This window comes from Mustelus asterias, chromosome 30 (assembly GCF_964213995.1).
Source record: "Mustelus asterias chromosome 30, sMusAst1.hap1.1, whole genome shotgun sequence".
Taxonomy (NCBI): domain Eukaryota; kingdom Metazoa; phylum Chordata; class Chondrichthyes; order Carcharhiniformes; family Triakidae; genus Mustelus; species Mustelus asterias.
This window is the reverse complement of record NC_135830.1, coordinates 4,942,576-5,086,754: the sequence shown is the minus strand read 5'-3', so window position 1 is coordinate 5,086,754 and position 144,179 is coordinate 4,942,576. Positions and strand designations below refer to the sequence as shown.

General features: G+C 43.1%; 3 non-coding genes and 1 gene segment (V, D, J or C); 2 read left to right on the top strand and 2 right to left on the bottom strand.

The window, feature by feature from the left end:
* Positions 1–36,597: 36,597 nt before the first annotated feature.
* Positions 36,598–36,687, top strand: trnap-agg (transfer RNA proline (anticodon AGG)). The gene is given in 2 exon segments: positions 36,598–36,633; positions 36,652–36,687. It is a non-coding gene; the product is annotated as a tRNA-Pro (tRNA).
* A 24,572-nt stretch (positions 36,688–61,259) lies between these two features.
* trnal-uag (transfer RNA leucine (anticodon UAG)) lies at positions 61,260–61,341 on the bottom strand. The gene has a single exon. It is a non-coding gene; the product is annotated as a tRNA-Leu (tRNA).
* A 9,773-nt stretch (positions 61,342–71,114) lies between these two features.
* trnak-cuu (transfer RNA lysine (anticodon CUU)) lies at positions 71,115–71,187 on the top strand. Its single transcript has one exon. It is a non-coding gene; the product is annotated as a tRNA-Lys (tRNA).
* Positions 71,188–75,470: 4,283 nt separating this feature from the next.
* Positions 75,471–90,217, bottom strand: LOC144480707 (Ig heavy chain C region-like). The segment is given in 6 exon segments: positions 75,471–75,605; positions 78,084–78,211; positions 85,967–86,299; positions 88,498–88,806; positions 89,485–89,799; positions 90,007–90,217. Coding segments are annotated over 6 exon segments (1,431 nt in total).
* Positions 90,218–144,179: the final 53,962 nt, after the last annotated feature.

Sequence of the window (144,179 nt, the reverse complement as noted above, 5' to 3'; positions counted from 1 at the left end):
CATGGATTCCAATTCATTGCGTTGCATTCCTTACTACTCTGGCTGAGAGAATACATTGGGCAACATTGAATTCAGATTGTGGAGTGAAGACGATGAACTATCGTGAAGAGACAAGACTTAGAACCAGAAGGAGAAAGACAGAGAGAGAGATGAAACACAGGGAATTTCCATGAACACATTTGCCGTGTTATCACATTTCGGGATCAGAGGATTTTTTGCGAATTCTTAACATAGGTATTGTCATGATATTATTTCTTCATATAATTGATGAATAACTAATGTATAAAAACAATCATTTCTGGAATCCGTTGATCAATTTGCATGTTTGTCTCTATTTCTGTGCTGTGCTGGTGGGGAAATATTTGTTGTCTCTTTGTCAGTCAAGAATCTAACCTGGGATTTCTATTTCTGTGTTTATTTACATAAGCACCTCACTGTTTACAATGAAAAGTTCATGGCAGCAAAAACAGATGATCATTTATTCATTCATTTCAACTCAAAATAGCGGTTATTTTAAGAATATTAACAGTTGGTTCAAAATGAATAGAAACCTTTTTAACATACATTACACCAGATGCTATTTAATTAAATGAATAAATACATTCTATTTAAGAATTTGTTCTGAAAATTCTGATGTCACAATAAATAAAGTATCTGTGAACAGGCTGGTATTCCATTGAATGTTAATTTGATTGATGATCTAAATTGCTTCAACTAGACAAGTTAAAACAAAGAGAACTGATGTGTGAAATATTCCTGTCATAATTAGTGATCAGACTCACACGAGGGAAGAATAAAAAATCCAGTGTGGTTATCACTAAGTGATACAAGTAGCATTGCAGCCTCACAGTGACAGGGAAGAGGGTTCGATTCCAACCTTGGGTGACTGTGTGTGGTTTTTCACATTCTACCATGTCCATGTGAGTTTCCTCCGGTGCTCCGGTTTCCTTCCACAGTCCAAGGATGTACCGGTTAGGTGGATTGGTACGATAAATTGCTCCTTTGAGTCCAAGGATGAGCAACGTAGAATCACAAAACCCCTACAGTGCAGAAGGAGACCATCGCTTCATCAAGTCTGAACCAGCTGTCCAGCAGGGCATCATTCCCAGGCCCAAGGTGGAATGGCGATTCTAAATTGCCCCTTAGTGTGCAACGATGTGTAGGTTAGAGACATTAGCCTCTGAATATGTGAGGTTGTCGGGATAGGGTGAAGGCTGGGCCTGGATAGGATGCTCTGCTGGAGAGCAGCTGCAGACTTGATGGACCGAATGGCCTCCCACTGCACTGCACTGGATTCGATGATTCTATGCTGCTATGATCAGCAGAGGAATGAATATATTCGCATTAATCTCTCAGCACTTCCAACGTATTACAACTTTCATTTTGGTAGAGCTTACATTTATAGAACCCTTTACCCGACTTCATGTCGTCCCAAAGTTCTTAAAACTCACTGATGTACCTTTGCTGAATTTAGTCACTGCTATCATGTTGCAAATACAACAGGTAATGTACGTACAACAAACTCCCACAAACCGAGATGTGATAAATTGCCAGTAAATTTGTGATTTTGTTTGAAGAATCAGTATTAAGGTAGGATATTGGGGAGAACAGCCTTGCTCTTTCGAATATATCAATGAGATTTTGCATCCTGGCATCGATTTTAAATGTGAATCTGGTTCTCTATCTGCTGATGTACACTGACCTGCTGAGTAGCATTTGTGTTGCTTTAGTTTTAGATTTCCAGAATCGGCAGCACTTTACACTGTTGTTATTGATCCTCTGGATGTGAGCATCACTGACAAAGCCAACATTTAGTTGTCCCTGCTGAGAAGGCTGTTGTGAACCACCTTGTTGAAACCTGCCCTCTGGATGATTTTATTATTTGTTTTTCCATAGCAGCTTTGATACAGCTGACTGGCCTGCTCGGCAATTTCAGTAGTGGCTAAGAGTCATTTTCATCATAGTGGAATTGGAGTCTATGCAGAACAGACAGGGTAAAGATAGGAATCTTCGGTTTTCAGTTATTTCCAAAGAGACGATGTCGTTTGAAGTATAAAAGCAAATTACTACGGATTCTGGAATTGAAACCAAAAGAGATATTGCTGGAAAATCTCAGCAGGCCTGGCAATATCTGGGAGGAGAGAAAATAGCTGACATTTGGAATCCAGATGACCTTTTGACAAAGCTTTGACAAAAGGGTCATCTGGAATCGAAAAGTCAGCTCTTCTCTCTCCTTACAGATGCTGCCAGACTTGATGAGATTTTCCAGCATTTTCTCTTTACGTTGTTTGAAGTGTCTTTGGGCGGAGTAAATTGATTCTGAATCCTGGGGCGGAGGAATTGTAGGTTGACCCAAGACTATCGTACTGAAGAAGACACTGTAAACACTGTTCAGGGAACTGTCGGACTCAGACCATCCAGTTACTGCCAACATTGAATATGTTGGCTTTGCAGGTCAGTCTCAAAGAGTTTCAGGGGCGCCCACTTTCTGCCTCTCGCTGACTCAACACAACCTCCGATTCAACACTTGTAAAAATATCTAAAATCCTATGAAAATAAAACTCCACGCACTCCGGACATACTCTCTCACCTTATTACATCGGGAACAAGATACAAAAGTCTGAGGACACGTAAAAACCGAATGAAATACAATTTATTTCCTGCTGCTATCAGACGTTTGAATGGACCTCCGTCGCATTAAGTTCATTTTTCTCTACACAACAGCTATGACTGCAAAATTACATTATTCACTCTCTCCCTTCCTTCCCTATATACGTTATGCTCTGACTGTATAGTGCGCAAGAAACTATAATTTGCACTGTGTACTAATATATGCGATAATAATAAGTCAAATGAAATCAAATAAAATATATCAAAAACACCAAGGATTATTCCCGGTGAATTGATTGCGGACAATGGAACATTCCAGAGACAGACTAACACCGAGGGAGTGACAGTGAAATCCATTGTCATGTCTCTGCTCGTCCAAGAGGTGAAATTGCATTTGAGCATCTGTTAGAGAAAAGAAACAATTTCATTCTAAATTAAGTCCCTTTATTTCTGCAGCTCTTCACAAGGGAATGGACATAAACAGATGCCATTACATTATCAGGGTAAAGCCGTCAGTCTGATTTACAATAATTCTGTGTCTCTGACACATTAAAGCGAAATATAATTCATTAGAAGAATTAATATCGATTTATGTAAATTATTGCTGGGATGATTGTGTTTCAGGTGTGGATAGCTATCACTGTAATTTGGGACTGGATATAAGAAGTAGGGAAGCAGTGGCCGAGCGTTATTATCGCTAGACAATTAATCCACAAACTCAACTAATGTTCTCAGGACCCGGCTTCGAATCCCGCCATGGCAGATGGTGGAATTTAAATTCAGTAAAAACGTCCGGAATTAAGAATCTACTTATGACCATGATATCATTGTCGATTGTGTAAAAATCTATCTGGTTCATTAATGTCCTTTCGAGCAGGAAATATGCCGTCCTTACCTCATCTAGCCTACATGTGATTGCAGAGCCACAGCAATGTGTTTAGCTCTCAACTGCCCTCGACAATGGGTGGGCAATAAATGCTGATCAGCCAGCGGCACCCATGTCCATAGAATCCCTGCAGTGCAGAAGGAGCATGTCGGGCCCGCACCGACAACGCTCTTCCCCAGGCCCTATTCCCATCCCTGCTAATTCACTTGATTCTATGGGACAATTCATCATCGCCAAACAACCTAATTGGCATATCTTTGGACAATGGGAGTAAACAGGCAGACAATTGGAGAATGTGCAGACTACGCACAGACAGTGACCCATTCCGGGAATTGAACCACGGTCCCTGATGCTGTGAAGCAGCAATGGTAACCACTATGCCACCGTGCCGCCCACGAATAAATTAACAAAATAAACTCCTTATCTGATACAATGTTACACCTTATATTTCCCCAACAGCTCCTTAACCCTGTGAAAATTAACGGTGAAAGGAAACTTCTTGACTTACAATTAAGCATTGAGTTGACAGAGAAACATAAAATTGACATTGACTTTTGACAAAGAAGCTAATGAATGAGAACGGACACGGCAATCAGGAAAGTTCTCCTTCAGCATCCAAGTCATGACAGTTCATTTTATTGGCGAGCAGCTGGTATTGGGAACACAGGACATCAGGACTTTGCGGCATAATGCACAATATCACAAGAATAAATATTTTATCTTTCACTGAACCAGGTTATGAACTGGTCATTTCTTCACTCATTGGCAGTTATGAGAGGGACTGTTAAATAATCGAAACCAGATTATGCTGGACAACAGAACACGTTGTACATCAGGTATAAGTTTTTAATGAGGAGCAGAACATTGAGAATTTTCCAGAAATCCCCGCTGTTCAAGGTAGATATATGATTTTCTTTTACTTTTAATTATTTTCATTTTTGTGCCTTTACACTGACCTCATTGGACTGAGGGATTGGGGACATCAAAATATTTTTCCTGCACTTCATGAAGTTGTTCATAAAGAGGCTTTAATTGTTGGAAGGACATTTCTTTGGAAGCTATACAAATGAAATAGCATCAAGTCAATTGGCTAGTTTCCGATACTTTTTAATCACATCATGAAAAGTGCATTCATTTAAAATATTTGCTTAGAAGAAAACCATTTAAAATGTGCCTTCCTTTTGGGAATAAAACATTTACTTTATAACTGACGAAGTCCCATGTTATCCTTACAGATTCACGTTAATCTGTCCTACGCAGTATTTGGCAACTGTCCAGGCTGCTGCCAAATACCCAAAAATATTTACAGGAAGCATCTGAGGGTGTTTGTTCAGTAAATCAAAAACCTGTTTCCTCAGTACTGAACACTTGGCTGCAAGCCAACTTCAAACTCTCAGCATTGTCAATGGGGCCTATTTATAAACAAATCTACCCAGCAACAGTACTGGAGGCAATTTAATTATTTTTAAGTTGCAAACATCTATGAATGTTTCCCATTTCTTCGGAAAAGAAAGTATTCAGCTCCTCTGGCACCTTGTTAGCAACAATGATGATCTCTCCAACACAACAAAACATTGATGGTTGGATATAAAAACAAATACCGGCAGATTATGAGAGTTGATTCAGAGAGGTGATATATTTTACACGAGATAAACATGTATGCTTGTGTTTTCTTTCACTTTATTCTTCCATGGGACGTGAGAATCTCTGGAAAGGCCAACATTTATTCCCTTTGCCTAATTTCTCTTGAACTGAGTGGTATACTCGGGCATCTCAGAAGGCATTGCCCAGTTAGTTATATTGTGTCCGTCTGCAGTCACATCCTGATGAGACCAGGTAGGGATGGCAGATTTCCTTCACTGGGGAATCAGAGAGGATAATCTGGTCGCTGTCAGTATGTATTCCAGATTTATTGATTGAATTCAAATTCCACCAGCTGCCAGGGTCGGATTTAATCTCGTGTCTCCACATCATTGGCCTGGGCTTCTGGATTACTGGTACACTGGCATTAATATTACGCCACCATCTAACCAAAAATAAAGGAATGCTTGCGTTGATGCAGGGATGAACGATAGTTGGATGCCTGAATGTTTTGCTTGAGAAATCAGAGAGTGGACGGATGGATGTGACGATAGCTGGTCCTAAAATCTGCTGTTCTCCATTCGCATATTTGTGATTTACTACTTCAAAAATCGAAGCAGGTCCTTTCTTCCAAGTGTGTCATGATATAAGACCATAAGTCCATAAGACGTAAGACGTAGGAGCAGAATTAGGCCACTCTGTCCATCGAGTATGCTCCGCCATTCAATCATGGCTGATATTTTTCTCATCCCCATTCTCTTGCCTTTTCCCCATAACCACTGATCCTCTTATAAATCACAAACCCATCTATCTGTGTCTTAAAAACACCCAATGACCTGGCCTCCACAGCCTTCTCCGGAAAGAGATCCACAGATTCACCACACTCTGGCTGAATAAATTCCTCCTCATCTCTATTTTAAAGGATCGTCCCTTTAGTCTGAGGTTGTGCCCTCTGGTTCTAGTTTTTCCTACCAGTGGAAACATGCTCTCCAAGCCCACTCTTTCCAGGTCTCGCAGTATCCTGAAAGTTTCAATCAGATCCCCCCATATCCTTCAAAACTCCAACGAGTACATATCCAGAGGACTCAACCGTTCCTCATACAGCAAGCTCTTCATTCCAGGGGAAACATTCTTGTGAACCTCCACTGGACCCTTTCCAAGGCCAGCACATCCTTCCTTAGATATGAGGCTCAAAACTGCTCACAATACTCCAACTGGGTCTGACCACAGCCTTATACAGCCTCAGAATTACAACCCTGCCCTTGTATTCTAGCCCTCTCGACATGAATGCTAACATTGCATTTGCCTTCCTGAAACTGCACTTTAACCTTCAGGGAATCTTGAACAATGACTCCCAAGTTCCTTCGTGTTTTCGATTTCCTCAGCATTTTCCCATTTAGAAAATAATCTATGCCTCCATTCCTCCTTCCAACTGCATAACCTCACACTTTTCCAAATTGTTTTTCAGCTGCCACATCCTGCCGACTCTGCTAACCTGTCCAAGCCCTTCTGCAGCCCCCCCCCCCCGCTTCCTCAATACTACCTGTCCCTCTACATATCTTTGTATCATCTGCAAACGTCGTAACAGTGCCTTCAGTTCTTTCCTCCAAATCGTTAATGTATACTGTGAAAAGTTGTGGTCCCAGCACTAACCCCTGAGGCACACCACTAGTCACGGGCTGCCATCCTGAGAATGACCCCTTTATCCCCACTCTCTGCCTTCTGCCAGTCAACCAATCCTCTATCCATGCCAGGATCGTCCCCTTACCACTATGTGCACTTAACTTATTTAACAGTCTCCTTTTCGGCACCTTGTCGAAGGCCTTCTGGAAATCTAAATAAATCATGTCCACTGGCTCTCATTTATCTAACTTCCTTGTTACCTCCTCAAAGAACTCTAACAGATTTGTCAGATATTACCTCCCCTTGACAAAACTGTGCTGACTCAGTCCTACTTTATGATGCACTTCCATGTACTCTGCGATCTCATCTTTAATAATGGAATTTAAAGTCTTGCCAATGAACGAAGCCAGGCTAACCGGCCTATAATTCCTCGTCTGCTGCCTCCCTCCCTTCTTAAACAGTGGTGTTGCATTCGCTACTTTCCAGTCCTCTGGTACACTCCCTGCCTCCAGTGATTTCTGAAAGACCACCACCAATGCTTCCACAATTTCCTCAGCTATCTCTTCTAGAACCCTGCAGTGTAGTCCTTCCGGTCCAGGTGATTTATCCACCTTCAGTCCTTCCGGTCCAGGTGATTTATCCACCTTCAGACCTTTCAATTTCCCCAGAACCTTCTCCTTAGTGATGGCCACTACAGTCACCTGTGCCCCCGGACTCTCCTGGAGCTCTGGCATTCCACTGGTGTCTTGCACTCTGAAGACTGATGCAAAGTAACTGTTCAGTTCCTCTGCCATTGCTTTATTTCCTATTATTACTTCTCCAGTCTAATTTTCCAGTGGTCTAATGGCAATCTTTGCGTCTTTCTTATTTTTTTTATATTGAAAAAAACTCTCCCTGTCTTATTTTATATTACTGGCTGGCTTACACTCATATTTCATCTTCACCCCCCTTGTTGCTTTTTTAGTTGTCCTCTGCTCGCTTTTAAATGCGTCCCAATCCTCTGGCTTCCCACTAATCTTTGCCGCTTTGTATGCTTTAACTTTTGCTTTAGTGCTGTGCTTGACCTTTATGCTGTGCTGCAAACTTCAGTCCTTCCAGATTTTCTCGGTGAATTCAATCCCCAAGCTATCGGGAACAAATGAACTAAGAGCAGTCTGACTTTTTTTCCATCTGCTGATGGCGAATAGAGCATAGAATCTTAGAGGTTGAGAGCATGGACACAAGCATTTCGGCCCTACTTGTCCATACCGCCCTTTTTATTAACCACTAAGCTTGTCCCAATTTCCCGCGTTTGGCCCATATCCCTCTGTAACCATCCTACCCATGTACCTGTCGAAACCCTTTTTAAAAGACAAAATTGTACCCGCCTCTACCACTCCCTCTGGCAGCCTGTTCCAGACACTTGCCACAGTCTGTGTGAAACAATATCCCCTCTGAACCATTTTCTATCTCTCCACTCTCATCTTTTAGACTTCTCTACCATTGGGAAAATATATTGACTATCGAGCTGATCTATGCACCTCATTATTTTATAGACATTTATAAGATCCCCCCAAGCCTCTTACGCTCCGGAGAAAAGGTCCCAGTCTATCCAGACTCTCCCTACAACTCAAACAATCAAGCCCTCGTAACATTCTAGTAAAACCTTTCTGCACTCTTTCTAGTTTAATAATATCCGTTCTATAATAGGGTAACCAGAACTGTACACAGCATTCCAAGTGTAGCCTCACCGATGTCTTCAAAATCTTCAAATCCAAGATGGAAAGAGGGATTAGGTTGAGGGGGGAGTATTGTAATATTTGGAACATGTGGCCCTTTTGAGTGCAACAAATCACTCAACATATCATCACCTAAATTAGTGAAGGTAACAGGCTAAAAAAAATAATGAGGCAATTGAAATATTGTGAAACTCACTGGACAGACTCAAATGGTAAATGACTTCCCAGTACTCTGTAAGTGTGCAAGGGCGGCATGGTGTCATAGTGGTTAGCCCTACTGCCTCACAACGCCAGGGACCCGGGTTCAATTCCGTCCCCGGGTCACTGTATTTGTGGAGTTTGCCGTTTCTCTCCTTGTCTGTGTGGATTTCCTCCGGGTACTCTAGTTTCCTCCTGCAGTCCGAACATGTGCAGGTCAGGTTGATTGGCCATGCTGAATTAACCCTCGTGTCAGGGGCATTAGTGGGGTTAATATGAGGGTTCACGTGAACAGGGCCTGGGTAGGATTGAGGTCGCTCCAGACTCGATGGGCCCAATGGTCTCATTCTGCACTGTAGATTCTTTGTTCTATGAATAATTAATCTGGATCTTAAGATTCTATAACGTCATATTAGATATTATAAATTATATATAACATTAGATACAGGCACTTTCAGTTCTACAGTCACTTTAAAAATGGTTACACACTCCAGTTATATATCAGGGGTTTATGTGTGATGATGAGGTGATTACGTGTCAATAAAGCGCAGAGGCTGCTGGGTAGCTGCTCATTATCCTCGGTGTGATTTGATTCGACTTCCCGCTGAATTCTGGGACAGATTTGATTCTTTGGTGACAGAAAGGCCAAAGTGACCTCAATAAATTTGAGTCTCAATAAACTACAATAAATAAACTGCAACTATATTTGTACCAATTAAATTGCTGAAAATAATTTGTGAAATATTTATTTATTTATTTTTGTGATTTGGAGATTATTAGTTATATGAGCGCCAGGCAATGACCATCTCCAAAAAGAGAGAATCTACCCATTGCTCCTTGTCATTCAATGATATTACGATACTGAATCACCCACTATGAACATCGTCGGGTTTACCATTGGCTAATCGCTGAATTAACTGGATGTTCAAATGCTCCGGCTGGAATATCAGGTCAGCTTGCTGAGAGTAACTCACCTCCTGACTCCCCAAACCTGTCCACCACCAACAACAACTCAGGAGTGTAATAGAGTTCTCTCCACTTGCTAGAATGAGTGCAACTCAAACAACATTCAAGAAGCTTTATAGCATTCAGGACAAAGCTTGACTGGCATAGCATTTGCAAATGCTCACTCCCTCCACCACCGACAAACAACAGCAGGATTGTACATCATCTACAAGTTTCACTTCAGGAACTCACCAAGACTTCTTATGCAACACCTTCCAACCACAGGACTGTCACCATTTGGAAGGACAGGGGTAAGAGTTACCTGGGAATATCACCTGTAAATTCCACTCCAAGTCAGTCATATAACTGACTTGGAAAAATATCGCCCTTTCTTCACTGTCGCTCGATTGAAATCCTGGAACACCCTCTGTAACAGCACTGTGTGAGTACATACACCAGAGGCTTCGCAGCAATTCAAGAAGGTAGCTCCCCACCATCTTATTAAGGGCAATTAGGGATAGGCAACAAATGTTGACCTCGCCAGCAAAGATCACATCCCTTAAATTAAAACGTAAATATATTAATATTTATGAATGGTTGATAACTGGTGAACAAATTTATGCAACTTTGTGAATGGATGGCAATTGGTGAAAATAAATACCAACTTTATGAACATTTATGATCTTCTCTTTCTTAATGGAAGATAGGATGCGCGCCACAGGAGATGCATGATTCAAAAGCACAACACTACCGGGGAACAAAATGGCGCCAGAGGACACTGCAACAACTATAGATATATATACATCATTGCCAGTGACACATCTGAAAACATTCACCTGTTTGAAGATCCGGATTATCCTGAAGCACAATGTTGTGTTTATAATGGAAAATTGACTCTGGAAAATATCTGCTTTATATGCCCTATGTACTTATCTTTACCTTCGTCAATCTCATCAAGACATTCAACACCGGTAGCAGAGCAGGGACTACCATATTTGGGAAAAAGTCGCTCTCCATCAAAACTCCTCAGTCTCATTCATGACACAGAAAACGACAACATAAAACCACAATTGGTAGCTTCATGGGCAGCACTTGTAACAGAGCCAACCTCTCAAAAATTGTCCTTCTCAGTCATCAACAAAGGTGACATTTGAAAAAGAAACCATTCTGAAATTGATGTGTTTACTCTGCGTCTATTTTTTTTATTTTAAATGGAAGGACGCTGGTTATCATTGTGAAATTGATTTGTAAACAATATGACGTTTTTCAGACAACGCACACACACACTGACACACACACATATTTTCCTTCAACTTAAGACTTCATCTTTGCTTCCTGGGGGGCTTAAGAGACAATTACCCCAACTATCTTTCAGATGGAATGAAGAATAAATACATTTTCCCCAGCACCATGTTTGCTGAACTGAACATTAAAGGTCCCATTGTCTCCAACAGCGCCCTGGTCAGCATTCCTCCTTCTAACCAAAATGAACAAATATACATTACCATGGATTGAGGCACTATGCTTTGATGCTGACCCGGCATCATAGGAACAAAGGAGCAGAATTTCCCCTCCAAGCCACTCACCATCCTGAGTTGGAAATATATCGCCGTTCCTTCACAATCGCTGAGTCAAAATCCTTAAATTTCCTCCCTAACGGCATTGTGGGTCTCCCCACAGAACATGTACTGCAGCGATTCAAGAAGGCAACTCACCACCACCTTCTCAAGGGCAACTAGGTATGGGGAATAAATGTTGACCAGCCAGCGAAGCCCATGTCCCAAGCATGAATAAAAAAAGCAGACGCAGGCCATTCAGCTTCTCGAACTCGCCCCCCATTCATAAGATCATCGCTGATCTGTGGCCAAACCCTATGTACCTGCCCTTGGCCCATATCCCTTGATACCCCTGTTCAATAAAAAAATCGATCTCAGAGATAAATCTAACAATTGAACCAGCACCCACTGGCCTTTGCGGAAGAGAGTTCCAAAAGTCCACCACTCTCTGTGCGTAGAAATACTTTCCATCAACTCTCCTGAACGGCTTGGCCCTGTTTTTTTTAAATTATGGCCCTTTATTCTAGAGCCTTCAACTTATTGATCCGCCCGACCCTACCCGTAAATATTTTGTAGATTTCTGTCAGAACACCCCTCAACCTTCTGAATTCGAGAGGAAAAGTCCCAATTTGTCTAATTTCTCCTCGCAACTTAACCCCTAAAGGCCAGGGCTAATTCTTGTGAACGTGCGTTCAACTCCCTCCAGGACCAAAATCTTTGCAAAGGTGTGGTGCCCAAACCTGTGCACAGTACTCCAGGTGGGCTCTAACCAGGATTTTGCATAATTGCAGCATAACATCTGCATCGCTATACTCCAGTCCTTTAGATACAAAGGCCAGAATTCCGTTGACCTGCTTGACTATTTTCTGCATCAGTTCGTGGCATTTTAAGAAGCTATTCACTTGAACACCCAAATCTCGCTGGGCATCCACTAAATTTTACTTTGTGCCTTCTAAAAACTACCTTGATCTATCATTTGGATTATTTGACTTTTTGTGTCATTATCTAAGCCGTTATCAATATTGTAAATAATTGAGACCTCAAGACAGATTCCGGCGGGACAAAACTTAACCTGTATTATTCAGCAACGTACATCTCATCTATAATTCGTTGCACCTTAAATTTGGGGAGTTTCCGCAGAAGGGGATATGGTATTACATTTATGAATGTGAATTATTTGTATATTACTATCATAAATCATACCTGACAGCGATATATTTACAGTAACTGTAATTGCAGAATTTTGCCAGCAGATGGAATTGGCACCTTGATGGTTTACATTACATGAAGAAGGCACTGCCTCAATAAATACTACACTGGACCCTAACTTTGCAGTTCTGCCACATGCAGTCCTGAATGGTGATGGACATTTAAACAAGTAACTGCAGCAGGAGCCTCAAACGAAAGCCCCATTTTTAATGATGGGGGAGCTCTGCAAAAGGTAAAAGAAACAAGACTGAAACAATTGCTGCCATCTTCAGCCAGAAGATGTTCCATCTCGGCCTCTCCCTGATGCCCCGAACATCACAGATGCCAGTCTCCAAGGAGGTCAACTCATTCAACATGATAACATGGAGGATAGGAATAGGAGTAGACCATTCAGCCCCTGGAGCCCGCTCCGCCATGCAATATGATCATGATTGATCTGTGGCCTAACCCTGTGCTGAAAGCATTGGATACTGTAAAGATTATGGATCCTGACAATATTTCAGCAATAATAATAACGATTTGTGCTCTGGAGCTAGCTGAGCCTCAGCCAATCTCTTCAAGTACAGCTACATCACGGTCACATACACAACAGTGTGAGAATTGGCAGACATGACCTGTTTCAGAAGGTAGGACAAATCCAACCCGACCAACTACCGCCCAATGCGTCCTCACTCGATCAACGTAATGGGAACTATAAAGGATCATCTAAAAAAGTAATAATAATATAATAATAACAATGCTGCTACAACTACAAATACTAGTATTCTGCTCAATGATGCTCTGTTTGGGTCCCACTAGGGGAACTCAGTTCCAGAAATCACTGAAGCTTAGTCCAAATATAGTGGAAATAGCTGCTTTAATGAGGTGAGGTGAGAGTGCCGGCCCTTGACATCAACGCAGCACTTGACCGATTGTGGCATCAAGAAGCCCGAGCAAAGCTGCAGTCAATGGGGATCCGAGGGAAAACAAAACATTCCACTGGCTTCAGTCATACCGAGCACAGAGTAAGATGGTTGTGGCTGTTGAAAGCCAATCATCTCAGTCACAGGGTATTTGCTGAAGGAACTCCTCAGGATAGTGCCCTCGGCCTAACATTCATGCTTCAATACAAGCTCAGAAGTGGGATGTTCACTGATGATTGCACGATGTTCAGCACATTTACAACTTCTCAGATACGGAAGCTATCCGTGTCCGTAAGCAGAAAGACTTAGAAAACATTCAGGTTTTGGCTGTGAAGTGGCATGTGAAATTCGCGCCACCCAAGTGACAGGCAATGCCCTTTCAAGTAAGGGAGATTGCAATCATCTCCGCTTGCCATTAATGGAATGACTACAGCCGAAACCCCACTATCATCATTCTGGGAATTGCCATTGATGGAAAATTGAACTGGGACAGCCATGTAAATAATATTGCTACAAAAGCAGGTCAGATGCTGGGAATTGTGCGCTAAGTAACTCACCTCCAGATTTCCCAAACCTATCCATCATATAAAGGCAAAAGTCAGGATTGTGATTGAATATTCTCCACTTGCCTGGCGTATGGTCCTGAACCAACCCCCAAAAAGCTCGAAACCACCCAGTAAAAAGCAGGCGGCTGGATGGACACCCCACCAACCACTTTAAACATTCACTCTCTGCATCACAGATGTACAACTCTAGCCGTGTGACCCATATACAACTTGTATAGGAGCAACATAATCCTTTGGTAGCAACTTCCAAACACATTAACTCTGACACTTAAAATGACAAGGGCAGCAGATGCATGAGAACACAATCATCTGCAAATGCCCATAAAACCTCCACACCGTCTTGACTGGGATCTATATCACTATTTTTTCAGTGTCAATGGATGAAAATCTTGCAACTCCCTTCCTATCAGCACTGTATGTGTACTTACTCATATGGAATGCAATGATTTAAGAAGAGGGCTCACTAGCACATTCTCAAAGGAAAAATTATAAGTGGCAACAAATCCTACTTTACCAATGACACCAAAACCTCATGAAATGATTTTGAACATGTCATATCTCTGATTACGTTCAACTGGCCCCCACGTCTGTTTGTATTGCAACAGGCCATGTCCCAATCACATTACAGCATGTCCTGTCTCTGTTGTTTCTCTACTCGGCTCATTATCAGTTGTTCATAAGTGAAGCCAAGGCCTGTTTTACCGATGGTTTCTGAATTATGACTGTGTTGAAATATGTTTCAGTTAATCAGGGCGGCACGGTGGCACAGTGCCAGGGACCCGGGTTCAATTCCCAACTTGGGTGACTGTCTGTGTGGAGTCGGCACGTTATCCTTGTGTCTGCGTGGGTTTCCTCCGGGTGCTCCGGTTCCCACTCACCGTCCGAAAGAGGTGCTGGTTTGGTGCATTTTGGCCATGCTAAATTCTCCCTCAGTGTTCTCAGACAGGCGCCGGAGTGTGACCACTCGGGGTTCTTCACAGTAACTTCATTGCAGTGTGAATGTAAGCCTACTTATGACACTAATAAATAAGCTTTAAATCTTTAATCTGGGAAGAGACTGTGTCTCAATTCCGACTGCATCAGAACCTTTATCTGTGACTCCTATACTGGAGCAACATCCTTCTTGCGTTACAAAAGTTTCGGTCACTGTCATTACTCTAATGGTTCGTTCGATCTAATAAACTCGACACTGTTTTAGTTAATGCTGCACAAGTGCATGTATTTGTTTATTCAACACTGTGCCCTGCCTCTGTTATTATTGCATCATGTGATCCTTCTAATTTGCTGCATTGTCCATATCTCAGTGTATGCCAGTCTAGATCACATATTCATAATTATTACCAATGCACTATCCTTTTTCTGAGTTCATATCAGTCTAAATATCGTATCTCCAATCATTAACAATACACTAAATTCTGTCTCAGTTTTTATCAGTCGAGGTACTTCTTCAGTAATGATCATTAACACACTGGACTCTGTCTCAGTTTATGTCAGTCCAGAATCTGTATCAGTAATTACTGCTAATGCGCTAAGCTCTACCTCAGTTAATATCGGTTCAGGCCTGTATCAGTAATTGACACTATATGTCTCAGTTTATATCGCGCAAGTTCCTGCATTCGGTTAAATTGCACCAGACACCATCTCAGTTTTTCTTGTATTCGTTGATGTCATTCATATTTTTAAAATATTTATTTCATGGGATGTGGGTGTCTCTGGTAAGGCCAGTATTTCGCCTTAACTTCCCACAAGGCACGACCTCATTTCTATTTCACTGCATCAGGCCTCTGTTTATATTAAAATAGATCCTGTCTCTGTTAATACTCCGCCTGACCAGAGCTTAGTTTATGATGCACTAGACCCAATCCCTGTTTATATGACATTTGATCCTGACTCTGTCTATAATTCGCGAGACCAGGTCACTGTTATTACTGCACTATAGTATTCCTCTGTCTGAACTATGGCTCCATGAACATTACTCAACGGTTCTGTGAGGTAGAGAGATAATATAATGCATAAATATGCTGGGCTATAAACATCTGTATTCAGCAGGATCTTGAAACGGAAAATATTGGATCGACAGTGTATGCTGCGCAGGGTTTGATATCTATTTTCAATGCATCAGTAGAATGAGCTTTCAAATATCACTTCTTCTTTTCCAGTTCCCAAGACTTGTCTCCATCCGTCAGAGTTGTACCTGTAGGAGGATGCAGAGAATCGTGTTCCCATAGCCACTTTTCACATTATTGTGCAATGTCTAGTGCAGTAATAACTGAGTCCGTGCCCAATATAAAATGAACATGGACATGGTCAAGTGCATCCAGTTTAGTACAGAGACAGGTCTACATTAATAAAAGCAGAGTCATTGTCGATCTCAATATGAACAGAGACATGGTGATGTGTAATATAAACAGAGACAGCATCTAGTTTATTATAAACAGAAAGTACGTCTAGTGTAATGTGAACGGAGACAAAATCTTCTTTAATATAAACCGAAACAGGGATTAGTTAATTTAACATCAGCAGAGACAGGTCACAGATGAGTGCAATATAGAGACAGGGCCTAGAGTCCCATCAAACATTCCAAGGTCAGGTGTAGCATGTGTTTAGGCACCGAATGTAAAGCTCCCTCCACAGTGCAACATTAAACACTCCCAAGCAGGTGTAGCACGGGATAGATAAAAAGTGAAACTCCATCCACACTATCTCAATCAAGCATTTCCAGCAAATGAAGACTATTTAGAAACAGTAAAAACCTCACTACACTGTCCATTGAAACAATTGGACGCTGGGACAGAAAGGGTTAGATACAGGGAATGATCAAGATACATATTGGAGAAAAGCTCCCTCTATAGATTGAATTAAATCCATTTAGTTAGTGGCCTGAAAATAGACCTGAGAGAATACATTTGCTGGAGTTTGACTTGATGTTGTTGAGTAAAGACAATGACCCATCGTGGAGAGACAAAACAAGACACAGAATCAGAGAGGAGAAAGACAAAGAGAGATAAAGCACATTAAATCGCCATGTCCTTATATTTTGTGATTAGAGGGAATCTTTCCTAATTTTGAACATTGATAATCATAGCTTGTTTTGTGCAGAAAACGGATGAAAAAATATGCCCAAAAAACAATCACAACTGGAATCCAATGATTGATTTGCATGTTTGCCTCTATTTCTGTGCTGTGTTGATGGGGAAATATTTGTTGCGTTTTTGTCAATCAATAAATCTAATCTGGGATTTCTATTTCTGTGTTTATTTCCATAAACACCTCACTGGTTACAATGAGATGTTCATGGCAGCAAAACCAGATAAACCGTCATTTATTCATTAGTTTCAATTCAAAATAGCGGTTTATTTTAAGTATATTGACAGCAGGTTCAAAATCAATAGAAACTTCGTGAATACCCATTCGATCAGACGCTATTTAATTCAAATAAAAAAATACCCTCTAATCAAGAATTTGTTCTGAAAGTTCTGATGTCAGGATAAATAAAACATGTCTGAAAAGACTGGTATTCCACTGAATGTCAATTTGATTGATGATTTAATCTACTAAAACTAGACACGTTAAAACATCAGGCAGAGGAGTGACGATAATCGCATTAATCTCAGAGCTTTTAACATATCAATTCTTGCATTTTATAATATTAACATTTGGAAAGGCCTTGCATTTTCATAACGCTTTACCTGACGTTAGGTCGTCCCAAACCATTTACAACTCACTGATATATTTTCGCTGAAGTTATTCACTGCTGTAATGTTGGACATACAACAAGTATTTGGTGCACAACAAGCTCCCACAAAGCGAGATGTGATAAATGAACAGTAATTTTGTGATTTTAGTTGAAGAATGAGTGGCCAGGATACTGGGCAGAACAGTCCTGTTATATCGAATTTTATCAATGAGATTTTACATTCTGTCATCGGCCTGAAATGAGAATCTGTTTCACCCACTGCTAATGCCCACTGACCTGCCTTTTTTGTTGTATTACTTTTAGATTTCCGGAATTCGCAGTAGTTTGCACTGTTCTATTCATTCTCTGGATATGGGCATCACTGACAAAGTCAGCATTAATTGCCCATACTGAGAAGGCGGTTGTGAACTACCTTTTTGTAATAATTGCCCTCTGGTCGGTTTTATTTATGTTTGACTTTCTGCAGCAACTTTGAAACACCTGAATGGCTGTTTTGTCAATTTCAGAGGCACGTAAGGGTCAGCTTCATCACTGTGGAACTGGAGTCACATGTAGGACAGACAGGCTAAACATAGCTTTTTTTATTGATTCGTGGGCCTTGCACATTACTGGCTGGCCAGCATTTGTTGCCCATCTCTAGTTGCCCTTGGAGGGCAGTTGAGAGTCAACCACATTGCTGTGACTCTGGAGTCACATGTAGGTCAAGCAAGGTAAGAACGGCAGATTCCGTTCCCTAAAGGGACATTAGTAAACAAGATGGGTTTTTACAACTATCAACAATGGTCTCACTGTCATCAATAGATTTTTAATTCCAGCTATTTTTTATTGATTTCAAGTTCCACCATCTGCTCTGGCGGGATTTGAACTCAGGTCCTCAGAACATTGACTGAACATTAGTTACATAGAAATTAGGAGCCGGAGGAGGCCATTCGAGCCTGATCCACCAGTCTTCATGATCATTGATTAATTTCCTATTTCAAGGCCACATTATTGGATTCTGCTCACACCCCCGATACCATTAAAATCTAATCACAAATCAATTTATTTCTTGAATCTATTCAGTGGCATGACATCCTAAGCCTTCAGTGCTCGAGCACTCCGTATGTTCACTAGTCTCTGAAGTGAAGAAATATTTCCTCATTTCTGTCCTAACTTGGCTACCCTATGTCTTGAGACTGCATCCCTGGTTTGATACTACCTAACCAGCGAAAACGTCCTTCCTTCATCTCGCCTGCCCAGCCCTGTTAGAATTCGTTTAATTATTCATAAGTTCATTGATTATCAATGTCACAAGTAGACTACACTGCAATGAAGTTACTGTGAGAAGGCCCTATGGCCACACTCCAGCGCCTGTTCAGGTACGCTGAGGGAAAATTTAGCATGGCCAATGCACCGAATCAGCACGTCTTTCGGACTGTGGGAGGAAAAGGGAGCACCTGAAGGAAACCCACGCAGATAATGGGAGAATGTGCAGTCTCTGCACAGACAGTGACCCAAGTTGGCAATCGACCCCAGGTCCCTGGCATTGTGAGGCAGCCGTGCTAGCCACTGTTCCACTGCATCGCCCTCATTTTTTATGCTTTGAATGTTGCAATCACAATTTTACGTATTTCAATCAGATCTCCTCTCATCCTTCTAAACTCGAATGAATACATGAGGTGGAGATGCTTGCGTTGCACTAGGGTGTGCACAGTAAGAAGTCTCGCAACGCCAGGTTAAAGTCCAACATGTTTATTTGGAATCACGAGCTTTCCGAGCGCTGCTCCTTCATCAGATCAGTCAAGTGAATACAGGCCCAGTCGAAGCAATTTCGCCGTATAGGACAGTCCCACCAATCCGTGTATCAGCTGCACTCGCCAGAGACCCTTTCTTAGGTCGGGAGATCAAATCTATACGCATTACTCCAGATGTGGTCTGATGAAGACCAGGCATTACTGCAGTAAGACTTCACTAATTCCGAACTCAAATCTTCTTGCAACGAAGGCCTTCCCAATTGCTTGCTGTACATACCTCTCCGATTTCATTGTTTGGTGTAAAAGGATACCCAGATCAATTTGTACATCACACTTCCAAATATATATTGTTTTGTGCTTTACACACGCATATAACTGTACATTTAGCCACGTTGTATTGCATCTGCCACATGTTCACCCATTCACACAACTTGTCCAGATCACATTGAAGACCCTTGCATCCTCCTCTCAGCTCACAAGTCACTGCATCCTCCTCATAGCTCACAGTTATGCATCGCCAGCCGCTTAGGACATTTTACATTTGATTTCCTTATCCAGATCGCACGGTGGCACAGCGTTGGGGACCGGGTTCGATTCCCAGCTTGGGGCATTTTCTGTACGGAGTCTGCACATTCTCCCCGTGCTTACGTGGATTTCTTCTGGGTGCCCGGTTTCCTCCAACAATCCGAAGGACGTGCAGCTTAGGGACATTGGCCATGCTAAACTCTCCCTCAGTGCACCCGAACAGGCGCTGGAGTGTGGTGACTCGGGGTTTTTCACAGTAACTTCATTGCAGTGTTACCGTAAGCCTACATGTGACTAATAAATAATATAAGTTGGGATCCTGAAGTACCCCACCAGTCGCTGACTGCCACTCGGAAAAAGACCCATGTATTTCCATTCTCTGTTTCTTATCTGTCAACGAATTCCACACAAATGTCAATACATTATTCCCTATCCCACGTGCTTTAATTTGACCTACTAATATTTTACGAGGAACCGTCTCAAATGTCTTCTGAAAGTGCAAATGCACCACGTACATGCACGCTGACATAGGTAGGAAGACGGAAGGGGTAATGAAAAGAGAATATAGGGAGTTAGGTAGACAGTTGGGAAGGAGGAACACAAAGGTTGTCATCTCAGGATTGCTGCCTGTGCCAGGGGAAAGTGAGAGCAGGAATGGAGTGAGGTGGAGGATGAATGTGTGGCTGAGGGACTGGAGCGGGGGACAGGGATTCAGTTTCCTGGATCATTGGGACCTCTTTAGGGGAAGGTGTGACCGGTACAAAAACGACGGGTGGCACTTGAATCCTAGGGAGACAAATATCCTGGCAGGAAGGTTGGCTAAGGCTACTGGGGAGACTTTAAACTAGAAAGGTTGGGGGGAGGGAATCGTGGTGAGGTGACTGAGAGCGAGGAGGCTAGCCCGAAAATAGAGAAGGATTGTACACAGTGTAAGAGGGAGAATAGACGGGTGATGGAGAAGGGGAGAGCTCAAACCAAAGGTTTGAGATATGTCTATTTTAATGCCAGGAGTGTAGTGAATAAAGTGGATGAGCTTAGAGTGTGGATCGATGCTTGGAAGTGTGATGTGGTGGCCATTGCGGAGACTTGGGGACAGGGACAGGACTGGATACTTCAGGTGCCGGGTTTCAGATGTTTCAGAAAGGACAGACAGGGAGGCAAAAGAGGGGGGTGGGGAGTGGCACTGCTGATCAGGGATAGTGTCAGAGCTGCAGAGAATGTGGAAGCCGTGGAGGGATTGTCTACGGAGTCTCTGTGGGTGGAGGTTCGGAGCGGGAAGGGGTCGATAACTTTGCTGGGTGTTTTGTACAGGCCGCCCAATAGTAACAGGGATGTTGAGGAGCAGATAGGGAACAGATCCTGGAGAGATGTAGGAATAACAGGGTTGTCGTGATGGGAGACTTTAATTTCCCAAACATCGATTGGAATATCCATAGAGTAAGGGGTTTGGATGGGGAGGGGTTTGTTAGGTGTGTTCAGGAGGGTTGCCTGACACAGCATGTGGATAAGCCTACAAGAGGAGAGGCTGTACTCGACCTGGTACTGGCTAATGAGCCAGTACCAGATGTCGGATCTCTCAGTGGGGGAGCATCTTGGGGATAGTGATCATTACTCTATCTCCTTTACGCACGCATTGGAAAGAGATAGGATCAGGCAAGCTAGGAAACTGTTTATCTGGAGTAAGGGGAAATATGAAACCATCAGGCAGGAGATTAGATGCGTAAATTGGAAGGAGGCATTCTCGAGGAAAAGTACTGAAGTAAGGTGGCAGATTTTCAAGGAATGTTTGCCTCGAGTTCTGCATGACAACGTTCCGATGAGAGAGGGAGGTGTTGGTAGGTTACGGGAACCATGGTGCACGAAAGCTGCGCTGAACCTAGTGAGAAAGAAAAGGAAAGCGTACAAAAGCTTCAGAGCGCTCGGCGATGATAGGGATCTAGATGAGTAGACAGCTTGTCGGAATGAAAGAAATTAAGAGAGCCAGAAGGGGTCACGAGAAGGCCTTGGCAGGTAAGATTAAGGAGAACCCGAAGGCGTTCTATAAATATGTGAAGAGTAAAAGGATGAGATGTGATGGAATAGGAATTATAAAAGGTGAAGGTGAGATAGTCTGCACAGAACCGGAAGAAATAGCAGAGGTGCTTAATGAATGTTTTACCTCGGTATTCACGGTGGAAAAAGACCTGGGTGGTTGTACTACAGGACTGAGGTGGGCTGAAAAGATTGAGTATGTGGACATTAAGAAAGAGGATGTGTTGGAAATTTTGAATAGCATCAAGATAGATAAGTCGCCGGGACCGGATGGGATGTACCCCAGGTTACTGTGGGAGGTGAGGGAAGAGATTGCAGAGCCTCTGGTGATGATCTTTGCATCGTCGATGGAGGCGGGAGAAGTTCTGGAGGATTGGAGGATTGCGGATGTGTTTCCTATATTCAAGGAAGGGAATAGGGATCGCCCAGGAAATTACCGACCGGTGAGTCTAACCTCAGTGGTTGGTAAGTTGATGGAGAAGATCCTGGGGGACAGGATTTATGAACATTTAGAGAAGTTTCGTATGCTCAAACGTAGTCAGCACGGCCTTGTCAAAGGCAAATCGTGCCTTACGAGACTGGTGGAGTTCTTTGAAAATGTGACTAAACACATTGACGAAGGAAAAGCGGTAGATGTGGTTTACATGGACTTCAGCAAGGCGTTCGATAAGGTACCCCATGTAAGACTTCTCAAGAAAGTGAGAGGGCATGGGATGCAAGGGGCTGTTGCCTTGTGGATTCAGAACTGGCTTGCCTGCAGAAGGCAGAGAGTGGTTGTAGACGGGTAATTTTCTGAATGGAGGTCGGTCACCAGTGGAGTGCCCCAGGGATCTGTTCTGGGACCCTTGCTGTCTGTCATTTTCATAAATGACCTGGATGAGGAAGTGGAGGGATGGTTTGGTAAGTTTGTCGACGACACGAAGGTTGGTGGTGTTGTGGATAGGTTGGACGCATGTCAGAAGCTGTAGTGTGACATTGATAGGATGCAAGACTGGGAGAGAAGTGGCAGATGGACTTCAAACAGGATAAATGTGTAGTGATCCATTTTGGCATGTCGAATGAGATGAAGGAGTATAATATCAAGTGTACGACTCTTAGCAGTGTAGAGGATCAGAAGGACCTTGGGGCCCAGGTCCATCGGACTCCTAAATCGGCCTCGCAGGTAGAGGGGGTGGTTAAGAAGGCGTATGGTGTGCTGGCCTTCATCAATCGAGGGATTGAGTTTAGAAGTCAGGAGATAATAATGCAGCTTTATAAGACCCTCGTCAGACCCCACTTGGAGTACTGTGCTCAGTTCTAGTCGCCTCATTACAGGAGGGATGTGGAAATGATTGAAAAGGTGCAGAGAAGATTTACAAGGCTGTTGCCTGGATTGGTTGGCATGCCTTATGAGGATAGGCTGAGGGAGCTCGGTCTTTTCTCCTTAGAGAGATGAAGGCTGAGAGGTGACCTGAAAGAGGTGTACAAGATGTTGAGAGGTATAGATCGGGTGGATTCTCGGAGGCTTTTTTCCAGGGCTGAAATGGCTGCTACGAGAGGACACGTGTTTAAGGTGCTGGGGAGTAGGTACAGAGGAGATGTCAGGGGTAGTTTTTTCACTCAGAGGGTGGTGGGCGAGTGGAATCGGCTGCCATCAGTGGTGGTGGAGGCAAACTCGATAGGGTCTTTTAAGAGACTTCTGGATGAGTACATGGGACTTAACAGTATTGAGGGTTATAGATAAGCCTATATATAAGCCGAGATAGGTAGCGGTATGACCGGCGCAACTTGTGGGCCGAAGGGCCTGTTTGTACTGTATTTCTTTCTATGTTTCTGTGTTCTATGTACCCTGGTTCCCTCCCCCCTCCCTCCACCCCCCCCCCCCCCGCCCCCGCCCCTCACTATTCTCTTACTTACAGCCTCAGAAAACGCAAGTAGGTTTGTTAAGAATGACATATCTTCCTTAAGCCCATGCTGGCTTCATCAAATTCCGTTAATGCTTTCCAAATATTTTGCTATCATGTCTTTGATAACAGTCTCTAACATCTTCGCTTATGCTAAAGTCAGGCTGTAATTCAACATTTTTACTCTCCCTTCCTTTGTACATATTGGGATTTCATTTGTCACCCTCCAATCTATAGGAACTGATCCAGAATGTATAGAATTTTAGAGGATGACACCAATGCACCCAATATTTTCAGGGCCATTTTCATTCATACTCTGGGATGTAGATTCTCAGGCCTTAGTGATTTATCAGCATTTCACCCCATTAATTTCCCCAGCATGATTTTGCTACTAACACTGGTGTTCTTCAATGCCAACCAGCTCTTGGTTCCCTAACATTTCTGGGAGGAGATTTGTGTCCCCTTTTGTGAAGATGGAGTCAAACTTTGTGTTCTATTCATCCAACATTTCTTTGTTCCCCATTATAATTTCCCTGGATTCTGACTGGAAGCTACCTAATTTGTCTTAACTAATCTTTGTCTCTTCAGATATTCAGAGAAGCTTGTACAATTAGTTTCTCTGCTTCCTGCCATTATACTTTCATTCTCTCTTTCCTCCCTCGCACATTGTGTCTTCTTTTGTTGAATTTTAAAACATTCCAAACCCTCAGGCTTGTTGCTTCTTCTGGCAATTTGATATGTCTTACAAGTAAGAAGTAAAATTTCCTCTCCTAAAATACATCAGAGAAGAAGATGAACTTTGCCGAAATATGATTGTTATTAATTAGACAACGATGTTTGATTCAGCTTAATCAATTAATTGAATTGAAATTCCCCAGTTGCTGGGGTGGAATTTGAACCCTTGCCCGCAGAGCATTACTTCAAGCTTCTGGAATACAAGCTTAATAATAATATTGTATGCTACACCTTGGACTGAAATATCATCACATCCAATAATGGAACAACTGAACATTCAGCACGTTGTCACAGGTTGTATCATGAGCTCAGGTATCTGTTGTGGGAATTGAGCACATTAGCATTTGACTCAAAAATGATGTTGATTCCACTGGGGTAAGACTGTTAACCGATCACAGTTTTGTGTTTTGACATAACATTGAGCTCAGTGTGTCTAAACTCTGAGATCTGTGTCCAATATTTCACTGATGCATTTAATTGTCAGAAGCAAGTCTTTTCTTAGCCTTGAATCTTATTCTGACACGATGCCATTGATTAATGAGAATCCATGTGAAAGTTCCATCAATTCCTAAAATGACATCGGGAAACATGCGAGGCAGAAGGTGGTATGGAGCTTGACGTTCATCATGCGTGAGCTGCACTGTCAGAACAGCTGAACGCAGAGTTTCTTTCCTTTAGAACAGTGCAGTTTATGGGAGATTTAGTACAGAAGTTCAAAGTTATGAATGAGCATGTTTTGCTCATTAGGAAGAAAACGCTATCCATTGGCAATAGGGCCAGTATGTAGAAGACCCTGCTTTATTGGTTATTAATTAACTGAATCAATCCTCTGATTACATTACACTGGTCCATGCTTCTATTTATGTTGTACCAGACCCAGTCTTTAATGATACGGCAGCGGACCCTGTCTCTCTTTATACTACATTCGGTCGTTTTTCTCGTTATGCTACACTCGGCCATTTCTCTATTTATGCTACATCAGGTCCTCTCAATTAGTCCTACAGTGGACCACAGATCTGATTATATTACGTCGGATCCCATCTCTTTTTATATGACACAGGATTTGTCTCTTTACATTACATCAGAGCCTGTCTCTGTTAATCCAACATGCGACCATGAATATGTTGCCTGTCGAGATATTATCAATCACGATATATGTGCGTGTGCCTGTCCGATACCAATCATTCTTGTTTGAAACAGTAGGTTTATTTTTTGCTAATATTTATAAGTAGCTGTGAGAAACGTCTAATCACTCTGCTATTGTGTGGGTAATATTTAGCGTGAACGTTATAACAATTTCTCAGTGATAAACTGGCATTGACGGACAGGTCAATATGAACAATAGTGCAGTGCTCTTTGCAATATATTTAGGAATCTCTGTTATGATGCATTTTATTCGTTGTAGATTGTGTTGCACTATGTCAATTTGCTGCAGATTTTAGCGATAAAGATTGTTTCGCCTGTCGTATTTTATTAATAGCATTCAACTGATACACTGACAGTATGAGACAGAATTTTGTACTCGCAATATCGCCAGATGGGCTCCCACAGGCCAATTTTCTAACCAATGGTTAATTGTTCATCTGTTTCAGAGAGAAATAAAACGAAATGGCCGCAGAACAAGTTATGTTTGAATAGAATTTAAATATATATATTTTCTGCAATTTCCATTCTTATCTTCAAAATTATTTTTCAGTTTGGGATGTGTTAATCTGCCCAGGCCCTAAGCTCTGTTATTCCCTCCCTAAATCTCCTTATCTCACTTTCCTCGTCTAAATCAATGCATAAAACTGTCCTTGTATTGATCGTCCTTTTAGTAATCTGTTCAAATATCTCCTTGCTCAAAAACAAGATACTGCGGATGCATGGGATCTGAGAAATGAACTGCCAGAAACACTCAGCAGATCATTCATCATAAATGGAGTGATATTAGTGCACTTGTCCATCTGTCTGTCTCTCTCTCTCTCTCTCTCTCCTCCCTCAGTCAACACTGCAGTTCATCCTCCAGGATTCATAGCATTAGATCACATATCGTTATTACTGAATTAGGTTATGATTCCGAGGAACATATTAATGGCCATTTTTGTTCTATTGCTTACTATGGTACGACGATGTATATGCTTAAATTTCACTATATATTGAGTTTAGTTTTATTACACTGCCCCTCCTTCTGTTATTACTGCATTTAACCATGTAATTTTTTTATTACACAGGAGTTGTCTCAGTCATGTCTGTACGCCACCATATCTCGTTTTATCTTTCTTTCTGCACTATATAACGCAACCTGAAGTTTAATTTATTAACGGACTGGGCCTTGATCTATAAGGGCTACAATTAACCCTGTCTCAGTTAGTACTGTACTTGACGATGTTCGCTGCAATAACCCATTTGGTGCAGTCGTATACAGTAATGCACTAGGCCATGCCTCTCATATACTGCATTTGATTCATTTGAATCATTATTGCAATATACCTTGTATCTGTTTACATTACATTACATGCCGCTTCCTTTATATTACATGAAGACATGCCGTGATATATGCTACAATTAATCATTTCTGAGCTGTTGTTGCTCAGTCAATAGTCCACATATGTTACATTAGGTTCCATCTCAGATATTATTTTTGGTAGGTTGTATGTCATGCACTACTGAGTACACCCGTACCTCACGTTGCGTTACATTGGGTCCGAATAAAATAGCAGGCACTGCCTCAGTTACAAATTTTCTGTAAAATGCGTCTGATGGATGGAAAAAGAGGAAGACCAAGCTAGCTGGATGGCGCAGTGGTTAGCAGTGGTTAGCACGGCTGCCTCACAGTGCTGGGGACTCGAGTTCGATTCCTGGCTTGGTCACTATATGTGTGGAGTTTGTACGTTCTCCCTGTGTCTGTGTCGGTTTCCTTCCACATTCCAAAGCTGTGCTAGTTAGGTGCATTGGGAATGTCAAATTCTCGCTCAGTGTACCCGAACAGCTGCCAGAGTGTGGCGACTGGGGGATTCTCAGAGCCGCTTCATTGCAGTGCTAATGCAAGCCAACATGTGACTAATAAATTAACTTTGAATAAATAGATACTAACTTAAGAAATGAAACGTATTCGTGTGGATGAAAGGGGTTGGAAGTATGCATTTCATCTTGTTAATAAATATTCGGTGTTGCACATCCTATCTAGTTGCTCTCGTATTGTGTGCAATAATTTCTTGAAAGCTTGGGATGAATCTTGTAACATCCTCTTGTTCAAAAGAAATTGAGGAATACAATAAACGTATGCCAGTTGGACTGCAAATGGATACTCAGGGATAATTCAGCATGACCACTCCTCCTAACCTGCACATCTTTGGACTGCAGGAGGAAAGTGGTAAACTTGGTGGAAACCCACGCACACAATTTGCAAAAACCACACAGACAGTTACACAAGGCCGAAATGGACCCTATGCCCATAACAATATGAGGTACCAGTCATAACTCCTATGTAAATAATTGCAATTAGTTTTAAGCATTTTATGGTAATTTGTTCAGTATTTACTTGCACACTCTTTGCCTCAGTCAATGCCTAAAGTTAATGAACTGCTCTGGACGCTCTTGAATGTGATATACAGCTGGCCATTCCACTGCCAAGGCATTGCATCTTTCAAATGACTCATTGAACTTCTCTCCTCTCTTTCTCTGTCTCAGACAATACCTAAATCGGAAAACCTTTCTTCTCTCTCTCAACCTCCTTTAGCTCACTTACAGAGGTACCCATGAGCCGGATCTGGCTACTCGTTCAAAAATGTTTAACTTTCATGCTTCAGGCAACTTGTGACTGAAAAGATGAAGCACAACAATCTCAACAGAGGAAAATTCAGTGCCGGAAACAGACCAGTTCACTCTTTTATACGCTGTCCTCGATTTCACTCACACAACACCTAACACACTTAAACTTTCTATTTTAGAACACCTGTGCGGGGAAAAATGTTGCTTTAATTTTCCCTCTTTTCTCTCAGCGATAATCTTCAATCCGTCTTCCTTTCAATTAACCTACCTAAACCCCAAATATGATCATTTTCTTGATTCATTAATATGGCAATCGAAGTGAATGTAATGCTGCGACCGGCAGCAATTCTGTGACTGTTCTTGAAGCTTTCAGAATGAGTTCACCCTCGCAGGCAGGAAGACTGTTCACGGTGATAACATTAAACTGGCCCCGTTTGTTTCATTCTCAGGTAATATAACTTCCTGATTCTTGCTGCCAGTTCCAAACCACACATCTCACTTCTGAGCAGAAAATAAATCCAGGGGCCACAATCTGACGAGAACATCTGTCAGTGCGGCCTATATCTGTCCACAGAGCCAGGGCAGTGTTATAAAGATCACATTGTGGTGACATTTACAAATGAGTCTGTTGTGATCTGTTCAGAGTTTCCATTCCAGGACATAACTGGATGGTCAGTGGATCAGTCACTGAGCTCTCCCAGGTTTCGTGAAGAAAGGAAATGATAGCTCTTATCTTGAATTGTTCGATCATTTTCTCTCCATCTGCTATTTATTTTTTGTTCTTCAGCTTTTATCTGTCAGCACCCCGTTTTTCTTTCTCCTAACTCTCCCGGTGTCTCTCTCTCTCTCTATCTCCTTGCCAGTGTTTTGAACACTTTTATTCGTGTTCAAAATCATGACGTTTTGAGTGGGGTAATTAAAGAGCGGATATTTCAACTGAGAGGACGGTCAGCAACCAGTGGGCACAGATTTATTTTATTAAGCAGAGAGACAGAAATGTAATTGTTTACTTTTACACAAGAGTTGTTGAGGACTGGAATGAACAGCTTCAGAGGGTGATCGAATCAGATTTCACAGTAACTTTGAAAATAAATGAGATATATCCTTCATGGAGTAAAATGTGAAGGATTTTCGAGAATAGGTCCATTTTAATGGTTCTTATGCATCATTGTCCTAGCATCATTTTTGAGTCTCCCCCTGTCCTTCATTGCGACTGAATAAGATGCAATATTTATACAGCTGTCGTCTTGTGCTAATCTTATGTTTTGACAGCACGTGTGTGTGTGTGTGCGCGGTGTGGGGGGTGGGGGGGGGGGGGGTGGGGGCGGGGGGCGGGGGGGGGTGTATGGGAGGGTTGGACGTGGACATTTGCCAGGAACGATTCCGAAATTCAATTATTCAATTCTATTTACAAGCCATCACTTTGAACAAATTAGCATTGGATCGAACTTGTTTCGGAAAAGTGCAATAATCCTTAACAGTTAACAGTGAATTGGAACCTATATCTGGTTTTGCTACGTTTGACACCTGCCAGTTGTTATTGAACAATTTACTTTTTTCTAGAATGATCACACGGAAAAAATTGTTTATTTAAATGTTATATCATGTTCTGTCTCTCATATTCTATATATCTCATACATTAATTTACATGACTCTCCCGGCCAGTTTATGTTATCATTGCGCCAGCACATCTGTCTATATTAGATTAGATTCTGTCTCTGTTGTTACCGCATAATTTTTAATCATTTATGGGATGTGGGCATCACTGGCATCTGTTGCCCTTCTCTAATTGCCCTGACAAAGTGATGATGAGCTGCCATCTTGAACAGCTACTGTCCATGTTCACCAGGCAATATCACTGTTTATATCCACCCTCATAATATACCTGATCCTGATTCATCGTGTTACCGAGATTGTACAACCTATACACAGTAGAACATATTTAGGATGGTTACCATGGAGTTGGCGAATGTAACGGTTAAACAGAAATATTGCTCCATCTCTGGAGAGCAGCTGATGTTTCAATCATTTGCATTAATAGGAATAAGAAGTCTGAGAATTACAGGTGTAATTATCTCCTGCCGCCATCATTTTCACAAATCAGCACATAATTGAGTCGAAAATCAGGAACTTTAGTGAGACACGAAGAGGATCAATTTCCAGTAATCTCCTCGTCATTCGAGATGTGATTTATCCATTTTCCAACAGATTTTTAATGACAGATAAGTCAACGCTGGGAGCAAGATAGTCAGATTGAAATCGTTTTGTGTGCAAGAGCACACAGCAGAATGGTTGTCAATAAATAGTTACATATTAAATGTTCTTCAGTTGAAATACATGAACTGCCTGGTGTTTTCATACACTCATGGAAGGCAGAGATGGACTGAAGGTTATCACTTGGAAAACTGAAGGGAAATTGCTGAAAGAAATCATTGCTCCAAAGGGGGTAATTGGAGAAAAGAATATTTAAAAGAAATAAGCACTCGAATGTCTAAGCAAGGTATGATATGATAATTCTTAGACATAGAACCATAGAATCCCTAGAGTTCAGAAAAAGACCATCTGGCTCACCGAGTTTGCATCCCACCCAGGCCCTCCCCTCTGCCCTGTCCCCGTTAGCCCCACACATTTACCATGGCGAATCCACATACCCTATGGACAATAACAGGCAATTTTGCATAGCCAATCCATCTAATACGATCTGTTGTATTATGAACGAAGGACGGGTTTTGTGCAGTGATACAGAGACAGTGTCGAGTGCATCAATTATTGATACAGCACTTGTACTAATATGAATGTAGACTGGGTCCAGTTCAGTGCTTACTGAGAGCGGGTATAGAACAAAGAAAAATTACAGCACAGGAACAGGCACTTCGGCCCTCCAAGCCTGCACCGACCATCTGCCCGACTTAACTAAAACACGCTACGCTTCCGAAGACCATATCCCTCTATTCCCATCTCATTCATGTACTTTCCTAGGCGCCCCTTAAAAGTCACTACCGTGTCGGCTTCCACTACCTCCCCGGCAACGAGTTCCAGGCACCCACAACTCTCTGTGTAAAAGATCTGCCTCGTACATCTCTTTTAAAACTTGCCCCTCGCACCATAACCTATGCCCCCTAGTAATTGACTCTTCCACCCTGGGAAAAAGCTTCTGACTATCCACTCTGTCCATGCCTCTTATAATCTTGTAGACTTCTATCAGGTCTCCCCTCAACCTCCGTCGCTCCAGTGAGAACAAACCAAGTTTCTCCAACCTCTCCTCATAGCTAATGCCCTCCATACTAGGCAACATCCTGCTAAATCTTTTCTGTACCCTCTCCAGAGCCTCCACACCCTTCTGGTAGTGTGGCGACCAGAATTGACCATACATTCCAAGTGCGGCCTCACTAAGATTCTATAAAGCGTCAACATGACCTGCCAATTTTTAAACTCAATACACCGGCCGATGAAGGCAAGCATGCCGTATGCCTTCTTGACTACCTTTTCCACCCGCCTTGCCACTTGCAGTGACCTGTGTACCTGTACACCCAGATCCCTTTGGCCTATCAATACTCCTAAGGGTTCTGCCATTTACTGTAAATTTCCTATCTGTATTAGACCTTCCAAAATGCATTACCTCACATTTGTCCGGAATTTGTATAGCTAGTACTAACCAGCGTGATATTTTCTCACATAGACAGAAACATGAATTACGCAGCTGTAACAAAGTCACGGTTTATTCCAATGTAAGCAGAGACAATGTGTACTATAATTTAAACTGAGACAGGTTCTAGTGTAATGTAATCTCACATGGACGCTATTAGAATAAAGGGATATAATCTCGTGTGATATAAACAGAGATGTGACCCAGTGGAATAAAAAGTGAGGCAATGCAGAGTAAAGCAATAACTGAGAGAGGATAATGTGTAAAATGAACAGTGGTATGGTTTGGCGCATTAATAAAGGACACAGCAGCTAGCGCAATTAAACTCCACCTGTTCAATCGGTTCAAGTACTGTTGAATCTGATTCTGGGCATTGTATGATATAAACGGAGACAAAGCTGATGCAATAATTTCAAACTAAGGCTTCAGATTGATAAAAGGTTTGACAGGGACATTAGAGCAATAAACGAGTCATGAAATAGAACAATAATTAGAGACAGGATATTATTCGGTATAAACAGGGAGGTGGACTGGTGCAGCAGTGATTGAGGTATCGTCGAGGTTTCTTTATACGTTGCAGATTCCAGCAATGTAATATCAAATGAGGCTTGGTGCGGTATAGTGACAACTGGGATTTTGCTGAGTATAGAATCAATTGAGAATTATTGTCACGTAATCAGAAATATGATTTTGTGTCACATAAACTGGGTCTAGTTTAGGATGGATAAAGACTGCATCCATTGCAGCAATAACTGAGACGTTCTGTTTCGCGTCGTGCCAAAGAGCACGGTTTCACTGCCATCTCCTGGACGTCCTTTGCTATTGCAGATGTTATGAAATGCTGATTTTCGTTGCTGTTTCTTATTCTTTCATGGGCTGTATACACAGCTGGCAAGGCCAGCATAATTTGGCAATCGCGAGTACTCTGAATTCATTGGTTTCCTAGATCATCACAGAAGTCATGTAAGCGCCAGACACGTGTGGGCCTTGAGTCAGCTATGGGCCAAACTGGGAAATGATGGATGGTTTCCTTTTCTGCTGGGCATTAGAGGATCTGTTATATTACTTGTATTGGCCGCAATTACGGAGCGAGGTTTAAATTCAAAATTGCAATTGCATTTTAAAACCCACGTTCTTTTGCAGTTAGATTTGAACATCTACCTTGAGAAAATTGCCTCCCCTCAGAAATCCTCTCCCAGTGATATTACCACTTTGCCACTGACTTCATTTTCCACACTGGTAGACTATTTACAGGAGAGAAGAAGGCCATTTTGAAGCATCATGTATGTGCTGGTCCTCTTAAGGAGCAATTCATCCAATAAGACTCTATACCCGACAGTCCAGCATTTTGTTCAATTCCAGACAATAATCCAATCCCATTTTGAAACCATCAATTGGCGCTCCCTGAACCATACTCTGAAACAGCAGGTTGCAGGTCTGAATCAGTCACTGTCCGAAAATGTTTTTCGTTCTGACTCCGTGCTTCTTTCACCAATTAACTTCAACCCGCGCCCTCTGTTACAAAATCCACCTGCTATTGAACAATTCCTCTCTATCTACTCTGTCAAGACCCCTCAGGATTTTGAAGGCCTCAATGGGATCACATCAGCAACTTCCTGTCAAGGAAATCAGCCCGAACCTCACAAATATATTTTCGCAACTGAAGTTTCTGATCTCTGGAACTAATCTCGTATTTTCCCCCTGCATCCAGCCTATTGACTTTACATTTCTCCTTACGTTTGGTGCCCAGAATTTGACGCAATTTTTCAGTTGACTATTTTCCAGTGCTTTTAACAAATTTAGCATAACTTCCTTGCTTCTGTATTCTTTTCCCCAACAGACTAAGAATGTTAACTATTTTATTTTCCGCTCTTTCAAACTGTCTTCCACCATGAATGATTTGTGCACATATTCACTCAGGTCCCTCGGCGTCTTACCGCCACTTTCATAGCGTTTTCATCATTTCCCTTTGTCTCTTCACATTCTGCTTAACAAAACTAATCATGTAACTTTACATGCAATCAATTAAATCTCCCAATTGCAGGACAATTCCACAAATTCGTTTTTTTTTCGTTCTGAAGTTCTGCTCGGTTTTCTGATGGTTGGCAATGTTTCCATGTTTTGCATTAGACACAGATTTTGAAAGTCTGACCTCCATCCCAAGCTCTCGGCCATTACTATGCCGGGAAGATCAAGAGTCATATAACCTACTCCTGGCACCTTCACTGCAAACTTTGTTCCAGTCCGAAAAACAGCTATGAGTTGTTTCCTGGCACTCAGCCAATTTCCTATCCGTGTTCGTCCTATCCATTTTATTCTCTGATCTCCACATTTACTCACAAGCTGTGATGCAGCACCATATCACATGACCCTTGGACGCCCATTAAGAGAAATACCCTCACAAACCATCTCTGTTGTTCAGCATTAAACTCAAGCAAGTTGACGAAAAACGATTTGATCTGAACAAATGCATTCTGGCTGAATTTGTCAAAAAGCATTAAAGTGGGATGATTTCTGCAGTGATGAAGGCAGTGAAGATATGGATGCTATATCTGCTGACGACACTAGGATAGACCGGAAAATTGGGCATTGGCGAGGGCATTGGATATATCTCGAATATCTCTCCTTATCTTAAGAAATATGTTAATGCATTAGAAAAAGTTCAGAGGAGTTTTACGAAACCATCACCAGCTATCTGCTTGGTTATCTTTCTGAGTGATTGTCCGTGTGTCTCGTGGAACAAGCTGCCAGAAGTATTAGTAGATGCCGTTACAAGTTTATCTTTTAAAAAGCATTTAGATAGTATATGGGTACGATGGGTATAGAGGGATATGGGCCAAATGCGGGCAATTGGGATTAGCTGAGGGGTTTAAACAAAAAAGGGCGGCATGGACAAGTTGGGCCGGAGGGCCTGTTTCCATGCTGTAAACCTCCATGTCTTTATGACTCTATGTTTGAGTCGATCGGTTTGGGAATCTATCACTTAGTTTACTTGCCTCTGTGTTGATTCTGTGCAGTATCCGAGGCTTCCAGTGAACACGGAGGTGGAGGTATTCATGCATTATCATGGTTAGCAACGCAAACTAATAGGTGTCAGAAATCTGCAGAATAATTCTGGATTTATAACGAGGGACGTTAGAATTGATGTCACTGTCTGGGCATATATCTATATGGTTATATATCCTTATTCGTGTTGGTCTTTCCACGTGACCGTGTGTGTATCTGTTCTCCGCATGTCTGCTGGGCTTCCTCGGGTGCTGTGGTTTCCTCCAACAGTCCAAAGATGTGCGGATTCGGTGGATTGGCCAGGCTAAATTGACCCTTAGTGTCAGGGAGATTATGTGTGCGGTTACGGGAATAGGGCCTCGGTGGAATTGTGGTCGGTACAGACTCTCTGGGCCGAATGGCCTCCTTCTGTTCTTTAGGGGTTCTATGATTCTATGATCTCTATAAGTGTCAGTCTTTTCAGGTTGCCGTGTGTGTCCCTGTTTCCAATATGCGGTTGTGCTGTCCACGGGAGAGCGCTCTCTGATCACTTATGAAAGTTCACAACCCCTTTCTAAAGGAAGCGCCTGTTTGAAGATGTAAAGATGAGCGGAGAGATGGAGTCACCTTGGACCTCATAACATCCCCCTGACTGTTTCAACATCTCCAATTGCAGATCTGATTCAGGCAGTGATCAGTCGCTCTGTTTCTGGTGTTCAAACTCGAATCATGGGGGTGAAACTTTGTCTCACTCTGGTTATTGCCCTGATTACAGGTCTGTCATTTTGAACTTCTGCGTGAACTCTGCCAGTCACCACATTCATTCCCCATTTCCATCTCGAGGGGATTATTCCATTGTTGTTACTCCTTCTAACCCGCTGCGTGTCTGTTCCCTATTTTCAGACATGAGTAACGGTGACTCAGTGTCCCAGTCAGAACCAGGAGTTGAAGCAGCAGAGGGTGAAGATTCAGCAACACCCTGCAGTTACTCGGGGCCGAGTTCAACTATACAACATTACCTGTTCTGGTATCGCCAGTATACACACCGAGCTCCTCATTGACTGCTCAGAGCCGCTAATTTACCGATACGACTCCAGGTTTTGAACACTTCAGCGGGAATCTCAACCTGAAACAAAGCACTTTTCACTTGCCCATGAAAGATTTGAAGGTGACAGACAGCGCCGAGTATTACTGTGCACTGAGAGCCACAGTGAATGAGGCTCCCGCGGGCCTCAGACAAAATCTGGCACAGGTCGATAATCAATGATTCATTGTCAGGACAACACATGGGGTTAAACTTCAGAGAAAATTTACTCATCGTGAACGTGACAATACAGCCCCGTCTGAGTGTTTTCCCTCACTGAGGTTACTGATTGTCACTGTTGGGAAATTTGACATGTTTTTACTCATATTACGATCACATCAAGTCCAATCGCTCCCCGATCCTTTCACACAAACCCGCAGATCTCCCAGGTGAACCATGTCATCAATCTGTACTTTAAATGTTCCAGATCTTTTAACTGTCTGACAGACAACACCTTTCAAAAGTGATCAAATATCAAAGGCAGACTCAGAGTTGTCACATGTTGAAGTCGCTGGGTTCAAATTATTGACTGTAACATGTGTACTTCATAAACAAAAGCCCCCAGTTGCAAACAGTCGAGGTAACAATATTGGACGGATATTTTTCTGGTGCTTAAAGTCCACAAATGCTGATGCGGTGAGTTATTTAAACAATTTCGGCTGTCACTCGAGGTGTCAGAACTGCTTTGTAGAAAGTTAAACAATTTTTATTTTGCTGGTTACTAGCGTGCAGGCTCGTTGGTCTAGGGGTATGATTCTCGCTTAGGGTACCTCGCCCCATTAACATGCGAGAGGTCCCGGGTTCAAATCCCGGACGAGCCCCTCATTTGTTTCGTTTTGACCAAAATATTGTGTTCAAAAGGAGATATTTTGATTTGTTAAAGGTGGAAACGGCGCGATGGCTTTCTGCTGACTGGCTCCGAAAAAGAGTCAGAAAGGCACAGAATTTTACAGCACGGATAGAGCCCACTGGGACACCCACATGGCAGGCGCGGACACCCATCATGTCTGCGCCTGCCACGTGAGAGCTGGACGGGAAGCGTTAGTTCTGATTCTCGCTCCACAGATACTTCCAGAAATACTGGCATAACCCAGTATCTTCTGTTTTTATTTCAGATTGTGAAAATCCGCAGTGTGCTGCATTATAGTAGACTTTGGGCTGACAAGTGGCAAGTAACATTCGCGCCACACAAATGCCAGACAATGTCCATCACCAATAAGAGAAAATCTAACCACCGCCTCTTGACAGTCAATAGTTTTTCCATCACTGAATCCCCCACGGTTAACATCCTTACGGTTACCATTGACCAGATACTCAATTGGACTCGGCACATAAACACAATGGCTCCAAGTGCAGGTCAGAGGCCAGGAATACTGCGGCGAATAACTCACCTCCTGACTCCCCAGAGCCTGTCCACCATCTACAAGGCACAAGTCAGGAGCGTGATGGAATATTCCCACCTCGCCTGGATGGGTGCTGCTCCAACAACACTCAAGAAGAGTGACATTTTCCAGGACAAAGCTGCCCGCTTGATTGGCACCACATCCTCAAGCATTCAATCCCACCACAACCGACGCTCAGTAGCAACGATGTGTATCTAAAAGATACAGAGCAGCAATTTACCAACGATCCTCAGACAGCACCTTCGAAACCCACGACCACTTCCATCCAGAAGGACAAGGGTAGTAGACACATGGGAACACCACCATCTGTAAGTTCTCCTCCAAGTCACTCACCATGCTGACTTGGAATTGTATTGCCATTCCTTAGCATGGCCTTATTCTGTGGTGTACTCGTTTTCTGATTTAGTGCGTACCTCACCCTGAGGCCGTGAACCGCAAAGTATTTTCTCATTTCTCATTTCTGTCATCTCTCCCTCAATGTCAACAAAACGGAGATTGTCATTGACTTCAGAAAGCGTAGAGGAGAACATGCCCCTGCCTCCATCAAAGGGGACGAAGTCGAAAGTGTCGAGAGCTTCATGTTTTTAGGTCTCCAGATCACCAACAACCTGTCCTGGCCTCCCATGCCGACACTATAGTGAAGAAAGCCCATCAACGCCTCTACTTTCTCAGAAGACTTAGGAAATTTGGCATGTCAGCTACGACTGTCACCAAGGTTTACAGGTGACTCGAGCACACGCTCCCTGGTTTAGGAAGCCGGTGCCTTACGCATTAGGTCACTGGAACTATTGGTGAGCTACTGCTGCAGCTTTAAAAAGCTGTATATCTCCATTCACATAGACAGTGACTAACCCCAGAATCGGAACCAGGTCCCTGGCACTGTGAGCCAGCAGAACTAACCACTGTGCCGCCCTCTCCCACGAAGATTTTATCAGATTTTATGAGCTGCAGATTTTGTTTTTTTCTTTGCATTGCAGACTTTGGGATTGGTTCACATGGGGTTTCGTTTGAGAACCTGAGCATAAACTGTGAGGAGTCTATCAGCACAACACACTCGCTCGAAAATACAGATATGATCAGCAGGGTTGGCTATGTAACTTGACATTCATTTTATCTCCATTCACCTCTTCAGTTGGCCGCATGATTATGGGTTCAGAGAGCTGCCTGGATGTTTCTTTTTGTTCATGTGGGTGTCGCTGGCTAGATCAGCATGCACTGCCCATCAGTATTTAGCCTTGAGAAAGTAGTGGTGAGCTGCCTTCTTGAAACGTTGCATCCATTTGTACAGGTACACTTACAGTGCTGTTAGGGAGGGAATTCCACGAATTTGTCCCAATGACAGTGAAGGAATTTCCAAATCAGAATGCTGAGGGACTTGAGGGTGGTGTTGGCTGTGTGGCGTTGGAGGGGGGCGGGGGAGCTGCCAGATGCTGTCTAAAGTGCCTTTGGTGGATTCCTGCATCATGCAGACAAGTGGTGAATATTCTATCGCATTCCTGACTTGTGCCACGTCGATCATAGAACATAGAACATAGAACAGTACAGCACAGAACAGGCCCTTCGGCCCACGATGTTGTGCCGAGCTTTAACTGAAACCAAGATCAAGCTATCCCACTCCCTATCATCCTGGTGTGCTCCATGAGCCTATCCAATAACCGTGTAAATGTTCCTAAAGTGTCTTACTCCACTATCACTGCAGGCAGTCCATTCCACACCCCAACCACTCTCTGCGTAAAGAACCTACCTCTGATATCCTTCCTATATCTCCCACCATGATGCCTATAGTTATGCCGATCGTGGACTGTTTTTTAGGAGTCAGGAGGTGAGTTACTCCCGCAGGATTCCCATCCTCTGCCCTGCTCTTTTAGCCACTGAATAAACTGATAACATGTGTGATGAGTCAAAATAGGTGTGTCTTCTTTCCTGCTCAGTTTGTCGTGAATTTTCAGCACTTTTGTCTTTTCCTGAATGTATTTTGAGGCTCAAGTAAGAGCCAATGTCATATGATTGTAAGATACTATATTCAGGTAATATTCAATAGTGGATTCACTGGCGGGAGGTGTGCGGTTTCGAGTCATGTTGTTGACGCTGGATTGATAACGCAGAGAAGCAGGCTGAAGCTTTGGGAACCAGGGTTCGAAATCCAGCACAGCAGGTTAACTCAATTCAAGGCAAAGTACAATTACTGTAAGTGAGTAGAGAAAAATTTAATGATGCAACATTTCCTCACTAAAACGAATATGTTTTGACCATGGCTCTGCCGATTTCGAAGCCTCGAACCGATATGTAAAACATTGCTGCATGGTGTTTGGCTGTGGGCCAGTGGCGCAATGGATAACGCGTCTAACTACGGATTAGAAGATTCCAGGTTTGACTCCTGGCTGCCTCGCTGTGATAGTTTAACAGTAGTTCGAAAACTCCATATTCGTGTGGATGAAAAATGTGTTTTCACAAATTTTGGACCAATTCAGAGAAATGTTGAACAAATGCAGTCAGCTTCTCTGAAGAAATTTATCTTAGCTAATTATTTTTCAAAAAAATGTTGACTATTTTAAGAAAAAAATTTACCGATAAACTTCAATTAAGTTTTTTTTAAAAATAGCTTCTTTAAATGACGAATTCTCGTTAAAGTATTTGGGAAAAATATGTTAGCAAGTTTAAGCTATCTTTTAAAAAGTTGGAAATTTCTCGAAAAATACGTGGAAACATTACATTTTTCAAAATGGTGAAAACATTTTCTAAAAGATTGATGAACTCTGCGGAAGAATTTCTTTTAAACATGTTTAATTTTAAGAAGCAAAATACACAGAAATGTTTTTTAAAAGTTGAAAATCAGATGGAGGAATTTCTTTGGAGTAAGCTTAGTTTTGAAAACTTCAAATTAGCCAGAAGTTTCTGGTTTGTGATGCTGGGATTGTTGTCCATTGGAGCGAAGGAGATTGAGGAGCGATTTAATCGAGGTGGACTAGATCAGGTAAGTTTAGAGGGGGAGGGGCAAATTTTAAGATATTGGGCAAGGCGCGGGCGAAGAAGATTTGGAAGCAACATTTTTTCCACAGCGAGTGCTCAGGACCTGGAACTCATTGCCTCCGAGAGTGTTGGATGCGGTCAATTTAGGTAATAGAAATTCTGAGGTGGACATGGACCTCCTGAGAAGTAAGATGCGTCTCAAGGAACATTGTAAGTCAGGTAGATGGATCTCCTCGGTAACATTGAACCTGAAGATCAACCTGTAGCAGGACACCCCTCCCCGGCCCCGCCCCCACCCACTGTTGAGATATTTGATAAGAACTCCGCTGATATCAAATACGCGGGCATCAAAATCAAAAAGGGAATTCTGGAACATTGGTTCTTAGTTGTATATATTTTCAATTTCAAAGAATGTGAAAAAGGATATGCAAAATTTTCAATTTCATATAATGTGAAAAAGGATATGCAAAATATTCAGACTGTTGAATGGGAACTCTCGACATTGTTACAAGGACAACATTAACTATTTCCCCTCATTGCCACCATCTCAGAAGCTGTCTTGGCGAAAGGTCCAACATTGCGGTGAATCCTTGTTTCGGTCCCGCTGTGGGGAAAACAACTTCATTGCTTCGCTGGCCCTGCTCTGACGTAATAAACTGGAGGACAAAGGGTCTGTGAGCTGATTGGATGAATTGGAGAATCAGGGACATGATTGGACGTTACCAGTTGACTCTTTTGGGAATTAACCAATCGCTGGAGAGACCGGATATACATGTAAATATCTTCACCCAAACAATTACAGATTAAACCCATTCTGTTTAATTCCGCAATGGGCGGCACGGTAGCACAGTGGTTCGCACTGCTGCTTCACAGCTATCGGGACCCGGGTTCGATTCCTGGCTTGGGTCACTGTCTGTGTGGAGTTTGCACATTCTCCTCGTGTCTGCGTGGGTTTCCTCCGGGTGCTCCGGTTTTCCCCCACAGTCCAAAGATGTGCGGGTTAGGTTGATTGGCCATGCTAAAAAATTGCCCTTAGTGTCCTTGTTTCAGCTCTTTTGCCTGGTAAGTCTGCAAGGGACATAAATTTCTTCGTGCAAGCGATGTCGACAGTAATTTAATTCCGCTTTCATGCTGATGATAATGTGATCCGTGTCCTGATGTTATGAGTTACAATAGAATGATAATAATATCTTATCTTTCAATATTTCTAAATTTCTGCCGGTGCCACGACTGGAGACTCAATATCAAAGGAGCCGGTTACAGCGATGAATTTTGAATGGGACTCAAAGAACAAAGAACAAAGAAAATTACAGCACAGCAACAGGCCCTTCGGCCTCCAAGCCTGCACCGATCACGCTACCCGACTGAACTAAAACCCCCTACCCTTCCGGGGACCGTATCCCTCTATTCCTATCCTATTCATGTATTTGTCCGGACTCCCCTTAAAACTCACTATCGTATCTCCTTCCATTCCCTCCCCCGGCAGGCACCCACCACCCTCTGTGTAAAACACTTGCCTCGTACATCTCCTTTAAACCTTGCCCCTCGCACGTTAAACCTATGCCCCCGAGTAATTGACTCTTCCACCCTGGGAAAAAACTTCTGACTATCCACTCTGTCCATGCCCCTCATCAGCTTGTAGACTTCTATCAGGTCGCCCCTCAGTCGATCCAGTGAGAACAAACCAAGTTTCTCCAACCTTTCCTCGTAGCTAATGTCCTCCCTGCCAGGCAACATCCTGGTAAGTCTTTTCTGTACCGTCTCCAAAGCCTCAACATCCTTCTGGTAGTGTGGCGACCAAAATTGAAAACTATATTCCAAGTGCGGCCTAACTAAGGTTCTATAAAGCTGCAATATGACTCACCAATTTTTAAACTCAATGGCCCGGTGACCAATAGGTTAACTGCTCAGCAGCTGTTGCATATTACATTCAATTGTATCGCCAGGACCGGGAGAAGGCTCCCAGCAAAAAGAACGGAGAAAGCCCCCATCTTCTTGATCTGTATCTCTTATTATGGAGATATTTCCGGTGCAGAGTGTGTGGGCATTCGATTTTCTGCATATATCGAGAGGTCGAAAAGCAAGGGGAATTTCAGCATGTGTCAGCTGTGATTGTCGGACAGCGCGGTGTATTACTGTGGACTGAGAAACGCAGTGACAGAAACCAGAGGGAGCCTGGTATGAAAAGAAAACACTGCCAGAGTGACAGGGTGACCTCTCCATGAAAATGTTAAGGAATGTTTCGAGCCGGTTTGGAACCAAGAACTTTTCACGTATGAAGAAAACGTGATAACCACTACTCTACAGAACCAGGTGACACGACGTTACAACAAATCGGCCTGTCGGCAATGTTAAACTGTGCTGTGTTGCTGCAGGTTCCAATGGTTTGACTGAGAGCCCGTGTCACTAAATTCGGGAAGATAACCGTTACTCTCGATCTGATTGCTCAACTTATCTTAAACTTCAACAATTAAAAGCGCTCGTCTCGCAAATATCTAAGGGAACAATGATTTCTGCCCATTCATTAATGCATCATTCTCATCTTCCTTCGAAGAATCTCAACCAATTGTACTCAGTAATAAAAGCAAATTACTGCGGCGGCTAGATTTGGAAACCAAAAAGGAAAATTCTGGCAAATCTCACAATGTCTGACAGCAGCTGGAAGGAGTCAAAATGGCTGAGGTTTCGAGTCCCGATGGCACTTCGGCAAAGCTCATTGTACAATTGTACTCAGTATTTGTTTCAATATTTAGTATCAATGCATTATTGAACACACATGTCTTCATTCTGAATTGAATATCTCAGGAATTGAACATCACTGATTTGCAAACATAACTGAGCAACAGAAGGGATCGAGTCACCTGGTAATACAGATCGCAATTTTAAGATTGGACATAGTCAGCTTTTTAAAAGTCAACCACATCTAAATGGGAGGGAGTTAAGAATTATCTGATAGTGACTCTTGAGCAGTTTTTTATTATGGGCGTGAAGTATTCAGGCGCATACATTTCGGCCCTTTACAGTGAAGTCCAGTCGATCCGCACTGAGGCTCGATTCCCTCATCTGTCTGAGTGGTTTTTCCTGTTTCTTAGTGGCGAAAAACGATTTTTAAAAAGAATCTTCTGTGAAATGTGCGCATTTCCTCTAGTTCACTTACAGTATCACTTGTATCTATCTTTTAGAGCACACACTGCTGTCAGATATTTCAGATGGTGATTAACCATATTAGTCTGGACCTTTAAACCCATTACATTCTGTTGTAGACTGAACGAGATGCGAATAAGTGCTCGGTGTCAAAATCGAACTTTCCTGTCAGTGCGTCAAAAAATAGCGTTTCTTATTTCACAGAAAGCATTTGAGGGTCCTGTCAGAGCAATAACATGCCTTTCACATCGAGGCTCGGATCATGATGAGCAACAAACTGAAATAAAACAATTTTCCGTAACCCGACATGGGAAAGTTTAATGAATGTTTCTGCCCGATTTCGAACCGGGAACTTTTCGCGTGTTAGGCGAACATGAAAACCACAACACTACAGAAACAGCTGGAAACATGCTGAAACAAATCTGCCTGTCTGCAATTTTCAACTACGCTGTGTTGCTGCAGGTTTCGATGGTGAGACTGAGAGCCCATGGCACTCAATTCAGGAAGATAACCGTTACTTTCAATCTGATCGTACGACTTATCCCGTACATCAAAATTTAAAAGCGTTCGTCTCGCAAATATCTAAGGGAGCAATAATTTCTGCCCATTCGTTAATGCATCATTTTCATCTTTCTTCGAATAATCTCAATCAATTGTACTCACTAATAAAAGCAAATTACTGCGGATGAGAAAAGAGAAAATGCTGCAAAATCTCACAATGTCTGACAGCACCTGTAAGGAGTGAAAAGGGCGGACGTTTCGAATCCAGGTGACACTTTATCAAAGCTCATTGGACAATTGTACTCAGTATTTGTTTCACTATTTAGTATCAATGCATTATTTAACACATATGACTTCATTATGAATTTAATATCTCTGAAATTGAACATCACTGAATTGCAAACATAACTGACCAACAGAACGAAGCGAATCACCGGGTAATACAGATCGCACATTTGAGATTGACTCTCGTCAGCTTTTCAACAAAGTCAACTACATTTAAATGGAGGGGAATTAAGAATTATCTGTTCGTGACACTTGAGTCTTTTTAATTATGGGCGTGAAACATTCAGGCGCATAAATTCCGGCCCTTTACAGGAAAGTCCAGTAGATCCGCATTGAGTCTCCATTCCCTCATCTGTCTGAGTGGCTTTTCCTGTTTCTTAGTGACGAAAAACTATTTTTAAAAAGATTCTTCTGTGAAATGTGCGTCATTTCCTCTAGTTCACTTACAGTATCACTTGTATCTGTCTTTTTGAGCACACACTACTGTCAGATATTTCAGATGGTGATTAACCATATTAGTCTGCACCTCTTAACCCATTAAATTCTGTTGTCGGCTGAACGAGATGCGAATATGTGCTCGGTGTAAAAATCGAACTGTCCTGTCAGTGCGTCAAAAACAAATGGATTCTTATTTCACACAAAGCATTTGAGAGTGATGCCAGATCAATGATAACATGCCTTTAACATCGGGGTTCGAAAAACGTTGACCAACCAACTGAAGTCAAGCAATTTTCCCTTACCCGATATGAATCCATCATTAAAGAAGAAATAGCAGGCCATCTGGATAAGAATGGTTCGATAAAGCAGACGCAGCATGGATTCATGAGGGGAAAGTCGTGCTTGACGAGCTTGTTGGATTTTTACGAAGATGTGACTAGTGCGGTTGACGGAGGGGAACCGGTGGATTTCCAAAAGGCGTTTGATAAGGTGCCTCACAAAAGCTTGCTGAAGAAGATTGGGTCACACGGAGTTGGGGGTAGGGTGTTAGCGTGGATCGGGGATTGGCTATCTGACAGGATGCAGGGAGTCGGTATAAATGGGTGCTTTTCTGGTTGGCGGATGGTAACTAGTGGCGTGCCGCAGGGATCGGTACCATTTATATAGACGATCTGGAGGAGGGGACTGAGTGTAGGGTAACAAAGTTTGCAGACGACACAATGATAAGTGGAAAAGTGAATCGTGTGGAGGGCGTAGAAGGTCTGCAGAGAGATTTGGACAGGCTGAGTGAGTGGGCGAGGATCTGGCAGATGGAGTATAATGTTGACAAATGCAAGGTTATTCACTTTGGAGGAAATAATAGCAAATTGGATTATTATCTAAATGGAAAAAAATTACAACATGCTACTGTGCAAAGGGACCTGGGGGTCCTTGTGCATGAGACACAAAAACCCAGTCTGCAGGTGCAACAGGTGATCAAGATGGTAAAGGGGATGTTGGCCTATATCGCAAGGGGGATAGAATATAAAAGCAGAGATGTCTTGCTGCATCTGTGCAGGGCATTGTGGGGTCGCAGCTGTGTGCAGTATTGGTCCCCTTATTTGTGGAAGGATATATTGGCCTTGGAGGGAGTGCAGGGAAGGTTCAGCAGGTTGCTACCAGATGAGGGGTGTTGATTATGAGGAGAGATTGAGCAGATTGGGTTTGCACTCGTTGGAATTTAGAAGGCTGAGCGGGGATCTTATAGAGGCCTATAAGATAATGAAGGGGCTGGATAGGGTACAGGTGGAGAGGTTCTTTCCACTTAGAAAGAAGCGAGAACTGGAGGGCACAGCCTCAAAATAAAGGGGGGTCAGTTTAGGACAGAGTTGAGGAGGAACTTCTTCTCTCGGAGGGTGGTGAATCTCTGGAATTCTCTGCCCACTGAAGTGGTGGAGGCTACCTCGTTGAATATGTTTAAATCACGGATAGATGGATTCCTGATCGGTAAGGGAATTAGGGGTTGTAGGGATCAGGCGGTTAAGTGGAACGGATCCACTTCAGATCAGCCATGATCTTATTGAATGGCGGGGCAGGTTCGAGGGGCTAGATGGCCTACTCCTGCTCCTGTTTCTTATGTTCTTATGAGAAAGCTTAATGAACGTTTCTGCCTGGTTTCGATCCGGGGATTTTTGGCGTGTTAGGCGAACGTGATAACCACTGCACGAACGCAAAAGCTTAAAGGGCACTGGACCAAATCTGCCTGTCTGCAGTGTTCAACTACGCTGTTTTGCTGCAGGTTCCGATGGTTCGACTGAGAGCCCGTATCACTTAATTGAGGAAGATAACCGTTATTTTCAATCTGATTGCACGACGTATCCCGAACATCAAAAGTTAAAAGCGTTCGTCTCGCAAATATCTAAGGGAGCAATGATTTCTGCCCATTCATTAATGCATCATTTTCATCTTTCTTCGAATAATCTCAATCAATTGTACTCAGTAATAAAAGCAAATTACTGCGGATAAAAAAAGAGAAAATGCTGCAAAATCTCACAATGTCTGACAGCACCTGTAAGGGGTGAAAAGGGCGGACGTTTCGAGTCCAGATGACACTTTATCCAAGCTCATTGTACAATTGTACTCAGTATTTGTTACACTATTTAGTATCAATGAATTATTTAACACATATGTCTTCATCATTAATTGAATATCTCTGAAATTGAACATCACTGAATTGCAAACATAACTGTCCAACAGAACGAAGCGAATCACCGGGTAATACAGATCGCAATTTTGAGATTGACTATCGTCAGCTTTTAAACAAAGTAAACTCCAAATAAATGGAGAAAAATCGAGAATTATCTGTTCATGACATTTGAGCCTTTTCTTTTAGGGGCGTGAAACATTCAGGCGCATAAATTCCGGCCCATTTAGCAACGTCCAGTCGATCCGCACTGACACTCGATTCCCTCATCTGTCTGAGTGACTTTTCCCGTTTCTCAGTGACGAAAAACGATTTTTAAAAAAAGATTCTTCCGTGAAATGTGCGCCATTTCCTCTCGTTCACTTACAGTATCACTTGTATCTTTCTTTTTGAGCACACACTACTGTCAGATATTTCAGATGGTGATTAACCATATTAGTCTGCACGGATAAACCCATTAAATTATGTTGTAGACTGAACGAGATGCGAATAAGTGCTCGGTGTCAAAATCGAACTTTCCTGTCAGTGCGTCAAAAAAAAGAGTTTCATAATTCACAAAACGCATTTGAGGGTGATGTCAGAGCAATGATAACATGCCTTTCACATCGAGGCTCGGAAAACGATAAGCAACAAACTGAAATCAAGCAATTTTACCTTACCCGACGTAGCAAAGCTTAATGAATGTTTCCGCCCGGTTTCGAACCGAGAACTTTTCGCGTGTGAGGCGAGCGTGATAACCACTACACTGCAGAAACAGCTTGAGGCACCGGGAGCAAACCTGTCTGTCTGCAATGTCCAAAGACGCTGTGTTGCTGCAGGTTCGGATGGTTGGACTGAGAACCCAGGGCACTTAATTTTGTTCCACTGGAGCAAGCTGAGAGGGAGTGATTGGAGGCAGCAGTGCTGGTGAGAGATTAATTGAATTGTTTGTTTATTTAATGAGTCAGCTAGTGTGTGTTTTTTTTTGGCCTTTACTTTTGCAGTAGTATTTTAAGTTTAAAGTGAAAACTGGAAGTGGGCTGCTAAGGAGTCTGGGAAGGGTTTTTTAAGCGCGTGAAGTATAAAAGGTAGGCTGCAGTATAGAGTGGGCAGCGTCGGGAGCGGGCAGCGTAGTGAGTGGGAAGCAGAGTGTGAGCTATAAGGCTTTGGCTCACAGGGCTTAGGCAGAAAGGGCGAGCAGGGGTGAGTTTAATTCATTTTTGCTGTTTCTACCTGGTACTGGCAAGGTATCTAGAGGGGATGGGTGTGCAGACAGTGCTATATTCCTCTTGCACTATGTTTGAGGTGAGGGACGACGACGGTGTCCCTGCTGATTACATCTGTGGGAAGTGCACCCATCTGCAGCTCCTCCAAAACCGTGCTAGGGAACTGGAGCTGGAGTTGGATGAACTTAGGATCATCAGGGACGCAGAGGTGGCCATAGACAGAAGCTTTAGGAATACAGTCACTCCGCGGAATGAAAACAGATGGGTGACTGTGAGGGGGGCTGGGAGGAAGCAGTCCGTGCAGGGATCCCCGGTGGTCGTTCCCCTTAGCAACAAGTATTCCACTTTGGATACAGTTGAGGGGGATGACATACCAGTGGTGAGCTGCAGTGAGAGGATCTCCAGCACTGTGTCCGTCTCTGTGGCTCGGGAGGGTAAGGGGCAGAGCGGGAGGGCAATAGTTATTGGGGACTCGTTAGTTAGAGGGATAGATAGGAGGTTCTGTGGCAGCAAAAGAGACTCACGGATGGTATGTTGCCTACCAGATGCCAAGGTCCGTGACGTCTCAGACCGTGTTTTCCGGATTCTGAAGGGGGAGGGGAAACAGTCACAAGTCGTGGTACACATTGGTACCAATGACATAGGTAAGAGAAGGGACAGGGATTTAAAGCAGGAATTTCTGGAGCTGGGCTGGAAGCTGAGAGCCAAGACAAAACATGTGGTCATCTCTGGTACATTGCCGGTGCCACGTGATAGCTAGTTGAGGAACAGGGAGAGTGCAGTTAAACATGTGGTTGCAGGGATGGTGTAGGAGGGAGGGTTTCAGGTACGTGGATAATTGGAACACATTCTGGGGAAGGTGGAACCTGTACAAACAGGACGGGGTGCACCTGAACCAGAGGGGCACCAATATCCTAGGAGGGAAATTTGTGACGGCTCTTCAGGGGGGTTAAACTAATTTGTCAGGGGAGTGGGAAAAGGAGTTGTAGTCCAGAAGTTAGTGAGGGTGGTGAGGTATTGGGGAAGGTATCAGGGTCAGAGGTGGGTACCGGTAGACAGGAAGGTCGGTTGAAGTGTGTCTACTTCAATGCAAGGAGCATCCGGAACAAGTTAGATGAACTTGGGGCGTGGATTGGTACTTGGGACTACGATGTTGTGGCCATTACGGAGACGTGGGTAGAACAAGGACAGGAATGGTTGTTGGACGTTCCGGGGTATAGATGTTTCACGAAGTGTGGGGAAGCTGGTAAAAGAGGTGGAGGAGTGGCATTGTTAATCAAGGATAGTTTAACGGCTGTGAAAAGGCACTTCGAGGGGGATCTGCACACTGAGGTAATATGGGCTGAGGTTAGAAATAGGAAAGGAGTGGTCACGTTGTTAGGAGTTTACTATAGGCCCCCAAATAGTAATATAGATGTGGAGGAAGAAATTGCTAAGCAGATTATGGATATGTGTGGGGGTCACAGGGTAGTTGTCATGGGGGACTTTAACTTTCCAAATATTGATTGGAACCTTTGGAGGTCAAATAGTTCGGATGGGGAAGTTTTTGTGCAGTGTGTGCAGGACGGTTTCCTGACACAATATGTGGATAGGCCGACAAGAGGTAAGGCCACATTGGATTTGGTCCTGGTAAATGAACCGGGCCAAGTGTTAGATTTGGTTGTGGGAGAGCACTTTGGAGATAGTGACCACAATTCGGTGTCTTTTGTTATTGCAATGGAGAGGGATAGGGCCGTACGGCAGGGCAAGGTTTACAATTGGGGGAGAGGTAATTATGATGCGATTAGGCAAGAATTAGGGGGCATATGTTGGGAACAGAAACTGTCAGAGAAAGGAACTAATGAAAAGTGGAACTTTTTCAAGGAACAAATACTGAATGTCCTTGATAGGTATGTCCCTGTCAGGCAGGGAGGAAATGGCCGAGTGAGGGAACCATGGTTCACAAAAGAGGTGGAATGTCTTGTGAAAAGGAAGAGGGAAGCTTATGTAGGGATGAGGAAACAAGGTTCAGATGGCTCGATTGAGGGTTACAAGTTAGCAATGAATGAGCTGAAAAAGGGACTTAGGAGAGCTAGGAGCGGACACGAGAAGTCCTTGGCGGGTCGGATCAAGGAAAACCCCAAGGCTTTTTACTCTTATGTGAGGAATAAAAGAATGACCAGGGTAAGGTTAGGGCCGGTCAAGGACAGTAGTGGGAACTTGTGTATGGAGTCAGTAGAGATAGGCGAGGTGATGAATGAATACTTTTCTTCAGTGTTCACCAAGGAGAGGGGCCATGTTTTTGAGGAAGAGAAGGTGTTACAGGCTAATAGGCTGGAGGAAATAGATGTTCGGAGGGAGGATGTACTGACAGTTTTGAATAAACTGAAGGTCGATAAGTCCCTTGGGCCTGATGAAATGTATCCGAGGATTCTTTGGGAGGCAAGGGATGAGATTGCAGAGCCTTTGGCTTTGATCTTTGGGTCCTCGCTGTCCACGGGGATGGTGCCAGAGGACTGGAGAGTGGTGAAAGTTGTTCCTCTGTTTAAGAAAGGGAACAGAAATGACCCTGGTAATTATAGACCGGTTAGTCTTACTTCGGTGGTTGGTAAATTGATGGAAAAGGTCCTTAGAGATGGGATTTACGACCATTTAGAAAGATGCTGATTAATCCGGGATCGTCAGCACGGATTTGTGAAGGGCAAGTCGTGCCTCACAAATTTAATCGAATTTGTTGAGGAGGTAACTAAGTGTCTTGATGAAGGTAGGGCAGCTGATATCATATACATGGATTTTAGTAAGGCGTTTGATAAGGTCCCCCATGGTCGGCTTATGATGAAAGTGAGGACGTGTGGGATAGAGGGAAAGTTGGCCGATTGAATCGGTAACTGGCTGTCTGATCGAAGACAGAGGGTGGTGGTGGATGGAAAACTTTCGGATTGGAGGCAGGTTGCTTGCGGAGTGCCGCAGGGATCAGTGCTTGGTCCTCTGCTCTTTGTGATTTTTATTAATGACTTAGAGAAGGGGGCTGAAGGGTGGATCAGTAAATTTGCCGATGACACCAAGATTGGTGGAGTAGTGAATGAGGTGGAGGGCTGTTGTAGGCTGCAAAGAGACATAGATAGGATGCAAAGCTGGGCTGAAAAATGGCAAATGGAGTTTAACCCTGATAAATGTGAGGTGATTCATTTTGGTAGGACTAATTTAAATGTGGATTACAGGGTCAAAGGTAGGGTTCTGAAGACTGTGGAGGAACAGAGAGATCTTGGGGTTCGTATCCACAGATCTCTAAAGGTTGCCACTCAAGTGGATAGAGCTGTGAAGAAGGCCTATAGTGTGTTTGCTTTTATTAACAGGGGGTTGGAGTTTAAGAGCCGTGGGGTTATGCTGCAACTGTACAGGACCTTGGTGAGACCACATTTGGAATATTGTGTGCAGTTCTGGTCACCTCACTATAAGAAGGATGTGGAAGCGCTAGAAAGAGTGCAGAGGAGATTTACCAGGATGCTGCCTGGTTTGGAGGGTAGGTCTTATGAGGAAAGGTTGAGGGAGCGAGGGCTGTTCTCTCTGGAGCGGAGGAGGCTGAGGGGAGACTTAATAGAGGTTTATAAAATGACGAAGGGGATAGATAGAGTGAACGTTTAAAGACTATTTCCTCGGGTGGATGGAGCTCTTACAAGGGGGCATAACTATAGGGTTCGTGGTGGGAGATACAGGAAGGATATCAGAGGTAGGTTCTTTACGCAGAGAGTGGTCGGGGTGTGGAATGGACTGCCTGCAGTGATAGTGGAGTCAGACACTTTAGGAACATTTAAGCGGTTATTAGATAGGCACATGGAGCACACCAGGATGATAGGGAGTGGGATAGCTTGATCTTGGTTTCAGATAAAGCTCGGCACAACATCGCGGGCCGAAGGGCCTGTTCTGTGCTGTACTGTTCTATGTTCTATGTTCTATAACCTTTCCTTTCAATCTGATTGCAGGACGTATCCCGAACATCAAAGGTTAAAAGCGTTCGTCTGGAAAATATTTAAGGGAGCAATGATTTCTACCCCTTCATCATTTCATCATTCTCATCTTCCTTCCAATAATCTCAATCAATTGTACTCAGTCATAAAAGCAAATTACTGCGGATGCTGGAATCGGAAACGAAAAGGGAAAATTCTGGCAAGTCTCACAAAGACTGGCAGCATCGATAAGGTGTGAAACGACCTGGCGTTTCGTGTTGAGATGACATTTTGTAAAAGCTCATTGTGCAATTGTACTCAATATTTGTTTCAATATTTGGTATCAATGCATTATTTAACAAATATGCCTTCATTATGAATTGAATATCTCTGAAATTGAACATCACTGAATTGCAAACTTAACTGACCAACAAAATGAATCTTGTCACCGGGTAGTACAGATTGCATTTTTAAGATTGAACATAGTCCGTTTTTTTTAAGAAGTCAACGAGATCGAAATGGAAGAGATTTAAGAGTTATCTGCCAGTGACCCTTGAGCCTTTTTTTATTATGGGCGTGAAACATTCATGCGCATAAATTCCGGCCCTTTACAGGAAAGTCTCGTAGATCCGCATCGAGTCTCGATTTCCTCATCTGTCTGAGTGGCTTCTCGTGTTTTGGTGATGAAAAACGATTTTTAAAAAGAATCTTCTGTGAAATGTACGCCGTTTCCTCTCGTTCACTTACAGTATCACTTGTATCTGTCTTTTTGAGCACACACTACTGTCAGATATTTCAGATGGCGATTAACCATATTAGTCTGCACCTATAAACCCATTAAATTCTGTTGTCGACTGAACGAGATGCGAAAACGTGCTCGGTGTCAAAATCGAAATTTCCTGTCAGTGCGTCAAAAAAGAAGCGTTTCTTATTTCACAGAAAGCATTTGACGGTGACGTCAGAGCAATGATAACATGCCTTTCACATTGAAGTTCTGATGATGTTGAGCATCAAACTGAAATAAAGCAATGTTCTCTCACCCGACATGAGAAAGCTGAATGAATGTTTCTGCTCCGTTTCAAACCGGGGAATTTTTCACGTGCTGGTCGAACGTGATAACCACGACACGACAGAAACAGCTTCGAGCACGTTAGAGCAAATCTGCCTGTCTGCAATGTTCAACTACGTTGTGTTGCTGCAGGTTCCGATGGTTAGACTGAGAGCCCATGTCACTGAATTCAGGAAGATAACCGTTACTTTCAATCTGATTGTACGACTTATCCCGAACATCAAAATATAAAAAAGTTCGTCTCGCAAATATCTAACGGAGCAATGATTTCTGCCCATTCATTAATGCATCATTTTCTTCTTTCTTCGACTCATCTCAATCAATTGCACTCAGTAATAAAAGCAAATTACTGCGGATGAGAAACGAGAAAATGCTGCAAAATCTCACAATGTCTGACAGCACCTGTAAGGAGCGAAAAGGGCGGACGTTTCGAGTCCAGATAACACTTTATCAAAGCTCATTGTACAATTGTACTCAGTATTTGTTTCACTATTTAGTATCAATGCATCATTTAACACATATGTCTTCATTATTAATTGAATATCTCTGAAATCGAACATCACTTCATCCCAAACATAACTGAACAACAGAACGAATCGAATCATCGGGTACTACAAATCGTAATTTTGAGATTGACTATCGTCAGCTTTTAAACAAAGTCAACTGCATTTAAATGGAGAAGAATCAAGAATTATCTGTTCGTGACACTTGAGACTTTTTAATTATGGGCGTGAAACATTCAGGCGAATCAGTCCAGGCCCTTTACAGGAAAGTCCATTATATCCGCGCTGAGTCTCGATTCCCTCATCGGTCTGAGTGGCTTTTCATGTTTCTTCGTGCTGAAAGAATATTTAAAAAAAGATTCTTCTGTGAAATGTGCACCATTTCCTCTAGTTCACTTACAGTATCAGTTGTAACTTTCTTTTTGAGCACACACTACTGTCAGATATTTCAGATGGTGATTAACCATATTAGGCTACACCTATAAATCCATAAAATTCTGTTGTAGACTGAACGAGATGGGAATAAGTGCTCGGTATCAAAATCGAACATTCCTGTCAGTGCGTCAAAAAAAATCGTTTCTCATTTCACAGCAAGCATTTGAGGGTGATGTCAGAGCAATGATAACATGTCTTTAACATCAAGGTTCGGATAACGTTCAGCATCAAACTGAAATCAAGCAGTCTTCCCTTACCCGACATGAGAAAGCTTAATGAATGTTTCTGTCCGGTCTCGAATCGGGGAACTTTCCGCGTGTTAGGTGAACGCGACAACAGCTACACTGCAGAAACAGCTTGAAGCACAATAGAGCAAATATGCCTGTCTGCAATGTTCAACTACGCTGTGTTGCTCCAGGTTTCGATGCTTAGACTGAGAGCCCATGTCACTTAATTCAGGAAGATAACCGTTACTTTCAATCAGATTGTACGACTTATGCCGAACATCAACATTTGAAACCGTTCGTCTCGCAAATATCTAAGGGAGCAATGATTTCTGCCCATTCATTAATGCATCATTTTCATCTTTTTCGAATAATCTCACTCAATTGTACTCAGTAATAAAAGCAAATTACTGCGGATGAGAAAAGAGAAAATGCTGCAAAATCTCACAATGTCTGACAGCACCTGCAAGGAGCGAAAAGGGCGGATGTTTCGAGTCCAGATGACACTTCATTAAAGCTCATTGTACAATTGTACTCAGTATTTGTTTCACTATTTAGTATCAAGGCAGTATATAACACGTATGTCTTCATTATGAATTGAATATCTCTGAAATTGAACATCACTGAATTGCAAACACAACTGACCAACAGAACGAATCGAATCACCGGGTAATACGGATCGCAATTTTGAGATTGACTATCGTCAGCTTTGAAACAAAATCAACTATATTTAAATGGAGGAGAATCAAGAATTATGTGCTCGTGACACTTGAGCCTTTTTTATTATGGGCGTGAAACATTCAGGCGCATAAATTCCGGCCCTTTACAAGAAAGTCCTTTAGATCCGCACAGAGTCTCGATTCCCTCTGTCCGAGTGGCTCTTCCTGTTTCTTCGTGATGAAAAACGATTTTTAAAAAAAGATTCTTCTGTGAAATGTGCGCCATTTCCTCTCGTTCACTTACAGCATCACTTGTATCTGTCTCTTTGAGCACACACTACTATCAGATATTTCAGACGGTGATCAACCATATTAGTCTACACCTATACACCCATTAAATTCGGGTGTAGACTGAACGAGATGCGAATATGTGCTCGGTGTCAAAACCGAACTTTCCTGTCAGTGCGTCAAAGAAAAACCGTTTCTTATTTCACAGAAAGCATTTGAGGATGATGTCAGAGCAATGATAACATGCCTTTAACAGGGAGGTCCGGATAATGTTGCGCAACAAACTGGAATCAAGCAACTTTCCTGACATGAGAAAGCGTAATGCATGTTTCCGCTTGGCTTCGAACCGGGGATCTTTCGCGTGTTCGGTGAACGTGATCATCACTACGTTACAGAAACCGCTGGAAGCGCGGTTGAGCTAATCTGCCTGTCCTCTTTTTTTTTTTAGGTCAAACCAAACCAAGTAAACAAACTCAGATTAAATCAGGACAAAGTAAAAGGGGCAGCTCCCCAAAAAGGAGGGGGAACAGCCCGAACAGAAATCAAAGTACAAAGGAAACTTAAAAACATCAAATTAAAATGTGATTATTAGTGTCAATAATGCACCCCAACCCCTGCGGTGTGTCCACAGAAAGCATTTGAGGGCGATGTCAGAGCAATGATAACATGCCATTAGCATCGAGGCTCGGACAATGATGAGCATCAAACTGGACTCAAGCAATTTTCCCTTACACGACATGAAGAAGCTGAATAAATGCTTCGGCCTGGTTTCGAACCGGGGACCTTTCGCGTAGTTAAGCGAACGTGATAACCACTACACTACAGAAACAGCTTGAACATAAGAGCAGCAAATCTGCCTGTCTGCAATGTTCAACTACGCTGTGTTGCTGCAGGTTCCGATGGTTAGACTGAGAGCCCATGTCACTAAATTCAGGAAGATAACCGTTACTTTCAATCTGATTGTACGACTTATCCCGAACATCACAATTTAAAATCGTTCGTCTCGCAAATATCTAAGGGAGCAATGATTTCTGCCCATTCATTGATGCATCATTTTCATCTTTCTTCGAATAATCTCAATCAATTGTACTCAGTAATAAAAACAAATTGCACGGGGATGAGAAAAGCTAAAATGCTGCAAAATCTCACAATATCTGACAGCACCTGTAAGGAGTGAAAAGGGCGGACGTTTCGAGTCCAGATGACACTTTATCAAAGCTCATTGTACAATTGTTCTCAGTAGTTGTTTCAATATTTAGTATCAAGGCATTATTTAACACAAATGTCTTCATTATGAATTGAATATCTCTGAAATTGAACATCACTGAATTGCAAACATAACTGACTAACAGAACGAATGGAATCACCGGGAAATACAGATCACAATTTTGAGATTTACTATCGTCAGCTTTTAAACAAAGTCAACTACATTTAAATGGAGGAGAATCAAGAATTATCTGATCGTGACACTTGAACCTTATTTATTCTGGGCGTGAAACATTCAGGCACAGAAATACCGGCCATTAATAGGAAATTCCAGTAGATCCGCACTGAGTCTCGCCGCCTCCAGCAAATCGGCCTGCCTGCAATGTTGAACTGCGCTGTTGTGCTGCACGTTCAAATGGTGAGACTGAGAGCCTGGTCTCCTCCCCCGCCCCCCCTCCACCCTCGCAACCTCCCTCCCCCACCCACCCCGCAACAATGTGTCTTGTTTCAGGAAGATAACCGCTGTTTTCAATCTGATTGCTCAACTTATCTTGAACTTCAAAACTTAGAAGCGTTCGTCTGGCAAATACCTGAGGGAGCAATGATTTCTGCTCATTGATTAATGCATCACTCTCATCTTCCTTCGAATAATCTCAACCAATTGTACTCAGTAATAAAAACAATTTACCGTGGATGCTGGAATCTGAAACCAACAGAGAAAGTGCTGGAAAATCTCACAAGGTCTGGCAGCATCTGTAAGGAGAAAAAAGGGCTGACGTTTCGTGTTCAGATAGCATTCGTGAAACTCATTTTACAATTGTACTCAGTATTTGTTTCAACATTTAGTATCAATGCATTATTTAACACATATGTCTTCATTATGAATTGAATATCTCTGAAATTTAATTGCAAACATAACTGACCAAGAAGGAAGCGGGTCACCGGGTAATGCGCGGATCGCAATTTTGACATTGATTATAGTCTGCTGTTAAACAAAATCAACTCCATTTAAATGGAAGAGATTGAAAGACATCTGTTAGTTGCACTTGAGCCTTTTAATTATCGGCGTGAAACATTCAGGCGCATGAATTCCGGCCATCTTTAGGAAAGTCCAATAGATCCGCACTGAGTCTCGATTTCCTCATCTGGCTGAGTGCTGTTTCCTATTTCTTTGTTATGAAGAACGATTTCCAAAAAATAATGTTGTAGGAAATGTGCGCTATTTCCTCTAATTCACTTACACTCTCACTTGTGTCTGTCTTTTTGAGCACACATTGCAATTAGACATGATTCAGATGGTGATTAACTATGTTCGGCTGCACCTATCAACCCATTAAATTCTGTTGTCGGCTGAAACAGATGCTGATGTGTGCACACTGTCAAAATCGAAAATTTCCTGTCAGTGCGTCAAAAGAATCAGCATTTCTTATTTTACAGAAAATATTTGAGGCCGAGCTCAGAGCAAAGATAATATGGCTGTAACATCCAGATTTGGATGATGTTCAGCAACGATCTGAAATCATACAGATTTCCCTCACTCTACATGGGAAAGCTGATGAATGTTCTGCCCGGTTCTGAAGCGGTGACCTTTCACGTGTTGGGCCAATGTGATAACCACTGCACTACAGAAACAAGAGAATGCGCCACGCCGCCAATTGGCCTGACTACAATGTTGAACTACATTGTGTTGCTGCAGGTTCTCATGGTCACATTGAGGGTCCATGTCACTTAATAGAAGAACAAATCCGTTACTTTCAACCTGATTTCTCAACTTATCTTGAACTTCAAAATTATAAAGCGTTCGTCTGGCAAATGTCTCAGGCGGCAATGGTTTCTGTTCAATCATTCATACATCATTCTCATCTTCCGTCAAATAATTTCAAACAGTTATATCAAATATTTGCAGTTATTCAACATTTAATTTCAATACGTTTATTTAAAACAGATGTCCTCATTCTGAATTGAATATCTCTGTAATATACAACATTGTCTTGCAAACATGTCTGACCAACAAAAGAAATAGAGTCACTGGGTAATGCCCATGCCATGATGTTTATTTCAGATTGACCACATTCATCCTTTAAAGAAAATAAAATGTACTTGAATCCTCTTTATTCTGTGTGTGAAGTATTCTGGCGCCTAAATCTCGACCATCTATCGGAAGTCCAGGAGGTCCGCACTGAATCTCGATTTCCACATTTGTCTGAGTGGTTTTAACTATTTCTTTACTGTGAAGAGCAATTTTACAAAGGTGCTTCTGTGAAATGCGCCTATTTCCTCCAGTTCAGTTTGACTTTCAATTTTGTCTGTCTTTATGAGCACATAATACTATTCGATACATTTCAGATGGTGATTAACTAGGTCAGTCTGCACCTCTAATCCCATTAAATTAATTTGTGGACTGCACGAGTTGCGAATATGTGTATACACAATGGAGTTCTTTATTCCCTGCTTCCTCAAAGAGAGCATTTCTGATTTTCCGAAATGCTTTTGAGGCCGAGATCAAAGCCAATATAACATGACCGTGATATCGGATTCGCATGAGGTTGAGCTATGAACTTACATCATGCAGACTTCCCTCTTGCTTAATGACAACGATCCAACAGTGTTTCTGCCTGGTTTCGAACCGGTGACTTTTCGCGTGTGAGGCGAATGTGAGAACAACTGCACTTCAGGAACAGCTGACAATGCCCACGTGCAATTTCACTTGTATCTGTCTTTTAGAGCACAGACTACCATTAGACATGTTTCAGATGGTGATTAACTCTGTTAGTCTGCACTTATTAACCCATTAAAATCTGTTGTTGACTGAACGAAAAGCTAATGTGCGCATGTTTGTCAAAATAGAAACATTTATTTCCTGTCAGTGCGCCAAAATATTCAGCATTTATTTTACAGGAAGCATTTGAGGCCGACGTCAAGCAAAGATAATATGAATCGAGATTCGGATAATATTCAGCAACAAATTGAAATCATTCAGATTTCTCTCACCCGACATGAAAAATCTTAATGTATTCTTCTGCCCGGTTTCGGACCCGGGTCCTTTACAAGCACTGCACTACAGAAACAAATGACAGCATATCGCACTCAATCGACCTGACTACAATGCTCAACTCCAATGTGTTGCTGCAGGTTCGCATGGTTAGATTGAGAACCCATGCCACTTCATACAAGAACACACACGTTACTTTCAACCTGATGTATCAACTTATCTTGTAATTTCAAATTAAAAAAGCGTTCCTCCAGCAAATGCCTATGGGAACTCAATGAGTTAAAGCTGAATTGTTTCAGTTCAGAGTTCAGAAATGTTGAGTAATATCCGGCCCCAATGGTGATTGGTTCATTCCTTTCCAGCAGGAGACAATGAGCTGAACAGAAGAACATAAGAGAATAGGGAAGAGGAGTTGCAATGGACCATTTGCTCCTTCATTAGGGCCTGTTCCGCCATTCAGTAAAATCATTGTTGATCTCCCTCACAGTAAGAAGTCTCGCAACACTAGGTTAAAGTCCAATCAGTTTACTTGGTCGCACGAGCTTTCCAGAGACTGCTCCTTCATCAGGTGAGTGGAGAGTTGGGTTTAGAAACAGGGCATAGAAAGACACAGACTCAATTGCAAGATAATGGTTGGAATGCGTGTCTTAACAGCGAATCAAGTCTTTACAGGTACAGACAATGCGAGTGGAGAGGGGGACAATGACACGTTAAAGCAGTGTGAATTGTCTCAAGCCAAGCCAGTTAGTAGGATTTTGCAAGCCCAGGACAAATGGTGAGGGTGACAAGTCGTGTGACCTGAACCCAAGGTCCCGGTTGAGGCCGTTCTCGTGTATGGAATTTGGTTATCAGTTTCTGCTCAGCGATTCTGCGTTGTCGTGCGTCTTGGAGGCCGCCTTGAAGAACGCTTACCCGAAGATCGGTGGTTGAATGCGCTTGACTGCTTAAGCGTGACCCGACAGGAAGGGAATACTCTTGCCGGGTGATTGTCGAGCGGTTGCCATTCTTCTGTTGTCGTAGCGTCTGCATAGTCTCGGCGATGTACCATGCTTCGGAACATCCTTTCCTGCAGCGGATGAGGGAGACAACGTTGGCCGAGTTGCATGTGTATGTATCGTCTACCTGGTGGATTCTGATCTCACGTGTGATGATGGCATCCGTGTCGATGATCCAACACATCTTGCAGAGGTTGCCCTGGCAGGGTTGTGTGGTGTCGTGGTCGCTGTTCTCTTGAAGGCTGGGTAGTTTTCTGCTAACAATGGTCTGTTTGAGGTTGCGCTGTTTTTTGAAGGCAAGTAGTGGGGGCGTGGAGATGGCCTTTGCGTGATATTCGTCTTCATCGATTGTACGCTGAAGGCTCCGAAGAAGATGTCATAGCTTCTCCACTCCGAAGATGTCTTGGCTTCTACACTCTGGGGACGTACTGGAGGAGGGGCGGCACGGTGGCACAGTAGTTAGCACTGCTGCTTCACAGCTCCAGGGTCCCGGGTTCGATTCCCGGCTCGGGTCACTGTCTGTGTGGAGTTTGCACGTTTTCCCCGTGTCTGCGTGGGTTTGCGCCGGTTTCCTCCCACAGTCCAAAGATGTGCGGGTTAGGTTGATTGGCCAGGTTTAAAAAATTGCCCCTTCGAATCCTAAAATGCGTCGGTTAGAGGGATTAGCGGGTAAAATGTGTGGGGGTAGGGCCTGGGTGGGATTGTGGTCGGTGCAGACTCGATGGGCCGAATGGCCTCCTTCTGCACTGTAGGGTTTCTATGATTCTCTGAGGAAGGGCACTCTGAGGGCTGTGTCCCGTACTTGTCTTCTGAGGAGGTCGGTGCGCTTTTTTGCTGTGGCGTGTCGGAACTGTCGATCGATGACTCAAGCGCAATATCCTGTTCTTACAAGGCCGTATGTCAAAAACGACACCGTTCAACCCGAGCTGTTAGACTTCAGCTCCAAGGACAAAAACTTGCATCAACTCTGGCAGCGGTGGGATTCGAACCCACGCCTCGAGAGAGACTGGAGCCTAAATCCAGCGCCTTAGGCCGCTCGGCCACGCTACCACACGGGAAGTCTTAATAATCATGTCGTTTCATTGCATTAATACTGAAATATATCAAAATCTGTGGAGTTGGGATGGGCCCTGACTAAATCGTCGCCGAATCAGATGATCCTGAAATGCGCAGCAAACAAAAATCATCTCCAGTCAGAAACACAATGAGCTGCAGTGAAGGGCCGGCTCCATTAACACTGTCGTTAACCTCGTCTGGCTCCCAAAAAGGACAATATGGCTTCCTGTTGAATTTGCTCAGGGTCTTCACTTGAGAAAGGACAGGACTCAAGGCGAGACTGGGATTTGTGCGTTCTGCCGGGAAATAACTGATATTTCTTCTCACGCATTGGAGGAGAGCAATAAATCTTCATTTCCTGACCTGCAATCTAAACAGCAGTGAAAGTTTCAAACTCTAACCACCAGACCAACAGATTACAGTTTGTTTTACAATTTGCTTTGTCCACGATCCTTTTGTTATTTTAGTTTCCACGCCAGACCACTTGCACCACGAACTTCTGCAAAATGGCACCTTCTGTTTCAACACCAGAGAAGTGTTCAGCCAATTACAGGAATAATTCCACGACAGTTATCACGTCCACCTCCCACGGCATGAAACTGGTAGAATTTTTTTTCCAAATCATTTTCACTGCAGACTGAGGGAACAGTTCTATTATTCATGCATTTGCAAATTTTAATTAGTCTGATGGGCTTCTCCTGCATTTTCTACTTGTGAAGTCAGGGGTCACTCATTGAAAAGGGCAGAAGGTGAGGTTCGGCACAGAAAACGAGGGAGGATGTATAATTTGATACAAGGAATGATAGACAAGGCAACATTGAGCTGGTGATGGTGGAACTCGGGTGTTCCAATGGTGCAAAGTTATCGTCTTCACGGCCATGGTCTCGATGGCAGGTGACAAATGTGGAAATAAGTTGAGTATTTTTTTAAATGAGAAACCCGTCGATTGTGTGACGGAAGAGGAGGAAGAGAATGGCTAAAATGACGATGATCCGCTGATTGGGGAAGTCATTGTCAGCTTCCCTGCTGGTCTAATGGTTTGGATTCGGCACGTTCATCACTATGGACTGGATTCAATCCCCAGCCAGAGGGTGACTCGTTTGTATTGCTGTGTGAACTGACACCATGAAAAGGAATTCCGCATTGAATGAAACCAGATCTCGCAGCGTCCGTGGAGAGAGAAACAAAGTTAATCTTCCAGCTGGATCTTTCATCAAAGCTGGAAAAGTGGGAAATGTAACAGATGGAAAACAACTGCTTGGCTGTGATTCCAAAATATTGTGAGGGGCGTGAGGGGCGAAATGTTCTATCCAAAATCTCAATCATATTCTAACCCGTTGCCGGTATTATTCTGAGCAATAGTTCCCTTCGACTGTTAGCGGAGCCGCATGGTCTTAATTACTAAATTTAAGTTTCAATATCTGAATTGCTGTGGATTCAAATCCCACCACTGCCGAAAAGTGCAGCTCGTTTGTCTTTTCAGCGAATGGCATTCTGTAAGAACGAAAAAGGAGGGATGAAAGGTGCAGCGTGACCTTCGAGAACAGAAGGTTCTCGACAGCAACTTTTGTTGCTGTCACTATTCAATGATTTAATATGAGTAACACGAACACATTGACACCGGTTGCAGTGGTGGCCAAGCGGCTCAGGCGGTGGATTTGAAATTATTGTTTTCTCACGGAGAGTTGAACCTCACCCAATGCGCTGCTCAGCATTCATTCCTTTAGATGACTGCAGAATTATTATTCTTTCAATGGAATCAAAATCTTTCAAATATTCCCATCTGTTTTTCCTGCTTCACTTCGCATTCCTTCATTTCTGTTCATCAGCTAAAATTCACCAAAACCTCAGCCAGAAATGGAACAAAACTGAGCTCAGTTAGTGACATCATTGATCTATGGGTGTTTGTGTCTCGTCAGCCCTCTGTGACTCTCGGTATCTGTGTGTGCTCCTCTGTCCATCAATGTGATTCAGTTCCCAGAGGGGGTGGACACATTTTTTACCATCACAAACTGCGTTCACTTATTCATGTACCTCAATGGCAAATGGTACAGAGAATAACAACATGTTTGAAAGTTGCGAGAAAGATTGACTGATACAGGCTTTTTTGACTGTCTGTTGCTTATTGACACAGTCGCCGTGTGTTGCACAGCAGTGGATGATTGAAATTTTCACTGATCAACATTTAAACAGTCAGTGGATTCACTCGGTGTGATGGTGCATTCCAGTTCTATATCTACAACTACAGCATCAATTTATATCAGTTACTGTGAATCCCTTATTTCTAATAGATTGGAAATATACAACAGCATGATCTAATATATTTCATATTATTTGAAATTCATATTCATCGATTGATTTGTATGACAACTTCGTGAATATCAGCAAGACTGGCAAAGTTTGGACAGTATTTCCCTGATGCAGAAGGACACAAAGTATATCAATATTGGGAACATAAGTAGAATCAGTAATAGAGGGGATCTATTTGGCGCAAGATGCTCTCAAACCTCCTCCCGTTCAGTTGCAGCAACTTTCCTGAACAATTTTCCAACAGAAATCCTGCAGCAGTTTAAATTCAGGGCTTTCACTGCCTGGATCCAATTCAATTCCCATTCTCGATGCTGTGCTAATTGCTGTAACTCGCAATCAGTTACTGAATACTTTACCTCGGTATTCACGGTGGAAAGGGATCTGGGTGGTTGTACTGCTGGATTGCGGAGGACAGAAAGGATCGAGCATGTGGACATAAAGAAAGAGGATGTGTTGGAACTATTGAATGGCATCAAGGTTGGTAAGTCGCCGGGACCGGATGTGATGTACCCCAGGTTACTGTGGGAGGCGAGGGAGGAGATTGCGGAGCCTTTGGCGATGATCTTTGCATCGTCGATGGAGACGGGAGAGGTTCCGGAGGATTGGAGGATTGCGGATGTGGTCCCTATATTCAAGAAAGGGAACAGGGACAGCCCGGGAAATTACCGACCGGTGAGTCTAACCTCAGTGGTTGGTAAGTTGATGGAGAGGATCCTGAGAGACAGGATTTATGATCATCTAGAGAAGTTTAGTATGATCAAAAGTAGTCAGCACGGCTTTGTCAGGGGCAGGTCGTGCCTTACGAGCCTGGTTGAGTTCTTTGAAAATGTGACCAAGCACATTGACGAAGGAAGAGCGGTGGATGTGGTCTATATGGACTTCAGCAAAGCGTTCGATAAGGTCCCCCATGCAAGACTTCTTGAGAAAGTGAGAGGGCATGGGATCCAAGGGGCTGTTGCCTTGTGGATCCAGAACTGGCTTGCCTGCAGAAGGCAGAGAGTGGCTGTGGAGGGGTCTTTCTGTGCGTGGAGGTCAGTGACCAGTGGAGTGCCCCAGGGATCTGTTCTGGGACCCTTGCTGTTTGTCATTTTCATAAATGACCTGGATGAGGAAGTGGAGGGATGGGTTGGTAAGTTTGCTGACGACACCAAGGTAGGTGGTGTTGTGGATAGTTTGGAGGGATGTCAGAAGTTGCAGCGAGACATAGATAGAATGCAAGACTGGGCGGAGAAGTGGCAGATGGACTTCAACCCGGATAAGTGTGTAGTGATCCATTTTGGCAGATCCAATGGGATGGAGCAGCAGTATAAAATGAAGGGTACCATTCTTAGCAGTGTAGAGGATCAGAAGGACCTTGGGGTCCGGGTCCATAGGACTCTTAAATCGGCCTCGCAGGTGGAGGATGCGGTCAAGAAGGCGTATGGCGTACTAGCCTTCATTAATCGAGGGATTGAGTTTAGGAGTCGGGAGATAATGCTGCAGCTTTATAGGACCCTGGTTAGACCCCACTTGGAGTACTGCGCGCAGTTCTGGTCACCTCATTACAGGAAAGATGTTGAAGCCATTGAAAGGGTGCAGAGGAGATTTACAAGGATGTTGCCTGGATTGGGGGGCATGCCTTATGAGGATAGGTTGAGGGAGCTTGGTCTCTTCTCCCTGGAGAGACGAAGGATGAGAGGTGACCTGATAGAGGTTTACAAGATGTTGAGGGGTCTGGATAGGGTGGACTCTCAGAGGCTATTTCCAAGGGCTGAAATGGTTGCTACGAGAGGACACAGGTTTAAGGTGCTGGGGGGTAGGTACAGGGGGGATGTCAGGGGTAAGTTTTTCACTCAGAGGGTGGTGGGTGAGTGGAATCGGCTGACGTCGGTGGTGGTGGAGGCAAACTCGTTGGGGTCTTTTAAGAGACTTCTGGATGAGTACATGGGATTTAATGGGATTGAGGGCTATAGATAGGCCTAGAGGTGGGGATGTGATCGGCGCAACTTGTGGGCCGAAGGGCCTGTTTGTGCTGTGACTTTCTATGTTCTATGTTCTATGTTTGCAAAGAGTCATATTGGACTCGGAAACTTAATTCTATATCTTGCTCCACATTTGTTGCAAGCCCTGTTGAGAACTTACAGCACTTTCTGCTTTTATTATATCATGAATAATAGGGGAAGAAGCAGACCACTCAGTCCATCGAGACTGTTCCGCTATTCAATACCATCTTGATTGATCTTGGGGTACAACTCAGTTTTTCCACCATCTCCCCATATCCCTGAATTCCCCAAGAGACCAGAAACCTGTTTATCCCAACCTTAAATGGGCTCGATAATGGGGCATACATAACTGTCAGGTACAGAGAATGCCAAGGATTCTCAGCCCTTTGAGTAAAGTAATTTCTCCTTATCTTAGCTCAAAATGATCAGCGCCTTATCTGTGCCACAGTGGGTTAGATTCCCCGACCAGCAGAAAAAAAAAACAATCTCTCAGCCTCCATCCTATCAAACCTAATCAGAGCTGTGTAGGTTCAATGAGATCGCCTCTTATTCTTCTAAACTCCAGAGAATTCCATCACAGGACAACTCCCTCACCCCAGGGAGCAATCTGGTGAATCTTCTCTTTACCGTTTCCAATGCAAGCACATCCCTTTTTAAATTCGACTACCACATCTGCACAGATCATTCAACATGTGGTCTCAACTAACCCTGTGCAACAGCAGAAACACGTCGTTATTCTTGGACTCCAGTCTGCCGGCAACTAAAAACCAAAACGCAATTGCCCTTCCACTTGTCTGCTGCACCGACATACTAACGTCATGCATTCCTTGCACAAACGAATCTATTCTACATATCAACATTTATATTTTTCAGCTTGTCAAATACATCCTGCTCTTTCTATTTTTTGGCGAAGAACATCTTTTCGCTTTCCAACTTTGCACCTGATCTGCCCCTTCACTCATCGAAGCTCTCTGTTGCGTCCTGCAGTCTGTTGGACTCCACCCTACAGCTTCTATCAACTAAGCTTAGTCAATAGGCTCCCCAGCAACAATTGAACTCACGACCCCTGATTTACAAGACCAGTGCTCTAACCACTGAGCTACGGAGCCAAGCGCTGCACGTCGTTTACATTACGTGCAGCATTATCAGTGGATTGAGAAACAGCACAGGGTTGGAGGTCGGAGATTTTTGATCTGGTGGAGATTTTGATTTGGTGGGGAGCAGGAAATTAAAAGATGCAACTTGAAAATGACATTATTTGACATGTGCGCTGTGTGTGTATCTGACATGTATGTTGTGCTTGTTATGTGATTCTTCTTCAGAGTTTATCGTTCGTGTTACATGGAGTCACAGAGTCAGAGCGTCATAGAGGTTTACAGCATGGAAACAGGCCCTTCGGCCCAACTTGTCCATGCCGCGTTGTTTTTAAACCCCCAACCTAATCCCAATTGCCCGCATTTGGCCCATATCCCTCTATACCCATTGTACCCATGTGACTATCTAAATGCCTTTTAAAAGTCAAAATTGTATCCGCCGCTCCTACTACATCTGGCAGCTTGTTCCAGACACTCACCACCCTCTGTGTGAAAATATTGCCCCTCTGGACGCTTTTGTATCTCTCCCCGTTCACCTTAAACCTAGTTTTAGACTCCCCTACCTTTGGGAAAATATATTGACTATCTAGTTGATTTGTGCCCCTCATTATTTTATAGACCTCTATAAGATCACCCCTCAGCCTCCTACACTCCAGAGAAAAAAGTCGCAGTCTATCCAGCCTCTCCTTATAACTCAATCCATCAAGTCCCGGTAGCATCCTAGACTTGCATCTCTGACTTTTCCAACTCCGATGCAAGATCATCCAGCTGGAAGATTTAGATATTACTCCCTTCACAAACGCTATGAGGCGTGTTTTCATCAAATGAAGAATTGAACAAAAAGATATTCACTCCGTGACTGGAAATTGAAACCACGTCACGGCGCCGATTCTGGTCACTAGACCCTCAGAGCCGCTGATGTGAGAGATTTGCAATGAGTTGATCATCTCTGTACCCATTGCTTCATTTCCAATAACTTTCAATAAAAATAAGGAATGACGGGAAGTGGACATGACAGGATTTGAGCCTCAGTTAGAAAATCCCAATCTACCCCTGGGCCGGGACTGCAGTCTCAATGTTTGCAATCCTGTGGTTATATCGGCAGACAGCCATTCAGCCTCTGTTCCCGTTTGTATTCTCTGTCGGAGCAACTCAATCCCTTCCGGTTTTGACAAAGGGTGATCTGGACTCGAAACATCAGTTCTCTTCTCTCATAATAGATGCTGCCAGACTTACTGACATTTTCCAGCATTTTCCCTTTTTGTTTCCGATTCCAGCATCGATAATAATTTGCTCCACTCCTTCCACATGCGCTTCTTTACCTCAACAACTGTTTACATTGGTCTGTGTCTCCGCTTTCTTCCTGCCAAAAACGACACGGCACAAACTACTGCATTCAATCTGAACTGCTGGATTTCAGCTGCACAGACCAAAACTCAAGCCCACTCTAGCAATGGCGGGATTTGAACCCACAGCTTATACAGAGACTGGACCGAGCTACTGGTTTAAATTGCTTTGCCATGCTACCCCGTAACCATCCTGCTCTTTACTGAAAGCGTTACTGAAATTCAGTAGCAGCAAAGGAGCTAAGAAAGCCCATCAGTCGGTTTGAGCCTGCTCCTTCAATGCATCAATTCATCCTGAACTGTGTAACAAACAGAAATCACATCCAGTCAGAAACAGAATCAGCTGCAGTGAAGGACCGGCACAAAAAAAATGCCTTAGCCTTGTCTGGTTCCCAATATACTGCCAGATATGACATGAAAACCTCCCGTTGTATTTGCTCAGTCTTCACCTCAGGACACGAGGAAAGATTGTGTTTTATATGTTCCACCAGGCAATACCTGACATTTGTTTTTGTGGTTTGGATGAGAGCAACAAATCTTCATTTCCTGACCTGTAATCTCAACAGCAGTGAAAGTGTCAAACTCTAACCACCAGACCAGCCTGTTTTACAGATTTTTCCTTATCCACGCTGCTTTTGTTATTTTAATTTTCGCGCCAGATCACGTTCACCACAAGCAAGTCTCTACCGCAAAATGGCACCTTCTGTTTGCACCACAGTGATATATTCAGTCCACTACAACAGACAACAGACATTCCACGCAGTTATTACTTTCGCTTCCGACGGTTCAAAACTGGACAGAAACCTTTTCAAGTATTGTCGTTGCAGAGTGAGGGAAAGGTTTAATAATTGAGTGTGAACGCTAAAATCTGACCCATTTACCTTACATCACCCTCTCTATCATCAGCGCTTTGCAGCCTATCACTGCCTTTCTGCGACTATATTTCTTCTTGACCTGTTGCACATGTGACATTTCCAGCTGTGATGTCGACTTGCAAACCTCACTCGGCTGATTTTAGGAGATCTGCTTTTGATCAGATGGTAAATCAGGTTATTTTTAATAGTTTGTCGAGAGGAATAAATAATTGTTTCCTGAGCGGGAATTGAAACCAAACAACACTGGGGTGGTACTGAACACAACCCACTAGAGGTCCAGGGTCACGGGTGAAATGTGTTTTTCAAATTGACTTACGATACATCTCTTAATATGTCCAGTTTGGATGGAACATGGACTGCTTCAGCTAATGATAACACCGATTGAGTTCGCTGGGACATGAAATCGACAGTGAGGTAAAATAGTCCCACAACATGCTGAAGTGATCGGGCTATATAAAATTCTAAAAATAATTGATAGGTTGAACGTAGACGAAATCTCATGGGGCGATCGAGAACAACAGGTCAAATGTACAGGTTGAGGGGCGGTAGATTTAAAACTGAGATGAGGAGGAACTACTTCTCGCAGAGGGTCGTGAATTTGTGGAATGCATTGCCCCATAGCGCGATGGAGTCTGAGTCATTAAATGGTTTCAAGAAGGAGACAGATATATTCCTGATAATAAAAGGGATGAGGAACAGAAAGGAAGGTGGATTTGAGAACAGGGAGAGATCAGTCATGAACTGATTGCATGATGGTTCAGGCTCGAATCGCTGAATTTGCCCACTTCTGCCCCTAATTCTATTTCCTAAGTTTAACTTTCAATTTTCAAAACCCAACAACTCATCACTGTGGCTCCAATATAACCTACGCACATTAATTACATCCACAGGTTCCCCTTCATCCACAACACAACTGCGTCCTGTAAAGGACTTAGGAATGGCCCCATTCTGTGGTGTCATTACTTTAAAATTCTTTGTTTCCCTCATTTAATCTCTCCTGATTTACACCCGGCCAGAGGCCTCCCCTCTTGTTGTGCTGCTGGATAACACTTGTTTAAAACTTCCTACGTTTCTAACCATTCCCCGTGGTAATCAGAGATTATGGAGCTAAAATATGAGATTTGTTTTCCTGTGTACACAAGCTGTCTGACTTTCTGAGTTTTTCCGGCATTTTCACCTTTCACTGCAGAAGTCTGAGCAGCTTTGAATGGCAATGGAAATATTTTCATTGAACAACTTCCCCAGCAGCGGCTCGTTGGACGAGGGGTATGATTCGAGCTGATGGTATTAACATCACCAACTTGCGAGAGGTCTCGGGTTCAAAGGCCGAGCGAGAGCTCTCGTTCAGCTGTTGTTTCGTATTGGACAAGTCAAAGGTTTTGTAAATGTATTTGCAGTGCAAACGTTGGGATTGGTTAACGTGGGATTTGGTTTGAGAACCTGAGCACACAGTGCAGGCAATCTATCAACACAACACTCACACAAGAAAATCAAGACATTAAAAGGTTAATATGCTTGTGGCCATTCACTTTATCTCTGTTCACCAGTTTAGAGGACCCCATGTTTGTTGATTCAGGCAGCTGGCTGTGTGTATATTGTTATTCATTCATGGGTTGTGGATGTGTACCTCACTCGCTATTTCTGTTTTTCATTGTCTCTATATAATCTCCTTCAGACTCTCTCAGTCTCTCTGACTGTGTTTTTATTACGTTGACCTATTTTGCTCCTTGCTCTATGCATTCTTTCGCTGTCTGTGTGTAACCGAGGTTTACTGGATTGATTTCTGCATTTCTCCTGGGAGCAGAGATTCAATGTGATGAGTCTGTTCGCTCTGGAGTTTCGAATAACCAGAGGTGATCTTATTGAAAAGTCTGAAACTGGGAAACAGTTTGACAGTGTAAATGTTGAGAGGCTGTTCCCCCCAACCCTGGCTAAATTATTAAGAACAAAAAAAATATGCTGAATGATGTAAGAGGAGTTTGGAATATTTGGGAGAGGTGAAGCTAAGAATTCGACGATGTGAATGATGATTGAGAGGAATGGAGACGAACTTTGGGGATTCTGTCTGTCGATTCATTGTAAACGTTGAAATCAGAACAAGCTGAGACACCATATTTGTCTCCATGCATTTTAGGTTATGGAAAGCACTTTAGCCGATGTGCCCGGCTAGCTCAGTCGGTAGAGCATGAGACTCTTAATCTCGGGGTCGTGGGTTCGAGCCCCACGTTGGGCGTCATTGTTTTAAACTTTGCCTCATTCCTGGGTGAATTCCAGATCTCCGTTCCTCCAGAGGTGTCACCACTCAAACTGAGTCTTTCTCTTTTCTACTTTGTTTAACCTCACAGTTGTGGGTTTGTGACTGAAGACTGCCTCCAGTTCACTGGAAGGCGGGGAGTTGAGCGCTGAACTCCGAGAGAGGTTTTGTTCTCATTTATTTTGAGATTTAAACCCAGATCTGCGAGATTGTGTCAGTGTGAACAATAATCATCTCCATTGTAATCCAATCACTCCAGCCTTCCATCCGATCAAAAGACCGTTTGTTCTTTCCTCCTCTTCCTCTCTATTTTTCTTGACTCTGTACTTGTTTGTAAACCATTAAATCTCTAATTTCTTCCAGTTAGGGTCAAAGGGCAGCAACCTGAGTCATTCACTCTTTTCCCCTCTGCACAAAAACTGTTGAAGCTGATGAGTGCTTCCAACATTTTCTGTTTTGAGGTGGGATTTGCAGCAACTACAATTCATCATTTTGCATCCCAGTGGATCACTTTTCTTTGACTAAACCGTACCTATTTAAACAGTTAAATGGCTGAGGTTTTAAATAATAAGGCACCAGAATATGTCACCCTGTTCGACATAAAATGAAACAAAATGAGAAATAATCATTTAAGACCATAAGACATAGGAGCGGAAGTAAGGCCATTCGGCCCATCGAGTCCACTCCACCATTCAATCATGGTTGATTTCAACTCCATTTACCCGCTCTCTCCCCATAGCCCTTAATTCCTCGAGAAATCATTTCATAAAATGTTGCTAATGCAATATATATTTCCTTATCAATGCCAGCATTTGTTATCCATCCCTATTTCCCTCTGAACTGAGCATGTTGCTGGGCCATTTCAGAGGGCAGTTCAGAGTCAATCACATTGCTTTGCGTCTGGAGTCCCATGGAGGCCAGAAAGGGGAAGGATGGCAGATTTCCTTCTGCAAAAGGTCCAGATGAGTTTTCAGGACAATCAGAAAACAAGCTTCATTACTGAGACCAGCATTCACTTCAGTTTTAGTTCTAGACTGTGGTGGGATCGGGACCTGTAAGCCTGGGCCTCCGAATACATACTCCACTGATTTTACCACTACGTCACCATCATCCTGGAAGAGTGTCAGTGTAAATCCTTCACATGGAATCAAAACGCTTAATTTCACATTGAAAACAAAGATTTAAAGCAATGTACTGTGGAAATCAATGCCAGACACTCAGGATACCGGAGAATTGACGAGGTATCTATTGCTTTCATTCAAAGATAGAAAAATGTGGTGACTCCTCAGCGTGAGTGATGAAGGAGAGGCGCTCCGAAAGCTCGTGATTCCTAATAAACCTGTTGCACTTTAACCTGGTGTTGTGAGAATTCTTAGCGGGTACTGAAGGGCACTTCATTTACAATTCGCAAAAAGATGATTTTGATAAAATTAACAGCTTTCAGCAAATCGCACCGCAATCACATTGCAGACGGTGCAGTGTGTTACTCTCCTGGCCTCATTGCATCAGCCCCAGAGGACGATTGCTCAAGAACACAAAAAGCTCAGCGAAAAAGAGGTCGACGGCTTCATTCATCAGGGATTACCGTAGAGCACGAGACCTTTCTCCTAAACCATACACACACACACACACGCTTGCTCAATAATGCTCAGGTCACCTCAATTTCCGTGTTGGTCTAGTCATTAGAATTCGGCTTTCACTGCCACGGTATGGGTTCGTTTCCCGCTCAGGGAATGATGATTCATTGCTCTCGTGCAACACATGAACTATGGAGAGTGATTATTTCTTCCTGATCGAAAACGGGAGTGATACTTCTGGCAGGTTGAATGGCAAGGAGGAAAGATCTATCCCATTCCACAATCCTGTCAATTGCCCACAAAAATTCATATTTACATTACGACGTCTCACAACACTGACTCTATTTGGAGTCAGGAGCTTTCGGGGCGCTGATAAAATAAAGCAAATGTATTTCATCATCGGAGCAAATGAACCTGTTGGACTTTAACATGGTGCTGTGAGACTTCTTATTATGCCCACCCCAGTCCAACGACATCATACTTAAATTGCAATTGCTGGTACCTCCTGTCAGAATGAGTGAGCTACCTTCTATTGCATTAAATTTCATTGTAGCTCGCCACATTCAAAGAGTAATGTTTGTTATAAACCTTATTGTGGTAAATCTGTTGAAAAACTTCAGCTTATCACAGCTCCGCTTTCATCTCATTGGAAGCTAATGTGAAAAGATGAACAATTTCAAAGCTGAACAACGTGCACAGGATTGGAAAAAGAATGCGACTGTGAATAATTGGCACTGTGCATATTCCTGTACTCAGTGTCTGGGAGAATCAAGAAGATGAAATGGTCCAGTGGTTCGGATTCGGCGCTTTCAGGATCAGAGATCGGCTTCGATGCACTAAGATTTAAAGTTTTTGACAATCCGTTTAACAAACCTGAATAGTTTCCTGATTGAAAACAGCTCTGTCAGAAGCAGTGGAGTTCGATCCACTGAGTTTTGTATCCGAATAGGAAATGTCACATGGGCAACAGTTCAAGAACAAACACAGATAGTGAAGGACAGTGATGGGCTGCAAAGCGCTGCCAATAGAGTTGGGGATACAAGGTCAAATCTGTATGACAATGGGGGAGATTTTATCGATTAGATTGACACAAATGTCTCCGAGACCTGGATCCAAATCTCAGCCAAATCACAAGAAGACATCTCGCAAACTTAAACGCTAAGCTCTCCGACTTCACTCAGAAACCAGTAATTGTGAGACAAAGCGGGATGCAATCTGACCGCTCGATCCCCCTCCACCACTTAATAAGACTATGTTGGATCCCGAAAATCAACTTACAGCTGAGGGGGTATATCTCAGTGGTAAAGAATTCGCCTGCAGATTACAAGGCCTTCGGTTCAAATCCGAGTGCTCCCTTCCTTGTTTAATTGATACTTTTTTTTCAATGTAATTGTCTTTCGTTGGCTGCAAAGCGCATTGTGACGTCCAGCAACCGGGAAAGGCGCTACATAAATACAAGTTGATCTTTCATGAATTATCTTCAATCCCAATCCTTCGGTTACTGACCCTCGTCAGTGGAAACAGTTTGTCCCTATCTGCCCTATCAAGCGGCCCGTTCCCATGTCAGGAGAAGCGGGTAACCACTAAATCACAGCAACACTGTGGGGAGTAAAATAGTCAAAGGGGTTGCATAGTATTGTAAACGATGTGGTCATGTTGTAGTTCTCGACTATGTTTTGCAAAAAGAGAATTGGGTTTGGATATATCCAGCACTCGCTGACACCCTAATATAGAGTGTCTCAGTCTAAGTGGCGGAATTCGTTATTGCGTTCGACTTTAAGCAAATGGTTGGTGGCTCAGTACCATCCAGAGGCGGTGGTTGTACTGGGAAACAATCTCTCAGTATTCCGTACGTTTCAATAAGATTGCCTCTCAGTATTCTAAACTCCAGGGAATTTCAGCCCAATTTGCACAACCTCTCATCCCAGGAGAACTCTCTCATCACAGGAACCTACCAAGTCTCCAAATGAAGGGTAGCGTTTTTAAAAAAAGCATTGTGGATATCAAAAATGCACCGAATATTTCACACTAGCTCCCAACAAAATCCTGTATAAATCTAAGTTGCCGTTTATATTCTTATACAGCAATCTGCTGGCAATAAAGACCAAAATGCCACTTCCCTTCCTATAGTTTGTTGCACCACCATCTTCCTGCGTTCCTTGTACAAACACACCCAAATCTCTTTCAACATAAACGCTTATAACTGGGAAAGACGATAGCCTAGTGGTATTATCGGGAGACTGTTAATCCAGGAACTCACCCAATTTTATGGGGCCCCGGTTTTGAATCCTGTCACCGCAATGTTGTGCAATTTGTATTCAATTAAAACTATCTGGAATTAAGAATCTACTGATGACCATGAAACCATTGTCGATTGTCGGACAAATAAACATGGAGTTCGGTAATGTGCTTTAGGGAATGAAATCTGCCGTCCTTTATCCGGCCTGGCCTACATTGTTTCCAGAGCTGCAGCAAAGTGTTTGACCCTAACTGTCCCAGGGCAACCAGGATGGGCAATAAATGCTGGCCAAACAGCGACGCCCATTTTTAATGAATTAAAAAGAACTAGGTCACCTTATCAAACATTGCCTACTCTTTCTCCGTTCATGGACAAGAGAATATCTTTTTTGGCAACATGGTGGCACTGTTGCCTCAGTACCCCAGTCAACCGCCGGCAACTCCACTTCATGTTCTTCCACAGGCAGTGGATGATATCAGCTTCTCCAGAGGGTTCTGGTCTGGCCCTTTGTGCTTTCCGACATTGTGTTTCTTGACGCTGAGATGTGGACATTCTAAAGTTCTCGAGTTCAGCTCCGAGATCTGAGTTGGTAACAGACCATAATCAAGTTGAGAGGGAACATAATTAACGACCTTCATGTGGGCTCAGAAGAACTTCTCTGAATCGGTACAGTAGACAGTTAAACTCTCCTTTTGCTCAAACATCATCGACTCATCAGATCTACTCCCCCACGCAGCCATGGGCCACCATCCACACTCAATAGGGAAATGCACAAAAGGCTACCTAATCAGAAAAGAGGCCATAGTGTTGGCGGTATTATATCATCATGGATAGACAATGGGCTAACTAATAAAATACAGAACATTTGGATCCGGGGAGCATTTACAAGATGGCAAACTGTAACTACTGGAGTGCCACGAGAACCGCTGCTGGGATCAGCATTATTGATGATATATGGAAATGAGATAAACAAGATAGTTGAATGTACAATAGTCAGGTTTGCGGATCGAACAAAATAGGTGGGAAGGCAAGTGATGAGAATTTTGCAAAAAATCTGCAGAGGATGGTCTTGCAAAATCTCACTAACTGTCCTGTCTGGAGACAATACACATCTCTTTAACCTGTGTTTAACACACTCTCCCCTCACATCGTCTGACCTTTAAGACTTGATTACCTGTAAAGACTCGCATTCCAACCATTATTTTGTAAATTGAGTTTGTGTCTTTATATGCCCTGTTTGTGAATAGAACTCCCACTTACCTGATGAAGGGAAGAACCACGAGAAAGCTAGTGGTTTTTGCTACCAAATAAACATGTTGGACTTTAACCTGGTGTTGTGAGACTTCTTACTGTGAAGAATATGAAGACATGGACGTGGACAGAAAGTTCAGGGCGGGAAGGTTTGAAGGTCACTGATCGATCCCTGGCGTTATGTTCAGTGAGTTCAGGGGGACGTAATCAGAGGGAATGGAGCAGGGAGAGAGGATCCCTGGAGTGATGTTGAGTGAGTTCATGTGGATGGTGTCAGAGGGAATATTATTTGCTGGGGATGGTGCATAATATAAAAATGAATCAGAAGGATAGGTACAAAATTGGTACAAATTGGAGAACTTGAACACTGTGTGTTCACCACAAAGTGGAGCGTGTGCGTTTCTAACATTCAGAGAGGCAAAAATGCATACTTGTTTGTTGGAAAACTCAAGAAAATCCACAAAAATTTAAGCCGGAGTCTCTGTATCAGGATAAACACCATTCTCTCGGAACATTTTCCTTGTTTTTTGCTTAGTTTTTATTTCAGTTGAATCTTCGCATCTGGGAATTTCCGCGTTTGTTCCCCTAGTTTAACTTACAAACTCAAACTCTGGCAATCATTTGTAAATTTGTACTTGATTCGTGCGATTGACGCCTCGGTCTCTCGGTATTATTCCATGTTATTTACAATACTGTCCTCTCTTTGTTTTATATCTAGACTGTGGCGTATCTGCATTGGTAATGTTTAATTGGACAGTAGGGAGGGAGATTTACTCTGATAATCTGTCCTGCAGCGAAACTTGTAGTGTTTGGTGGGATAGTGTCAAGGAAGTTTTCCTCTCCATGTACTGTGCTCTTTCGGCCTCTGATGAAGCAGACTATTTATTATCTAGAATTACCTGGCGGTCGGCAATGACAGACCAGTTTATGAGTAAAATCGCCGAGTTTATACACGCTGTTGAATTATTCTGACTCGAGTTTATTGTGAAAACGCAGAGGTGAAGCTGTCTTTACTCAGAGAATTCACTGGGTGGCGCAGTGACTCTTTCGCTCCAGGGCCTTGAGTTCAAACACATCCCAGACAGGACTGGGGTAAATACCAATTTTGGAAAGGGGGAGAACCTTGTAATAGGGAAAATGTAGCGGTGCTGATGAGATTTGGATACAGGAGTTAAGCAAGGTCCTACCTTGTTCATTTTTCATTCAAAATATATTAATAATTCAAGAGAGTATTTTACAGAAAAGTTTATTTTAAACTTCACAAAAGTGAATATAATGATTGAGCTTCACACTGAGAACAGAACCCATGGGCTCTGAGCTTCCAAGTATATGTACAACTGTAAGAGACACCAGAAAGGGAAAACAGGAGCTCAACATAAAAAAAGGAAAAAACTATGAATCAGAGATTGCGAATAAGGAATAAGAAACGTCGCTTTTGTACACATGGAATTCAAGGGAAACCACCAGCTAAAATTATTGTAGAGCACAAATCGCCAATTTCAAACTGGAAGAGTGAAATATCGAGAACGACTGTCTCAGTAACAGATTCAGAATGATAACCTGAGAGAATTTTGCTTTCCGAGTCAAAGAGCGCAGATACTGTGTTGGTGCCACGCAGATAACTTAATAATCTGGTGAGGGGAATCTACAGCGTCCAAAGTTCACTCCATCACTTGATCTGTAAAAGAGAGACACAATAATGAAGCCGATGTTTTTGAGCTGGGACATTAATGTTAGTGTTTTTAATCAGTGAAATATTGAGAGATTTTTCTGCCGGTTTGAAGTGTGAGTCCATTGAATCATCTCACCTTCACCAGAGTGACTGCAGCGCTGTAGGACATGCTCAGGAAGAACAGGACGATGAATGTGGAAGCGGTTGTCCAGATTTTGCCGTTATCATCCTCATTGGCTTCAATCCAGATGTCGTCTGTGAAGTCTAGGGGCCGGAGACAAGGAAATACATTTAGATTACTTGATTGATCTAGAGAATCCTATTGGTAATGTTATATGCCCTCTTCTCTTTCTTAAGCGATTAACTTATTTTCCAATTTATTTTTCAAAATATCTCAACTATTAAGCTAGTGATACTAAGTAACAGAACTCTGTCATTACCTTCACAACTGTTCTTCGTTTTTATTCATCAACGTGTGCCAGAAAACACTCAATTTTATTTTCGGTATCAGTTCATTTTCGAACAATTTTGCAGATCTCTTATTGAAGAATATTATGATTGATATCGAGGAACGTTCACTGATCAATCATGATTTCTTTAACAAGTGTTTTCAGATCTTTAAACAGTGAATGTTGCTGTTTAAAGATGTGATTTCTCATATTCTTTATTTATGTTGGAAATGTTCAGTACATCATTAGCTTCCAGACAGTTTCTCATTACGTACAGTGCTACAGTGTGTTTGTGGATTGATTGTATTTTAGGGACAGTTGTCGGAGGATATTTGCATTGAAAAGGTTATGTTTCAAATTTACTTTCATTCATTGCCTACCATTTGTGGTTAAGATTTAGAATTTATGTATGGGTGCATGAGCATCTCATGGCCTGCATTCCACTTTGTTTATGAGCTGCTATGTGCGTATGAGTGTTAATATGCATATTCATGTGCCTGTGGTTTTGATTCGTGCATTCGTGTGCCTGCGTCTCTGTATATATACTTATTTTAATTTGATTTAATTTATTATTGTCACATGTATACAGTGAAAAGAAATGTTTCTTGCGCGCTATACAGAGAAAAACATACCGTTTATAGAGAAGGAAACGAAAGAGTGCAGAATGTATTGTTACAGCCATAGCTAGGTTGTAGACAACGATCAATTTAATGCAAGGTAGGTCCATTCAAAAGTCTGACAGCAGCAGGGAAGAAGGTATTCTTGCGTTGGTTGGTACGTAACCTCAGACTTTTGTATCGTTTTCCCGAAGGAAGAAGGTGGAAGAGAGAATGTCCGGGGTGCGTGGGGTCCTTAATTACTCTGGCTGCTTTCTGAGTCAGCGGGAAGAGTAGACAGAGTGAATGGAAAGGAGGCTGGTTTTTGTGATGGATTGGGCAACATTCACGACCTTTTGTAGTTTCTTGCGGTCTTGCGCAGAGCAGGAACCATACCAAGCTGTGATACAACCAGAAAGAATGCTTTCTATGATGCATATGTGAAAGTTGGTGAGAACCGTAGCTGACATACCAAATTTCCTTAGTCATCTGAGACAGTAGAGGGGTTGTGGGTTTTCTTAACTATAGTGCCGGCATAGGGAGACCAGGACAGGTTGTTGGTGATCTGGATACCTTCAAACGTGAGGCTCTTGACACTTTCTACTTCGCCCCCTTTGATGTAGACAGGGGCATGTTCTCCTTTACGCTTCCTGAAGTCGATGACAATTTCCTTCATTTTGTTGACATTGAGGGAGAGATTATTGTTGCCGCACCAGTTCAACAGATTCTCTATCATTCCTCTATCTCATCATTGTTTGAGATCCGAGCCACTGCGATGGTGTCCTCGAAAATCGAATTGGAGGGAATTTTGGCTGCACAGTCATAGGTGTATAAGATGTAGAGTCGGGGGCTGAGAACACAGCCTTGTTGGGCAACGGTGTTGACGATGATCATGGAGGAGGTGTTGTTGCTATCCTTACTGATGGTGGTCTGTGAGTTACGAAGTTCAGGATCCAGTCGCAGAGGGAGGTGCTGAGGCCCAGGCCACTGAGTTTGGAGATGTGTTTCGTGGGTATAATCGTGTTGAAGTTTCAGCTGTAGTCAATAAATAGGAGTCTGACATAGGTGTCCTTGTTTTCTAGATGTTCCAGGATTGAGTGCAGGGCCATGGAAATGGCATCTGCTGTGGACCTCTGGCGGCGGTAGGGAAACTGTAGTGGATCCAGGTAGTCCGGGAGGTTGGAATTGATTCGTGCCATGACTGACCTTTCGGACCAATTCATAATGATGGATGTCAGAGCCACCGGTGATAGTCATTAAGGCACGCTGCTTGGTTTTTCTTAGGTACCGGGATGATGGTCGTCTTCTTGAAGCAGATACGGACCTCAGATTGTTGTAAAGAGAGGTTGAAAATGTCTGTAAATACCCCCGCCAGCTGATCTGCACATGATCTGAGTGCTCGTCCGGGTACCCCATTCGGGCCAGTTGCTTTCCATGGGTTGACCTTCAAGAAACCGCCTTGACATCTGCAATTGTGACCCCAGATATAGGTTCATCCAGGGCTTCCAGGGTGGAGGACATGCTCTCGCTGACCTCTTGCTGAAAGCGGGCGTAGAATGCATTGAGATCATCAGGGAGAGCTGCGTTGGTGCCAGCGATTTTACATGCCTTCATCTTGTTGCCTGTTATGCCTTGCAGATCTTGCCATAGTCGGCGGGGTCGGTTTGGCTAGCCTGGGACTCTAGCTTGATCCGGTATTGTCTTTTGGCATCTTTGATGGATCTCATTAGATCATATCTGGCTTTCTTGTATAGGTCAGTGTCGCCTGACCTGGACGCCTCAGACCTGGACTTCAGCAAGCAGTGAATATGCCTGTTCATCCATGGTTTCCAGTTGGGGGACACACGGATTTGCTTCGTTGGCATACAGTCTTCTACACACTTACTAATGAAGCCAGTTACGGTCGTGGCGTACTCGTTCAGGCTGGTCGCAGAGTTTTTAAATACTGACCAGTCCACTGACTTCAAGCAGCCCCGTAGAAGATCATTCCATTCCTCAGACCAACATTGCACGAGTTTCTTTGATGGATTTTCCCGCTTCAGTTTTTGCTTGTAAGTCGGGAGCAGGAGCACAGCCTTATGGTCTGAATTGCCAAAGTGTGGGCGGGCGATAGAGCAGTAGGTATGTTTGATATGTGTGTACCGGTGGTGCAGGATGTTCGGGCCTCTGGTCGAACGAATATCCGAATGACAGACGAATAGTATATTCGTCTGTCATTATGTTTGTATGACTGCATTATTATGTGAAATCTATGCTTATAATGACAGTAGGATATGCTATTCGTCTGTCATTATGTTTGTGTGAAGTCTATGCTTATTTATTAAAGACACTCTTATTGCGTGTGTATGCGTTTTCAAGTTTGCTGATGACACCACAGTAGTGGGTCGGATCTCAAACAATGACGAGATAGAGGAATGATAGAGTACAGGAATGAGATAGAGAATCTTGATAACTAGTGCGACGCCAATAACCCTCCCTCAATGTCAACAAAACGAAGGATATTGTCATCGGCTTCAGGAGGCATATTGGAGAACATGCCCTGTCTACATCAAAGGGGAGGAAGTAGAAATGGTCGAGAGCTTCATATCTTTAGCTGCACAGATCACCAGCAACCTGTTCTGGTCCCCGCATGCCTACACTATAGTTAAGAAAGCCCACCAACCCCTCTACTTTCTCAGAAGACTAAGGAAATTTGGCATGCCAGCAATGACTCTCACCAAATTTTACAGATGCACCATAGGAAGCATTCCTTCTGGTTGTATCACAGCTTGGCATGGCTCCAGCTCTGCCCAAGACCGCAGTTAGCTACAAAAGGTCATAAATGTAGCCCAATCCATCATGAAAACCAGCCTCCTTTCCATTCACTATGTCTACACTTCCCGCTGTCTCGGAAAGCAGCCAGCATAATTAACGACCCCAAGCACCCCGGACATTCCCTCTTCCACCTTTCTCCGTCGGAGGAAAGATAGAGAAGTCTGTGGTCGCATACCAACCGACCCAAGAACAGCTTCTTCCCTGCTGCCATCAGAGTTTTGAATGGACGTATCGCGCATTAAGTTGATCTTCAGCTGCACATTGGCTGTAACTGTAACAGTACATTCTGCACTCTCTCGTTTCCTTCTCCATGAAAGGTATGCTTTTTCTGTAGAGGGCGCAAGAAACAATACTTTTCACTGTATCCCAATGCATGTGACAATAATATTAAACCAAGCAAATCAAATCAAATGCCTTGATCCTTCTTTTTTGTGTTCTACCTATCCATCAGGCTCTTAATATTCGTCTTGTTTTCTTTGTGTCTCTTTGTCTGTTTCTGTGTGACTATCTGTTAATGTGTTCGTGTATGGATTTAAATTTTGATAGTTCTTTATAACTTTGTGCTGATGGATGTTTAAGTCTCCATGCGTACTAATGTGTGTGATGGTGTTCTGTTCTGTTTGAGGATGTAAATGATTGCATCTGCATGTGTGCGTGTGTATGTTTTTCTGTCTATTCATCTGTGTGTTTCTGTGCCCGTGTGTTGTCTGATAATGTGCTATTGTATGTGTCCATGTATGTGTGTTAATGTGTATGACATTGCGTGTCTTTATGTCTATGTTTCTGCCATCGTGAACGTGTGCCCTTACATATGAATTTATTTGTGCGCTTGTGTATGGAATTTATATGTGCGCATGTGTATGTGCCTGTATGTGTGCTTGTCTGTTCGTATCTATGTATTTGTGTGCATGCTTTTGTGTGTGTATGTGCATGTACGTGTATGTATGCATGTACTGGCGTGTGTGTGTATTAATATGCGCATGTGCTTATTTGAGTGTGTGTATGTTTTATATATGTTTGCGCATGTATATGTCTATGTGTGCATTTCTGTATGTGTGTGTGAATGTGTGCATGAATGTGTGTGTGTGTGTAGTTGTGTGCATTCAGAGTGCGTGTGAATGTATGTGTGCCTATGTATTGTGCCTGTTTTTTTGTGCATGCGTGTTTTTGTGGGCATGTGTTTTTGTGTTTGCCTGTGTATGTGTTTGTGCATGACTATTAGTGTGAGCATGTTTGTTTCTCTGTAAGTGTGTTCATTAATGTTTGTTTTGCGTGTACGTTTGGTGTGTAAAAGTGTTTTTTATTTGTGTGTATGCACGTACGTGTTCGTGTATTTGTGTGTGCCTCTCTGTAATTGTATACATGTGCGTATATGATTGGGTGTGTGTATGCTCGTGTTTGTGTCAATGTGTGTATTTGCATGAGTATTTGTGTATTTGTGTGAATATGTGCGAGCATGTGTATTTGTGTATGTATTTGTGCCTTTGTGTTTATGTGTGTTGTGTGTGTGTATGTGTGTCGATGTGTATATGTGTGTGGATGTGCGAGCCGATGCGCATATTTGTAATGGTGTCAGTTTTGTGTGTTTTCTTATTGCTGTTCCAAGTTTCACGGGTAACCATTAATCAAGCCTGACCCGGACAATAAAAATTATGGATAATATTTCCAATGTTTGTGGCTAATGTCTTTTATGTGAGCGACAAGGTGACATCAGATGAGTGAATGCAATAATTCATTGATGCGTCTCAGAATACTCATGGAGAAAACTGTAAAAACCGGAGAGAATTCAATCGTTGGTTTAAATTTGGGTTGTGAGAAATCAATCCCAGCATATGACTAACAGGAGCAAGAGTGTTGAAAGATTTTTAAGTTTTGGATAAATATATATTTTATGAAATGTTTCACAAAATGGAAGTTTAAACTCTGCGGCCAATAATCCAGAGGTCCATAAGACCATAAGACCTAGTAGCAGAATTAGGCCACTCGGCCCATCGAGTCTGCTCAGCCATTCAATCATGGCTGATCGTTTTCTCATCCCCATTCTCCTGTCTTTTCCCCATAACCCCTGGCCCCCTTATTAATCAAGAAACTATCTATTTTTGTCTTAAAGACACTCAATGACCTGGCCTCCACAGCCTTCTGCGGCAAAGAGTTCCATAGATTCACCACTTCTGGCTGAAGAAATTAGTCCTCATCTATGGTTCTATGGTTCTCTGTTTTAAAGGATCGTCCCTTTAGCCTGAGGTTTAGCCATCTGGTTCTAGTTTTTCCTACGAGTGGAAACATCCTCACCACAAACACTCTATCCAGGCCTCGCAGTATCCTGTAAGTTTCAATAAGATCCCCCCCTCATCCTTCTAAGCTCCAACAAGTATTAACCTAGAGTCCTCAACCGTTCCTCATACGACACGCTCTCCATTCCAGGGATAATTTTGTGAACCTCCTCTGGACCCTTTTCAAGGTCAGCACATCCTTCCTTAGATATGAGGCCCAAAACGGCTCACAATACTCCAAATAGTGTCTGACCAGAGCATTATGCAGCCTCAGAAATACATCCCTGTTCTTGTATTCTGGCTCTCTCGACATGAATGCTAACATTGCATTTGCCTTCCTAATTGCCGACTGAAGCTGCACATCAACCTCACAAGAATGTTGAAAAATGACACCCAAGTCCCTTTGTGTTTCTGATTTCCTAAGCATTTTCCGATTTAGAAAATAGTGTATGCCTCCATCCCTCCTTTCAAAATACATAACCTCACACTTTTCCACATTGTATTCCATCTGCCACTTCTTTGCCCACTCTCCTAACCTGTCCGAGTCCTTCTGCAGCCCCCCTGCTTCCTCAATACTACCTGTCCCTCTATATATCTTCGTATCATCTGCAAACTGAGCAACAGTGCCTTCAGTTCCTTCTTCCAAATCGTTAATGTATATCGTGAAATGTTGTGGTCCCAGCACCGACCCGTGAGGCACACCACTAGTCACCGGTTGACATCCTGAAAAAGACCCCTTTACCCCCAACTCTCTGCCTTCTGCCAGTCAACCAATCCTCTATCCATGCCAGGATCTTACCCTTAACACCATGGGCAATTAACTTCTTTAACAGTCTCCTATGCAGCACCATGTCAAAGGCCTTCTGGGAATCTAAACAAATCATATATACTTGTTCTCCTTTATCTAACGTCCTTGTTACATCCTCAAAGTACTCTAGCAGATTTGACAGACATGACTTCCCCTTGACAAAGCCGTGCTGACTCAGTCCTACGTTATCATGCACTTCCAAATACTCTGCGATCTCATCTTTAATAATGGACTCTAAAATCCCGGAAATAAAAGTCAATTTCTACTGATGGCAACTGAGTTCTTATCGGAAATGCCCTTCCGAATGCACTGTCTGAGGAGAGGGAAATAGTGAGCTCATAGTTTGCTCTGTTTCGCCGGTAATTACCCTTTTGGATCTATCCGCAGAGGAATTGGAGCCACAGTGGGTTACGTTTGTGGCTCCACGGTGGCACAGTGATTAGCACTGCTGCTTCACAGCGCCAGGGACGTGGGTTCGATTACCGGTTTGGGTCACTGTCTGTGCGGGTTCTGCAGGTTTCCCCGTGTCTGCGTGCGTTTCCTCCGGGTGCTCTGATTTCCTTCCACAGTCCAAAGATATGCAGGCTAGGTGGATTGGCGATGCTAAATTGCCCCTAAGTGTCAGGGGACTAGCTAGGGTAAATGCATGGGATGAAGGGGATTGGGTCTGGGTGGGATTGTGGTCGGTGCAGACTCGATGGGCCGAACGGCCTCCTTCTGCACGACAGGATTCCATGACTCTCTATAATCGCATTCCTCGTCTTTTCATTGAGGCAAGTGGGGTTCGGTGCGTGAGTTAATGGACCTCCACCTCTGTTTCGACAGTGTGTATCTGAACGGGGATCGCTGGTTACCAAGAATTGGGAGCGAGACCTGTAAATATGAGACCCAAACCAAAGATACCTAACGTAAGTAAAACAGGAAAACAATCAACTAAGCGATTGGGTATTTCATTCATCGTTGGAGAAAAAAGCTTTTATTACTTTTATTGAAGTTCTGAATGTAACCGAGTGATTCTCAATGACAGGAATTAACGGTGTCCATCAGTGCAAGAGAAATGTTCACAAAACTGGGTTTACCACTGGATTTATCAACCGTTCTGTTGATGATCTTCAAGGGGATAGCTTCATGTCCCACCACACAGGAGTAAGAAGCGCCGCTGGCCCACTCCAACGCTGCAATGGATAACAGACTGTACATGAAGAAGGAGCTATTGCCGTTCTCCGCCATCACCTTCGTGTTACTGTAGTTCCCGGGATTCACCGGCTTGTCTTTGAAGGTCCACTTGACGAAGATCTCTCGGGGGGAGAAACCTCTCACTAAGCAGGAGAGGGAGACTATTTTTTGAGCGGAGACTTCTTCTGCCAAGGGCATGAGGACAGAAACGGACGGTTCCCGCGGATTTGGATCTGCTGAAAATATATAATAAATGTCAATAAAGTGGAGAGTTCCAGATACAATTCAACGGTAGACCAGAGGCGAGGGGAATGTTTTGGATGTATGGGCTTAAATGTTCATCTTTGTGATCTGCCCGGTTTCCCAGTTCGGAGCAGAGATTGATATGCTTTTCTTTGCTCCCTACTGTTCTGGATTTCAATTCTGTACCAGGCCCTTCCCATCTTACTCCCAGAGGTACAGGGGAAACCAATAAATGCAATGCACTTGGATTTCCATAAAGCATTCAATAGGGAAATGCACAAAAGGCTACTTAATAAGAAAAGGGGCCATAGTGTTGGCGGTATTATATCATGGATAGAGAATGGGCTAACTAAAAGAATACAGAAAATTTGGATCCGGGGAGCATTTACAAGATGGCAAACTGTAACTAGTGGAGTGCCACTAGAACCGCTGCTGGGATCAGCATTATTGATGATATATGGAAATGAGGTAAACAAGATAGTTGAATGTATAATAGTCAGGTTTGCGGATCGAACAAAATAGGTGGGAAGGCAAGTGATGAGAATTTTGCAAAAAATCTGCGGAGGAATATGAGCAGGTTAAGCAAGTGAACAAAAACTTGGCAGGTGGAATATAATGCAGGACAATGTGAATTTATGCACATTGTTGGGAAGAGTAAAGGGGTTGAATATTATTTAAATGGACAAAAACAGCATAAAGCTGCAGCAACATGCGATTTGGGGATCATCGTGCATATATCACGAACACGAGCGTGCAAGTTCAGCAGGTAATGAGAAATACAAATGGAATGTTGGGCATCATTTAAAAAGGAATGGAATATAACAGTAGGGGAAAAAGGATAAACGATGCAACCTGGCACAATCTTCAAATGGTGAAGAGTTTTGATCCCAATAAATAAGGAAATGACAGAAGTGATTGACGAGGGAAAGGCCGTGAATGTTGTCTACATGGAATTTAGTAAAGCATTTAAAAAGATCCCGCATGGCAGGCTGATGCAAAAGGTTCAATAACATGGCATCAAGGGTGAACTCGCTGGATGGAGTCAGAACTAGCTTGGCCATAGAAGGCCGTAGCGGTGGAAGGATGTTTCTTTTTTCTGAATGGCGGTCCATAACTGGTGGTGTTCCACACGGATCAATGCTGAAACCTCTGTTGTTTGTAATATATATAAATATATATATATATCTTATATACATTACTTCAATAACATGCAGCTGGCATCATCAGGAGAGGGAGACTATTTTTTGAGCGGAGACTTCTTCTGCCGAGGGCATGACGACAGAAACGGACGGTTCCCGCGGATTTGGATCTGCTGAAAATATATAATAAATGTCAATAAAGTGGAGAGTTCCAGATACAATTCAACGGTAGACCAGAGGCTTATCATCTTGCGGATGATACTAAGATTGCTGGAACTGCGGATAGTGATGAGGATTGTCAAATAATACAGCAGGATATAGGTAGACTGACAATTTGGGAGGGGAAATGTCAGATGGAATTTTATCCGGACAAATGCGATTTGATGCATGTTCCTTCGAGGAATGGTTGAGGAGGTCTGCCATGTAACTCATTGGAGATTAGATAAATGTGAGGCAACCTTATTGAGCTATATATCATGCTCAGGTGTCGGGACAGGGTAGATGCTGAGACGTTTCTTTTCTCCCCTTTTGTGGAAGAGTCTCGGACTACAAGGTATAATATCTGAGTAAGGGGCTGAGCCATTTAGGAGAGGGATAAGGAGGAATTTCCTCTCAGAGGGTAGTGAATCTGTTAAATTATTTACTACAGTGGGCTCTAGACGCTGGGTCATTAAGTATGTTCGTAGACAAATTTGTAATCAATAAGGGAATCAACAAATATGGAGTTGGGGCGGGAAAGTGGAGTGCAACGTTACCCTATCGGATGTGTCATGATCTCACTGAATGCCAGAGCATACTCAAAGGGTCGAATGACTATAACTTACTGCCCATGCTCTTACTCAATCTAAGCCAATCTCACCACCTTCAATTCATTGTTCATTCATCAACTTATCAATTTCCCCATTTAAAAAAGTCCGCACGACCAGAGTGTTTAGTTAATGGAATTATCAATCAGGAGAGGCCAAAAGAACATGGAATAATACATATTGACTTTACACATATAATGTAAATAGACACAATGGCTCATTAATCGCTCCAATCCCTCCACTCACCTTCTTCCTTGTGGACGGATTTTCTTAAAGGTGTCGGCAGATCCTCATGGTTCGCAATGCAGTCAAACACAGTCCCACTCAGCCAGGCTTGTGTTGAGATGTTTAAGTTGCTGACGACGCTGTAAGGATCCTCTCCAGGCTTTTCAGCAATATCTGATTTCAAAGCCTTCTTGTCTTGGCTCCAGGACACGTTGAGTCCATAAGGAGCATGAGATATGACGCAGGTTAAGGTTACAGTAGCCTCCAGTAAGACCTGTTCAATTGGTGGTGGCAGTATTGTCAAGGTGGAATCAGCATTCTGGTAAGAATCTGCAAAGGAAAAATGAAAATCAACACAAGTTCCATCTTCAGAATCAAGACAACATTATTCAGCCCTCACACTCTAAATGGAATAAATCAACTTCGAGATATCAAACTCCAACCATCGCCCTTAATCTTCTATAGTCAATGAAAAACCAGCTTGGTCTGGGAAAACTATTCTCATTGTTAAAATATTTCTGCTCCACTCCCATTCTAATGAATCGACATTGCAACTTTCCCAATACAAATATATCATTCCTGATCTCAGGAATGCAGTCCTGAACGTTGGTTTATAAATAGGGTGAATGCACTTTTCAACACATTACCCTAAAGGTGTTACCAGACAACGACATCAGTCCAAATATTATCAGCTGCCTCAGGAATTTCTGTGCATATTAATGCATGTCACACTAATAAATGAAATCAAAGGATAAAGCTGGTATCAATTCCACCTCTCTCACTATATGACATCAAAGTATCAAAGTTGGGGGAATCATTTTTTGCAATTCTGATAAAATCCTGAATAGTGAGCAATCCAAATGGAGCTCTTACATTAGAATGAAACACAAACTACATAGAAATAACTAAGAATTTGTTGCCTGCAATGTCCTAACTTCAATCATTTTTGGTTTTGATTAAAAGCAGAGCGCAGAGTAACCAATTTCTTTATTGGTCTGTGCCTCTTACCCAGAGATCCAGTGATGTTTCGACTTTGGAGGAGGCCTTGATGAGTGACCTGGCAGGTATAGACTGCTTTGCTGAACCATTCTCCAGCGGAGACTGTCAGCCCACTGCTCGCCGAGAAGTTCCCATTCGCATTCCAGGCGGGAGAGGTGACAATTCCTGAATCCATGGGTTGTCCATTCTTCAGCCACTTCACCGTCATTGACTTTGGAAAGAAACCGATAATTGAACAGATAACGGTTGTAAATTTGCTGCTTGTGATTTCTTCACTGGAACTCACGGTGAGGATAACGGTTGGTGCGATGTCATCTCGAGGACCTTCAGAAACACATGTTAATCATTTTCAGCAGAAGATGTTGATCAATCAAATGCATTCTGTATTATCAATTCATTTGCAGTCAATGGACACAAACCTGGATATTCCAGGGGTCAAGAATATGCAGATCTCTATAAATTAGTTATAACAAATGTCACATACAGGTTAATCAAAGGAATTTTGTTATGTACAATTTCTACAACACTTACATTGCATTTCAATGCTCTTATCTGAACCGCTGTGTCGAACCTCACAGTTGATGTTGCTGCATGCTCCCTCTGACTCGGTGATGGTTAATTGGCTGCTTAGGGTGTAGGTTCCCTTTGTGTTTCTCATTGATGGGTAAGTCTTAACTCCAGTGGTGATCGGCTGTCCATCTTTCTTCCAGGTCAGCCTGGTGATTTCTGGGAAGTAGTCCATCGCCAAGCAGCCGTAGGTGACGGTGCCGTCGGTGTTGTGTTGCTGACAGGAGGAGACCAGGTTGTGGAGAACGAGCGGAGACGGTGTCGCTGGGAAAGAATGGCCGATATAACAAGTTAGACTCTGTTATTTGCGATTACTAAGCCAGCAGACATTTCAGGATTTGACCAGAACTGTGAGGTTATGCTAATATTTCCGAACAAAACCTACATCACATTTGAGATTTTATTTGTGCTATTAGTTAGAAACCATCACCTGTTCCTTCCCTCTGTAGAAACTCACATCTCTTTCTCCGTCTCTGTCACATTGGAGAAAAAAAACATTTTGACGTTATCTGAATGACATACATGGCATTGGATCAAAAGAGAAGAGACAGCGGATTCTGTCCATCAACTCTGCGACCATTTGTTTCTCAATCATCAACAGTTGGTGAGGAGGAAGTTGTCTCTACATTTATGTCGTTGCAGTTTTGGAAATTAGAGAATCCCTACAGTACAGAAGGAGGCCATTTGGCCCATTTAGTCTGTACCAATGACAATCCCACCCAGGCCCTATTCCCAAACCCTGCTACTGCTCTTGCGAACCCTGCCAGCTCGTGGAATATTCTCTGTAAACACATTTCATATCGAATATTACCCTGCTAATCCCCCTGACACTAGGGTCAATTTAGCCTGGCCAATCAATGTAACCCGCACATCTTTGGAGTGTGGGAGGAAACCGGAGCACCCGAAGGAAACCCACGCAGGCACGGAGAGGATGTACAAACTCCACACAGACAGTGACTGGGGTTGAAATCGAGCCTGGGTCCCTGGCGCTGAGAGGCAGCAGTGCTCAACACTGTGCCACCATGCGGCCAAATTGCCAGTGTTCAAGCCCACTAATGCCCCTCTCCTCCTCTTTCCATCCCTCTGCCACCAAACGCCCCCTCCTACAACACCCAAAGCCCCAAAAACAATGATTCGTGACTTTGCTTTAAAAATGCCATCAGGATGAATATTTATGTAATCATCATATGCCCTAACTGTCAATACTAATTCAAGCAATTGCAATTACTACTTGGACTACAAAGACGACTTGCATGACGAACGGCAAAATCAGCAAGTGATAGTCCATAGGAAGGTGGCTGTGGTTATGGAGGGTCAGTCATCGCAGCTCAAGAACATCTCTGCCTTCGGGTAGTATCCTAAGCCGAACAGTCTTCAGCTGCTTCAGCAATGACCTTCCCTCCGTCGTAAGGTCAGAAGTGGGGATATTCACCAATGATTCGCCACTCATCAGATGGTGAAGCAGTCCATGTTCAAATGCAACAAGATCTGGACAATATCCAGGCTTGAGTCTGACAGGTGGCAAGTAACATTCGCGCCGCACAAATGCCAGGCAATGACAATCACAAATAAGGGAAACTCTAAACACAGTCCCTTGACTTTTGATGGTGTTAACATCACTGAATCAATGTCGAAACTTTTGGGGTTACCATTGACCAGAAACTCAACTGGGCACACCACATAAACACAGTGGCTACGAGAACAGTTCAGAGGCTAGGAATACCGCGGCGAGTAACTCAACTCCTGACTCCCCAAAGCCTATCAATCAACTAAAAGGTACTTGTCAAAAGTGCAATGGAATACTCCCCACTTGGCTAGATGGGTGCAGCTCCAACAACACTCAGGAAGCTTGACACCATCCCGGACAAAGCAGCCCGCTTGATTGCCACGGATCTACAAAGATCCAATCTCTCCACCACCGACGCTCAGTAGCAGCAGTGTATGCTATCTGCAAGATGCACTGCAGCAATTGACCAAAGATTCTTAGACAGCAGCTTCCACACTCAAGAACTCTTGCATCTAAAAGGACAACGGCGGCAGATAAATGGGAACACCTCCACCTGCAAGTTCCCCTCCAAGCCGTTCACCATCCCGACTTGGAAATATATCGCCGTTCCTTCGCAGTCGCTGGGTCAAAATCCTAGAATTCCCTCCCTAACGGCATTCCACAGAACATGAACTGCAGCGATTCAAGAAGGCAGCTCACCACCACCTTCTCGAGGGCAACCAGGGATGGGCAATAAAGGCTGGCCATCCAGCGATCCCATATCCCAAGAATGAATAAACAAAATAATTAAACAATTTTCTCTAATCTTAGGACCATACATTCAAAGCATGAGAAGGACATTCCGCCCCTTGAGCTTTCTCCTCCATTCAGTAACATCATGGCTGAACTGATTGTGCTGTTAACTCCATATTCCAACCTTTCCCCTCGCCTACGGAAAGTTAGCTGTCTACTCTTTCCCGGATCTTTCCCCGATCCCTCGGCTTTCCACATTTTCCCTCGGCTCCCTGCGCTTTGACCCGTCTCACTATGCTCTCTGCACATTTGACCCCCCGCCCCCCCACTTCGCTTTTCCCCGCATCTCTGCCATGACTCCCTCTCCCTACACTTTCCCCAGGCTCTGTGCCCTTTCTCTGCTCTTTCTGGACTTTCTGTATGCTACGTTCCTTCCTGTATCTCCACTTTCTCTCTACCATTGTCCCCCGGCTCTCTGCCCTTTCCCCGCCTCTTTGCCCTTTCCCCCGACTCCTTGCTTTTTTCACCGGCATCCTGCCATTCCCCCTGGCTCTATGCTCTTTCCCGCCAGCTCTTTTCCCAATCACCCGGCTGTATTCCCTTTCCCCCGGTTCTCAGCCCTTTCCCCCCGACTCCCTGCATTTTCCTCCGGTTCTGTACTCTTTTCCAAGGCATTCTGTAATTTTCTCCGACTCTCTGTACTTCCTTTCATCTTTGTGCCCGTTCCACCGGCTGTCCATCCTTTAACCTGGTCTCTGAATTTCCCTGGCTGTCGGCCATTTCCACTTGCATCCTGTGGTTTCCCCGCCTCTGTGCAGTTTCCCTGGCTCTTGAGCTTCCCTTCATCTCACTCTTGGCATTCTCCTGCATTTGGACATCACTCGTCTTCAGATCTCACTTCAGTTCTCTGTTGTTGAATAGACCACCCCCCCCACCACCTCCCCACCTCCCTCCCCACCCACCGCCGCCCATTTCGCGACTGTGAGTGGGAGAGTGTGAGTGAGTGATGCTGGGTGAGGGATGAGGGTGAGTGAGTGAGGCTGATTGAATGATGGTGAGTGAGAGTGAGTGACACAAGGAAGTTTCAGTGACTGATTGAGTGCATGGGGATGATGAAGATGAGTGCACATGAGTGAGTGTGAGTGAAGGTGAGTGAATGAGGGTGAGTGACGCAACTAAGTTTCAATGAGTGAGTGAGTGCATGGGGATGGATGAAGATGAGTGCATATGAGTGAGTGTGAGTGAACGTGAGTGAGTGAGGGTGAGTGAAGGCGACTGAGTGACGCTGTGTGAGTGAGGTAGTGTGAAAGTGAGTGAGTGAGAATGAGTGAATGATGTTGGACAGCGTGTGAAAATCACTGAGAGTAACTGAGGTTGGGTGAGTGAGCCAGGGTGACTGAGTGAGGTGGTGAAAATGAGTGAGAGTGAATTAGTGAGTCTTAGTGAATTGTAATGAGTGACTGAGTGAGGGTGAGCGATTGTGAGTGAATCAGGATGTGTGAGTGAAGGTGATTGAGTTTCAGTGACGGCGAGTGATTGAGGAAGAGTGAGCGTGGGTGACTGAGAGATGGTGAGTGAGTGAGGTTGAGTGAGGATGAATGCCGATGGGTGTGTCAGGGTGAGGGTGGGTGAAGGTGAGTGTGGGTGAATGAGGCTGGGTGAGTGGGGATGAGTGAATGAAGGTGGGTGAATGAGAGTGTGTGAGCGAAAGAGGGTGCGTAAGAGCATGTGAGTGAGTCGGGGTCAGTCTGGATGTTTGAGAGAGTGTAAGTGACTGAGGGTGTGCGAGTAAGGGTGATTGTTTGAGAGTGAGTGTGGGTGGGTGAATGAGGGTGAATGAGTGAGTGTGGGTGAGTTTGGGTCAGTGAGGATAAGTGAGTCAATGTGTGTCAGTGAGGGTGGATCAGATAATGGAGCAGCGCTATGAAAGCTCATGATTCCAAATAAACCTGTTGGACTTTAACCTGGTGTTGTGCGACTTCTTACTGTACCCACCCCAGTCCAACGCTGGCATCTACACATCATTGCTATCATCGGCACCGCAAGCCGCCGGCTCAAAGTGGACTCCCGTGACGAAGGAGCAGAGCTCCGAAAGGTCGTGATTCCAAATAAACCTGTTGGAATTCAACCTTCTTACTATAAGAAGTTTAGTAAGGGGCTGAGGACATAGCTTGTGGAGTGCTGGTGTTGGGGATAATATGTGTTAGACAGTGTGGGTGTGTGTTTGTGTGTGTGTAGGTGTGTTTGCGTGCGTGTGTTTGTGTGTGAGAGAGAGAGAATGAAAGAAAGATCGTGTGTGGTGTGTGTTTGCGTGAGATGGAGAGTGAGAGACGTGTGTGTGGCCGAGATTGTGTGTCGTTCGTCTGAGAGGGAGTGTGTGAGAGACATTTGCATGTGAGAGCCTGAGATTTTCCATGTGTGAGGCAGTGTCTCTGTGTGTGAGAGACAGTGTGCGTGAGTGTGTGTGTCTCAGAGAGAGAGAGAGAGAAAGAGAAAATGTGTGTGTTTGCAGCGTTATTTTATACTTGAGTGCGTATGAGAGTGTGTGAAGGGAAAAGTGAGAGAGAAAGAACGTGCAAATGAAACATAGTTGGTGTGTGCGTGAGGGCCACGTTTGAGAGAACATGAACCTCTGATAAAAAGGGAAAACGCTGGACAAGCTCAGTACGTTTGGCAGCATCGGTAAGGAGAGAAAATAGCTGATGTTTCGAGTCTGGACGACCGTTTGTCAAAACTAAAGAGCATAGATACTGAAAGATATTTATGCTGTAGGGTGAGGGAATAAAAGATGAGTCATAGGCAAGAACGAAGGGAAAGGTGCTCAAAAGTGCTGATGGAAGTCCATGGAGAGAATAGAATGTGTGAATGGCCAAACGGCAGAGAAGTCAAAATCAGAGGGTAAACTAGAGATGTAACAGATGGCCCTGAAGTTGGGGGAGGGGTGACAAAGGGAGAAGCGTGGGAAAAAAGTAGAAAAGAAGAGGAAAAGGGATGAATGAAAGAATAAAAGGTGGGGGGGGGGGGTAAGGAAAGAAGGAAAAAAGTAAAATGGGGGTAAGAGTAGAGTGGGAAGAAAAATAAAGAAAGACGAATACAATGAAAAATAAAAGATCGGAAATGAAAGTAGAAAAATGTTAAAAAGGAAAATAAACGAGAGAAAAGAAAGATGGGGAAAAACAAAGGTAAAGAACATTAAAAAAAAGAAACAAGGGGTTCCAAGTGGGGTAGAGCTAATCATCTGACATTGAATTCGATGTTGAGGCCGGAAGCCAGTAAAGCGCCGAAGCGAAAGATGAGGTGTTGTTCCTCCAGTTTGTGTTGAGCTTCACTGGAATATTGCAGCAGGCCATGGACAGGCCTGAGGGCATGAAATGTCCGTCGAGTGCGTGTTTGTGATAAAATGAGAGAGAAAAAATGAGAGAAAAAATGTGAAAAAACGTGTGTGAGATAGTGTGCGTGCGTATGACTGTGTGTGTATAGAGAGAGATTGTGTGTTGGGTGTATGTGAGGGCGAATGTGTGAGAGACATGTATGAATGTGTGTGAGTGTGGATAAGAAAGAGAGATTATGTATGAGAGCCTGAGCGTGTACGTGTGTGGGACAGTGAGCCTCTGTGTAAGAGAGGGTGTGCATGTGTGAGAGGGTGTGTGTGTGTGTTCGGGTGTGTGCATGTCTGTGTATGCGTATGTGTGTGAGGGAGAGAGAGAGAGAGAGGTTGGTTGGGGGGGTGGGGCGGGGGGAGGTGGACTACCACCCGATCTATATCCTGTGCAAGTCTATATTTGAAACAATGTCGCTGTTGCTTCACTGTCGCTGGGTCAAAGTCCTGGGACTTCCTCTGCAACAGCACAGCAGATACATTGGCACCACATGGACTGCAGTCATTCAAGGATACTTCAAGTCAAAATTTGCCCCTTGCGAAAGATATCAAATTTTGGCCTCGCAAGCGACTGTAAAATCGAATTACACTGTAAAATCCAATATTCCCATGGCCGGTGGGTCAGCTTTTAATAATTTTCCCCTGTCTCTTTTAAATCTCGAAAACTGGGCAGAAAAATGCAATTTCGCTGAAAATGAGCACATCGAATTTAACAGATTCAGTGTAGTTTAATTTCCCTAACAGATATGGTGTTACAGTAAGAATTAAACAAACCAGGAAATATTTAAATTGAAAATCATTACCTGATTCGATCTAATTTCTTAATTAACTGTAATCAACAAAATAATCGAAGCAAAACACCTTATAGAGCAGATTACAGCTGAGTAATGTATTGTTTTCTGAATTCATTTTCCATACAATTAAATATTCTCTAAAACCGTTAAATTTGATTGTTGGAGGTCATTTTTGTTGAATTAATTAGCACGAATATTATATATAACTTATTATTAATTGCCAGTTCTTTCTCCTGTCAGCTGATTTGTTTTATATAATAAAAAACAGTTCTCAATAATTCAAAACTCCCTTCTGCAGAGAACGTTGTTAAGTAATTGGGTTTCAACGAAATCTTAAACAGTGTTAAACAATTAACATCAAATTACTGGATGGAAACGTTCAGACATCTTTAATAATTTTACCTTCATCTATTCACATTTTATTATTTGATTTTTGTCTTTTACGAAAAGCCTTCTATTAACCCACAAATTGATTAAAAATGCATACTTCAAGGCCCAAGTATACTGTAAAGCATGGCTGTTTGTGATCAATAAAATTGCTTCCTTGATTTAATCGTTCATAAGAACATAAGAAATAGGAGCAGGAGTAGGCCATCTAGCCCCTCGAGCCTGCCCCGCCATTCAATAAGATCATGGCTGATCTGACGTGGATCAGTACCACTTACCCGCCTGATCCCCATAACCCTTAATTCCCTTACCGATCAGGAATCCATCCATCCGGCTTTAAACATATTCAGCGAGGTAGCCTCCACCACCTCAGTGGGCAGAGAATTCCAGAGATTCACCACCCTCTGGGAGAAGAAGTTCCTCCTCAACTCTGTCTTAAACCGACCCCCCTTTATTTTGAGGCTGTGTCCTCTAGTTTTAACTTCCTTACTAAGTGGAAAGAATCTCTCCGCCTCCACCCTATCCAGCCCCCGCATTATCTTATAAGTCTCCATAAGATCCCCCCTCATCCTTCTAAACTCCAACGAGTACAACCCCAATCTCCTCAGCCTCTCCTCATAATCCAAACCCCTCATCTCCGGTATCAACCTGGTGAACCTTCTCTGCACTCCCTCCAATGCCAATATATCCTTCCTCATATAAGGGGACCAATACTGCACACAGTATTCCAGCTGCGGCCTCACCAATGCCCTGTACAGGTGCATCAAGACATCCCTGCTTTTATATTATATCCCCCTCGCAATATAGGCCAACATCCCATTTGCCTTCTTGATCACCTGTTGTACCTGCAGACTGGGCTTTTGCGTCTCATGCACAAGGACCCCCAGGTCCCTTTGCACGGTAGCATGTTTTAATTTGTTTCCATTGAGATAGTAATCCCATTTGTTATTATTTCCTCCAAAGTGTATAACCTCGCATTTCTCAACGTTATACTCCATTTGCCATATCCTCGCCCACTCACTCAGCCTGTCCAAATCTCTCTGCAGATCTTCTCCGTCCTCCACACGATTCACTTTTCCACTTATCTTTGTGTCGTCTGCAAACTTCGTTACCCTACACTCCGTCCCCTCCTCCAGATCATCTATATAAATGGTAAACAGTTGCGGCCCGAGTACCGATCCCTGTGGCACGCCACTAGTTACCTTCCTCCAACCGGAAAAACACCCATTTATTCCGACTCTTTGCTTCCTGTCGGATAGCCAGTCCCCAATCCACTTTAACACACTACCCCCAACTCCGTGTGCCCTAATCTTCTTCAGCAGCCTTTTATGGGGCACCTTATCAAACGCCTTTTGGAAATCCAAAAACACCGCATCCACCGGTTCTCCTCCATCAACCGCCCTCGTCACATCTTCATAAAAATCCAACATGTTCGTCAAGCACGACTTTCCCCTCATGAATCCATGCTGCGTCTGATTGATCGAACCATTTCTATCCAGATGCCCTGCTATCTCCTCTTTAATAATGGATTCCAGCATTTTCCCTACTACAGACGTTAAGCTGACCGGCCTATAGTTACCCGCCTTTTGTCTCCTTCGTTTTTTAAACAGCGGCGTAACATTAGCCGTTTTCCAATCAACCGGCACTACCCCAGAATGCAACAAGTTTTGATAAATAATCACTAACGCATCCACTATTACCTCTGACATTTCTTTCAATACCCTGGGATGCATTCCATCCGGACCCGGGGACTTGTCCACCTTCAGTCCCATTAGTCTACCCAGCACTGCCTCTCTGGTAACATTAATTGTATTAAGTATTTCTCCTGCTGCCAACCCTCTATCGTTAATATTTGGCAAACTATTTGTGTCCTCCACCGTGAAGACTGACACAAAAAACGTATTTAAAGACTCAGCCATATCCTCATTTCCCACTATTAACTCCCCCCTCTCGTCCTCCAAGGGTCCAACATTCACTCTAGCCACTCTATTCCTTTTTATATATTTATAAAAACTTTTACTATCATTTTTTATATTAATTGCTAGCCTAGCTTCATAGTCTATCCTTCCTTTCTTTATCGCTTTCTTAGTCTCTCTTTGTTGTTTCTTAAATTTTTCCCAATCACTTGTTTCTCCACTATTTTTGGCCACTCTGTACGCAGCTGTTTTTATTTTAATACTTTCCTTTATTTCCTTCATTATCCACGGCTGGTTCTCCCTTTTCTTACAATCCTTGTTTTTTGCTGGAATATATTTTTGCTGAGAACTGAAAAGGATCTCCTTAAAAATCCTCCACTGTTCCTCAGCTATCCTACCTGCCAGCTTGCTCTCCCAGTCTACCTTAGCCAATTCATCCCTCATCCTATCATATTTCCCTCTGTTCAAACAGAGGACACTGGTTTGAGACCAAACTTTCTCCTCTTCCATCTGAATCAGAAATTCGACCATATTGTGGTCACTCGACCCAAGAGGGTCCTTCACAATAAGATCCTTAATTCTACCTACCTCGTTACACAATACCAGATCCAAAATAGCTCGTTCCCTCGTCGGTTCCGTAACATGCTGTTCAAGGAAACTATCCCGACAGCATTCTAAGAACTCTTCCTCCATTCCACCCTTACCGACTTGAGTCTGCCAGTCAATGTGCATGTTGAAGTCCCCCATGATTATTGCCGTTCCGTTTTTACACGCATCCCTTATCTGCTTGTTTATAGCCCTCCCTACCTCAACATTATTATTTGGGGGCCTATATACCACACCTACTAGTGTCTTTCTCCCTCTACTATTCCTCATCTCTACCCATAATGATTCCACGTTTTGTTCCTCAGAGCCTATGTCATCCCTCAGTACTACCCTGATATTATCTCTTATTAATAGCGCGACCCCACCACCTTTTCCTTCCTGTCTATTCTTCCTAAACGCCTGATACCCCTGGATATTCATCTCCCAGTCCTGGTCACCTTTCAGCCACGTTTCTGTAATGGCCACTAGATCGTACCCACTTGTGCTGATTTGCACCATCAACTCATTCACCTTGTTCCGAATGCTTCGTGCATTCAGGCAAAGTGTCCTTATTCCAGCTTTTATCTGGACCCGCTTTGATGAGTCGCGAACACCGTCTCCCTCTACTCCCTTATCTAAATTACCGCCTTCATTCACTTGCACCCTCTCCTCTACCATTAATTTGTAATTCCCCTTACCCCTGCATCCTCCCCCCCATCAATTAGTTCCTTGATCCTAGTCAACTCTTCTAGCTCCCCTCCCCCCAACCTATCTAGTTTAAATTCTCCCCAGTAGCCGTAGCCAACCTACCGGCCAGGATATTGGTCCCCGTGTGATTCAAGTTCCACCCGTTTTTTGTATACAGATCACCCCTGCCCCTAAAGAGGTCCCAATGGTCCAGGAACCTGAATCCCTGCCCCCTGCACCAGTCCCTCAGCCACACATTCATCCTCCACCTCACTCCATTCCTGCCCTCACCTTCCCGTGGCACAGGCAGTAATCCTGAGATTACTACCTTTGCTTTCCTCTTTCTCAGCTGTCTCCCTAATTCCCTGTACTCCCTTTTCATGACCCCTTCTCCCTTCCTACCCACATCAGCGGTACCAATATGTACCGCTACCTCAGGCTCCTCTCCCTCCCACCTCAGGATTTCCGGGACGCGACTAGCGACATCCTGGATCCCGGCCCCAGGGAGGCAGACCACCATGCGAGAATCCCGCCTACCTCCGCAGAAACGCCTGTCTGTCCCCTTCACCATCGCGTCCCCGATTAATACCGCCTTCCTCCTCTTTTCCTTAGCCCTCTGAGTTACAGGGCTGGACTCCACTGCGGAGACACGGCCACTGCTGCTTCCCCCAGGCGGGCTGTCCCCCCCAGCAGTACTCAAGCAGGAGTACTTGTTCTGCAGGGGCAAATCCACCGGGGAGCTCTCAACCACCCTAGCCTTACCCTTCCTGGCCGTCACCCACTTGGCCTCTTCCCGTGGCCCTGGTGTGACCACCTGATGATAGCTCTTGTCTATCACCTCCTCATTCTCCCTCATCAGCCTAAGATCCTCGAGTTGTAGTTCCAGCTCCCTAACACGGTCTCTCAGGAACCGCAGCTCGACACACCCCTCACAGATGTGGATGTCCGGGAGGCCAGATGCCTCCAGGACCTCCCACATCCTACACTGGGAACAACACATTGGTTTCCCACTCATACTGGACACTTTATGTCAAGTAAGACAGTGAAAAGTTAATAAGAGTGTAAGGAAACAAAAACTCACCCCTGCTCGTCCAAGCCCTGTGAGCCAAAGCCCTGACAGCTCACTCAACTTCCCACTCACTCTGCTGCCCGCTGTATACTTTGGTGCACTTTTAAACCCTCCAAAAACTTCCCCTGGCCACTCCTGGCCTGACTTCCGGTTTTGAAAAAAACCTCCGATTTTAAACCCAAAATTAACTGAAAAAATAAATAATTAATTACAGTCAGCAAACCCACTCTCTTACCCTCAGCCTGCTCCTGGGAACAATGAAGCTGAACCTCCAAGGTAAGCCCTTTTTAAACCCTCCAAAAACTTCCCCTGGCCACTCCTGGCCTGACTTCCGGTTTTGAAAAAAACCTCCGATTTTAAACCCAAAATTAACTGAAAAAATAAATAATTAATTACAGTCAGCAAACCCACTCTCTTACCCTCAGCCTGCTCCTGGGAACAATGAAGCTGATCATTGCTGTAATTAAATTGTTGATCATATTGTTTAATTGAAAAAGTAATTAAATTGTTGATCATATTGTTTAATTGAAAAGTAATTAAATTGTTGATCATATTGTTTAATTGAAAAAGTTACACATAAAACAGTACAAAACACAATGAGGACAATTTATTCAAATCCTCTGCAAGACTGAGACATGATGAAAAATAAGTCGAGATTTTGTTCTTCAGTTTAATATTTAATAATAATTAAACAGAAGTTTCAGATTGAGTAAATTCGTCTGTGCTGACATTTGTTCTTCCTATCATTTTATTCTGTCTGCAGCAGTATTGGAAGACAGAATGTTATTGCTAGGAGCAGAACTAATATAAAACTTCCGTAATTAAACTAATCAGTGTGAATTTCAAGCATTTACTTGCCGTTGTCTGGCGAGCACCTGTCGACACCTTACCACAATTCAAAAACCAAATGAACAATTACTTCATGCTAGCGAACTTCAGCTCTCAGAAAACTGTTTAAGATTAGAGTAGTGATTAATTATCTATCGACATATTACTTTAAAGCAATAATTTGGCTGCGCCTGCAACCGAAAAAAAATGCAATAACAGGATACATACATTACCAAACTGCAATGTAAAACTCCTATTTAAGTGACGGTAAACTTAATTAGCGCAAAACGATTGTTTCAAAATATCTTGTTGAACTAAACGTTGATGTGGAATCAGCCTGTACTCATTGAAATAGTTTCAGAAATAATCACAAAATGTTTTCAGCCTAGAACCTTTCTCGTTTATGTTAATTGTGTGCAATGCACAGCATAGTTGTGAAAGGGGATTAATGATATCAACATCAAATATTTTTGGTGAATAAGGAGTACATTACCGCGAAGCAATTGTTTCAATTATATTAATTTCACTCTACAAACTTCAAACTTGTTAAGTAAGTATTGATTGTAGCAATGAATTATATTCTGAATGATTTTTTTTCAGCCATGCTGTATTTTAATCTGCAATCATCATTTACATTTATAAAAGTGTATCTTTATTTCATTTTTTTCCGAAACCTGCCTGTTTTTTCCCCGACAATCGTGCTAAAGTATTTTCAAATGCATTGAACCAGAAGACGTGGCACCACGCAGTGTCAACCAGTTTAAACAATGCAGAAGCAATACCGAAACTCCAAACCATTCCACAAATTATAAACATTTTAAGTCACCCAGATACACAATCTCCTCAGCAGAAAAATACTAAAACACATCACCGAGGGAATGAACCCCGTTTTATGGAGAAGCAGCTCAATTATCCATTCAACAGAAATAAATGTAACATCGCACGAAGATCTCAATACGGAATCCAGCAGAAGATCTCGTCACCAAATTATTAAACTAAACAGCAATCTGGAATGATAACAATAATATTGTGAAGAGGTGGAATATGTCCAACAAATTAATATTGAAACTTTATCACATTTTATTCATATTGGATCACATTTCAAAGAGACTTCAAACATATTTAAACATTTCGATGGGAAAAGCTGCAGCCATCAGATGCCACCGAAATTAAACATTGCAGGTATCACAAATTGTGAATTCAGTGACAAACTATGTTCTGAACGAACGGCGTAAACCGTGCCTTAGTTTAATCTGGAATTATCATTTGAGATTTTTTTAAAAAACTGCAATAAATCTTGCCTGAGTTCTGCCTGCAATCATGCGTCAAGCAGTTTCAAACGTGTTGAATGTTTGTATTCAATCACAAAGAGTGTAACAGCTCAGTGTCACCGAGTGTAAACAATGCAGAAGCAATACAGAAACACCAAATCATTTCACACATTTTACTTATTCAAAGTCACCCAGACACACAACCACCTCACCACAAAAAAACACATCACTGAGGGACTGAACCCCATTTCATGCAGAAGCAGCTCAATTCCACAAATACTTTCAACAGAACCAAATGTAAAATTGACAGAGAATCTCAATATAAAATCCAGCCAATCTGTTAATGACAAACCCAATTAATAATTAAATGGACAGAAATATGCCACAACAACACGAGATTTGTGAGCAGACGGAACATGATCACTAAATTAATACAGCAATTTTAACATATTTTGTTAATATTGGGTTACATTTCAAACACTTGTGCAGTAGATGGTACAACTCGCAGCTATTTGATGTCACCGAGATTAAACATTGCAGAAACGCATAACTGTTTAACAGAAGTTCGGTATTTACAGTAACCCAGCCACACAATGCCCTCAACAGATAAACACCAAATCACAGCAACCAGAGATTAAATAACTTAGCAGCACCTATTGTCAAGAAGCAGCAGAACTTTTCAACCCTTTCAGCAAAATCACATGGACCATTGCAAAATATCTCAATAAAAAATCCACCAAACCCACATTTCAATTAGTTAATGAATTACTAAAATAGGAAATAAAATAAAACAAAGGCTCAAGTGAAGCAGTTGCTCAATAAGTGCACGGTTCTTACCTGCAGTCACCGTCACCGTGGTCCCTTGTCCCTAGGATGGGAAGTGTCACTGTGTTACATTCTCTGGGCTGCACCATACATTAACATGCTCTAAACACAATAGACCATTATTTTAAATATTCACAAAGCACAAGGCAAGTAAATCAATGAAGCCTTTCGCTCTTCATAAATGACCCTAATGATTTATATTTCACAGAGTAACACATGAACATGTTATTGAAAACAACAACTGATAATCGAACAATTATCATCGAGTTTGCATTTTAATTCTTGCCATTCGGGCAATGCTGATCATCGAGAGTACTATACTGAAATTATAGTTGGATTATAGAAGTGACACTGATCCAGCCTCAATCAGTAAGTGCTGAAAGGGGTTTTTGTATTGACGGTAACAGCTGTGCCTGCCAGTTCGACCCAACATATCACAGTGACACACACCCGCACAAAAACTGCACTCACTCTCTGTTCAGTACTGCCGCTCACTATTCACTTCAAATAGAACGTTATTTCTGATCTCATTTATCAGTTAGGCAGCAGTTTATCGATCACAAAGTCAGACATATTAAAATAAGCATTATTTGCAGGTCTGGAAGTGTTGAAAGTGTCAATAATAAATATAACCACAGCCACAGTCCAACCCCGTTTTCTATGTTTGTCTGTTACGTTTTACCGTTACATTTTCGCTGTGTTAGTTTGGTAAGAATCAGCTAGTTGTCTGGTTCAGATCATTGCAGTTAATATTACATGTACAAGAGGTACTGAATTTCAGGTTGTGTTGGAAGTTGTTAAATTCCTTCTCGAACTGTTCTTGTCCGGGGGCAGCCCTGGTCCCTATCGCTGGGATATGTACAGTAATAGATGGCGGTGTCTTCGTTCGTCAGACCAGTCATGTCCAAAGCGAAGGTATTACTTGAAAGGTCTTTGGACGCTGTAAATCGATACTGAATCCCTGGGGAGTAATTGTTGCTCGATGAACTTGTGTCGTCAAGGAGCCAGTCCAACCCCTGTCCGGGAACCTTTCGGATCCAGTTCATCCAGTCGCTGTCAAGATTGAAGCCACTGGTTTTACAGGTCAATCTCAGGGAGCCTCCGGGACGCCCGGTCGCTGCCTCTGGCTGAGTCAACACAACCTGCGACTGGACTCCTGTAAAAATATATCAAAATCCCCAAAGATTAATCCTGGCGAAATGATTGCTGAATCTGGAACATTTCAGAGATTGGTTAACAGTGGCTAACAGTGAGAGTCTTGGACAATAAAAACTACTCACTGGATAAGAAAGCCAGCAACAAACTGAGAGAAATCGCCGACCTCATCCTTCTGGTCATATGGAGGAAATGGTTATGTCAGGAACTCAGTGAACAAACCAGCTCCCGGACTGTTGGATTCCGGTCCCAGTGAGCGGCATTTAAATACCCGGCAGCAGGGGGCGGCTTTCCAGGCGCCGCCTGTTGATTCCCTGCTGCAGGCGGCGACTGGATCCAGGTCCCTCCTTCCACACCCCCAACAGAATGGACTCCGAGATTTACAATAGTTTGATATTAAAATTGACATTTTATCTGCATCGGGATATTTGTTGGGCTGAATGGATTCATTGTGTGAAATGATGATAATGCAGTTCATCATCTCTTCATAAAATAGACTAATTCCGTTGTAAATATAGTTATTTTATTTCCACGGCTCTCAGCAGAAGACGAAATTGAAAATGATTAATTTACAGATTCAGAGAGTAATTCCAGGTCTCCATCACATGACAATAATAAAGCATAATTTATCAGTGGGAATTGTTATCGATTTCTGAAACTAAATGTGCGGATGAACAAAGTGATTCTATTTACAGTGTGGATGGCTATCACTGTGCGATTTGGGTTTGGAGATAAGAACGAACTCCTCACATTACACAATGTCTCCTGACTATCCTCAAAATACCCGTAAGCCTCAGGCAGTCCTCTGAAGATTAGCTGCAAAAGAAACCCGCTTGTCTGATAATTAAGCACTGATAATTAGAACATTACACAATGTCTCCTGACTATCCTCAAAATACCCGTAAGCCTCAGGCAGTCCTCTGAAGATTAGCTGCAAAAGAAACCCGCTTGTCTGATAATTAAGCAGTGAGCTAATGGAGAAACATAAAATCGGCATCGACTTTTGACAGAGAAGTTAATGAATCAGAACGGACAGGGCTACGAGTAGAGGTATCTTCCAGCACACAAATCATTGCAGCTCATTTTATTGGCCACCGGTTGTCGCCCATTCACTGTTATTGGGAACACAGGATATCAGGACTTTGCAGCACATTACACAATATCACAAGAATGAATGGTTTTATCTACCACTGAATCAGTTAGAAACTAATCATTTCTGCACTCATTGGCATCTGTGAGAGCGACTGTTAAACAAACGAAATCAGATTAAACTGTACAACAGAACACGGTGCTAATCAGGTTTAAGTGACGAGCCGTTTACATGAGGAGCAGAACTTTCTGAATATTCCAAGAATCCCCGCTGTTCAAGGCAATTTTATGATTTTCTTATAATTTTATTTCTTTTCATTTTTTGCTATTACACCGATCTCATTAGACTAACGGATTGTGACCATTAACATCTCTCTCTCGCATTTCATCAAGTTGTTGACAAACAGACATTAATCATTAGATTGACATTTAATTGAAAGTTACACAAATTAAATGTCATCTATTCACTCTGCTGTTTTCTGAACTAGTTAATCACAGAATGAACAGGATATTCATTGAAAATATTTGTTTAGAAGACATTTAAAATATTTTCTGAACTAGTTAACCACAGAATGAGCAGGATATTCATTGAAAATATTTGTTTAGAAGACATTTAAAATATTTTCTGAACTAGTTAATCCCAGAATGAACAGGATATTCATTGAAAATACTTGTTTAGAAGACATATAAAATGTGCCTTTCTGCGATAATGAAAAATGTATTGCTTGAATGTTTGAATCCCATTTTCTCCACTCACATTCATGGCAATCTGTCCCACACAGTATTTGGCAACAATCCAGCCTGCTGTCAAACGCCCAATGTTATTTTTAGGAAACATCTGGGAGTGTTTGTGCAGTAGTTCAAAAATCTGTTTCCTCTGTACTGATCGCGTGGCTGCAAGTGAACTTCAATCTCTTACCATTGTCAATGAGACCTATTTATAAACTAATCTACCCAGCAACAGTACTGAAGACAATTTAATTTTTAAAGTTGAAAAGCTATTGTTCTCATCTATCAGGAAAGGGAAAGTATGCAGCTTCTCTAACACCTTATTATCAACAGGGATGATCTATCGAACACATCATGGACATTGCGATGGATGGATAGAAAGAAATATAGATGCACTGAGAGATAGCTCAGGGGATATATTTTGTAATGCATAAACATGTATGTTTATGTTTTCTTTCTGCTTGTTCTTACCTGGGATGTGGGAGTTGCAGCCAAGACCAGAATTTGCTGCCTCTCCCTAATTTCCTTTTAATTGATTGGCTTGCTTGGCCATGTCAGAAGACATTGAAAAGTCAGGCACGTTGCGATCTGCCTGGAGCCGCATCCTGATGAGGCCTGCGAGAGATGGCAGATTTCCTTCACTGATGAATTACAACTGATACCTTGGTCACCATTAGTATGTATTCCAGATTTATTCATTGAATTGAAGTACCACCAGCTGCCATGGTGATATATAAACCCGTGCCCTCATGACATTGGCGATGCCTCTGGATTACTTTTACGCTGACATTACTATTATGCCAGTACCTTTCCAAAAAAAAAGGGATTGTGTTAATTTAGGAATATATGGTACTTGGATGTATGTACATTTTGATTAAAGAATCAGTGAATGGGTTGAATGAAGTACCAATAGATGGTCATGAAAGATATGTTGTTCTGCAGTTTCATGCTTGTGCTTGACTACAACATGAATGAAGCAGTTTTCAGTTTTTTCCAGTGATGTGAGTCTAATACCTTGAATCTCTCCAGATCTTCTGGGTGAAATCCATTCCTCGTGTCATGGTTCAGGTTAGAAACTTCAAAGTGTTTTATGAAACCCGCCTGAATTATAAGTGTTGTGTCTTGAATTTGGCCAGGATAAGCGTGAGATGTTTCACTTCAGGTATGATCCAAATGACCCAGTATGGAGCTTCTATCGAACAAATGTATTTACAAATATAGTTAGCATGTATGGCAATAAAATTAGCAAGGACTTTTATCCGTTACAAACACGAAACAAAGCAACTACTATAATGTATAACTCTTAATGAATATCTCTATTGTGTTCCAATTAAAATCAAAACCAATAGACAACAAAAGCTCTTTTCACAGATTTAACACAGCACAGACTAATGTTCACTTGATACTGGGATCGTTTCTTTTCCTTATGAGACTGCAGCCAAATATTCCTGAGACTCAGAGCAGTTTGCAAACAGGACTGATTTGCAAGACATCTGAGATATACTGGTCCACCCCCAAAACAGCAGACTTCAGGAAAGCAACATCTTGTTTTCAGCTGACTACAGAATGTGCAAAATACAAAATAAACAAACAGGGAGAGAGAAGAACATGATGCTTTTAACACTCGATTTCACAAACTGAAACTAAAATGGAATCCCTGTCACCTGTGTTGCCAACAGGTTCGCTCCTCTCACAATGACATCACCTAAGCCTGTGAGCTGCAGAGATCGTGATTTAAAAGAAAACACCTCTTAAAGGAGAACTGACGTCACAGTAAGTTATCGGAAACTAACAAGCTGAACCTCACTAAGAGGAGAAGGTTTTGCTGTGGTACTTATGGTTCTTTTCTCTGGTGATGATGAATCTTCATATCCAAGGTAGAAGGAGGGAACAGGATTTGGTTGAGGATGAAGGATTGCCATATTTTGTACATGTGGTCTATTCAAGCACAATAAATCCCTCAAAATACCATCACCCAATTTAGTGAAGGCAACAGGCTCAAGACTTAACAACGTGGGAACAGAAATATATTGAAATTCAATGGACAGCTACAAGTTTTAAATTACTTTCCAAAGTCGTGCAACAATGAATCGGGGTTTTAAGATTCTACAACTTCCCATTAGGTTCAGATAGTCTAATTTAGTCTGTCACTAAACAAATCATCACACACTCCAGTTATATGTCAGTAGTTTCTGTTTGATGATGGGGTGATTACGTGTCAATAAAGCACAGAGGCTGCTGGGTAGCTGCTCACTTTCCTCGGTGTGGTTTAATTCCATTTCCCACTGAATTCTGGGACAGCTTTGATACCTTGTTGACAGAAAGGCAATGACCCCAACTATCTTTCAGGTGGAATTACGAACCAACAAGTTCTCCAAGCAACATGTTTGCTGAGCTGGAAATTAAAGTTTCCATTGTCTCCAAACAACGCATGGTCAACATTACTCCCTTGAACCAAGTTGAACAAAAATACATGTTGTTCTCACTGGAATGACGGAGGATGAGGGGTGACCTAATAGAGGTGTCTAAAATTATGAAAGGCATAGATAGGGTGAGCGGTGGGAAGCTTTGCCCCAGATCGGTGGTGACGTTCACGAGGGGTCATGGGTTCAAGGTGATGGGGGGGGGGGGTGGGAGGTTTAACACGGATATCAGAAGGACGTACTTTACACAGAGGGTGGTGGGGGCCTGGAATGAGCTGCCTGGCAAGGTGGTGGAGGCGGACACACTGGGAACGTTTAAGACTTATCTAGATAGCCACATGAACGGAGTGGGAATGGAGGGATACAAAAGAATGGTCTAGTTTGGACCAGGGAGCGGCGCGGGCTTGGAGGGCCGATGGGCCTGTTCCTGTGCTGTATTGTTCTTTGTTCTTTGTTCTTTATGACCAGAAATTGAGGCACTTTGCTGTGGTGCTGATCGTAACCTGCATTATTCAACAATGTATACCTGAAATTATTCGCACCTTAAATTTTGGCACCTCCCGCAGAAAGCGATGTGGTATTACATTTGCATAAGTGGATTATTAATACAGTAACATCATAAATCATATCTGACAGCGACATTTTTACAGTAGTTGCAATTGCAGAGTTTGGCCAGCAGATGAAATTGAAATATTGACGGTTCACATTGCATGAAACAGATATTGCCTCAATTAATGCTGCACTGCAAACTGTGTCTGTTTATGTTATATTGGGATTCATCTGTATTTATTGTAGAAAATATACCGTTTCTAGGGGTTAAAATTGCACTGTATCCTGTTTCAATTAATATTGCACCAGTGCATTGCTATGACTAGGAGCTGCCTCTGCAGTCCTGACAAATCCAGTCCAAGAAAGATTTGTGCTCTGAAATTAGATGTGCCCCAACCATTCTGCTCAAGTGCAACTAAAATACTGGCATTTCGTCAACAATGTGTATAATTGTCAGACATGCCCTGTCACAAAAGGCAGGACACATCTAACCTGGCCAATTACCGCCCCATCAATCCTTGCTTGATCAACGTAATGGGAAGTTTGAAGCATCATCCTATCAAGTAGCTTTGACTCAGCAATAATCCGCTCAACGATGCTCGGCGTCGGTCCCACCAGGAACACTCCGTTCCAGAAAACATTTAATTCTAATCCAAATATGAAGGAAATGTTTAAATTAAAGAGGTGAAGTGAGGCTGCCTGCCTTTGACATCAACATAGCATTTGGCCAATTGTGGCATCTTGATGCCCGGGCAAAATTGCAGTTCTACTCCATAGGGCTGTTTGTGATGGAGGATGCAAAGAAGTATATTTCCCTATTTCGCTTGCCCTTGTTAGTCTCGAGGTCACGGATATGGAAGGTGCTGTGGAAGAAGTCTCAAAGAACAAAGAACAATACAGCACAGGAACAGGCCCTTCGGCCCTCCAAGCCCGTGCCGCTCCCTGGTCCAAACTAGACCATTCTTTTGTATCCCTCCATTCCCACTCCGTTCATATGGCTATCTAGATAAGTCTTAAACGTTCCCAGTGTGTCCGCCTCCACCACCTTGCCTGGCAGCGCATTCCAGGCCCCCACCACCCTCTGTGTAAAATATGTCCTTCTGATATCTGTATTAAACCTCCCCCCCTTCACCTTGAACCTATGACCCCTCGTGAACGTCACCACCGACCTGGGGCAAAGCTTCCCACCGTTCTCCCTATCTATGCCTTTCATAATTTTATACACCTCTATTAAGTCTCCCCTCGTCCTCCGTCTTTTCAGGGAGAACAACCCCAGTTTACCCAAACTCTCCTCATAACTAAGCCCCTCCATATCAGGCAACATCCTGGTAAACCTCCTCTGTACTCCACGTCCTTCTGGTAGTGTGGTGACCAGAACTGGACGCAGTATTCCAAATGCGGCCGAACCAATGTTCTATACATCTGCAACATCAGACCCCAACTTTTATACTCTATGCCCCGTCCTATAAAGGCAAGCATGCCATATGCCTTCTTCACCACCTTCTCCACCTGTGACGTCACCTTCAAGTATCTGTGGACTTGCACATCCAGGTCCCTCTGCGTATCTACACCCTTTATGGTTCTGCCATTTATCGTATAGCTCCTCCCTACATTATTTCTACCAAAATGCATCACTTCGCATTGATCAGGATTGAACTCCATCTGCCATTTCTTTGCCCAAATTTCCAGCCTATCTATATCCTTCTGTAGCCTCTGACAATGCTCCTCACTATCTGCAAGTCCTGCCAATTTTGTGTCGTCCGCAAACTTACTGATCACCCCAGTTACACCTTCTTCCAGATCGTTTATATAAATCACAAACAGCAGAGGTCCCAATACAGAGCCCTGCGGAACACCACTAAAAAACACCACTAAAAAATCCGAAAGCTTGTGTGGCTTTTACTACCAAATAAACCTGTTGGACTTTAACCTGGTGTTGTTAAACTTCTTACTGTGTTTACCCCAGTCCAACGCCGGCATCTCCACATCATGAACACCACCAGTCTCAGGCCTCCAGCCGGAAAAAGACTCTTCCACTACCACCCTCTGTCTTCTGTGACCTCGGCAAGTTGCTGTGTGCATCTTGTCGATGTTACAAAAGGCAGCTAATATGTGTCCGTCGTGAAGGGAAAGAATGTTGCTGCAACAGCAGGAGCTATCTCAATTTTTGATGTCATTGTCCTCTGTTTATGTTACACTATTTTATTCCCTTGCTGTATTTAACTAGACGCCGACAATAGCATTTTGATTGTACAATTTGAACAGCTGCAAGAACGCCAGAGTGTTTTGGGCTGCAAGTTGGCAAATCTGGAATGTTTGCAAGAAACGTTATGGCGTTTAATTAGACAGCGCTGATCATTGCTCTCGAGAATTTGATATTCTTATGTTCCCTCCGTTTTGCTGCCTTACCTTCATTTTTTCCACCCCATGTCGCGTTCCACGTCATTGCGCATGGTCTCGGGCAGTACTAACTGAGGTCAGGTCCAATTTAATATAAACAGATAAATGGTCGAGCGCAGAACTGAGACCGCATCTAACGTAATACGAACAGAGACAGGTCTTAATTAAATCAAAGTCAGCATATTGTTTACTAAAAACAGAGGTAGAAGGGATCTTGTTTAATATGAACAGAGACATGGTAAGGTGTAATATACACAGAGACAGCGTCTTGTTTAATGTAAACTGAAACACGTTTTAATGTGTTTAAACGTAGGTATAGTCCAATTCAATACTAACAGAGGCAGAGCCGATGTGAAAATAGAAAGAGGAAATGCCTAGTGCAATATGAACAGAGACAGGGCCTTATTTAATATGAAACAGCAGGGAGTTTAGTTAGAGTATGGTAAGCAGAGAGAGGGTCACAAACGAATGCAACATAGAGACACGAGCCCATTGCCTGATCAAACAGTTCCAAGATGTTAGGTAAAGAATGTAAGGCTCCCTCTACATTGCCACATTAAACACTCCCAGGGCAGGTGCAGCACTGGTTATACACAAAATGAAGCTCACTCTACACTGTCCCATCAAACAGATCTGGAGCACGTGGACTGGTAAGAAACTCAAACATAGTGAAGGTATGCAGACCAGGAGCTCTAGACGAGGTAAACGTCCTTTGCACTCTTCCTTCAGAGAGTTTCAAGGCAGGTTTGCACTGATGGTAGGTACAGCGTAATGCCCCCTCTACACTATCCCACTATACAAACGCAGATCAGGTACAACAGTGATTAAATACAGATTAAATCTCCCGTTACACAATTATATCAAATATTCGCAGAGAAGCTGCAGGGAAGGTTAGATGGAAAGTAAACATTCCCCTACACTGCCCGATCAATTACTCCAAGGGTTGCGACGGCACGGTTTAGATACAGGGTAAGTTCCTTCGGTACTGCCACATAACGTCATCATCATTATTTACTGCCCAGATGAGATACAAATGGAAATGTCAGCTACCGTCTTATCAAACACTCCAAGGTCATTGAATGCTCAAGAGATCATTGAGAAGAAAGCTCCCTCTATGGGTTCCAAATCACTAAATTACATCTTTTTGGAGGCCGATGACTCAGGTGAAAGAATACATTGGGTAGACATTGACTTTATATTGTAGAGTGAAGATAATGACCGATCATGGAGACACAAGACACAGAACCAGACAGGAGAAAGACAGAGAGAGAGATGAAACACAGGAAATCTCGACAAACAAAATTGCTGTGTCATTATATTTCTAGATTAGAGGGAATCTTCCCTAATTCTGAACATAGATATAATAATGACGTTTTTCTCGTTTAATTGTTTCTCTCTATTTCTGTGCCATTTTGGTGGCGAAATTTTTGTTGTGTTTTTCTCATATAACTGATGAAGAAAACAATGTCCAAAGACAATCACTTCTGGAATCCGTTGATTGATTTGTTTCCAAATGTTAACACTTGAAAATGATATTTTGAAAGCTCTGAACTTAATGCAATTATAGTCACTCCTCTGCCTCGTGTTTTAATTTGCTTCATTTACGTCGATAAAATCGTCAATTAAGTTGACATCCAGTGGGATACCAGGCTGTTCAAAGATGCTTTATTGAATGTGTCATCAGAGCTTTCAGACAGGAGAAAGGCACAGAGGTGAAACACAGAAAATCTCCACAAACAAAATATAATTGTCATTATACTTCTAGATTAGATAGAATCTTCCCTAATTCTAAACATAGATCTAATAATGACGTTTTTCTCGTTTAATTGTTTGTCTCTATTTCTGTGCCGTTTTAGTGGCGAACCTTTTGTTGTGTTTTTGTCACCCCACATTCTAATCGGGGATTTCTATTTCTGTGTTTATTTACAAAAAAACCTCACATGGCAGCAAAATCAGATAAGCAGTCACTTATTGATCATTTGCAACTCAAAATAGCAGTTTATTTTAAGAAGATTAGCAGTTGGTTCAAAATGAATGGAAACTTCTTGAAGATCCATTACACCAGATGCTGTTTAATTCAAATAAAACTGCATTCCAATTAAGAATTAGCTGTGAATGCTCTGATGTCACAATCAATAAAGCATTTTTGAACGATCTGGTATCCCACTAGATTTCAATTTAATTGACGATTTTATTTACTCAAACGAAGTAAATTAAAATATGAAGAAAATGCGTGACAATAAGTGCATTAAACTCAGAGGTTTCAATACTTCAAACTTGCATTTTTAAATGTTAACATTTGAAAATAGCTTGCATATATAAAACTTGTTTTCCCGAACTCAAATCGGCCCAAAGCACTTAAGGCACACCGATGTACTTATGCTGAATTTACCCACGACTGTAATTTTGAAAATTCAGCACTTAATTTGTATATAGCAAGCTCCCACAGTCCGAGATGTGATAAATGACCAGTGAATTTGTAATTTTTGTTGAAGAATGAATATTGGTTCAGGATACTGGGGAAATAGAACAAGAACAAAGAACAAAGAACAATACAGCACAGGAACAGGCCCTTCGGCCCTCCAAGCCCGCGCCGCTCCCCGGTCCAGGATTGAATCCTGAATCCAGGATCCCCGCCCAATTTTCCAGCCTATCTACATCCTAATATCCTATCCACCGAGCTGTCCCTCACAGCTACGATGCTTTGTTCATCACAACCTATTAACTCACCCCCACCCCCTCATTCCAGACCATGTGATCTCCAGGGAGAGGCGACAACCCAGAGTGAAAACCCCAGGGCCAATATGGGGAAAAACAAATCTGGGAAATTCCTCTCCGAACCCCTGAGGCGATCGAAACGAGTCCAGGAGATCACACTGGCCCTGATCGGAAAATGCTTCCCAACCCGATTCATTTCCACTTCTGCTTTACGAACACCATCTGAATTCCCTGCCCCCGAGACAGGTTCCCAACTATCCGCAGTCTCGCTCTGTACTGGCACCAGCAAGATGATCGACCGCAAACTTACTGATCACCCCAGTTACTCCTTCTTCCAGATCATTTATATAAATCACAAACAGCAGAGGTCCCAATACAGAGCCCTGCGGAACACCACTAGTCACAGGCCTCCAGCCGGAAAAAGACCCTTCCACTACCACCCTCTGTCTTCTATGACCAAGCCAGTTCTCCACCCATCTAGCCACCTCCCCCTTTATCCCATGAGATCCAACCTTTTTCACTAGCCTACCATGAGGGACTTTGTCAAACGCTTTACTAAAGTCCATATAGACAACATCCACGGCCCTTCCTTCGTCAACCATTCTGGTCACTTCTTCAAAAAACACCACCAGGTTAGTGAGGCATGACCTCCCTCTCACAAAACCATGCTGACTATCGTTAATGAGTTTATTCCTTTCTAAATGCGCATACATCCTATCTCTAAGAATTTTCTCCAACAACTTCCCCACCACGGACGTCAAGCTCACCGGCATATAATTACCCGGGTTATCCTTCCAACCCTTCTTAAATAACGGGACCACATTAGCTATCCTCCAATCCTCTGGGACATCACCTGCGTCCAGAGACGAGACAAAGATTTGCGTCAGAGGCCCAACAATTTCACCTCTCGTCTCCCTGAGCAGCCTTGGATAGATTCCATCAGGCCCTGGGGATTTGTCAGTCTTTATATTCTCTAACAAACCGAACACTTCCTCCTTTGTAATGGAGATTTTCTCCAACGGTTCAACACTCCCCTCCGAGACACTCCCAGTCAACACATCCCTCTCCTTTGTGAATACCGACGCAAAGTATTCATTTAGGATCTCCCCTACTTCTTTGGGCTCCAAGCATAAGGCCCCACTTTTGTCCCTGAGAGGTCCGATTTTTTCCCTAACAACCCTTTTGTTCCTAACGTATGAATAAAATGCCTTGGGATTCTCCTTAATCCTGTCTGCCAAGAACATTTCGTGACCCCTTTTTGCTCTTCTATTTCCCCGTTTGAGTCCTTTCCTACTTTCTTTGTACTCCTCCAGAGCTCCCTCCGTTTTTAGCTGCTTGGACCTAACATACGCCTCTCTTTTCTTTTTGACCAGTCCCTCAATTTCCCTGGTTATCCACGGTTCTCTAATCCTACCCTTCCTATCCTTCTTTTTTACAGGCACATGCTTGTCCTGTAGCCCTAACAACCGTTCCTTAAAAGACTGCCACATACCAGATGTGGATTTTCCCTCAAACAGCCTCTCCCAATCAAGAACTGCCAATTTCTGCCTGATCCCACTAAAGTTAGCCTTCCCCCAATCCAACACCTTACCCTTGGGACACCACTCATCCTTTTCCATCACTATCCTAAAGAATTGTGGTCACTATTTGCCACATGTTCCCCTACCGAAACTTTGAAGACCTGACCGGGCTCATTCCCCAGTACCAGGTCCAGTATAGCCCCCTCTCTAGTCGGACTGTCTACATATTGTTCCAACGAACCCTCCTGTACACATTTTACAAATTCCTCCCCATCCAGAGTCCCTGCCCTCAGCGATTTCCAGTCTACACCAGGGAAATTGAAGTCTCCCACTACAACAACCCTATTTTTCCTGCACCTATCCAGTATCTCCTGACATATCCATTCTTCCACTTCCCTTGGGCTGTTGGGGGGCCTGTAGTACACCCCCAACATAGTGGCTGCGCCTTTCCTGTTTCTAAGCTCCACCCAGAGTGACTCGTTACACGACCCCTCTGAATTGTCCTCCCTCTGCACCGCTGTAATATGCTCTCCAACTAATACCGCTACTCCCCCTCCTCTTTTGGCCCCTCCTCTGTCTCGCCTAAAACACTTGTACCCCGGAATATTCAGCTGCCAGTCCTGTCCCTCTTTCAACCAAGTCTCTGTCACCGCAACCACATCCAAATTCCTCGTGCGCATTAAGGCCCCAAGTTCGTCTGTCTTACCTGCTACGCTCCTTGCATTGAAGTATAAGCACTCCAGACCTCCAGGCCCAGTGAGGTCGTCCTCCCCCAGAGTGCTCTTCTTCTTTGCCAGCCTTGTCCCAGCCCCAAGCTCGTCCCCAGCCTCCACACCTGTAGACCTAATATTTTGATCCTCACCCCCCTGCCATACTAGTTTAAACTAGTGTCAAACAAATTTGTCCTGCTTTTTAGAATTATATCAGTGAGACTGTGTACCCGGTCATCAACCCGAAATGTGAATCTGCTTCTCTCTCTCTGCAAATGCCGACTGACCTGCTGAGTTGCATTTTTGTTGTTTTTTAGTTTTGTGAAATCTGTAGTACTTTGCACTGTTTTGCTCATTCCCTGGATCTCGACATCACTGACAAAGTCAGCATTAAAAGCCCGTCTTGAGAAGGTGGTTGTGAACCACCTTTATGAAAACCTGCCCTCTAGTCGGTTTTATTATTGTTTGACTTTCTACAGCAGGCTTGATATAGCTGAATGGCTCTTTCTACTATTTCAGAGGAACTGTGGAACTGGAGAGACATGTGGGACAGACAGGGTAAACATAGGAACTTATAAAATGTGAACAGGAGTGGGCCACTGGGTCCTTCGAGCCAGCGCCTCCATTCAACATGATCATGGCTCATCCTCTATCTCAAGGCCACATTCCTGATTTCTGCCCACAGCCCATCATAACATTAAAATCCAAACAGACTATCTCTTTCTTGTTTATATTCAGTCAATTGACATCAATAGCCTTCTATTCTGGAGCATTCCTCAGGTTCACTCCTCCGATAATGAATCAGACAGTGTCAGTTCTTACTTTACTATAAAAAGCCCCTGATAGAGAGACAGAGCGAGCTCGGTGAATAGATGGATATTACCTTTAAAAAATGGGTCTGTGGGTGAAAGGGACAATTATTTTTGGTTGGAGGAATATGCGTCGAGTTGTGAGGTGCTGTGTAAAATATCTAATTGTTCTCGTATTGTGCGTAATATTTTGTTGAAAGACGGGTGATTCCCGTAATATTCTCTTATTCAAAAGAAATTGAGGAACAAAAACAAACGTGCAAAGTTGCACTGCAAATAGACACTGAGGGGCAATTTAGCATGACCAATCCACTTAAGCTGCACCTCTTTGGGCTGCGGGAGGCAACTAAAGAGACTTTGTGCCTGAAAAGATAAATCACAAAAATCTCATCAGAGGAAAATTCAGTGCTAGAAACAGATTACTTCACATCCTTAATCTGTCGCCTCGCTTTCTCTCATAAAACACCAAACACACTTAAAACTTTCTATTTTAGAATACCTCTGTGGGCCAAATCGTTGGTTGAATTTGCCCTCTTTTCTCCCAATCATTATGTCCTTTCAGTTGATGCGTTAACACCCAAATATTGTTATTTCTGTTTTTGTTTAAACTGGGAATGGAGGTGAATGTCATGCTGAGACTGGCAGCAATATTTGTGGTTGCTTTTGATGCTGTCAGAGCGAAGTCACCCTCACAGGCCAGAAGACTGTTCACGGTGATAACATCAAACTGACGCCGCCTGTTCTATTCTCAGGTAATACAACTTCCTGTCTCTATGCTGCCGGTTCCAAACCGCACATCTCACGTCTGAGCAGAAAATAAATCCAGGGACCACAATCTGGTGACAACATCTGTCAATGCGGCCTATATCTGTCTACAGAGTCAGGGCAGAGTCACACAGATCACATTGTAGTGACATTCACAAATAAGCCTGTTGTGATCTTTTCAGAGCTTCCATTCCAGGACGTAACCGGATGTTCAGTGGATCAGTCACTGAGCTCCCTCTGTTCTCTGAAGCCGGGAAATGATAGCTTGCTACCTTTTATTGTTTTAACATCCTTTCTCTATCTATCCCTGCTCTTTATTGAGACTAAATAAAATCGTATATTTATACAGCTGACGTATTGTGCTAATCCTGTCTTTCGACGGAACTTGAGTGTGTGTGCGGATAATTGCCAGGGACCATTCAGAAATTGATTACTATTTACAATCCATCGCTTTGAGCAGAGTAACACGAGATTGAACTTGTTTCGGAAAAGCAGAATTACCTTAAATTTTTGTTGCACTATTTTTTGCTCCCATAAGGTTTTGATGTTTTAACTTCTGAGTCATCAAATGTCCTCAGCTGAATATTTAAACCCTCGCTTGTACAAGCTGCTGGTTCTGACATTGATCTGTCTGTGTAAGTAGCGAACTATGGTAAGAATGAGAGAGAACATATGATTTTCTGTTTCTCTGACAGATTCACCGTTTTCACCTCAAATATCAAAAATGTCTAGAGTCTGCCATGATTGTCCTCCCCTTGAGAATATCAGTCGTTTGTCAGGCGGAGTCAGTCATTTCTGCGTTTTTTAAATCGTGTTTCCACTCCGTGTTTGCCACACAAATTCCTGGGTCACTCACAATGACTCAGAAACCTGCGATAAGGCTCTAAGAATCATTGCTTTCTTATGTTAAGCACCAGTATTTCCACAAGCCCGCAGTTTCTGCTAAACGGGTAATTCAAATTCCAATACTCTAATTCTTTACGATTATTGTTCAAAACGTTACCTATTCAGTTCTGAATAAGGATCTATCTCTGGTTTGGTATATTTGACTCCTCCCAGTTACAATTAGACAAAATGTTTTTTTTTCTGGAACGATCACACAAATAACTTTACTGTTTATTCTAATGTTAGAGCAGGTATTTCTTGTTCCAATATTTGTTTATGTTACTCTCACGGGCAGTTTATTGTATCATTGCGCTGGCATATCTGTCTATATTCATCATTTATGGGTTGCGGGCGGTGCTGGGAATGGTCAGCATCGTTGCTCATCTCTAATTTCCCCAGAGAAAGTGGTCACTGAAGTCATAAAAACCCTACAGTGCAGAAAGAGGCCATTTGGCACATCGAGTCTGCACCGACCACAATCCCACCCAGGCACGACTCCCATACCACTACATATTTACCTGCTAATCCCTCTAACCTACGCATCTCAGGACACTAAGGGACAATTTTAGCATGGCCAATCAACCTAACCCGCACATCTTTGGACTGTGGGAGGAAACCGGAGCACCCGGAGGAAACCCACACAGACACGAGTAGAATGTGCAAACTCCACACAGACAGAGGCCCAAGCCGGGAATCGAACCCAGGTCCCTGGAGCTGTGAAGCAGCAATGCTAACCACTGTGCTACCGTGCCGCCCTTGTGATGAGTGACGAGTTGCCGTCTTAAACCGTTGCAGTGCATGTTCACCAGCCCCGACCGCTGTGTATATTACAGAAGGCCTGGTCTCTCTTTATGATGCACCTGATCTTGACTCATTTCATATTAGATTTTCTCGACTGTACAATCCACAGGGCGTCGAATCAGTCCAATATATTAAGGGTGATGATCATGCAATTGGTGAAGGTAACGGTTAAGTATCTCCCGTGTCTGCGTGGGTTTCCTCCCACAGTTTGAAAGACGTGCTGGTTACGTGCATTGAAGCGAACAGGGGAATTTCACAGCAACTTCATTGCAGTGTTAATGTGAGCCTGACTTGTGACGAATCAATGAACTTTAACATTAACTTCTTAAACAGAAATATTGAACATTCTCTGGAAAGCAGCAGATGTTTCAATCCTTTTCATCAATAGGGATATGAAGTCTGCGAATTACAGGTGTATTTATCTCCTGTCAGTTATAGGCCCAGGTTCATTTTTGCCATAATTTTCACAAATCAGCACACATTTGAGTGTTATTTCAGAAGTGTAAGTGAAACGCCTAGATGATCATTTGTCAGTAATCTGCTCGTCATTATCTGTCTGTATAGCGTGCAAGAAACAATACTTTTCACTGTCTGTTAATGTGACAATAATAAATCAAAGCAAATCAAAGACATGAGCTAGTGTGATATCAACAAAGACATAGTCAAGAGGAATTAAATGTAGGCAGTGCCGAGTACAATAATAATTGAGATAATGTGTAAAACAAACAGGGGCATGGTCCAGCCCAATAGTGACGGTGATGGCATGCAGCATCATAAAACTGTCACAGGGCTTAATGTAGTTTTATCTGATTCCAGGCATGGTGCAATATAAATGTGATTTAATCCATTTTACAACTGATCGCTAAAGACAGATATGTCAACACTGAGAACGAAATAGACAATCTGAAATCACTTTATAAACAAGGGTGCACCACAGAATGGTTATCGGTAAATAGTTACAGCGTTAAATAATCTTCAATTGAAATACATGAACTGATTGGCATTTTCATACAATCACAGAGGGTCGAAATTATTTGAAGGTTATCACTGTGACAATTGAGTAGAAATTGCTAAAAGAAAAAATAATTTCTCCAGACCTGCTGAGATTTTCCAGCATTTTCTGTTTTTGTTTCAGATTCCAGCACAGCAGTAATTTGTTTTTTTTATCATTTTTTCCAAAGTGGGTCATTAGAAAAGAGAATAGTTCAAATAAGTAAGCTCTCAAATATCTACGGCGAGAACTGATGTGATATTTCACGGACATAGATCCATAGAACCCTAAAGTGCTGAAAGAGGCCATCTGGCCCACTGCGTCTGCATTCCACTTAGGCCCTCCTCTCTGTCCGATCCCTTAAACCCCGTGCATTTAAAATGGTCGATACAAATAACCTGCACATCTTTCGACTGTAAGGGGCAATTTAGCATGGCTAATACAGTGATCATAGTCAGTTTTAATATCAACGAAGGACAGGCTTTTGTGCAATAATACAGAGAAAGGACTGCGTGCAGCAGTTATTGATACCGCACCTGTAATAAAATGAAGGGAGATTGGGTCCAGTTCAGTAATTGCCGAAAGAGGGTCGAGCGTAATAATAGCGTGCATTGTTTTGTAATATAAACAGAGATAATGGCCACTATAATATCAACTGAGACAGGCTCTAGTATAATATAAACTGAGATATGCACCAAAGTAATATAAACAGAGACATGGACAAGGACAGGTGGTTGGAGAAATGTTGGCGATTGTAAAACTCCATATCTCAATTGTCACTTCACAAGACCCTGTCTCTCCTGATATTGCAACTGCACATAAAAAACATAAGAACACACGAACGAGGAGCAGGAGGAGGCTATCTGGCGCCATCCAACCTGCTCCGCCAATCAATATGATCATGGCTGATGTTTTTGTGGGCTCAGTTCCACTTACCCGCCCGCTCACCATAACCCTTAATTCCTTTACTGATCAAAACTTTATCTATCCTTGCGTTAAAAACATTCAATGAGGTAGCCTCAACTGCTTCACTGGGCGGGCAGTTCCACAGATTCACAACACTTTGTGTCAAGAAGTTTCTCTTCAACTCAGTCCTAAATCTGCTTCCCCTTATTTTGAGGCTACGCCTCCGAGTTCTAGTTTCACCCGCCAGTGGAAGCAACTTCCCTGCTTCTATCTTATCTGTTCCCTTCATAATCTTATATGCTTCTATGAGATCTTCCCTCATTCTTCTGAATTCCAATGAGTATAGCCCCAGTCTATTCAGTCTCTCCTCATAAGCCAACCCTCTCAACTCCGGAATCAAACCAGTGAATTTCCTCTTCACTCCCTCCAGTGCCAGTATATCCTTTCTCAAGTAAGGAGACCAAAACTGTACACAGTACACCAAGTGTGGCCTCACCAGCACCTTACACAGCTACAACATAACCTCGCTGTTTTTAAACCCCATCCCTCTAGCAAATTCAATTTGCCGTCTTAATTACCTGCTGCATCTGCAAACCAACTCCTTGAGACACCCAGGTCCCTCTGCACAGCAGCATGTTGCAATTTTTTACCATTTAAATGCTAGTCCATTTTGCTGTTATTCCTATCAAAATGGACGACCTCACATTTACCAACATTGTACTCCATCTGCCAGACGCTCGCCTACTCATTTACACTTTCAGCGTCCTCTACACTTTGCTCTTCCACCCATCTTAGTGTCATCTGCGAATTTTGACACACTACACTTGGTCCCCAACTTCAAATCATCGATGTAAATCATAAACAATTGCAGTCCCAACACTGATCCCTGAGGCACACCACTAGTCACTGATCGCCAACCAGAAAAACACCCATTTACCCCCACCCTTTGCTTTTTGTTAGTTAACCAATCATCTATCCATGCTAATACATTACCCGTAACACCGTGCACCTTTATCTTATGTAGCAGTCTTTGGGGCGGCATCTCCTCAATGCCTTCTGGAAATCCAGATACACCACATCCACAGGTTCCCCTTGTCCACTGCACATGTAATGTTCTCAAAGAATTCCACCAAATTAGTCAAACATGACCTGCCCTTCATGAACCCATGCTGCACCTTACCAATGGGACAATTTATAACATGTTACTGTTTGCATCAGGCGAGATTCTGTCTCAGTTATTACACTGCCAGATGGATCACCAGCAACCTGTCCTGATTACCCCATGCCGACATTATAGTTAAGAAAGCCCACCAACGCCTCTACTTTCTCAGAAGACTAAGGAAATTTGGCATGTCAGCTATGACACTCAGCAGCTTTTACAACTGTCACATGGAAAACATTCTTTCTGTTTGTATCACAGCTTGGTATGGCTCCTGCTCTGCCCAATACCGCAAGCAACTACAAAAGATCGCGAATGTAGCCCAATCCATCACGCAAACCAGCCTCCCAACCGTTGTCTCTGTCTACACTTCCCGCTGCCTCGGCAAAACAGCCAGCATAATTAATGACCCCACACACCCCGGACATTCTCCCTCCCAACTTCTTCCTTCGGGAAAAAAGATACAAAAGTCTGTGGTCACGCACCAACTCAACAACAGCTTCTTCCCTGCTGCTGTCAGACATTTGAATGGACTTACCTTGCATTAAGTTGACCTTTCTCTACACCCTAACTATGACTGTAACACTACATTCTGTACTCGTTTCCTTCTTTATGAAGGTAATGTTTTAGTCTGTATAGAGCACAAGAAACAATATTTTTCACCGTATGTTAATACATGTGACAATAATAAATCAAATCAATTCAAATCAAAGACATGAGCGAGTGTGATACCAACAAAGATATAGTCAAGAGGAATTAAATGTAGGCAGTGCCGAGTACAATAATAACTGAGATGTGTAAAACAAACAGGGGCGTGGTCCAGCCCAATAATGACGGTGATGTGATCCAGCATCATAAAACTGACACAGGGCTTAATGTAGTTTTATCTGATTCCAGGCATTGTGCAATATAAATAGAGACAAAGTCTGATATGGTAATTTCAGACTAAGGTCTTAGATTAAAATAGTTTTGACATGGACAAGTGCAACTGTGCAAGAACATGACACAGGACAATAATAACAGAGACAGGTTGTTGTTCGGTATAAACAGGAACATGGACTGGTACAACAGTGATTGAGATATTTTCGATGTTAGTGCATACGTGACAGGTTCTAGCAATGTAATAACTGAGACCGAGTCTCGTCTAAAGCAAACGGTAACATGTTCAGTTGCAGTGTCAGGAGAGAAAGGGTCTAGTGAAGTAAAAATTGAGATATGGAGTTTTATAATATTAGCCGAGATATAATTCACGGTTGTTGCGTATCAGCTGAGGCTTCGTTCAGTATAGTAATTACTAGGATTTTGCAGAGTACTGAAACAACTGAAAATTGTTGTCATATAATCAGAAAAATGATTTAGTGTCATATAAACAGAGATTGGGTCCAGTTCAAGATGAGCAGAGACTGAGTCCATTGCAATGATAATTGAGATAATTTGCTTAAGGTGACAACAATCGCGGTTTCACTGCCATCTGGTGGACACATTTTTCTATTGCCGATGTTGTGAAAACGACAATTTTAGCTGTTTGTTTCCTGGGATGTGTGCCTCGCTTGCAAGGCCAGCATTTGTTGGCAATCTCTAATAGGATGAATTTATTGGCTTTCTAGGCAAACTCAGAGGGCAGTTATGTGCGCCGGGAGACACGTATGGGCCAAACTGAGTAAAGGTGGAAGATTTACCATTACTGGACACTTGCAAAGCAGATGTGTTCTTTAGGACAATAGTCTCATGGCCAACGTTACGGAAACTCGACCTGAGAACATAGTCTCGGCCTCGGAATTATCAACCCAATAATAATACCACTATGCCACTGTCTCCCCTGCCAACATGAGAGATCACACGACGCCAGGTTATAGTCCAACAGGTTGATATGAAATAACAAGCTTTCGGGGCGCTGCTCGTTCGTCAGGAGAAGAAAGAGCAGCGCTCCCAAAGCTTGTGATTTCAAGTTGACCTGTTGGATTATAACCTGGTGTCGTGTGACTTCTCATCTTGTTCACTCCAGTCCAACACCGGCATTTCTACATCATGCCCTGCCAGAAGTCATGGAATACTTAGAGAATAACAGAGAAAAAGGCCATTTGGCCCGTAGTGTATGTGCTGGCCCTCTAAAGAAGCAAGTAATCCAATAACACTATACCTCGCAGTCCAGCACTTTTGTTCATTTCAGATAATAATCCTGCATCAATTGATCCTGCCTCCACCATACTCTCAAACATCACATTCCCGATCTGATTCAGTCACTGTATGAAAACGGTTTTCGTTGTGTCTCCATGTTTCTTTTGCCAATTACATTCAATCTGCGCCCTCTGGTACAAAATCCGTCTATCAATGTGAACAGACCCTCTCCATCAACACTTTATGATTTTGAATGCCTCGATCAGGTCAGCTCTGTACATTCCCGTCAAGAAAAAACAATCCCAACTGCTCTAATCTTTCTTCATTTGTAAAGTTACCCATCCCTAACTAAACTAGGTAATTTCAGAGGCATTTAAGAGTCAACAATATTGCTATAGACAGCGGCGAGAACTCCCCCGCTCTTCTTTCGAATCGTCTGATGGCATCTTTCGCATTCTGGCGCTACATCCACTTCCTGCCTCTTAATTCCATACTGAATAAGAAAGTAATGGATTCACCAGACCCACACTGAGACTCGGTTTCTCCGTCTCCCTGTGGAGTATTCCCCCTTCCTCTGTTAGAAGGTTCTGATGACTATCCTCAAAATAAGATGAGGGGAAACTACTTCTCGCAGTGGGTGGTGAATTGGTGGAACTCGCTGCCCCATTGCGCGGTGGAGTCTGGTTCGTTGAATGGTTTCAAGAAGGGACGGATATATTTCTGATAAAGAAAAACGCATGAAAGGAGAACAAATGGGGAGGTGGATTGCCGACAAGGGAGAGATCAACCAGGATCTGATTGAATGGTGGAGCAGAATCAAAGGGCTGAATTTGCCTACATCTTTTCTCAGTTCCTATGTTCCTATGCTTCTTTGAAAGTGTTACTTTCAATTTTCAAAGACCACCAACCTCATCACTGTGGTTCTGTTTCAATCTATGTACAATACATCCTCTGGTTTCCCCTTCACCCACAACACATGTGAGTCCTGCAAATAACTTTGTAATCGCCTCATTCTGTGGTGTAACCATTCTGTTATTCTATGTTTCCCCCATTTATTTTCTCCTGACTTCCACCCTACCAGATGTTGTTATGTGTCCTCCCTGCCGGATTTCATTTGTTTTGAACTTCCTACATTTCTGACCATTCCCAGCGATAATGAAAGGTCATGGAGGTGAAAGTTAATTTCTGTTTCCCTATGCATACAAGCTGACGGACTTCCTGAGTTTTTCCATCATTATCGCCATTCAGTGAAGATGGCTGATCCGCTTTGGATGGCAAAGCTGACATATTTCCATACAAATGGCTTTTTGGTCGAGGGGTATGAATCTCGCTTTGGGTGTTAAAATCCGCAACTTTGTGAGAGGTCATAGTTCAAGACCCTGTTAAGGTCTCATTTAGCTGTTGTTTCGTATTGGGCAAGTCATGGATTTCATTCTCCTATTTCTCGTGCAAATGCTGGGATTGGCTTTCATGGGGTCTGATTTGAGAACCTGACCACACACTGCAAGGCTTCCGTTCGCAAAATACTCACAAAGAATCAGGGCATTTTCAAATGTTGAATCTGTTTACAGACATGAACTTAATCCAATTCAGAGGACACCATATTCAGGCGGCTGTTGTGTATATATTGGGATGTGGATCTCTAACCTTGTTCTGTCGCTATATACCTGTCTCAGACTCTTTCACTCAGTCAGTCTCTCGCTCTGTGAATCAATTACTATTCCCTCTTTTGCTCTTTGCTCCCTCTAATTTCTCGCTGTCTATGTTTAACCGAGGTTCACTGCATTGGTTCTTGTGAGGAGGCCATTGTCCTGGGGAGACAGATTCGGTGGGATGAGTCTGCCTTGTCTGTTGATTAGAATGATGAGAGGTGATCAGATTGAAAATTCTGAAAATAGGGAGACAATTTGCCTTCGGACATACTGACACGCTGTTTCCCCACCTGGTTTGAGTATTTAGATCAAAAAAAATTAAGGTTTGCAATGTTTGGAAGGAGGTGCAGCTAAGAAGTGAAAGATGTGAATGAAGTTATTGATGATTGAGAGGAATGCATTCTAACCTCAGGGATTCTGTAGGTTGATTAATTGTAAACATTGTAACCAAAACAAGCTGAGACACCAGATGGAAAAGCTATATTTATCTCCACGCATGTTAGGATATTGAGTGCCGTCTCCTATATGTGTCGGGCTCGCTGAGTCGCTAGAACATGCGATTCTTACTCTTCGAGCCCCACGTTGGGCACTGTTGTTTTTAAACTTTCCCCTTTCCTGGGTGAACTCCAAATCTCCATTCCTCCGGCAGTGTCATCGCTCACACTGAGTCTTTCTCCCTCCCGCGTTGTTAATCCCACAGTTACTGGTTTCTGAGTTAAACCGATCTCTGCTTCCATGGAAGTCGAAGAGTTTACTGCTTAATTCAGCGAGACGTTTTCTACTGATTTTGCGCGAAATTTGAACCCAGATCGGGGAGATTGTTTCAGTGGAAACAATAATTTCACCCATTGTCATTCAATCACTCCAGTCTTACATCCTATCACATGCCTTCCTCCTCTCGCCCTCTATTTTCCTTGACTCTGTATTTGCTCGTAGCCCATTTAATCTCTAATTTCTTTCAGTATGGGTAAAAGGTCAGTGACCCGAAACATTCACGCTGTTTCCATCTCTATAGACGCTGGTTAACCTGCTGAGTTTTTCCAACATTTTCTGTTTTGAGGTGGGATTTGCATTAACTGCAGTATCATTTTTTTCTGGTTCAATTTCAGTTTTCTTTGACTGAGCCTTACCTGTTGAAATCGTTAAAGAGGTGAGTTTTTAAATAATAAGATACAAGGATATGTCACCCTGTTTGACATAAATTGAAACAAAATGAGGATTAATCATTTTAGAAGATGTAACTAATTCAATATATATTTTGCAGGGGGTCCACTTACGGCTGCCATTCACTTTCATCTATCCCAATTTAAGCAAGAAGTGGGACGGCGAGACTCGAGTGCTAAGAGTTACACCATGAAACCAACAACACTCTGACCTAAGAGACCTCTAGCCTTTCTCACAAAGCACATTGGCCTTTCTCCCAAAACACACACACACACACACACACACACACACTTGCTCAATAATTGCCAGTCTCCAGTCGAATAGTTGTTGTTGCGTGACACTAACTGAACCTTTCTTTCAAAAGAGGAGTTAAAGAGTAGCGAAAAGATGGAAAAAAACATTGATGTTGCAGGCATCTGGAAAAGCTCTGGAAAAGAATGGTTCAATCAAGCAGATGCAGCATGGCTTCATGAAGGGAAAGTCATGTTTGACTAATTTACTGGAATCTTTAGAGGATATAATGAGTGCGGATGACAGAGGGGAACCGGTGGATGTGGTGTATTTAGATTTCTAGATGGCATTCGAAAAGGTGCCTCACAAAAGGTTGCTGCATAAGATAAAGGTACACGGAGTTGAGGAGTGTTAGCGTGGATTGAGGATTGGCGATCTAAGAGAAAGCAGAGAGTCGGAATAAATGGGTGCTTTTTCAGTTGGCAATTAGTGACTAGTGGCGTGCCGCAGGGATCGGTGCTGGGGCCTCAACCATTTACCATATACATAGACGATCTGGAGGAGGGGACCGAGTGTAGGGTAACAAAGTTTGTGGATGACACAAAGATGAGTGGGAAAGCAAATTGCGTGGAGGACACAGAGAGTCTGCAGAGAGACTTGGATAGCCTAAGTGAGTGGGCACGGATCTGGCAGATGGAGTATGACGTTGGTAAGTGTGAGGGTATCCACTTTGAAAGGAATAGGAGTAAAATGGACTATTATTTAAATGGTGACAAATTACAACATGCTACTGTGCAGAGGGACCTGGGGCTCTTTGTGCATGAATCACAAAAACTCAGTTTGCAAATGCAGCAGTTAATCAAGAAGGCAAATGGAATGTTGGCCTTTATCGCGAGAGGGATGGAGTATAAAAGCAGGGAGGTCATGCTGCAACTGTACAGGGTACTGCTGAGGTCGCACCTCGAGTACTGTGTACAATTTTGGTCCCCTTATTTAAGAAAGGATATATTAGCTTTGGAGGGGGTACAGAGAAGGTTCACCAGGTTGATTCCGGAGATGAGGGGGTTAGCTTATGAGGAGAGATTGAGTGGACTGGGCCTGTACTCATTGGAGTTTAGAAGGTTGAGGGGAGATCTTATAGAGACATACAAGATAATGAAGGGGCTAGACAGGGTAGAAGCAGTGGGTTATTTCCACTTACAATGGAAACAAGAACTAGGGGCATAGCCTCAAAATACGGGGGAGTCAATTTGGAACAGAGTTGAGGAGGAACTTCTTCCAGAGGGTGGTGAATCTTTGGAATTCTCTGCCCAATGAAGCAGTAGAGACTACCTCGTTAAATGTGTTTAAGTCACAGATAAATAGATTTTTAACCACTAAGGGAATTAGGGTTTTGGTGAGCGGGCGGGTAAGTGGAACTGAACCCACTATCAGATCAGCCATGATCTTATTGAATGGCGGAGCAGGCTTGAGGGGCTAGATGGCCTATTCCTGCTCCTATTTCTTATGTTCTTATGTTCATCTGGCGCCAGAGGCTCAGCAACGTGCAATGTAAGAGAAGTTGAACTGGCTGACAAACTGTCCTCCAGATTCCTACTTCATGAGAAATTTAAACAAAAGGTCGCTCAACAAATCAATCCTCAGCAATTGGAAAGAAGAGCAAGGATCCACCTAAACTTAAACCTGGTTCGCTGGGTTCAGAGTGCTCTCCATTAGACCAGAAAACCGATAACATAGCAGTCAGCTGTAAATGGTCACTCAAAGCATTTGACCCACGATTGTTGCTGTCACATTGAATGGAAAAAGGTCACATGCTTTGAGTCAATAATTGCATGAGGCGGCTCTCTTCCTGGTTCTGTGGTGTAACAATGAGCACTCTGGGCTCTGAATTCAGTGATATGAGTTCAGATCTCGGTGAAACGTTGCTTCTATTTGCTAAAGCCGGTGACTGGTTTGCTGAAGGACATTTTATTTGAAATTCTCAGAAAGTGAATTTTTGACTCTGAGGATATTTCAGCAAATTCAACCGCAATCACATTGCAGACGATGCAGCGAATGATTCTCCTTGTTTCATTGTTTCAGCCCCAGAGGACGATAGCTCAAGAATGCAAAGAGCTCGGATCATAAAATCCGTACAGTTCAGAAGGAAGCCATTCGGCCCATCGAACCTACACAGACAACAGTCCCCCCCCCACCCCACCCCCCACCTCCCCCCCCAGACCCTATCCCCATACACTTACCCTCTTTGTCCCCCAGACAGTACGAGAAATGTAACATGGCCAATCAACCTACCCGCACATCTCTGTATTGTGCACCGCGTGCAAGCTTCCTTCGACACACGCAGACACGCGGAGAATGTGCAAACTGTAGAGAGTCACCCGAGGGCAGAATTGAAACCCGGTCCCTGACACTGTGATGCAGCATTGCGCCACTGCGCCAGAAAAGCCACAGAGGGCAGGGGTTCCCCACCAGGAATCATGCACTGAGTCCTCTCTGCCAATTTAAACAAACTTAGAACGAAAGGAAAAAGGCTCTACGGAGATTCAAACTCAGTTTGCTTGATTCACAATCCAGACGCTAACCAGTTCACCTGAAAACAGAAAGGTCGCTTGCTTAACACAGCAGGCCATTTCCCCAGATCTTTCTCTTACTCACACACACACATTTTCTCTGCAATGTGCATTGCCATTGCAGCTGAACTGGCTCTCAAATTGTCCTCTCGATTAATACTTTGTGAGAAAGTCAAACATCGGTTGCCTTGGCAAAGCAGCCGACATAATTAAGGACCCCACGCACCCCGGACATTCTCTCTTTTACCTTCTTCCGTGGGGAAAAAGATAGTCTGAGGTCACGTACCAACCGACTCAAGAACAGTTTCTTCCCTCCTGCCATCAAACTTTTCAATGGACCTATCTTCTATTAAGTTGACCTTTCCCTCCACCGTGGCTATGACTGTTACATTGCATTCTGCACTCTTTCGTTTCCTTCTCTATGTACGGTAAGCTTTGTCTGTATAGCGCGCAAGAAACAATACTTTTCATTGTGTACAAATAGATGTGACAATAATAAACCAAATCAAAATCAAATCAAATATCATCTAGCAAATCAATCATCAGAATTGGCAATGAAAAACAATGTTCCACCGAGATTCGAACTCAGATCGCTGGATTCAGACTCCAGAGTGCCCACAATTTCACCACAGAACAAAATGCGTTTGGTGACGATTTGCAGGGATCGTCCGTGTTTCCGGTTGTGTAGTGTAATGGTGAGTATTCTGAACTCTAAATTCAGATCTCGGTGGAGGCTTGCTTTTCTTTGCCAAAGCCGATGATTGGTTTGCTGAAGGGTATTTTATTTAAAATTGTCAGAAAGTGGAATTTTAAACTCTGAAGAAATTTCAGCAAATTCCACCGCAATCACATTGCAGTCGATGCAGAAAATGATTTCCTAGCATAACGGCTTCAGCCCTAGAGGACGATTGCTCAAGAATATAAAGAGCGGGGAGACAGAATCATAGAACCCAGATAGTGCAGAAGGAAGCCATTCGGCCCATCTAACCTGCACCAGCAGCAATCGCACCCAGGCTCTATCCCCATAATCCCACATGTTTACCCTGTTAGTCCCCTGATTCTAAGGGCAACGGAACATGACCAATCAACCTAACCCGCACGTCATCGGATTGTGCGCCGGGTGCTCGGTTTTCTTCCACACACGCAGAGAATGTGCAAACTGCACACCGTCACCCGAAGCCAGAACGGAACCCCGGGCCCTTGTATTGCGATGCAGCAGTGCTGACCACTGTGCCACAAAAGGCACAGTGAATCTACCGATATCATTCGCTGAGGTACGTGTTCTAAGTTAAGCAAGAGTTGGGGCGTTGAGAGCAGTGGTTCCATCGAGATTCGAACTCGGATTGTTGGATTCAAAGTGCAGAGTGCTCACCGTTACACCGTGGAACCAACGGGGGAGCGGTTTAAGGCAGGAGGTATTTCACACAGATCTCACACATACACACTCTTGCTCAATTATTGCCAGACTCCAGTCGGATTGTTGTTGTTTGACACCAACTGCTCCTTTGATTCGACAGAGCATCAAAGAGCAGCGAAAACTGAAATAAGAAAAACACAGATGTTGCAAGCATCTAGCGCCAGTCTCAGCAATGAGCATTGACAAATTGTCCTCTCGATTCGTACTTGGTGAAAAATGTAAACGAAATGTCCTTCAGAAAATCAATTATCAACATTAGTAAAGGAAAGCAAGGTTCTGCCGAGGTTACAACTCTGACCGCGGGATTCAAAATCCGGGGAGCTCACCATTACACCACGGAACACAAAACACAGCAAGCGGCTGCAAATGTACTGTGAAATATGACTATTTCTGGAGATATCTCCCGATACATCGAGCAATGAAATGATTTGCTGTAAATTTGGGGCACTCTGTCTTCTGAGCTTTTCTGCTATCAACGGTGGCGTATAACGACACACTATTGTCGCACTTGCTGTTGCTGTCACATCGAATGAAAGATATCAAATTCTTCGGATGACCATTTGCCGGCGCTGGGCGTGTTCTGTGATCTGTGGTGTACCAGTGAGCTCTCTGGAATCTGAATCCAACAATCCGAATTCGTATCATGGCAGAGCCTTGCTTTTTTTTTGCTAAACCCAATGATGTGTTTGCAGAAGGGCATTTTAGTTTAAATTGTCAGAAAGTGGAAATCTAAACACTGACGAAATCTCAGCAAATTCCACGGCAATCAAATTGCAGACGCTGCAGCGAATCTCTCTCCTGGCGTCATTGCATCAGCCCCAGAGGATGATTGCTCAAGAATACAAAACGCTGAGAGGCAGGGAAGCCACAGGAGGCAGGGGGGTCCAGCTTCATGTGTCGTGTCATTCACTCACTCATCTGTCCCAATTTAAACAAGAGTTCGGAAACGAAAGGCCAGAATGCGATCCGCTGCACCATGGAATCGACAGCACTGCACACCGAAGACACTCGACTTCTCTCCCAAAACACACACGCGTACCTACACACACACTCTCTCTCAAACACACACACACACACACACACACACGCACACTTGCTCAATAGTTGCCAGCCTCCATTCGAATTCGTACTTTGTGAAAAAATGGAACGAAACGTCCTTCTGCAAATCAACAATCAGCATTAACAAATTAAAGCAAGGCTCTGCCGAGATTTGAACTCGGATCGCGAGATTCAGAATCCAGAATCATTCCCATTCCACAATCCCGTCAATTACCCACAGCAATTCATATTGACATTGCCCTTGTTGTTTCCTCCTGAAATAATGAGTACTCTACCTTCAACTGCATTAATTTCACTGCAGCTCACCACATTCAAAGAGCAATGTAAGGATCGAACTGTTATAAACTTTATTGCGGTAAATCCAGTGAACAGCATCAGCTGTTCACAGCTCTGTTTTCGTCACATTGGAAGCCAGTGTGAAAATGTGAACAATTTCTAATCTTAACAGACAGGAAGGAGAGTGTGACTGTGGATAATTGGCACTCTGCACATTGCTGCAATCAGTCTCTGGGAGAATCGGGCAGGTGGGATCCTGGTCGCCCAGTGGTGAGGGGTCGGCGCTTTCAGGGTCGCAGACTGGCTTCGATGTACTAAGATTTAATGTTTTTGATTTTTTTTTGAAATCCTGAAATACTTCCTGATCGAAAGCAGCTCTGTCATAATCAGTGGACTGAGATTTGTAGTTTTGCTTGCGAGCTGGAAACGTCACGTGTGCAACAGATCAAGAACAAACACAGATAGTGACGGACAGTGATAGGTTGTAAGGTTCTGCCGATAGAGATGCTGATACAAGGTAAACTCTAGGTGGGAATGGCCCAGATTTAACCGTTTACACTGACAAAAATATCACTAACTTCTGGATAAAAATTCCCAGGCTAAGAAGTAAACTTCTCACTGAATGAACACTAAACTCTTTCACCTCTATTGATTGCAAGCAGTTTTCATTCAGAAACTGAGGTCAATAAAGCGGGATGGAGAAAGACTCAGTTTGATTGATGACACTGCCGGAGGAATGGTAAGCTGGAGTTCTCCGAGGAAAGCAGTAAAGTTTAAACATGGATGGAGCCCAATGTGGGGCTGCAACCAACGATTCGGAAATTACATCTGATATGCTACGACTAAGCTAACCGTCCTACTGCTGTAGCGATGCTTGCACCCTTTCTTAACATACATGAAGCCAAATGCTGGTTCCATCTGGCGTCTCAGCTTGTTCTGAATCCAGAGTTTACAATTAACCAATTAACAAAATGCATTCCTCTCAATCATCAGTAACATCATTCACATCTTCCATTTCTTTGCTGCATCTCCTTCCAAACATTACAAACTTCTCTTACATCATTAACTCTGATCTTTTTACTGACACATTTCATGATTGAACTTTTGAACGAATGTGAATAATTTTGTGACGGTAAGAAGCTGTTCATTTCCAAGGGGGAGCTAAGGCACATTGACGCACACAGAGCAACCCAGACACCTGCACACATCCAGGGTGACAGAGGCCGAAGGAGAGACAACACACTGAAAACACAACCTGGCTCCGTCTCTCTTCCATTTCTGACTGCAGGTTCCGTGAGGCTTTTGTGAATGAACGGAAATGTGAAACCGCCCGAATGTTTGGGTGGATTTCATTCAATTCGCTCTGTGGGCACAGAGTTAAAATCAGGAATGATCAGAAGCGGGAAATCCCAATGGATTTGAACTCCACGTTAACCACTCGGCCACGATGACTGACGCTCTGAGCTATGAAGCTAACCGCATGTCCATTTTAACAGTTACTCTACTATAATCAGTGGAACGAGCATCAGGGCGAAGATTTTGTGGATCATATTTCATTCCTAGGAAATGTCTGAGATGGAGAACACGAAGTTCAAAGATGTTACTGGAAAGCAACAGCATTCGAGCTGTGTCAGTTACTTTCAGTGATCAATCTCTGCTCTGTTTGCCGTGTGATTCTTCGTCAGAGCTTATTGCTGACGTCACATCTCTGACTTTTCCAACTCTAGTACAAATTCATCCAGCTGGAAGATTAACCTTCACAGATGCTGTGAGGTGTATTTACATTAAATGAAGAATGATAGAAAGTTATTCACTCCGTGGCTGGAAATCAAACCCGGACCACCGGACTGAATCCTGATCACGAGACTTGCAGTGAAGCTGATATGAGAGATTTGCAATCAGATGGTCATCGTCGCTTTAGTCATTGCTTCATTTCTGGCCACTTTTGCCTGAGACAGATTTACTGAACCATGATATCATTTTATGATTCCAGTAAAATGCATCTCTTTCCTTCTGTTCAGATCCAATTATCCCCACAGACGGAGCAAATTCAAAATGTTCTACTTAGGAATCGATTGTTATAAACACCGGACCCTGGCAGTGAAAACATTGACTTGGCAGCAGTAGATCACCCGGACTCCACCATCACCAGCTCAATGTTGCCCTTGTCCATCATTCCTTGTGTCAGTTAATCCATCCTCTCTTGCTCTCTATCACATACCTTCCGTTTTGTTCTCATTTCAGAGCAATTCCCGACTTAAATGCTGCAATAACTCAACAGTCCAATTAAAGTTTCGTGAGAAACGAGAATAATTCTGAAATATGAATCAGCGTGCAAGAAAAAGCATTTGGAAATGCTTCTACGCGCTTTTGATCCAGAGACGTTTCACGCGTGAGATGAGCGTGATAACCACTACACTACCGAAACGCAGCAGTTCCTGTAGCTGAAGCAGATCTGGCTTACTGTAGAGGCAACAAAACTGCTTCCACAATCCCGTCAGTTTCTCATTTTACATTGCCTCTTCTAGCTCCCCTAATCAAAGTGAATGATGATACATTCCACTGCGAAACATTTTGGTGATCACGTGTTTGCCCAAAGTTATTCATTACGATTAAAGCAAATTAAGTGAATATCTCACGATGGAGGAATCTCAACTCACTTCTCCACAAATATCGTTATCCTCAATTTAGTGTCTTAGAATTCTCATCAATGATACCATCAGAAGTGATTGCTATCAGAGGTGGTATTGGCAGGCAACAGAATCAACGGATGGGATTTGATCATATGTCCCATTGAGTCCCCTCCGTCACTTAAAATCAAGACGTGTGCCTAGCTCAACAACCCCTCATCTCAGGAATCAATTCAATGAAATTTGGTTCCACCCAGACATGGAGAGTTTAGGATGAATATAAAAGAACAAAAGAAGGGAATTGGATAGAGAGACTGAGCGAGTGAAGAACCCGACGCAGATCTACAAAGAGAAAGATAGAGACAGAGTAGGAAGACACTGAACGAAAAAAATGCACTTAGCAATTCCATTTGATTTCAATTTTTAAAAAAGTTGAAGGCATTGAAAACAGCAAATGCTATGGCCGTAAAAATATATTTTGGCAATGGTGCTGAAGAATTCAGATTCAGAACTTGCCGCAATCCGAGCTAAGCTGTTCCTCGGCTACAACACTGTCATGTGACCGCCAATGCTACAATTTGCCCAAGATTGCCCGGTTTACAAAAATCAGGTCAAGTCCAACGCCGCAAATTATCATCAGGCTACTCTTGATCATCAGTAACGTGACGAAAGGGACAATAAATAATGGTATCAGGAGGCACTCCAATGCAAACAGGAGGAACACGGTAGCACAGTGGTTAGCACTGCTGCTTCACAGCGCCAGGGACGTGAGTTCGATTCCCGGCTCGGGTCACTGTCTGTGTGGAGTTTGCACATTGTCTGCGTGGGTTTCCTCCGGGTGCTCCGGTTTCTTCCCACAGTCCAAAGATGTGCGGGTTAGGTTGATTGGCCAGGTTACAAAATTGCCCCTTCGAGTCCTGGGATGTGTAGGTTGGAGGGCTCAGCGTGTAAAATATGTGGGGGTAGGGCCTGGTTGGGATTGTGGTCGGTGCAGACGCGATGGGCCGAATGGCCTCCTTCTGCACTGTAGGGTTTCTATCATTTCTATGAACATCACCCGATGTCACGATTCGGCACTTACTGCGTTCAACACTTAACACTGAGTTCAACAACTTCAGAGCATCCCCATTTCCATATATTTTGTTTTATTTCATTTTATCTTATTTATTTTATTATTTTATATCTTATTTTATATATATATTTATTTTTTAATTTCCATGTTTTGCATTGTTTATTTAAAATCTCACTTTCCACCTTGTTGCCCCCTCTCCCTCCACCCCACTCGGGCCGTCTCTTACATTTCCTTTGTTCTGCCATTTACATATTCTGATCTCTTAATGGGCACCCTTCTCAGTCATGATCACGACCATTAAAATTCCCTTTTTCTTAATTTATATGTAACACCTTTGTCACCCACCCCACACCCATATCCCTCACTATTACAGTATAAATCTCATCCAAATTTCTTTGTCTTCAGCTCTGACGATGGGCCATCCAGATTTTGAACGTTAGCTCTATTCTCCCTTCACAGTTGCTTTCAGACCTGTTGAGATTTTCCAGCATTTTCTGTTCTTGTTTTAGGTTCCAGCATCCGCAGTAAATGTGTTTTTTCAAGAGGCACTTGTCAGACAGACTTGTCCCTGGTGTACAAAAAAATGCTGGAATAGGAATTAAAAAGGCCAAGTTAGCATGGAAAGATTAGATTAGAATACTCGCAGGCAGTTTCCTTGATGATCTCGTGGTTAGGATTTGGCGCTTTCACTGCAGCGGTTCGATTCCTGGTCAGAAAATTAAGATTTATTGTTTTCTCGCAGCACATGATTTAAGTGGAGTTGGAATTACTTCCTGCTGGAAAACAGGAGTGATATTGGTGCCAGTTTCAACAGCACAGAGAAAAAATCTGTCGCATTCCACAAGCCCGTCAATTACAAGAATTTATATTTGCATTGCCTCTTTTGGTTCCTCCAGTCAAAATGAATGATGATATATTCTCGTAGAATCCCTATAGTACAGAAGGAGGCCGTTCGGCCCATCGAGTCCGCACCGACAACAATCCCACCCACGCCCTATTCCTGGAAACCCACATATTTACCCTGATAATCCCGCTGACAGGCGGGCCAATTTAGCATGGCCAAGCAACCGAAATCACACATGTTTGGAAAAGAAACCGGAGCAATCCCACGCTGACACGGGGAGAACGTGCAAACTCCGCACAGAGTGACCCGAGAAATTTAATCTGAGCCACTGGCGCTGTGAGGCATCATTGCTAACCACTGTGTCATCCTGCCGTCCTTTTCATAGAATCATAGAAACCCTACAGTACAGAAAGAGGCCATTCGGCCCATCGCGTCTGCACCGACCACAATCCGACCCAGGCCCTACCTCTACATATTTTACCCACTAATCCCTCTAACTTACACATCTCAGGACACTAAGGGGCAATTTTAACACGGCCAATAAACTTAACCCGCACATCTTTGGACTGTGGGAGGAAACCAGAGCACCCGGAGGAAACCCACGCAGACACGAGGAGAATGTGCAAACTCCACACAGACAGTGACCCAAGCCGGGAATCGAACGCAGGTCCCTGGAGCTGTGAAGCAGCAGTGCTAACCACTCTGCGACCGTGCTACGATTCTACTGCATCGAATTTTACTGCAGTGTTAGTACCAACCTGTGATAAACCATTTTGTGGTAATTCTGCTGATCAACATTAACTTATCAGCGTTAATGGACGGTGGGTTCCAGCCCCAAGTTGGGGCCACGGTTTGTACAGAAGGAGGTTTGTACAGAAGAAGCAACTTTGCTGCTTTTCTGGGTGAACTCCAGCTCTCCATTCCTCCCGCAGCGTCACCGCTCAAACTGAGTCTTTCTCCATCCCGCGCCGTTAATCTCACAGCTACTGCTTTCTGAGTGAAAACTGCCTCCACTTCACTGGAGGTCGGAGAGTTACAATTATAGGTCTTGTCACTGAGTCCGAGATTTGGACCCAGACCTGCGAGGTATTTGTGTCAGTAGAAACAATAAAATCTACTCCATTAACAGTCAGATTTTAGCCCGCACCACCATCTATATCGTCAGCGCTTTGTATCCTATTTCTCTCTTTTTTTTGTTCTTGACATGTGACATTTCCAATTCAGACACAAAAGAGGAAATCTCCCTGCTCCTGATTCCCACAGAACTGGTACAAACCTGGAAGGAACGCAGGATTTTTACGCAGCAATAAATCTACTTTCCCTGACTGGGAATCGAATCCGGGCCGCGGCGATGTAAGCGCCGAATCCTAACCACTCGACCACCAGGGAAGCTGGCCCAAACTCTTTAAAAGATTAATTTATCCATGAGCCTTTCATTTTTATTTCAGACTCTTTATTCACCAAAAACAAGTTTCTCCTTTAAATTGTCATGTTTAGATCAAACCCAAGGGACTGTTCAGCTAATGAAAACAGCGAAACCTGTTAGCTGCAACATGAAATCGACCGTGAGGTGAAAGAGTCCCGCAGCTGGTCATGTGGCACTTTCAATTTCCAAAACCCACCAAACCCATCACTGTGGCTTCTGTGAAACTTGCAAGGTAACACACGGCAGACATTCACCACGGAGAGCAACTGGCAGAACTAATTTATGAAACATCCTGTCGCTTCTCTTCCTGTTTCTGTCGCTGCTTCTCATCCAGCTCCCTCTGGTTATCCATTTCCCAGGGTCAGTTAGCTGCTTGATACAGACACAGAGAGTTGGTGAACCCGATCTTTACCTGGAAAGCAAGGAAAGCGAATGTATGACACACGGCATTGAGAGGAGATGGAGTTTAGAGATAATAGTATAAAGAGACACATATATCTCATCTTCCTGATCCAGTTCCTGATTGCAGGAACGTACACAGTGCCAATTATCGACTGTCACGCTCTCCTTCCAGTCTTGAGCACGGAGTTAAGATTTGAAGTGTTTGAAGTCTTGCTACAGTTATTCAGGGTTTTATTGAGACCACATTTGGAATAGTGTGTTCAGTTTGCATCTCCCCATTTTAGACAAAATAAAAGCAAAATCTGAAGATGCTGGAATCTGAATCAAGAACAGAAAAAGTTGGAAAACCTCAACAGCTTTAACGAGAAAGAATAGATAACATTGAAAAACTGCAGGGATTCTATGATTCGATGAGTTTGATAGGGTGGATGCTGAGACATTATTTTCCCTGGTCCGGGAATCTAAAGCACGGGGGTACAATCTCAGGATAAGGAGCTGATGATTTCGGACTGCGATGAACAGACATTTCTTCACTCAAAGGATAGTGAATTTGGGGAATTCTCTGTGCCAGAGGGTTGTAGATGCTCCATCATTGAACACATTTCAGCTCGGGTTGGATAGATTTATGATCTATTCAGGAATGAATGGAAGCAGGGGTATGGAATTGGAGCAGATGCTCAACCACAAATTAATGTTTCCATTCTAATTGCTAAGCTAAATGGTATAATGGAAGCATGTATATCATATTATATGTAATATGTCTGAAGTCAATAGTCATTAAATAATGTTGGTGACAACAGATAACAGTGCAGCCGTTAACACTTGAGAGCTACTTTTCATTGACGACGACGGACCTATTGCCAACACACAACTGTTTGCCTATGAATGCAGATGGTGAGAAAACAATAAAATCACGGCCCCTGGGTGGTTTCGAAACACCAACCTTGCGGTGAACAGTCGAGCGCGCTGACCGATTGCGCCACAGAGACTAAGACAATAGCTGCAAACGATATTCTAAGCTAGGGTGTCAATAACCACAATTCTCTTTCTGCAAAACCTGTTCCAGGACTGCAGCATGACCGCACCGTTTAGAATTCTATCCAAGTATCTTTGGTTACGTTGATCCCGCAGCACTGCTGTAGTGTGTTGGTTATTCTCTTTTTCCTATGAACGTGTAGGTAAAATGAATCCATGTCTCTTATCACAGGGAGGAATTCAACGGGAGGGAAGGGAACTGACCACCAGAAGCCCAAGGGTCCAATAGTTTCCACTCAATCATCAATAACACCATTTACAGCTGCACCTGCATCCAAATATTGTGACCCATTTCCCTCAGGATTTGTTCCAAGATTTAATATTTTCCTTGTTTTCTCCTCATTTTGAAATGAGATTCGCTTCAATATACAACTCAAATGGAATTGGAAACCTGACGGACTAATAGTCACTGGGTAACATAAACCCCATGGTGTTCATTTCCAGATTCACAACACTCAGCTTTTCAATCAAATGGAGGAATTTACTACTGAAACGTTTTGGAAAATTGGTTTGAATATTGTTTGTGACTCACTCAGATACTGTTTAAATTATACTCGAAGGTTCAGTGCGCGGGATATAATACATAAACGATTTGCTGAGCTTGTGTTCGGTGTATTGTGAGGTTTGAATGGGGTTGAATCTTGTGTCCCACGGATGGGCGGTAACCCACCAACTGAAGCGGCAGTCGCCGCTTTTCTGCTGGCAGCGGATGGATGATTGGAGAATGCGGGGTAAAATGCTGCTGTTTGTCCCTGTCTCTCTTACTGTGGAATCGGGGAAGAGAGAATCATTGATGCGTTTGTTCCCCGTCTATGTTGTCTCCAATGACTGTTGTTAACGGAGGTGACGCTGTAGAAGTCTTTAATAATAGAACATAGAACAGTACTGCACAGAACAAGCCCTTCGGCCCACGATGTTGTGCCGAGCTTTGACAGAAATCATTCCAACACAGTGCTCCAGTGGTGCAATCGGTTAGCGCGTGGTACTTATGCAGCCAGCGGGCTATGCCGAGGTTATGAGTTCGAGTCCTACAACAGCTGAATTAGGTGAGAGGGTGGCCTCGTGTTGTTGTCGCTCGACCCCAGAATTGGGGACGGTTATGGTAGGTAGCGAAATTTGAATTCAATGAAAGAAATATCTGGCATTGAGAATCCATTGATGACCATGAAAACATTTCCGACTGTTGGAGGAAGCTATATGCTTCACTCATGTATTTTAGGAAATAAATCTGCTGTTCTTACCTGGTCTGGCCGACTTGTGACTCCAGAGCCACAGCAATATGCTTGCAACTCAACTCGGGATGGGCATTAAATGCTGGCCAGCGACGCCAATGTTTCACGAATGACCAAAAGAAAAAGCCCGAATGTGCAAGTTTGAGAGAAGCTTTCTGAACTGACAGAGCTGGAAACGGGAGTCAGTTAAAGATATTCTGTCGGGTTTGAGTGTGCACAGAAATGTGGACGGGAAGGCGAAATGTAACATCGTGTAAGTTACTGTATTCAGCTCATATTCAGCAATAAACGTGAATTATTTCCATTTCCCTCACTCCGAGGTGAAACGTATATAAAAATGTTTCCTCCCGTTTCCGAATCGGGAATTTTTCGTGTGTTTAGGTGAATGTGATAATTATTACAGACATAAACGATGCTCTCCAACTCTGCAACAGACTGGGGTGTCGAACCGTGCAGTTTGATTGTACTTCAGAGTTTCTGAAGTGTGGTGTTTTATACATTCACCTAACACATGAAAGGTTTCCTGTCTGAAATAGTAAACTAACTGACTCATCTCTCAGTGTGAGGAAACGTTACCTCATTTTCTCTTGTTATTAAATATTGAAAGAAAACATTATCTCTCAGTCTAACTGCAGTTGCACTTCCCAAGTGTGAAATGATATTCTGCAAAATGCTCAGTTAAAATAAAGTTATTTATTAGTCACATGTAAGGCTTACATTAACACTGTAACGAAGACACTGTCAAATTCTCTGGTCGCCAAACTCCGGCGGCTGTTCGGGTCAATGCACCGAACCAGCACGTCTTTCCGGCTGTGAGAAGAAACCGGACGATTCAAAGGAAACTCATGCAAACACTGGGAGAACGTGCAAACGTCAAATAGACAGAGACCCAAACCGGGAATCGATCTTTTGCACTGTGAGATGGCAGTGTTGACTACGGTGCCACAGTGCAACCACCGTCCCCACTCCCCGACACCCCCCCCCCCCCCGCCCACTCAGACGTGGTAAAAGAGAAAAAATGGCACAAATGTCATTTACTGATTCTAATATTAGATGAATTTCTCTGCCGCATGAGAAAAGGTTTTTAGCCGAATTATACTTCCACGAATCAGGTTATAAAGTTAAATCAGACTGTACTGTTTGGCCATCTAGTCGCTTTAATCCTGAGCAGACTTTGTGTATTGAAGGGGTAATCACATTCTATTCATTTTTGCGCAGGTCCCAGGCGCTAAACCGGGCAGAAATGTTGTCAAAACCCACTGCTCTGAAGTTTCCGAATTCAAGTTTATTGTTAAATGTGAACTGAATTGGGGATCAATCAAAATATTTAATATTTACTCTTCACCATTTCATGGAAAACAGACACAGCTAAATCGCCTGTCCTTTTTGCTGGCAGGGGATGCTTGGAGAGTGGGGGCTG